At 33.1% G+C, this 141,787-nt stretch overlaps 11 protein-coding genes across 19 annotated transcripts; 6 read left to right on the plus strand and 5 right to left on the minus strand.

The window, feature by feature from the left end:
* The first annotated feature begins 5,036 nt into the window (after positions 1-5,036).
* Positions 5,037-9,099, plus strand: LOC117929777. Its single transcript, XM_034850184.1, has 5 exons — positions 5,037-5,111; positions 5,752-6,239; positions 7,413-7,529; positions 7,619-8,061; positions 8,377-9,099. The coding sequence occupies exons 2-5, from the start codon at positions 5,760-5,762 to the stop codon at positions 8,765-8,767; spliced, it is 1,431 nt and encodes a 476-aa protein (XP_034706075.1). The 5' UTR covers positions 5,037-5,111; positions 5,752-5,759; the 3' UTR covers positions 8,768-9,099.
* A 521-nt stretch (positions 9,100-9,620) lies between these two features.
* On the minus strand, positions 9,621-11,606 carry LOC117929747 (N-alpha-acetyltransferase MAK3-like). Its single transcript, XM_034850143.1, has 4 exons — positions 11,350-11,606; positions 11,055-11,175; positions 10,671-10,726; positions 9,621-10,072 (listed from the first exon to the last, which is right to left on the minus strand). The coding sequence occupies exons 1-4, from the start codon at positions 11,539-11,541 to the stop codon at positions 9,827-9,829; spliced, it is 615 nt and encodes a 204-aa protein (XP_034706034.1). The 5' UTR covers positions 11,542-11,606; the 3' UTR covers positions 9,621-9,826.
* A 2,422-nt stretch (positions 11,607-14,028) lies between these two features.
* LOC117929845 (ethylene-responsive transcription factor ERF113-like) lies at positions 14,029-16,369 on the plus strand. The gene is made up of 2 exons (XM_034850266.1): positions 14,029-14,676; positions 15,566-16,369. The coding sequence occupies exons 1-2, from the start codon at positions 14,541-14,543 to the stop codon at positions 16,174-16,176; spliced, it is 747 nt and encodes a 248-aa protein (XP_034706157.1). The 5' UTR covers positions 14,029-14,540; the 3' UTR covers positions 16,177-16,369.
* Positions 16,370-32,410: 16,041 nt separating this feature from the next.
* On the plus strand, positions 32,411-36,920 carry LOC117930373 (cytochrome b-c1 complex subunit Rieske-4, mitochondrial-like). Its single transcript, XM_034850998.1, has 2 exons — positions 32,411-32,683; positions 35,973-36,920. Exons 1-2 carry the CDS (start codon positions 32,503-32,505, stop codon positions 36,614-36,616), a joined length of 825 nt encoding a protein of 274 aa, XP_034706889.1. The 5' UTR covers positions 32,411-32,502; the 3' UTR covers positions 36,617-36,920.
* Positions 36,921-37,045: 125 nt separating this feature from the next.
* Positions 37,046-38,691, minus strand: LOC117930375 (protein COFACTOR ASSEMBLY OF COMPLEX C SUBUNIT B CCB1, chloroplastic). Its single transcript, XM_034850999.1, has 4 exons — positions 38,304-38,691; positions 37,854-37,978; positions 37,513-37,665; positions 37,046-37,436 (listed from the first exon to the last, which is right to left on the minus strand). Exons 1-4 carry the CDS (start codon positions 38,643-38,645, stop codon positions 37,253-37,255), a joined length of 804 nt encoding a protein of 267 aa, XP_034706890.1. The 5' UTR covers positions 38,646-38,691; the 3' UTR covers positions 37,046-37,252.
* Positions 38,692-41,749: 3,058 nt separating this feature from the next.
* Positions 41,750-52,532, plus strand: LOC117930733. Of its 5 annotated transcripts, none has more exons than XM_034851402.1 (11): positions 41,751-42,052; positions 44,640-44,714; positions 45,446-45,748; positions 45,851-45,987; positions 47,475-47,588; positions 47,739-47,822; positions 48,723-48,875; positions 49,173-49,317; positions 50,196-50,356; positions 50,442-50,568; positions 50,774-52,532. In XM_034851402.1, the coding sequence occupies exons 3-11, from the start codon at positions 45,548-45,550 to the stop codon at positions 52,070-52,072; spliced, it is 2,421 nt and encodes an 806-aa protein (XP_034707293.1). In that variant the 5' UTR covers positions 41,751-42,052; positions 44,640-44,714; positions 45,446-45,547; the 3' UTR covers positions 52,073-52,532. The 5 variants fall into 5 exon arrangements, with proteins under 5 accessions (XP_034707290.1, XP_034707291.1, XP_034707292.1 ...); XM_034851403.1 differs by having other exon boundaries at positions 45,449-45,748; XM_034851399.1 differs by lacking the exon at positions 44,640-44,714 and having other exon boundaries at positions 41,750-42,052.
* Positions 52,533-53,883: 1,351 nt separating this feature from the next.
* LOC117930226 lies at positions 53,884-76,716 on the plus strand. The gene is made up of 16 exons (XM_034850757.1): positions 53,884-54,378; positions 55,253-55,347; positions 55,464-55,577; positions 56,286-56,390; positions 56,531-56,602; positions 58,642-58,754; positions 59,050-59,184; positions 71,561-71,629; positions 71,999-72,086; positions 72,227-72,298; positions 72,386-72,486; positions 72,920-73,037; positions 75,148-75,207; positions 75,322-75,432; positions 76,091-76,224; positions 76,323-76,716. Exons 1-15 carry the CDS (start codon positions 54,264-54,266, stop codon positions 76,199-76,201), a joined length of 1,479 nt encoding a protein of 492 aa, XP_034706648.1. The 5' UTR covers positions 53,884-54,263; the 3' UTR covers positions 76,202-76,224; positions 76,323-76,716.
* Positions 76,717-77,932: 1,216 nt separating this feature from the next.
* Positions 77,933-91,169, plus strand: LOC117930097. The gene is made up of 15 exons (XM_034850550.1): positions 77,933-78,227; positions 78,420-78,514; positions 78,630-78,743; positions 80,729-80,833; positions 80,980-81,051; positions 85,557-85,669; positions 85,992-86,126; positions 86,246-86,314; positions 86,653-86,740; positions 86,868-86,939; positions 87,024-87,124; positions 87,606-87,723; positions 89,331-89,390; positions 89,500-89,610; positions 90,668-91,169. The coding sequence occupies exons 1-15, from the start codon at positions 78,131-78,133 to the stop codon at positions 90,773-90,775; spliced, it is 1,458 nt and encodes a 485-aa protein (XP_034706441.1). The 5' UTR covers positions 77,933-78,130; the 3' UTR covers positions 90,776-91,169.
* Positions 90,527-96,539, minus strand: LOC117930096 (LRR receptor-like serine/threonine-protein kinase RPK2). Of its 2 annotated transcripts, XM_034850549.1 has the most exons (4): positions 92,602-96,539; positions 92,076-92,142; positions 91,741-91,944; positions 90,527-90,962 (listed from the first exon to the last, which is right to left on the minus strand). In XM_034850549.1, the coding sequence occupies exon 1, from the start codon at positions 95,886-95,888 to the stop codon at positions 92,688-92,690; it is 3,201 nt and encodes a 1,066-aa protein (XP_034706440.1). In that variant the 5' UTR covers positions 95,889-96,539; the 3' UTR covers positions 90,527-90,962; positions 91,741-91,944; positions 92,076-92,142; positions 92,602-92,687. The 2 variants fall into 2 exon arrangements, with proteins under 2 accessions (XP_034706440.1, XP_034706439.1); XM_034850548.1 differs by lacking the exon at positions 90,527-90,962 and having other exon boundaries at positions 91,517-91,944.
* A 2,916-nt stretch (positions 96,540-99,455) lies between these two features.
* Positions 99,456-110,984, minus strand: LOC117929574 (rRNA-processing protein UTP23 homolog). 2 transcript variants are annotated; one of them, XM_034849891.1, is made up of 8 exons: positions 110,883-110,955; positions 109,604-109,886; positions 108,815-109,024; positions 108,590-108,670; positions 108,218-108,338; positions 106,124-106,429; positions 102,637-102,702; positions 99,456-100,051 (listed from the first exon to the last, which is right to left on the minus strand). In XM_034849891.1, exons 3-8 carry the CDS (start codon positions 109,003-109,005, stop codon positions 99,962-99,964), a joined length of 855 nt encoding a protein of 284 aa, XP_034705782.1. In that variant the 5' UTR covers positions 109,006-109,024; positions 109,604-109,886; positions 110,883-110,955; the 3' UTR covers positions 99,456-99,961. The 2 variants fall into 2 exon arrangements, with proteins under 2 accessions (XP_034705782.1, XP_034705781.1); XM_034849890.1 differs by lacking the exon at positions 109,604-109,886 and having other exon boundaries at positions 110,883-110,984.
* Positions 110,985-116,260: 5,276 nt separating this feature from the next.
* LOC117931240 (nodulation receptor kinase) lies at positions 116,261-120,754 on the minus strand. 3 transcript variants are annotated; one of them, XM_034852165.1, is made up of 8 exons: positions 119,978-120,754; positions 119,082-119,253; positions 118,780-118,988; positions 117,960-118,086; positions 117,636-117,710; positions 117,232-117,418; positions 116,985-117,117; positions 116,261-116,772 (listed from the first exon to the last, which is right to left on the minus strand). In XM_034852165.1, exons 2-8 carry the CDS (start codon positions 119,230-119,232, stop codon positions 116,512-116,514), a joined length of 1,143 nt encoding a protein of 380 aa, XP_034708056.1. In that variant the 5' UTR covers positions 119,233-119,253; positions 119,978-120,754; the 3' UTR covers positions 116,261-116,511. The 3 variants fall into 3 exon arrangements, with proteins under 3 accessions (XP_034708056.1, XP_034708054.1, XP_034708055.1); XM_034852163.1 differs by having other exon boundaries at positions 119,082-119,299; XM_034852164.1 differs by having other exon boundaries at positions 119,082-119,299; positions 119,966-120,754.
* Between the last annotated feature and the right edge of the window lie 21,033 nt (positions 120,755-141,787).

Genomic DNA, 141,787 nt, shown 5'->3' on the forward strand with positions numbered 1-141,787 from the left:
TCTCTAATTAAAAAATACTTAACATAATTTTTTTAAATTCAAGTTGACTTTAAATTAGTTGGGTTGAATAATTCAAAATTTATCTTTAATATTTAAAATATATATATATATATATATATATATATATATATATATATATATTAAATTTTAAAAAAAATATAAAATATAAAACTAAAATTACATATATGTCTTTTAATGATTTCTTAAAAGTCTAAAAAAATAAATATTATTATATAAAATAATATACATCATAAATATTATAAAAATATTAAATTGAATTTATATTATATTTTAATTGTTGGATGTTTTATTGAATCCAACCTAAATTGAGTTTGAATTTGAGTTGAAAAAACATATCAATATAATTTGATTGTATTGCACTAACCCACTTGACTTGCTTCCTGTTAGCATAACATACTTGAAAATTTAAAATTAATTTTTAAGTATTTATTGGAATTTTTTTTTCTATTTTTAAATTACAAAGCAATAATATTTTTTATATAACATAAAAAGTACAAATTTAATTAATATATTAATGTCTAAATAAATACGCTTTTATTTTATTTTAGATAAAAGCATTGGAATGACATCTTATTATTACTCAGCACGGAGAACTAATTCCACCTTCACTATCTCTTTTCTCCTTATAAACTAATTCATTGATGCACGTGAGGTTACCGGTATTGACGGCATCATCAATTTAAATGATTTATTTTTAAAAATTAAATTTGACCGAGCCAACATGGTAAATACTAAATATTTAGATCCTACGATCTCCGGTCACGGTAAGATAATTTCCAGCCCGAAATTCAAATGGCGCGAAACGGTCCCCCGTTTGCCCGCGCTAGCCTTTTCTACGCGTGGTTGCCTCACGCCGACATGAAATCTAGCATTACCACATTTTCAGCCACCTATGCATGCCATTTAAAAAAAAAAAATATATATATATATATATATATATATAGAAATTATATTTAAAATACAAAAATTTAGAAAATAATTTTTAAATTTGTAATTTTAACATTTAAAAATATGAAATAAATCCATATTATTTAATGTTGAGTTTCCAATTTTATATAAGAATTATTACTATTTTTGTTTTTAAAAATAAAAAACAGAAAGCATATTCCAAGTAAACCTAAATTATATTCCAAATATTATTTTTATATTTATATTCACATTTCTTGTTGGTATCTTTTTACTTTGATGATTTATATATATACAAAATATGAAGAGTTTCGTTGTTGATTATTCCCTTTTATATGTAACAATAATGATGATGAATTCACGGTCATCTTAATATTTTGAATAGTCACTACAAAAATGTAATTCTAGTGATAATTAAAATGATGAATGTATTGAATTATTACAAGGCATTGCCATACAAATCCACTAATCAAATGTTAAAAATTAAAGTAATAATCCTTAGACATCAGAAAATCATACTTAAAATGAATGAAAAATACTCATTAAAAACTCATCCAACTAAATGATTAATATTCAAATTTTCACTATTATAAGTCATTTCGTCAGTTAAGACTTTAGTTAAGAGGTAAGTTATAAAACATATATAAATTTTGTCAATTGTAAAGATTATGAGTTTTATGTCACAATTTGTTCAAATAATCATTCTCTGAGGTTATATTGGTGAGCGAGAATATTTTAAAACATTTTTGAGTTATATACATTAGTGAAATAGTGTAGAAAGTTATATAAAAACTTCAAAGGTATCTATACATTTATACGCAAAAATATAAAACAAATGATATGCAATGGATGTTGTAGAACGTTTTAAACATACTTGTCATGTCGCTACATCAAAACTCTGGACCTGTGACACTTAACCTAATAATCTAACTTTGACATTTTTCATCAGGTGGTAGAAGTTGAGTTTCAAGGTTGGTTTCCTTATAAGAAGGGTAGGTTTTTTTTAAAAAAAAACTATATATATATTTTAGGGGGCACCTACCCTCGGGGGCATAGTTGGCTCTACCAGTGATTCCGCTCAACTTATTTATTAAGAAAGCATAGAGGTTGCCTCTTTCCCACTTAGATTTTATTATATTTTATTATTTTTACTTTTAAGAAAGTCAATATTACATAAAATAAGTTAAAAGGGAAATAATATAAACATTTTTTATTTAATTGGTAATAAGATATGATAAACTATTTCATCACTAATCCTATTTAATTATAAGCCAAAATACATTATATACATATATAATGTATTATAAAAATATTAAATTTAAAATTAAAAAAGGATAACTAAAAAAATGTTTATAAAATATATTGTAAAATGACAGTAATACATGTATAATTGAATATGTAAAAATAGATATTGAATAACATAATATATATATATATATATATATATATATATATATATATATATATATTTTATAAATTTTAAATATTTTAATACGCATCCAACTATCCAAGTTCCCTAGTTCACATTGGAAATGAATGGCCACGTTATGTGGCTTAGATTGGACTATTTATGTTTTATGGACCAACGGAGAGACAAGTGGCCCACAAGACCCAAGCCCACTAATTGAAAAACCTTTATTATTATTATTTTTTTATACGAGTCATAAAATTTGCCAAAATCTGTGGTGTGTTATCCAAATTAATTGGAAAATTAAAATGGCAACTTTCAAATTTAAAGTTTGAAATAGTTTTGAAATCCTCATCGAGTCACACTCAAATTAATTTAAATTTAAATTTTAGACATTAATTTGAATGAATTTGCACGTGGAATAAGTATTTTTGTCTTAGCATTCTTCTCATTTTTTTATTTTAGAAAAAATGTTAAGTTATTTATGTATCATTTATCTTCCTAACACTTTTTGTTATTTTAGAGAAACAATCATTCCAATATGTAGATTTGTTAAAACTTTTTCAAATAGTGCACCTTGCATGGTGGCTACCGAATCTTATAGTAGAATTTCGATCACTACCCTATTGTATCTAGATATAATTTACGAGGATGGTGGATCTAATTTAAGTACAATACTTAGGCACGTTTTAGCTAAAACCTAGTGAGTTTTTTTTTTTTTTTGGGGTTTTTGAATTGACCCTTATACACTCGCTTTGTTGTCATTTTTTATTTTTTATTATTATTATTATTTTATCTTTTCAACATTTTTAAAGTATACTCGAAATGAAGGCATCCCTTGTTCACACCCATCCTAGCACCTCAAAATATGATGACGACATTTTTTCAAAAGGTGGTAGGAAAGGGATTTATCTACTATGGATGTTGTGAACTTTGAATGTATTTTGATTGATCATAACCAAGATGATGGATGAAACGATTCAACTACATGAGAAAACGACAATAAACAAGCGAGACATGTGATTTTGAGTGCTCTTTTAAATGAGTTATTTGATATTATATTGTTCATCCGAAATTGCTAAAGATACTAAGGACATGGTGGGGAAAAAATATATTTTGGAAGATGCATAGACTCAAAAGTATGTTATAGGGAATTTTAGAAAATCCAAAATAACCGATAATATAAATATCTCATCTCAAATATATATTTACTATATGTTAATAAGTGATCTAGCTAATGAAGACATAAAACTTTTTGAACCTTTTGTAGTTAGATATTTGATAAAAACCTTTTTAGATTCTTTGAATTATTAGAAAAACACTATATAACATAAAAATAAACAAAACATCATTGAAAGATATAATCATTCATATTTGGATTGAAGAACAAAACAAAACCGGGGATAAGGCTAAGAAAGCCAAGGAATTATCCTTCGAGACAAATTTAGTGAAATAAAAATCAAAATAAAGCAAAATTAACAGGTTTTAAAAACAAAATTCTAAGCCCAAACCCGATTTAATAAATGAGGTCCAAAATTTCACAAGAAAAAATAAAACAAATTATTATGCCTGTGACAAGTTTGGACATCATGCTATCGAGTGTCACCATAGCAAGAGACTTAAAAGGTCTAACCCAAAGGCTAATTTAGTAGAGATAGAGGTAACACCATTATAGTCTTCTTTAACAAAACAAAAATGGGGATAAGGCTAAGAAAGCCAAAGAATCATCATTTGAGACAAATTTGGTGAAAGAAAAATCAAAATCGAACGAAGTAATAGGTTTAAAAAACAAAATTCTAAGCCCAAACCCAATTCAACAAACGAGGTCTAAAATTCCACAAAAAAAATAAAGGAAATTATCATGTTTGTGACAAGTTCGGACAACATGTTGCTGAGTGTCGTCATATCAAGAGACCTAAAAGGTCCAACCTAAAGGCTAATAGGGTAAGATAGATGTAACACCGTTGTAGTCTTAGGTGAGCATGCTCACCAATGTGAAAGATTGAGTGGGTAGACTTCGGGGTTGTTAGGCATATCCATGGCATCAAATGCATTCACTTTTTACAATGTTTCAGAAATTTTGAGGAAAATAAAACTGGGCAAATTGAGGGTTTAGGTTTTTATGTTAGGGTTTAAATTTTTATGTTATGTTTTCGTTTTAAGTTTCGTTTTGATGTTTTAGAAAATTTGGGGAAATTTAGAGAAACACGAGCCTCATTACCACAATATAATAGACTGGAAGATCCATTAATTTTTCAGTTGTCGTTTGCCTTTATAAATATTCAGCCTCATGGGACAAATCTTCAGCTTTGATGACCACTTCCATTATATGGACAGGGAAAAATTATGTGGGGTTTCACCAACAACTTTGTGAGATTGAAATTTCAAGGCTTCTAAAGAAAGAAAGAACGAGAAGGAGGCAAGCTACAATTTAGGGATTCCAAAGGGGAGTAATGCAGAGAGGAGAGCTGAAGGTTAGGATTTAAAAATAAATGACCCATTTGCCCTCGATCAATCAGAGAGTACGATGCCTTTCCGTTCAAAAAAGTAACACCATGATTATAATTACAAAAATGCAATGTGCAAAACACCGTATAATATAATAAACCCAATTTTTTTTTTTTTAACAAAAAAAAATATATACGGATTCAATCCAATTCAGCCACCCGAATCCGAGTGATCCGACCCAAACCTAACTGCTACCGTGGCTGTATATTTCCTGATCTTCCGTATAGTGTCACCGATGTTTTGATTCTCCTGATACTGGATCTCTTCGGCAAGTTTCTCACTCATTCTCTTTGTTCCTATTAGGGTTTTAGGATATGTTTGTTAATTGATAGCACTATAATATCTCTTGTTTTTCTCGTGCGTCCTGTTTAATGAAAATCTGGCCTTCTGTTTGGTTGCCGACAAAATGAACGAATAGAAAAGGAAAAAGATTATCAGTAATACCGTCTCTTTTGCTGTATATCCCAAAAGAAATGATATTTTCGACATAAATCATCCAATGGTTGCAGCAGGCTCAGTTGAGAGATGGGGTTGGCTTATCGAGTTTCCAAATAAGGGCGAACCAAAGACACGGAGCGTAATTTCATTTCCTTTTCCTAGATTTTCTTGGGGACCAAACGGAGGAAGTTAGAAGAAAACTCACTTGTTTAAAGAAATTATTCCCTTCCCCTCAGAATGTCTATCATGGCATATGTTGGCCTCTCTGGCTTCTAAAAATTACATAATTTGCAACATATATATGATTATAATTCATAACACCATGCTCGGAGGTGAATCTCCTTATTTCTATTGTCCATTATATAATAGGATTCTTCATATTTTCTGAGTTCTTAGTTTAGGGGGGGCATTTGTGCAAAGTTTCCTTATTTTTATGCTTAAATGATTTCTTGATGATTTTGTTACTACAGCATGGTTAATGGGAAAGAGAAGAGACAAAGAAATGGAAAACAATGGTTCTTTCAACCCACAGGATATAGGGATTGAGAAAAGATTTGCAAAGAAGAAAAAGCAAGAAGCTTCTCAGATCAATGCAAATTCAATGTTTGCCTTTGTCACTACTTCTGTGTACCATTCACATGTGCCCACCTCTGCCTCCTGCCTTGCCCCTATTGCCAATGGTGGTTTGTCTGCTATGCAAGAAAAAGAAACAGTTGGTGGGAATCAGCTTGCTGGGTATATATTCATGTGTAATGGAAAAACAAAACCAGATTGCTTTAAGTACCGAGTTTTTGGTCTTCCTGCTGCCAGAATAGATGTTGTGGCAAAGATCAAGCCAAGCACAATACTGTTTTTGTTTGATTTTAATTTAAAGATTCTCTATGGTGTATTTGTCGCTGCCTCTAATGGAATATTAGGATTGGAGCCAAGGGCTTTCGGAGGGAAATTTTCGGCCCAGGTAAACAGTTCTGTAAGATGCTCATGAAGTTGTAACTTTAGAATGTGGTTAAGTTAAATGAAGAAAAATAAAAGTGTCCTGTGGCGAGTATTTTCTGTTCTGTTGAGAACATAGATCCCAATTTGCCTGTCCACCCTTCAAAAAGCATGCAATTGGGTGTGCACAAATACTTAATAACGTCTACTGTGGCAAGGGGTCTATCACACCTGCAAAATATATCCTGAAATGATGAAATCTCACACTAGACCAAACTGTTAGAACTACAATCATCAACTTGTGTCCCCATTTGTGATCTCATCTTGGATTTGCAACGAATTTGCATGAATAATCCTTTTTCAGCCTATTCCAGCCTGGTTTTCTTGTTAGAGTTTTCTCGTGTGAATAGCCCTTTATGTGGTATGGATTCCTTGACACTGTAATCAACAATGTAAACCATATTTTCGTCTGAAGTTCTACCATGATATTTCTTGTTCATTATTTTTTTCAGAACTAAAAGATATATAAAATGTATATCCATTCCATTCCATGTAGCTAGCCATCTACATATAACTAGGCCCTTATGCTCTTCTATCTTTGAAGTTGTAGCTCGTAAGATTCTGAAAATTGGTTCTAAATCTAATCACAACATTATTTGTTGAATTTATTGGCTGTAATACTCTGCTTGATTGTATTACCATATCATGGTTGAAGTTTTATTGTCAATCAATGATGTGGAAGTAAGAACCCTGTATGGTTTCTATAGGACAGGAATCTTCAACCAAATAGAAGATCAAAACATTCAAACATATGTCATAAGACTGAACCGTAAATGAATTTTTCTTTTTTTCTTAATGATATGAATTGCTTTTAGCATACCCCATAATCTATATGTAGAGCTTTGACATTTCAGCTTTTTAAACATTAGGCTTCAAATATGCATCTAATCCTGTACGGTTTGATGTTGGTGTGTAAAAGTTTCATTCATTAATAAGAAAATGCATGCAGTATGTGTTAGATGACTAACATCCATCTAATACATGTTGGTTTGCATGTCAGTTTGGATAATCAGCTTCTTCAAATGTTGAGTCTGTTAGGTTTCAAAACATTGGTGTTAACTGCATTACTGGAATTTATTCTATTAACATTTGGTGTTGGTTGTGCTGATCGCTTCTTGTAATTGTTATATGTCTACAGGTGAGATTTGAGATTTTCAAGGATTGCTTACCTTTGCCAGAGATCGCTTTCAAGCATGTTATCAAAGATAATTACCAGGGGCATTGCAAATTTAGACAAGAGCTCAGTAACAAACAAGTCAGATGTTTGAAGATTTTTGTTGTCATTTTATTCTGTTATGATTTTATAATGTTTGCCAATTCCATTGCACTCACAATCTACTGTAGGTAAATGATCTAATTCCATTGTTCCGGACAGTGGCTGCACGACAATCAGCACCTGTTGCCCCTCTTATTCCAAATACTGTGCCATCAACAAGAACTCTACCTCCTGGCTTTGATGAACAAACAACTCTACCCCCAGGCTTCGAGGAACATGTCCAACCACATCAAATCCTCCACTCTTCAAATGATCAATCTGTGGCTGGATTGCAGCTTACTCCTGCTGGTCTGGCCCCTGCTGTTCAACATGGTCAACAAGCAGTCACACCTCTTGCATATGAACCTCATGGCTCAGCAGCTCCTGAGGCGTGTTTCCAACCATCTGTACAATCTCAGCATTTTCTGTGTGCAGGCCAACAACCTTATTCTAACCCATATTATCTTGAGGAAGGTCATCAATCATATTTTCCTGAAAACCCATCATTACCTCCACATGCCCCATGTAACAGGTAGGGTTTTGCAGCTAGTTTTGTTGTTGCTTCTCTGTTTCAATGCCCAAATACAGCATGTTGTATTTATCTTGATACCATAGATACTAAACCTGTGCCCCGTGAGCATTATGATGCATCACTTGTGATTGGACTGGGTTACCGACACTCTTAACTTTTAGGATCAATTGCCTTAGGCCCTGTGAGATTTTAATTCATACCCTAGCTTATGAGCTTTCCGTTATTTAATTGGGAACATACTGTACTTTATTTTGGTCTGTCTAAAGATATAGTTGAAACTTATATTCAATCCTTATTTGCTACCTTCTGTCACAGATATGCTGCTGTCCAGGAGAGTAGTGAGAGTGAAATTGTTCCGCAACTGGGTACAGGATACAATCACTACTTCCAGAACTTTGGAGTAACTAATGCTCCAGTACAACATGAGGCACTTGCAGCTTCTAATGCTCCTATACAAGCTCATGCCCCAACACCGGAACCGTTCATGACTCATTCACATATAGGTTCTTCATCCTCATCCTCATCTCTTTCATCTTCTTATTGGGTTGGAGTGGCTTCTGAGTACCCAAATCAGGCCATGGCTACTTATTGGGCAGGAGTGGCTTCTGAGAACCCAAATCAAGTCACTACTGCTTATTGGGCAGGGGAGGCTTCTGAGGACCTAAGCCAGACCACGGCTGCTTACTGGACAGGAGCTCCCCCGTGAGACCACTAATCTGGGAGGTAAGAATGCGCCTGTCGCTCTTGCAAGGAGCAACTACAACCTATGCTTATGCATAACTGGGAGGATGCACTGCAGTAGTAGCCTTGTTCTCTATTCTAATGACTTGCAATCAACTTCAATATTGTGGAAATTACCCTTTAGATGAAATCTGATGTAAATTCAAGTTTTCTTTCACTCTAGGATACAATATTTTCTGTACAGACTTTTGGTCATGGAAGCTTGAAAATGTTGCCCATGAATTGAGGAATTTTCAGGTCAGGTGCTTTTGGAGTGTTTTGTGATCGATACATGCACCTTTGACATGATTTGACGCATTTTAGAGGTGTCGCCTGTTATGAATTTAGGAACTTCTCCTTCCCAAGCAATTTGGGTTGGCGAAGTTGAGCTTGGACAGTTGGCACGAGGTTGCAAAGAATCCTTTTCAGTCTAAATTTGCAATCAACTCACTGTGAAGACTATAAATCAGTTCGATTTCACACATGCATTTAAAAGCCAAGGAAATGGAAAATATTGATATTCAAGCTCCTAAAAAGATACCACGTTAATACCCAGAACAGTTAAGAACAGCATCGGCCCCTTGACCAAATTCGTACAACATCCAATAAAAATTAAGGCAACACTCTTCATTCATGACAAGGATATGAACTAATTTGAAACTGTGAAGTGCATTCCTTCACTCCATGAATTTGTGTCACATCCTTAAGAAGTTTCTCCACCAATCACCAACTCAGAGTAAGTTTGTCCTGTATTGCTTCCTAAAACTTCATGCAAGATCAACAATTAACTTACAAATGAAAGCAATATGTATTCTAAGTTTATGATTGGTCCAGAAATGAAAAACTATAGAAGATCAAACAAGAGGAATTGTATTAAAAATGAACGTTATTGTGACTGCTTTCATGAATCTAGGGATACAACAAACAACTTTATCAGTAATGAAACATTACATATAATGCCAAAACCATGCAAAAGATATGGTTGAATCCCACCTTACGGCTAAAAAGAGGGAAAGAAAAAATGTCATTATAACTGAAAACCAAGTTACAAGCCTCTATAGAGCTCAGAGCTTTCTTCAGGTGGTATGTGATCATCATGTGTGTGGGGTTCATCTCTATCCGCCATCATAGGCAGGGATGGGTGTAACTCTGGGCGGGGTAATAGCAGCTTTAGCCGAAAAGCATCAACTCCATTCAAATAGTAGCGAAAGAGCCGTTTTGCCCTGATAAAGCCAAGACGCCCATATAATGCAAGTGCTCCTTTATTTGTAACTTCTGCTTCCAATGTTACCTTCAGAAACATAATGAATGATCATGAGCTAGCATCTTGACAAACCCAAACAGTCCAACATGTTAAATCTCGATTAATATACTCCATAACACATTTTTGTGACTTTATGGGTGTTATTTGGTTGGTGGAATGGCTCTTTTCTGAGTCATACAGAGCTGAGACAGTATTAGAATGGTTATGTTGTAAGTCACACTAAGCCGACTCATCTAGCTAGGTTGAACTAGGTTTTATCCACTGGCTCCACCATATTCTCCCAATTACCATGTTTCAGGGCAACTGTCACTATGACCATCACCTCTAGCATGAGATTGCTTGTTGAATTTGTGCAGTTTGTTAGGAGAAAGGCTCTTATCACTTACAGAGTCTGCAGCAGTTCTAAGGACTGAAGTATTTTAGGTATGCTTGTTACCATAAGCATGTCAAAATACATATTGCAATAAGATTGAAGCATAAAGATAGCAAATCACAAAGAAAAAAAACCCGAAAAAGGGCTTAATTTGACAACAATAATCAATCCATTGCAAACATATATAGGAATTAACCAGAAGAAAACCATATTCATCATAGTTTTTTCAATTCATAATTTCCCTTGACTTACCTCTTCGCACCCTGATTCCATCATCACTTTAATAGATCTGGTAACAAGTTCAGTGGCTGCATATGAGAAATATTTCAGCTTAAATATTAGAATAATCAATAACTTCATCCAGTCATACAACAAACACAATGTGGGTCTATACCAGAAAAATACTCATTAAAGGTAGATTTGTTTTGACAAAACCAGTTTAATTTAACGCCCAGAACATGATTGGAGGAGAGATGACAGAAATTTCAATCAAAATAGGCTAAAGGGTCAAAGGCAAATTGCAGGGTGAGAAAAATAAGCTTACAGGTCAAAGACAATTTGATGGGTTTCTCAGTTTTTGTAAATTAAGGAATCGATATCGAAATTGGATGCTTTATATTATAAAATTTAAATTACCAATGCCTCTGCCTCTGTAAGGCTTGATCACCACCAACATCGCTATGTAACCTCTGAATGTATTCCGATGCTCTCCCATCTTACAGACTACGGTTCCTACACATTTACCCTTGTGGAAAGCCTGAAGAAACACACACCCATATGAAAAAAAAAAAAAAAATCAAAATAACAAAAATTCAATTTTTTTTTCTTTTTTGCTGTAGAAATATAATCGACAGAAAAAGTTCAAATTGAATTAAAGAAAAGCAAAGAAAAAAAAGAGAGGAGAAGATGAAAATTGACCAAAGAGTTTTACCAGGAAAGAGAGGTGAGGCCAGAGGTAGACGAAGTATCTGTAGGTGAAAATTGAGTAGGGTTCGCTGAGTTCTTGATCGACCAGGTGCATGACAAGGGGTAGGTGATGTTCGCCTCCATAGCTCACGTACTCTATCTCAGAGGCATCAATCAATTCTACTCTGCTTCCTTCCTCTTCACTCCTCGTCTCCATTCCCTCTTCTCAACCCTGATGATTTTGGGCGCTGAGACGAAGTGGGTTTTGGGGAGAAGAGGACACGTGCGAAAGGAGTCGCATGTTTGGGCCTCAAGCTTAACACTTCCGGTTGTATTCCTATTTCCTACTGGGCTTGGGCTTGGGTTGGAAATTAGTTTTATGTTGACCCATTTAAAAATATTTTAAAATCCATATATTTTTTCATAGCTCAAATAATTATTTTATAAAATGACCATTTTAAATATTAATAACATCAATTAATAATTTTTTTTTACCGTTAGAACTAATTTGAGATTATTAAAATAAAAATTTTAAAAATTAAAAATACAATTAAAACTAAAAAAAACTTTAAAGCTCTGATAGAAAATATAGATATATAGAAAGAGCTAGAAATACAATCAGAATAAATATTTTATTTTTTTGGTTTTTAGTTGTATTTAATTTTTATGTATTTTAGTTTTAATTTTTAAAATTTCTTATTTTATTGTTGATGACAACTAATAATTTTTTTATTTAATTCTATTAAAAAAAAAAAGACGATCAGGGGATTTATATAAAACAAGATATATAAAATCATTATTAACTAGGGATTAGAAAGATTTTATTTATCACTTGAGGATTCTTGAGAATATTTTCATAATAATTTATATTTCATATTATATAATAAAAATTTATAATATATTTATTTATAAAACACTTTTATCAAATTAAAATGATAAATTAATTTTGAATAATTTTATTTAATATTATTAAGAAAATGGTATTTCAGGAAATAATTATTTGAGTTATAAAAAACTACATATATTTTAAAATATTTTTAGATGAGGGAAAATAAGCTAATTTAGAAAAGTGTTATAAAAAATATTTTTATCATAATTACTAATGTTTTTATCAAATGAGTGAATCAAAACTCACTTTTCCCTTACATCTAAATACTAATTTTTATTTATTTATAAAAGTGTTATAAAAAAAATGTTTTTATCATAATTACTATCAAATGATTCTCTAAATTCGATTCTTTGTAGAACTGTTAAAAAAAAAAGTAATTATAATTACTATCAAATAGACTTATTATAATTACTATCAAACAGACTTTAATTTGAAACGAATAAGTACAAAATTTGTTCATTCGACGATGCTATGATATGATGGGAATCATCTCTCGCCTCTTTATGTGGCTAAAGTAGATTTAGATTGAGTTTTAAGAAGTCAAAGTATTTTTTTTAAAGCTTCAAAGGCATCTTTATTTATTTATTAACTTTATTAAAAGAGTTTAATATGAAAATTAAGAAGTTTTATCTTTTATTGAAACAATCGATGTTTTGCTATATTAAAAAAAGTATATTATATTTAATAATTTCTTTTAACACTACTATGTCACTTTGAAATTACGACTTTATCTTTAGTTCGAGCTTGTAGGTGAAGCAAAAATAAAAAGTCACTCCAAATAGGACTTAATTTAACTACAATAATATCATAGTTTAAAAAATTTAAAAATTCAAACTTTTGAACACACCCTTTACATTTCAAAAGCCAACCAAACATATGTTTCCAAATATTTTTAAAAGTAAAAGATAGGAAAAGTGGGTGAATGAAAGATAGCACCCAAAGCAAATTCGGATGCGTACAAGACCAACTCAAGAAGCAAGAAAGGTACGTATTTTGAACATATCAGTCAAAAGGCTCTTGGAGGTATCAGCATGACCAGTTACCCTTAATTTTTCTAAATAATAATAATAAAAAAATAAAAAATATTATTTATTCCGATCGACAAATGCTCAAAACACCCATCATTTTTTTATGACATTTACAGTGGCATTAACAAATATATCTTCAGTAAAACATGGTGTTCATCAAGGGGTAAGAGTCATTTATGCTTTCTTATTCTTCAAGAGTTGTACCTTATTATAATGAAACTTGCAAGTTGCAGGCCATGGTCTTTAACTCTTTATCTATTACAAGTTGCTTAATTTTTGTTTCTAATTTAGGAATTTTGCTAAGGTATCGATTCTATATTCCGATTCAACACCTACTAAACTCGTCATTGTGATTATTGAAAGCATATAATAGGTCATCAAATAAGATCGAGTATAAATAAATGAGATCAACGGATAAATAAATAGAACCGGGATGTCAGATAGACGAGATTAGGTATAAAGCAATAAGACTAATTTGTATACATTTCATAAGATAATAGGTTTGGTTTTTTTTTTTTTTTTTTCCTTCCATAGATGCAACTTTGATACCTTTAAATTAAAGCAAGTTTTGATTACAAGTAGGGTGAATTGACAGAGATTAACACGGAGCACATTACACTTTTTCAAAAATGAAATTAATCACGTGGTTTGGCCACGAAAGGACAAGCATGCCCCACTGTGTAAATGGGAAAGAGCTAGGAAGGTTTTAGTACTCTTTCCCTTATAGAGAGGTCTTCACATAGCATTACTTCATGCTTCCTAGCTAGGCTGCTTAGTCTGTGTAGAAAATCATTCCTTTGAGAAACAAATTGGAATAACTCTCAATTTTTATCCTTTTCGCACCACCAAAAGACACATATAACATGACTTTAACGTGCAGCAATGAAAGCCTTACAAGCAACCCTATTTTCTCTTCCTTTTCTTCTTCTTCTTCTTCTTCTTCTTCTTCCGGCCCCCTACTTCTACTTTTCCTTTTCATGTCTCTGATCACCATTCAAGAGCTCTTCTTTCTATCTTTTTAATTAATTTCTGGTTTTTTTGATCTTCATCCTGATCATAATCAAACCTCTAGATCTTGCTTTTTAATGTGCTCATCACTGAACACTGAAACGGATCTATTAGTTAATTTTTAATTTTTTATTTTTATGAACTAGCTAGGGAGCCAGCCAACCCAGGAGTTTAAAGGTGGATCATAAGCATGGCAAGAGATCTGTTCCTTCCGGGGCATCGGAAGAGAAAGAGGAAGATCCCATCTTCCCTGTTTACCCAGCAGCTCAATCCCAACGAGATACCTCGGCCATGGTTTCAGCCTTTGCTGATCATCAAGATATTGGCACCTGGGCCAACAGGCTGGCTCATGGGCAAGGAAGCCTGTTAACCGCATCGGTGTCTAGCATGAGGCAGCATGGCTTATCTCAACCTCCCCAAGATCGAGGTAAATTGCTATGAATATGTTTGATTCGGAAAAATGCAAATGAATGGAAAAATAAAAAATAAAAAATAATTTTCTAATATTTGGATTCTTCTTGAAAACTAAGAAGAAAATCAAATATAATTAAAATGGTTAAACATTTATGTATATTAAAATTATTTAATCTTTACATTACAAAGAAAATCTTTCATTTTTTTCACTCAATTTTTTCTTTTTCTTTTTATTTTTTCTCGTATTTTCCCTCAAATTTTCTGAGTACCGCTTCATCTTTTTCTCGGGATGGAGGTTTCTTTGATGTAGATGCCTTATTATCTTATATACCAAAGTTGTCCAAACCTAAACTTCCGATCGTCCATTCTGTTGTCTTACATTCCAAGAACAAAAAACACTAAATTATTAATATGTAAGTGCATGTCCTTACTATATTATTTAATTGCTTTGTAGGAATCATCTTGTTATGGAATATTGATGTTTATGTATACTTTTCCTTTCAGAAATTACAATATCTATATTTCGTTATAAATGTCCATCCAATAACATTCATCTTTGAAAACTTTGAATGGTTGAATCTGTGATTGTCTTCTCTCAAAGAACTTAAAGCTGCCATAGATAGTTTTTTTCTTTCTGCAGGAAGCATGTGTCTTTTTGCATGGAAAACATTGGACATGCTTGCTTGTTTTGCCAAGTTCTGGTGATGAAGATCACAGAGGAATAAACAAAAAGTGCTTAGTAACTAATAGTTAGGTGAAGTAGGAAAGAATTTTGAGTTTGAGTTTGGTAGTTCCAATGTTTTTAAACTCCATTTTTTCTTCTTCTTTAGGATCGAATCCTGGCTTTCTCAGCTTGACTTTATGCTTTAACCAACAAATATTAAATTATGTAAATTGGCCAGGAAGAGCTTGTTTGGAAGGGAGCGCAAGGAAAAGACATTATAGGGGAGTAAGACAGAGACCGTGGGGCAAGTGGGCAGCCGAAATCCGAGACCCGAAGAAGGCTGCTCGAGTGTGGTTAGGCACCTTTGACACGGCAGAGGCCGCAGCAGCTGCTTACGATGCTGCTGCTCTCAATTTCAAAGGAACCAAAGCTAAACTCAACTTTCCTGAAAGAGTTCAAGGGGGATCTCACTCTCACTCTCCCTCTCCCTCTCAGTACTCGAGACCCATAACTGTTCCTCCACCTTCACCTCCACCTCCACCTCCACCTCAACCATATTCTCCTTCTCCTCCTTTTCCACCTCCTTTTCCGGTACAGGAAGAATTCCCCAACCTTTTACAGTACGCCCAGCTGCTTTGTAGCAATACTGATGATGATTTAAGCAATGCTACTTCAGCTCTGTATGATCAACAAACTTTTGCCTCTCAGGGTTTGTCAAATCCCTCGGCAGTATCTCAACAACATCGACAAGTTGAAGAAGAGCTTCTGAGGGTATCTTCGGACATGGGAAGTTCTTATGGTACTGATTTTTTTGGGCAGGGGAGAGACTTTGATAACAGTAACCCATAGGATCTGTAATATTCTAGGGTTTGTGGGGAGACTCAGAGCTATGCATGCAAGACAAAGACCTGCTAGTTTCTAGTCTTCCCATATTGTCAAGGAAACTTTTCCAGCTTTCCACGTTGTACTTATTTGGATCCAAGAATTTATGTCACTTCTATCATTCCGGGACATGACTTTCAAGGCTTCTCCGTGTAGAAAATCGAAGTATCAATCCTTCAGTTTTCATTTCCGCTCTTTAACATGGAGATGGTTAGATTTTATTGTTATGCTACAAACCCAACAAGTCCTTACAAACAGATTTGCCGAACAAACTTGGTGACAAGTTTCTCCTTGATTCATTTTGCAAAAATTTACGTGGCTTTTGGATTCATTTTGGAAAATCAATCATTTTATGAGTGATTCATGCAAGGTGCATATCTTCTTTACCCGCTAGATAGCTTTTATTGGGAGGCTAAATCTTAATATTCCATTTTTTTTTCTTATACATATTGTAAGAACATGTTAGATCATCTTATCTGAAAACCAATGAGTGTTTATTGAGAGTTGTAGGCTAAATCTTAATATTCAATTTTTTTTTATATACATATTGTAGGATCAGATTTAAACCATCTCATATGAAAACCAATTGATGTTTAGTGAGCGTAAGCCAAAGAGCGACATTATTGCACTTCAATAATTCTTCCTCCAACATGATGCTCCTCGTGACTCGTACCCATGACTTTTTGCTCTAATATCATTCATAGGATTGAACTTTGACCATCTCTTTTGAAAACTAATTGGTGTTAGTGGTGGTAGATCAAACATTTTATAACATTCAACATCACACCCCATGACTTGTTTTAAGAACTATCATTTGAATGATCCATCATCAAGCTTAAAAACGACATTATTGCACCCCCAACACATATCAAAATAATGTGTAGTGAAGAAAAATTTGCTACAATGAACAAATCTGCATTCAAAAGGAAATAAGGTGTAATAGGGTCGCCATACTATACCCTTTGCACTTGGAAAAGCTTTGCCTATAAGCTACTAAATAACCATGTTAATATAAACTTTCTATTTTCCATTGTTAATATAAACTTTCCTGGAAAATGAGAAAATCCGGTGCCTATGCATGGATGATCAGACCTTGACTTTAATGTTATGGGTTAAGTCATATCTGAAGTACATATTTTAGGCTATGAGAGCCATGCACCCTTGACTCTTCTTAAGTTAAAACCATAAAATAAAAAGACAAAAACCTTGATAGTTCCAAGGGCCTTGCATGAGAGTCTAACCACAAAACGCTTGTATATATATATATATATATATTGTTTTAAAAAGAAGACAAAGCTATCACCCGGGCCACACAAGCCTCAGCTCTTATAATTGGACACCAAGTAGAAAAGCAGTAGGGTATATAGGCGAGAACAAAAGAAAAGGTAGATTGCTAGTGGAGATGAAAAGGCAGTAAGCATGCATAGACAATTTGTAACTTTATACGGGTACATGTGAGAGGACGTGACATGTGGTTCTTCCTACGCAGGCGTGGAGTGATTGATGATTCCCATCAGCTAACACTACTGAATATATATGTATTTTTTTTTACTATTAGTTTCCAGTTTCTGTGGCCGACCTTGTACTTCAAAGCAGATGCTTTCGGCTTCGTGTCAACCTTTGCGGCTGTCGATATTCACCTCTCTCATCAGGTTCGTGACGGTGGTGGTTGTGTTCAGTGTACCCAGTAAGTCACAGGTAGAAGGAGCTGGGCAGATCGATCTCTTGCCACTTGGCTACCTTCTTCAACTTTTTAGGCCGTGATCTTTGATATTCGTACTATTAATATAACGGTACGACTTCGATAGCTTTTACTATTTCTGTCTTGTGATCCGTCTGTTCAATCTTTTGGAGCAAGCGGATGTCGACCCAAAGATGCCATCCACAACTTGTTTTAATGGGATCGTTATTTTAAAAATTATTATTATTTTATTTTATTTTTTTTATAAATATTATTATAAATCTAAATAATACATTGGATTTTCAATCGTTTCATTTGAAAATTAATTATTGTGAAATAAAAATATATGCATTGCACTAAAAGTCATAATTTTGGTAACCTATTTCTTCTTTTTAAAAGTGGGCTTGTTGTACCAGACATCCCTATCTAACATGATATTGACATTTCGAAGAAGTCATTTAAATTCAAATTTTGAATCTTTAAAATTTTAAAAAATAATATCTTTGAATATTTCCAATCCTATCTTCTCAATTTGGTGAAGCTCTTAGCACCCAGAGAAGGTGATATTCTAATCTCTTGCAGAAATTGGAGGTAGAGATTTTTTCTTTTTCCTTTTTAAGTGTAAAGGTTAATATAAACTCATATTTTTCACTTACATTTCCTTTCGGAGGAACAAAACTCGAAATTTATCGATGAAAATTTGATTTTTTTTTTAAAAGGGTTGGAGTGATTTTTTTTTTTTTTTTTTTTAAATTGGAGTCAATAACTTATTTTAGTTTATTTTTTAAAAATAAAAAAAATAAAAAAATAAATTGTGTAACATCTTATTTGAAAAAAACATGGTTTTTAAAATTGAGTCAAGATTTGAGGTCAAGTTATTTATGAGAAAAGTACGGTGACAAGTCATAGTACACATCTAAAATGGTATACCTACAATCTCTCTACTAAACAATAAAATAACTTGTAATAATTAATTAATTAATTAATCATGGATACCAAGATTAAAAATATAAATTAATATATATGAAAATAAAAGCAAATTACAAGAATGTACAAGATGAATGATATGAGAATTATATAAATTAATTTATTAAATGGATTTAAAAAGAGATATTTCAAAAATTACTTTCTTGAGAAATTCTAAAGAATTTTATTAAAAACAATTTTGAATTAATGATTTCAATTTATCTATTTATAAAAAAATTTATTTTCAACAAAATATTTGATTCAATTTATTACTATTCAAATTTCAAAAAGCTATTTACACTTATTTTATAAAAAAAATTATTACAAAATTTCAATAATATATATATTACTTTCTTTTGCAAAAGAAAGAATGAAATTTTACAAATTTATTTACAAAGTATTTAAATTTTTTTAAAAGTAATTTTTACGAATTTTTTAAATTTTTTCTTTTTATAAATTTATCTACAAAATATATTTTAATTCAATTTTATTTATGATAAAATAAAAGTGATTATTATTATTATTTTTTTATTGAAAGCAAGACTTTTACAATTTTATTTACAAGAATATTAAAATTCAATTCAAATTTAATGATAAAAAATATTTGATAGGAAAAATGATTTTTACAAAAGATAATTTAATTCTTTTTTTTTATATTAAAAAAATGATTTATTTTATCATTAATTTGATTTAGGAAAAGAAAAAATTTATATACAAAAAAAATCTCTATGTTTGGTTTAAAAAAAGGTTTTTTTTTTTAATTTTATTAAGAGAACTTTGCAAACCATTTGGATTTTATTAAAAAGATTTCAACTTTATTATTTTAAAAAGTTGAAAAAAAATATTCCTTCTTAAAAAAAGTGATTTCCATAATTTTATCTAAAAAAGTATTCCAATTGGATTTTTACTTTAAAAAAGTTATATATATATATATATATATATATAATATCTTCACAAAATAATTTAAAAAAAAATCTATTTTCATTTTCATTTTTTATTTTTTATTTTTAAAAAAAATCTATTTTGTAAAAAGCATAACTTCTTGGTTCAACCATTAGCTAAATATCCTTAATTTAAATATAAAATAATTTTTTAACTCATTATAAATATGATCTACATTCTTACTAAATTTTCTGACAAAAACTCTAAGAAATAAATTTTGGAGAATGAAAAATTAAACTAAATTTTAAATTATAAATTAAATGTAAAATTTATTTAATATATTATTTTATAATCTTCACATAAAAGTATTTTGATATTTCATATGGATATAACATAAAATATTTTTCAATCTTCATTTTAGTGCTTTTAAAAGTGACTTTTAAAATCCTAAAAATTAACTCAAGGTTTTACAAAAAATAAAAATAAAAATAAAAATTTAAAATATGGTATATATAAATAAAAAATGATGATAATTTATTCACTTGATGCAAATTTTATACCATGTATTTTAAAAATAAATGGATTAACTTAAATTTTGGAAGGATTATACAAATTTATTGTAAATATAATTTTTATTTGACATAAAAATATCTTTAATGAAAACAATAAATTTATTGATTAAAAATAGGGTTTTAGTGATAAGATTTGAAATACAGCTAAAAATTTCTATCACTAATAGTCATTTTTTCTTCCCTTATGGGAGGACGTTTTGGATCAATTTGGAGAACATTAGATAGAGAGAAAGAAAATAAGGAATTTTGGAAATTTTGCATGGGAAAAACCTCACCCCAGGTTCCCAAGGTGTGCAGGTCTAAAACATAGATTTTTTCTAGAAAGGCCTTCTCAAATTTGTACCAAAAAATGGCACCTCCAAGTATGAGGATCCAAGAGAGCATATTTCCTTTTCTTGTGACTCTTAGATATGGATCTAACCATTTGGCTTGTTTGGTATGCTTTCTCATCCCCATTCCATCCGAAGGGGCTAAGAAAGTGTCTTAGTATAATTTAGATATGACAATGCCTTGCAATTTGTTTATGGATAAATTGGATCAATTAGTGGTTTATTACATGAAAGGAAGGTTTCTATTTTGGGAGAATTTTGGTTTTACTATTTTTGCAATGTTGGTACGTTTATTTTTCAATGGAATGAGGTCCATCACATCCAAATTTGGTTTTGAAAATCTAGGGATTTAGAGCTCGTTTGAAAGTAATTTTAGGAAATGTTTATAACATTTTTAACAGTTAAATTTTTTTATTATTCAAGTATTAGAAAGATTAGAAACATTTTTTAAAATCACCGTCAAACGCACTTATAGACCCCTCTTATGGACCAAGGGGTTTTCCTTTGGACCAGGAAGAGCTAGCAGCATGTTGTTGGAGTGGGAGGACGGTTTCCAGGTGAGCTGCATGCATGGGATGTGTGGCAAGGACACTACCACCTTGCCATGGTGGTGGTGAGGATGAAGACCCTTTTGCTGAAGGGTGAGTAGTGGAATGGGTAGAAACTTATAAGAGAAGGAAAACAAAGCAAAAAAATGAGAGGAAGAAAGAAAAGCTAGGAGAGAGGATTTTTTCGGGGGATAAAGGTTTTTTGAGGAGAGCATGAAGAAGAAGAAAGTTGGGAATGGTAGGTGAGCTTTCTAATATTCAAGGGTTTGAGTGAGAGCTGGGGGAAATGAAAATGAGGAGAACAGAATGAGTACCTGTGAAGAAAAATAGAGCAAAAGAAGGGAGAACTGGAAACAAGACAACTCTAGGGTTTATGAGTGAGCATTCCAGGTAAAGCCACTGCAGGCTTTTTGCCTCTGATTTTTGCACTATTTCATTTCCATTTCTAACTACATTTCCAGCTACTTTGTCGGACTTAACTCCCTACATGCATGCTCTGTTTTGGCTTGGTTTTTATATGTTTGTTTTCTCTTGTGAATGTATGATACCTTGCTCCTTCATTGAACTAGATACATAAAAATCATGCTTTTACTTTCTTTAAATCCCACCTATTCCTTGTTCTTTGAGGATCCATGACATAGAGCCAAGTTCATGCTTTATTTTTATGTTTTTTTTTTATTCATCTCTGTTTCTTGCTGATGGTGGGGTTAGGTCATCATGCCTAGTTCCGAGTAGAGAAGATTCACACAATGACATAGTCTTTAGTAGAAGCAAGATTTCTATCAGCATCATTTCCTCTACTGTCGATTACAATTCAAAACAAGGAGCAACATCTTCATTATCTTCCTAATCACCACCAGTTCATGTCTCCATGGAGGTGTCATAGCAGGTTAACCTACCATCACCATACCTGACCATCGCCAGATTTTGGAAGTCATCATATTGCAAAATGGGCACATTTCAGATGGATGCAACCATGAATTTCGACAGGAGGATTAGAAGATTGTAGCCATGAATCTCAGTGAGATATTTTAAGGATCACAACTATGAATTCCAACGGATGATTGGAAGATGTTTTGAAATTTTCCAATGGAGATTATAACTTTGAATTTCAGTGAAAGGGAGGAGAATCTGAGAATGCTAGACATGAATATTGTAATATCAAAGACATGAACACGTTCAACTGGTTTGAGGTACTGATCATGAATCGTTTTCTTCTTTTGTTGTTGCATTTCGATGGGAGAATTGAAAAGTGACAACAGCTAGTGGAGATCGTATTAGTGGTAGCAACATATGGCAGCAACATGTGGATAAAATTCAAATGGAAAAGATGTTAGTTCCTAGCTGAAAATTAATAGAATTGGATGATTGAATTATAGCCATGTAGTAGAGTTTCATGGTTGCATTTCAGTGGAGATCAATGGTTGTATAGACAGGAATTGTTTATGGCTGAAAGTTTCTTTAATTTAAGTAGAAATATGGCTGAATTTTAGTAGATTTGATGGTTGCATATATGGTGATCAAATGGTTGAAATCTAAGTGAAGTTTTGTGGGTATTTTCATGGTTGAATTGTGCTGAAACTCTAGTGAAGGAACGAGCTAAAGGTGGCTGCATATAGGGTGATCGAATGGCTGAAATCCAAGTGAAGTTTTGTGGGTATTTACATGGCTGAATTGTGTTGAAACTCTAGTGAAGAAACGAGTTGAAGGTGGCTGCATATAGGGTGATCGAATGACTGAAATCCAAGTGAAGTTTTGTGGGTATTTGCATGGCTGAAATTGTTGAAACTCTAGTGAAGAAACGAGCTTATGGGGTGATTGAATGGCTGAAATCCAAGTGAAGTTTTGTGGGTATTTTCATGGTTCAATTATGTTGAAACTCTAGTGAAGAAACGAGCTGAAGGTGGATGCATATAGGGTGATTGAATGACCGAAATCCAAGTGAAGTTTTATGAGTATTTTTATGGTTGAATTGTGCTGAAACTCTAATGAAGAAACAAGCTGAAGGTGGTTGTATCTATGGTGGTCATGTAGCAAAAAATTAATCAAGAAAATGTCACATGTGTATAGCTATGCATGGCCACTCTTGGCATGCAATCCTAATGGTCACATGTCATCCTCTTATTTTTTTTTCATCATTTGATGTTAAAAGTAATTTTCCACACTCCAATTTTTAAATAATTTTCAAAACTTCATTTTTTTCTTAAATAATTTTAATTCTACTCCGGTTTTCAAATAATTTTTAAGTCATTAATTTTTCTTCTTTCCATAGGGTTTTAGTCACCAAAATTTCCAATTTTAATAAATTTGTTGTCATTTTCCTTTTGGCATGCACTTTATCAAATTTTCTTTAATTTTCAAATAATTTTCGATTTTCACGTTTTATATAAAAATGAATAAATTTTCATAATTCCAAAATAATAGAATTTATGAGAATTAATTCATAATAAGATAAATTAGGCTTTGGTAGGAGCCCTACATATGAGTTTTCTCTTCTGATTGTCAACTGCTATACTTAATTAATATTGTCTAATTTTTGTCTTACTATTTGACATGGTGTGGACCCCGCATTTCGGCTCATGCGTTTTCCACTCGATGGCAAGCTCGATTTTAATTTGAAAAATTGATTTTATTTGATTATGAAAACTGACTTGGAGTCGCCACTTATTTTTGTTTTATTTTTAAAAAGGTAAACAAAATAAGAAAGAAAACCCTAAGTGCGACTCCTTATTTTGGAAAAGTCGGTCTGCGAAAAACCGGATCGGGTTCGGGGGTCAGGTTACTTATCGGGAATGTACGGTAAAGACCGTAGCACCCCTTTAAGTCCCTAAAGTCAGGTCTCTACTAATAAAATGAAACTGACGTGACAATTGACGAGTAAATCAATGAATACCCTGAATGATCATGCACACATAAAAGTCGAGACATGCATAGACAACGATTAGAGGAAAATGGGTACATACCTGGGTAACGAGCCACCATGCGCTATCAATAGAGAGGGTTAGTGCACAATTTAGGAATAATCGCATGTATGTTAGAGAGTAGGGTAAATCAATCATGTATGATAATCAAAGCAAATAATCAATCAATCAATCAATCATAAAGTCACATATGTCGGGCTCCCACCAAAACCCATTTATTTTGCATGAATTAATATCACAGATTCCATTATTTCGGAATTATGAAGATACATCATTCTTGCTTGTGTAAAAAAATCAAAAGAAATAGAACATTATTTAAAAATCGGAGTGGAATTAAAGCTATTCGAGATAAAACTGGATTTTTGAGATTTATTTGGAAATTAGAGTCTCGAAAATTATTTGAAGATTGGAGTCTTGAAAATTAAACTTAAGAATTGGAATTTTGGATATTAAATTTGAAAGAAATTAGAATTTTGGAAATCGGAAATTAAGTTCAGAAATTGGAATTTTGAAGGATTGTTTAAAATGGAATTTCAAAATAAATAACTAAAATAATAATAATAATTAAATAGATTAATGTGAATGTTGGAATTTTGGAATTAGCGAAAGTGGAAATTTTAATGAATTGTTTAAAAATGGAATTTTAGAATAAATAAATAAAATAATAATAATTAAATAGATTAATGTGAATGTTGGAATTTTGGAATTAGCGGAAGTGGAAATTTTAATGAATTGTTTAAAAATGGAATTTAGAATAAATAAATAGAATAATAATAATTAGATAAATTAATGTGAGTATGAGAATTTTCGGAAATTGGAATTTGGTTTAAAAATCGAAAATTTGAGATTATTTGAAGATTGTATATATTGTAAGTAGAGTTGGGAAGTTGGAATTTAGAAAATTTATTGAGGAATTAGTGCCCTTTTTTGGAAATCGGAATTTTGGAATTTTGAAAATTAAACTTAAGAATTAGAATTTTGGATATTAAATTTGAAAGAAATTAGAATTTTGGAAATCGGAAATTAAGTTCAGAAATTGGAATTTTGAAGGATTGTTTAAAATGGAATTTCAAAATAAATAACTAAAATAATAATAATTAAATAGATTAATGTGAATGTTGGAATTTTGGAATTAGCGGAAGTGGAAATTTTAATGAATTGTTTAAAAATGGAATTTTAGAATAAATAAATAAAATAATAATAATTAAATAGATTAATGTGAATGTTGGAATTTTGGAATTAGCGGAAGTGGAAATTTTAATGAATTGTTTAAAAATGGAATTTTAGAATAAATAAATAGAATAATAATAATTAAATAAATTAATGTGAGTATGAGAATTTTCGGAAATTGGAATTTGGTTTAAAAATTGAAATTTTGAGATTATTTGAAGATTGTATATATTGTAAGTAGAGTTGGGAAGTTGGAATTTAGAAAATTTATTGAGGAATTAGTGCCCTTTTTTAAAAAAAAAGTAAATTATGTAAATTGAAAACAAGCAAGTGGACTAACTTGAAGTGGGTATGGACTTGAAATGGGTATGGGTCAACCTAAGGTGGGTAAATAAACATGAGGTTTTTCATCATCTTGTTTGGACTTGGGCTTCACCTCAAGCCCATATCTTCAACTGAAAACAAACAAATGGGCATGAGCCAACTTAAGATGGGAAAAACAAAACAAGGGGCCTTTCATCAACACAAATAGGCTTAGGCTCCAACTTAAGCCCACATCTCCAACTGAAAACAAACAAATGAGCATGGACCAACTTAAGATGGGAAAACAAAATAAGGGGCCTTTCATCAACACAAACGGGCTTGGGCTCCAACTTAAGCCCATAAGTCAAAACCTTGGGAGCCCACCAACAAGACCCACTGCCCAGAATATTAGCCATGAAGATCAAAGAAGAGGTTTCATCCATTTTTTTTAAAAACTCTAGGTTGAGGCTAAACCTATCCGTATCCTTCCAAGAAGGCCATGCATGCGTCCAAACAGTCATGCATATGGGTCGTATGTTCGAGAGAGAGGGTAAGAAAGAGATTCATGGGGAGAGGAACCGTGGGATGAGTGGGAGAAGCGGAGTGAGGAATGGGCATGCATGGGGAATATGTGGTGTAGAGAAGGAAAACGGGGTGATAAAAGGAATGGGTAAGCATGGGTGTTGATATGGCTATGGTGGTGTAATTCATGAGGCATGAAGGTAAAGATTATGGGATGGGTGCGATGGGTTTAGAGAGAGAAAATGTGGTGATGGGTATGTGATGGTTTAGAGAGAGAGCATGGGTATAGGAGGGGTGGACTGGTTCGCATGGTTCTCCATGCGCATGAGTGGGTGATTTGGAGAGCCTTTGGGCAGCCATGCGCGGTGCAAGAGGTGGGATATGGGTTGATGGAATGAGCAAGATGGCTTAGGCCACTGACAGTGAACGTGGAAAGAAGGAAATAGGTTTGATGGTGGGATTAGAAAATGGGTATGAAGGATGCATGAAGATGCGGACGCGCAGTGGATGGATTGAGTGGGGAGCGTTTTATCAAATATGATGAACTCATTTCATTAATTTATCCATGAGTTTAACCAATCAGTGGGTAACATGGAAAAATACTTACCAGAATATAGTATAAAATTAACTCAAGCTCTTCAAATATGAAACCAATAATCACCAAATGAAACAACCCAGCAAACGGAATAGAAATCATAGAGAACAAAACATGGTTTTCCACGGACTGTCTTTTCCAAATAAAGAGTTACACTTAGAGTTTTCTCTTAAAAAAAAAAACAAAAAAACAAAAATAAGTAGTGACTCTAAGTATTTTTTTTTAAAAAATCAAAATTTCACCAAATAAATAAAAAATGAGTCGCGCCATCAAATGGGAATGCATCAAGCGAAATGTGGGGTCCACAACACTATAAGAGTGCATTCGATGATGTTTCTATTCAAAGTATTTTTAGAATGCATTTGAGAATGATTGTATAAAACGTTTCTAACATTTCTAACACTTTAATTATAAAAAATTTCAAGTATTATAAATATTAAAAGCGTTTCCTAAAATCATTACCAAGCGAACTCTTATTTAGAGCCCGTTTGACAGTGATTTTCAAAAGTGTTCCTACCTTTAAAAACACTTTTAAGTGTTTTTGGGATGAAAATAAGGTGTTTGGCAAATTTTAAAAGACACTTTTGAAAATCCGGAAAAACACTTAAAAGTGATTTTTAGAGAATCACTTGATAGGTGTTTTTTTTTAAAAAAAAAAAACACTTCAAAAATTTTGAAATATTCCAAAAATTCCCCCAAGTGATTCCCGATACCTTCCTTTCCCTTTCACTCATACCTCTTTCCTTTATTCTCTTCATCCACCGCTCTCCATTTAAGATTGCACAGTAGGAAAACCCTCTGTTTGGCCAGAAATCGAATCGTTTAGATTTGAGATTTTATGCCCAATCCGAATCACGAATTGTTATGTCCCCTCTATCTACTTGAGTTCTTGAGAATTAACATTGATGAAAACATAGGTCGGGCTATGTTGCCGTCAATTCCGAATGAGAATGCATGTCTGAACCGTGTAGTTAAGCCTATTTACGAACTCTGTGTTGAGGTTGAGGGAAGCATAATGGGAACGATAGTTTCAATTGAGAAGAACAATGGTCCCATTTATGCATGTTGTAACAAGTCAGTTTTTCCGATCATAATATCGGTATTTAAATCCTTGGTCTATGGGGGAAGATCATTTGATTTTCAGGAGTTGAAATCGGCAATACGCCAAGTATTCTCAGTTCCCATTGTGTTTGCATCCACCAGGTGTTCGATGATTGGCCTATGAGAAGCCAAAGCAAAATGAGGAGTTCATCGTATAGTGGGATATGGCAAACAACAAGTAAGAATACGTGAAGTCATTCAAAGTGGAAGACGATATGTACTCAATCTGCTATAAGTTGGGATGTATCATTTTATTTGAAAATTATCTTTTATTCAATGTTATTTTTTTATTGATTTAGATGTTTTTTTGTAAATATTTTTTTAAATTTTATTATAATGATAAAAAATGATTAATTTTAATTAGAAAAGTTTTTTTTTTGATAAATTAATAGGTAATCATATATTATTTTATTTTGAAAATTATCTTTTATTCAATGTTTTTTTTATTGATTTAGATGTTTTTTTTTTAAATTTTATTAGAGTGATAAAAAATTATTAATTTTAAACTAATATATAATCAAATAATTTGTTATATCATGATTGATGTTTATTTATTAATCCAATTCTTTTTGTAAACATTTTTTAAATTTTTATTTAAATAAAAAAATTATTTTTAGTTTTTTTAACAATATATATATATTCTTTTGAAAAGTTTTTTTGTTATCATACTATTTTCTTTTTGTAATTAAAATTATATGTCATTTTTGGTAATTTATTAATATTAAAAGTGTTTTTATACTTATACAACATATAATAAAAAACACTATTAAAATCATTTTTTTTATTTTCATAAAAGTGTTTTGCATAAAAACACTACAGAAGAAAACACTTTTATTAGAATCATTGTCAAACGGACTCTAATTTCTATAAGTGTTTTTTTTTTTTAAAGTGTTTCCTAAATTTTACAGATCACCATTTTTTTTAAACTAAAAGTATTTTCTAAAATCACTCCAAATAAGCTCTTAAAGAAACAATTTTTTGGTTCACTCAATAACTCAACTCTTATCTACCTTTTTTTTTTAAAAAAAAAAATCCTTAGGAGTTTTTCATTATTTTGTTCCTTTATTTCCTTGTGTTGCCTTTTTTTAAAGTGTTTCCTAAATTTTAAAAGATCACCATTTTTTTAAAACTAAAAGTATTTTCTAAAATCACTCCAAATAAGCTCTTAAAGAAACAATTTTTTGGTTCACTCGATAACTCAACTCTTATCTACCTTTTTTTTAAAAAAAAAAAAAAAAATCCTTAGGAGTTTTTCATTATTTTGTTCCTTTATTTCCTTGTGTTGCAATTTCTTGATAATTTTTATTTGTCTCCAAGTTATTCAAACTTCTCTACACTTTTTTTTTTTTCACTTTTTCTTGAAGTAATTTTAGGAAAATAATATAAAATTTATTTTTCATACAATATCATCAATCATTCACTTAACCCTCCAATGTTATATATGGTTGTGTTTCTATGTTTCAATTTTTGTTTCTATATTAAAATTTTGAAAATAGTTTAAAATTGGTAACCTATTTTTAAATTTTTTATATTATAAAATAAAAAAATAAAAGTATAAAAATATTTTGATTCCCAATTTTTTTTAAATAAAAATTGATATTAATCTCTTAACTATATAATTTTTTTTACTTCATTAATAAAGAAAAAACTATAAAATTAAATTAAAAAATAAAATTAGTTAAAATTTTATATACTTTCAAATATTTAATATTTATATAGAATTATTAAAATAACTGAAATAAATTTGAAATAACATACAAAAATAATTTTTTAATTTTTTAATTTTCTTTTATTTATTTATTTATTTATTCTTTACATTTTCCCTTACAATTTTCAAGAAGTAAACACAAGGTAAGGGTGTGTTTGAAATGTTATAATAGAGAATGAATATGTAAAGTTCATCTTATTTCCTCTTTATTACAATGTTTGAATTATTTTTGACAAGATTAGTAGGAATCAAAGGTTTCTTATCAGAATTTTGATTCCTCCAAATCGAGTATGTGGAATTCCTTATGGAAGCTTTTGGTACATTGGGCGCTTTGGACTTTGGGCCAAATTTGGTTTTGCAGAAGATCAGTCCAGACCTCATAATGGGCCCAGTATTTGAAGCATCGAATGGACGCCACCGTATATTTGAAAGCCTCAATTATTTTTTAAGAAACTCCACATCACCAGGCACTGTTTTAGGTTATTTAAAGTTCAACACTAAGGAGTGTTTAAGTATTTTTGAAAACAGTTTTAAAAAATTATTATTACTTATGTTTTGTTGAACAAAGAGTGTTCGGAAAGTTAAAATATTTTTAACTTATTTTTAATATTTTTAATATGTTTTTAAAATAATTTTTATGTTTAAGGTTTTATTTTTAATTATTCTACATATTTGTTTATGTATTTTTTAAAACAGTTTTCATAAAATAAATTAAAATAATAAAAAATAATTAAAAGATGTTATTTGAAAATACTTTTTTTTTTCTTTTTAAAAATAAAAAAAAAACATTTTTTAATTAGCAAACATGTCTTTTAGTTTTTTGTTGTGAAGAATGAAAAACTGTTCTCGAAAACAATTGTCATGCTCTAAAAGTAGAATTTTAATTTAATTTTTTTTCAATGACATATTTGATTATTTTTAAAGGAAAACATATTAAGCAATTGAAAAAACCATTTTCTAATTTATATTCTTAAAAAAAACATATATATTTTAAAATAACATCTTTGAGTTGTTTTCATTTTTTTAGAGTTATTTTAAAAAATAATTATACAAATATTGAGAATGATTAAAAAGAAACCACTAAATATAAAATTTAGTCTTAAAACATATTTAAATACATTAAAACATGTTAAAAATATTTTCCAAAATAGATTTTTTTTTATAAAATATTATAATGCAATTTTCAAAATTTGCTATCAAAATCTATCTTAAAAAATAATTACCAAATAAGGCCTAAGTTTTGTATACCCTTCTATTTTTTACTTTTAAAATAAGAATAGCAACAACTTCATTTTTGCAACAATTTTACTTATTTTAAAAGAATAATGGTTCTTAAAATTTGTTTAGAAAAATTTAGGTATGAACATTTTTTTTACTTCCTTAAATTATAATTTTTTTTAAAGTGATTTTTAGAAACAAGGTAAATCCATAATTTTTATATTAGAAAATGTATAAACAATAAACCCAACGTATAAAGAATAAATAAATTATAAAAAAATTATATAAAAATATAAATAAATGAGAATAAAAATAATAAGTACAACGCGATAAAACCTAAAATATACACGTGACATGATCTAGTTGGTCATAGTTTTCGATAGGTATATTTTTGGTACTGGAATTAAAAAAAATGATATATTTGATTTAAAGGGTTGAAATATAACCTCGTTCTTTAAAAATGACCTTCATTTTTTAAAATAAAAAATTACTTTTTGGACAAAAAAAAACACCTTTTATCATAATTTTAATACCTATTTGACATTAAGACATTTTAATAAAATGATATATAAAATATTTTTATCCATTTAAGATTATATTTATAATTTCAAACCTATAGAAGTTATTTTCCAGAAAGATTATATATTTATTCACCTAATATCTCTACACATCCATCCTATTTATATGTTAATCTTAGAATATTAATTTTACTAATACATCTCACCTAAATATTATCAATACATTTAAGGAAAAAATACCAAAATTGATGGACTAATAGGAGAGTTAGGGTCTATTTGGTAATTGTTTTAAAAAATAATTATGAAAAATAGTGTTTTAAAACAGTTTTTGAAAATTGTTATCTGTTTTGTAGAACAAAAGTCTATTTAAAAACCTTAAATATTTTTAATATATTTAAATATGTTTTAAAAATAATTTTTATATATAGTATTTTATTTTTAATTATTCTACATATTTGTATATTTATTTATTAAAACAGTCATAAAAAAATAAGTAAAAAAGAATAAAAACTAATTAAATGATTTTTATTTTTATTTTTAATAATATAAAACAAAAAACACGTTTACAGTTTTTTATTGTCAAACGGTTTTTTGTTATGAAAAACAAAAATTGTTCTTAAAACAATTATCTCCTAAATTCTTAAAAATGACCAAAATTATTATTAGTCATTTTTCTCTTTTCTCCCACATATTCTCTCTCTCTCTCTTTCTCCTTTTTTTTTTTTTTCAACAAATCATAACTTAAAATTTTCTTCTCTCAAACTTTTTTGTCACCATAAATTACAATTTTCTTCAAAATTTTGTCAAGAGCACGAAGAGATTGAATAAATTGAGAAAGATGAGTATGTATTCCATTTTAAAGTTATTTTGATTGTTTTATGAAGGGGTCTTTTTGTTATAAAAAAAAAAAATCATAATTTGGGTAGATATGAAGGTGATTAAAATATGAAAAGTGATTATATGGGTGCATATGTAATTTATCCTTCTTCAAAATGGGAAATACTGTGATATGAGATATCTTTATTAAATATTTCAAAAAAATAAAAAAATAAAATCTACCCATTTTCAAAATGGTATGACCCGTTACCAAGACAATCCGGCCCATTTTGTTGGACCGTGAAGGCGGTGAAAACTCTCCACATGGCACAGTCCACTTTTTGTGGTTTTGGGTCCTCCGATTTTGGAAGAGTTACGATCCTCCCCCTTACATACAGAGAAATCAGAAGGATTCTTTCTCTCCCTGAAAAAGAAAGACCAAAATGTTGAGAGTTGCCGGCAGGAGGCTATCTTCTGTGACATCGTCCTCTTCATTGTGGAGGCCAAACCAAGTGGCCTCCGCCGTCGTCACTTCCAATCCGATCAACCTTGATGAGCAGCCGAGACCCACCCGTTTCTCCGATTCATTTTCGTTCGCTTCCCAATTTCATCTTCCTTTTAGAGGTTAGGGTTTTCTTTGTGTTCTTTACCCTAGTCTAGGGTTTCTTTCACTTTGATACTCTCATTTTGTTTGGCCATTAGATTTTTCTACCGTTTGGTTGAATTCTAGATATTTGTTTTTATTTATTGCTTTTGTTTCGATGATGTGGAAGCTTGGTTGGGAATATTGGCTGCCAAAATTCTGAATTTTAATTAGTATTATTTTCATGTCTTTGAGGGTGACGAAGAAGGCATCATTTGACTGGGATTTTCAGTATGTGTTTGTTGCTATTGAAAAGGTAAAAATTGAATTAATTTTAGCTCAGGAAAGCAATAGCATCACTTCCAAAGAGCTAACCAAATAATACCAAGAAAGTTTAGGATTGAACTGGCTTTTGGCTTAATAGAAGCATAAAGGTGAAGAATATGAAGCTTGAAGACCCAAAGGCAGGGCTTCACAGTTGATTATGAACTCTTGATACACTAATCAATACTACTAAGCACGCCGTCACCTATTTGATCATTTCTTAGTTAAGTTTGTTTAGCCGCAATGTATTAAGAACTTTCTTTCTTCTTCTTCTTCTTCTTCTTCTTCTTCTTCTTTTTCTTCTTTTGCCCCCTTTTTTCTTTTCTTTTCTTTTGTCTTTGAGCTTTTTAAATCTTAACTCAAGTTTTGTTCTGTTGTAGTGCCTCTCTTTGGTAAAAAATGGGATGGTTTGGTTTGAATTGCTTCTGTTTTGCTCCACATTTTGTGCATATGAGTGAAATACAGAATTGGACAATCCATGTGGTGGTTAAATCTATTCTATTTTGATGTTTAGCTTTAATAGCTTGCATTTTACCTGTATAAAAGATGCGAAGTCAATACAATAAATGTACATAATTTTATTAGAACAATTTTTAGCTGAATTTCGAGGGTTTTTAACTCACCACATTCTCGATTGACAAACTATAAAAGAACAATCGAGTTGCCCAACAAGGAAGACTATTAGCCAATGTGGAAAGTATGTGCTGAGACGATAGAAGATGAGCATGCTCGGTTGGATGAATGTAAAGTTTTAGTAGCAATAAGTCTCGGCATAGGATGTGCAAAATTGATATGATAATTATGTTCAGAGAAGAATGATGATGATGATGATGATGATGATTTGATTATATTCTTCTCAAATTTCTCTGTTCACTATACCCATCCTTCCATATGTCTTAGCAAAGCAACCACTTGATCATAGAGTTTTATTGTTCATGGCTCTGACAAAAATATCCTGTGGTACATAGGCATTCTAATTGTCTAGCCACCCCATGAAAATTATTGTTAAGAGTTACTATAGGCCTTACATGAATAATAAATGAATTCGTAACTCCTCAAGCAACTAGTTTGATGTTGATTCAAAAGGATAGTATCCATGAATTGAAAACACAATCCATGTTGGAGGTTGTGAACACTTTTAGTGAACTTAAGGACATTTTCCAAGGATAATTATGCATTTCAAAACATTTCAAGTGTAGAATACCTGTCAGCTTCTCTTATGGTGGGGAATCTGCATATAATAAAATAATCCATGTATGGTTGAAGTTTGATAAGTTTGGTTGCAGAATTATGCATTCCAATTTTTTGTATTTTATAGCTATAAAACCAAATATGGCCCAAGGAATTAATAGATTAAACAAGAGATTTACAAGGTTTTCTAATTTGGGTTTCTTTGGTTTGAGTTAGGCTTATCGGATCATTCAGGTCTTGTTTCTTTGTGGTTTATCAACTGACTGATAAATATCATATTTAAACTTAGCAAATATTATATTTATACTAGACAGATATAAAATTTTTATGTTAACCACTAGCTTGTAGTAATAATGCTTTATTTGGTACAGGTAATTTGGTTCAAGGTATGATTTACATTCCTAGCTGAAACATAAGTGGTTAGAGTTTGATGTTGTGATAATTGAAAAGATTTTTCTTTCAATGTCAGTAGCATTGCAAAAATTTAACATCTTGACCTGTGTATAAAAATGTTAGAACTGTGACCTTGTGGGTTTTTTTTTTTTTTTTTTCCTTTTATCTACTTTTTGATAAGTAAACTTTGTATTTTTATTTTATTTTCATTTTTTGTCACCACTGGAACTCAAACCTGGAACCTTTCCACAACCCTACGTTGATATCCTCTGTTAAGGAAAATGGGAAACAGGACAAAATTCCCAAGGAAAGAAGAACACAGTACATTGAAGAGAATGCCTTGTTTGCAAATAGGTTGTTTTCAAGACACACGAGCTCTCGAATGCCTTGTTCTGTTAGTACAAATAGGTTGTTAGCCTTGAGGAATTCCTTCTTAGGCAGATCTAATTCCTCGGATCCCCTTTCCTTTGTCCTTTAACTGTCTCATCTTGAGCAGCAGGATTTTCTTCTATGTGAAAAGCATGGTTTCCTTACCACTAGAGGCAAGCCTTATGGGCTTGTAACCTTGTGTGTAAGTGTTGGGCATTCCCTGTTTGAAATCAATCTCTATTGCAACCAATAGTATTAATTATTGATGTTGTCTTTTGGTTTTCCTTTGCTTGCTTACAAAATGCACATTGAAGATTTGATGCTTTGATATAATTTTATTTGCAGATGGTGCATAACCTTTTCTACATCCTCTCATTGGTTAAAAATGTATGTTCAAGAGCCATTGATGCAAGTGGTTTAGGCATTTTTAGTGAGTCTTTTTAACTTGAAATGACTGCTAGAATGGTCCTTGATTTCTTCTTTGGGGCACATCTACTGGAATTGCTTCTCTTTGGACAACACTTGCAATTACAATTCATGTATACTGCATTAATTCTGGCTTTCATGTGAGATATGGAGGCAATTTATGCAAATACATCATGCTGATTGCAAAAACATATGCTGCAAAACATACTCCATTGCTTCTATGATTTTCATTTTTGCTTTTGTTGTTTGGTGAAAGGACCTGGAAAAGAAAAGAAAACCATTTATTCAGAAACGAAAAAAGAGAGAGAGAACTAGTTGCAGCCAAACAAGCAACAAAAGAAGTTATCAGGATGTATAAAGTGCTTGTGAACATAATTTCTTGGAAATAACTCCTGCAACCTCCAAGTGGATCCTCTCACTTTTCTTGAATTTTGTTCCAAACACACTCTTAAAGCACTTATCATACCTAGGGTTGGCCATGCATTTTGATTTAGTGTACAGGTTTGTATTTCCATGTCACTTCCTATCTTTCTTCCAATGCTAACAGTAAGGATGAATTCATGTCTCTTACTGTCATTGGTATGCAGTAAAGGCATAATTGTTGTTGTTGATTGATTGGCTTTCTAGGTTTTGCTTCTGAGTCTCTCACCCCAAGGAATGAAAGCGGCATAATTCCTGATGCTCCGCCAACTGTGGCAGCTGTTAAGAACCCGACTCCGAAGATAGTTTATGATGAGCACAACCATGAGCGTTACCCTCCAGGTGATCCCAGCAAGCGGGCATTTGCCTATTTTGTCCTGACCGGTGGTAGGTTTGTGTATGCTTCATTGATTCGTCTCCTGATTCTCAAGTTTGTGCTTAGTATGTCAGCCAGTAAGGATGTCCTTGCTATGGCCTCTGTTGAGGTTGATCTCTCCGGTATTGAGTCTGGCAACACAGTGACTATCAAGTGGCGTGGAAAGCCAGTTTTCATCAGGCGCCGAACTGAGGAGGATATCAAGTCGGCAAACAGTGTGGACCTGGCATCTCTTCGTGACCCACAGGAGGATTCAGAAAGGGTCAAAAACCCAGAGTGGCTCATTGTTGTCGGGGTTTGCACACATCTGGGTTGCATCCCCTTACCAAATGCTGGTGATTTTGGTGGGTGGTTTTGCCCCTGCCATGGTTCCCATTATGATGTCTCTGGCAGGATTCGAAAGGGGCCAGCACCTTACAATCTGGAGGTACCCACTTACTCTTTCCTGGATGAGAACAAATTACTTGTTGGTTAAGAAGCAATGGGACCTCTTTAGGTCGATAGTGGCTATTCCAGCCCAAAAAAATAAAAAAAAAATAAAAAAATCAAAGGATGTTCAAAACTTGTTCCAAATATCTCTGTTTATCTTTGTTTTCCACTCCATCCCTTTTTGGCACTTGTAGTATCGGTTATGTAACTTAAGACATAGTAACCCGCTGCCCCTGTTGGTGTTGACCTGGATTTCTGAATAAGTTGCTTTGGTGTTTGTTCTTGAATCTGACTGATTCCAGGAGGCTGCTAAAAATATATTCAATAGTGTATGTTATGGTGTTATGTTACTGTAGTTTCTTTGTTCTATGTTGATCTGCAAAAGTAAGACCTTGGAAACATGGTATCTGCTTAGGCAACCTGTCTAAGACTCCTCACAAAGTGGAGAGGCGACACCAGCTGAAGACTTGGGAGGTATTGATAACCATAAGGATATAATTGATTAAATTATTGAATCAGGGGCTCGGTGTTGTATGCATACTTCTACAGTATTACTAGTGTTGAAATATCAAAAATTTTCAAGTACAAAAAGAACAGTAAGCCTCCTTTTTGCATCTATTCACTGGAAGGAATGCAGAGATCCGTCTGGTTTAAAAGGAGATATTTTCGAAGTGCTTTATCATCATTCAAAGATGCCCTTAACATACACCATGCCCTTTTCACTTAGTTGCAGCTCCTTCCTCATTTGCTCTACTTGCTGGTCATCTCCTTGAACAATTATCTCTGACAGGGTTCCATCTTCTGCCACTATCATCTTCACCTTGATCTGCTCCTTTCTTGATGCTCGCTTCCAGTAATATGCTCCGCTGTTTTCCATTCTCAAATAATTAGCGCATGATACATGTATATATAGTGAAATAGTGTGTGTTTGTCAGCACTTACGCTAAAGGACTTAAGATGGTGAGCCAGAACCAGTTATTGCCAACATCCGGAAAAGTTATGGTAAGAACAAGGCCAACGCTTGCCAGGCTTATGCAAGTGCAGAAGGTGAGCAATGCTGCTTGGCCTCGGCTTGGAACCATCATGCCTTCAAACCTGGAATCAAATAAGCCAATATTGGAACCAAGAAACCACTCATCAACTCAACCATCTAGAATTAGGCCTTTCCCCATTTGTCCCCAATATTTCATTTTCTCACAAATTTTCCGTAACCAAACATAGCCTGAGTGAAAATGAGAAATACAGATGATACTGAGAGACGGGTGGTAGCAGCAGCAGCTTACGTTATGGTCTCTCCTCTATCCGACACCACAAAATTGTTGCGAGTAAAGAATGAAAGAATTTCCCCCGCCATATGATTCGGTTTATTCTTCCCTTCTCCTTCCCCTATAAATGACTTCTTCACAATCTGAAACAACACATCCACAAAATTTGGAAAAACTGGATGAGAGAAAAAAATGTGTATATTTTAGTTGATATTTCCCTAGAAAATAAGTGAAAAAAAGGTTAAAGAATGTATATTTTTTAACCATTTAATTTTCATTTCCTCAGATTTTCCATTGGAAATACCTTATTCTTTTCCTATGCTTTTTCTTTCCAAATTCTTTCCCACAATCCTCAATCATGAGAACCAAACATGGTATTAGAGTCGTAAAGAACATAATCCCAAAATTTATGATAAGATAAATGAAATTCTTTAGCGATCAGAAAGGAGATGAATTGAGTTTCGGAACCTTGGATTTTACAGAGCGCTTAATGAGAGACCACAGCCCGGGGACGGAGATGACAAAGAGACCTAGAGAAGTGTAGTAGCTGGCCAATGAATACCCTGTGCTCTCTGCAAGTTCAAAGAGCGAGTACGGAGTTTGATGGGTGTGGAGATGGTGGAGCAGTGCAGTGGATGAAGAGATAGGGTCGTGGAGGGAGACTTGAACCACCAGACTCTTGGGTCTTGTGGGGGTTGGAGTCCTCCTGAGCCATGGCTGATGTTGGAGGGTGAAGTCTCTGGTTCTGAATTTGGAGAGGGGGGAGAGAGAAGAGAGAGGTTGTGAATGGGATAGCAGCTTAGCTGCCATTGATCTCCAGAGGGAGGATGGGTTCGCTCAACTGAGATATTTACGCCACCGTGTGAGTTGTGGTTCATAAAACGCACCGTTTTGTTTTGTGGTCTCTGTTAGGATTCAAGACGAACCCAATTCTGACCGTTCCTCCACTGCATTTTTATTTTTTATTTTTTTTTCAAATTTTATTTTATTTTAAAATTTCAAAATTTTAATTATATTAAAAATATTTATGATTGAAAATTGAAAATAAGAATTTATTTTATAGAAAAAGTTCAGTAACTATATATTAAAAAGTATTTTGAATAATAAAATTACTATTTAAGTGAAAAATATGGTCGATTAAGTTAATAAATCAAATAATTTTTGAAAAAAAAAACACGAGGGCTTAATTTTTTTGAATTGTTTATCACATTTTAAAGGTTATGGAATTAAAAAAATATATATACAAAGAAATAGTAAAAGTAATGGTATTTAAAATACAATCTTAATATATTTCAGCAACTAAAACGTTTTCACAAAATAAAAAAAAAAATGCTGATTTTTTTTAGAATTATTTTAGATTTTTTTTTTCAAAAACCACTTTATAATAATTTATTTATTTATTTTAATAATTTAAAAAATTATCATATTTCAATAAATTATATTTGAAAAAAAAATTATTTGATGAACTTGGATCCTTTTAGGGAATTGGATAATAGAAGTCATTAATGCAATTTTAGAGGAATTTGTAATAACAAATTTTCAACCAAATCTCTAACAAATATTGAAAATTAATATAATATCAAAATATAATAAATAAGGATGCCCAAAAACAATATATATTTTTTTACCTTGTTTTTGTAAATATGGATATTATCTTATCCATTATAGTAAAATATTTTTAAATTTCATAATTTCTTTCTTATTTAATTTTAAATAGTACAATCATTTGAGTTTCAATAAAATAGATGATTTATACCAACTCGAGAATCATAGTGTATGCATTTTTACTTTTTACTCTTGTAAACCAAACATGATATATTCTTTTATATATTAGTCTCATATAACCTCATTTGTTTGTATTATATATACTCAATTATAAGATTGAGAGTTTGGTACATAGAAATTCAATGCCTTAAACATAAATACCTTTCATTATTTTTATCATTTATATATGTATTTTAAAAGAAAATATTATTTTTGCAAGAAAAAAGGTGAGGATATTCTTGTCCAAAATAGGTTTTGTTTTTGGGTAAAAAAAGTGAAAGGTTAAATTTGTAATTTGATGTTTCTTTTGTTCCTTTACTCAGATTATCCATAAGTTTGGACTGATTGATTAAAAGAGATGAAAAAATCCAAAATTTATAAAACTGATCTCTTCTATTTTTTTTACTTGAAAGTAATTTATTTTTAACATAAATACTCTTCAATATTTTTATCATTTACATATGTGTTAAAAAAGAAATTATTTTTGTAAGAAAAATAGGAAATTCTTATCCAAAATAGGTAACCTTTTTTTGTAAAAAAAATGAAAGGTTAAATTTGTAATTTGATGTTTCTTTTGATTTTTTGAATTGATTGATTTTATTCTTAAAATTTCTGACATTATTCCAAATGATACGGACATAAAAAATAAAAAATAAAAAATTATGCTTGAGAATAAAAAAATAATTAAAGAGCCTAGATTTCAAATGGATGTTGAGAGTCGAGACTTTGGTATTAAACGAATTCATTAATTTAATATTTTCCTAAATTTAATATTCTTTTTCAAAATTTTAACATTATTGTTAATTAAATAGGCAGGAAACAAAACAAATAAATAAATAAAATAGAAAAAGAAAAAAAGAATAGAAGTTTGACCAAAACATAAATAAAAGAAGGAAAGAGGAGGCCACAAGAAATGGATAGAATAATGGGAACGTTCACCCCAGAGCTGAGAGCAGAAGGTCCACGAGATCCGATGCCCCCCCTTCCTACCAATTACCATTTCATTCACGTTCCTAAATTCCTTCCCTACAGGCTCGCTCCCACTCCCAGTCCCAGCACCCAGCCGAGCCGCTCCTTTGTAGTCTACTCTCTCTTCCTCCTTGTCCGCACTCTATAATTGTTAGTCACTTAAAATAATTAATAATCTGGGATTGCCCTTACTATAATAATTTCTTATGTACTCCCCACATTTATTATATAAAAATTCACACAATCTAAACGTTTTCCGTTCGGGGCGGTTTTCCACCTAAGCTTGCTTTGGGTTCCACCCACCACACGTTCGAAACATTATTTTACTAAATTCTAATTTTATTCACACAATCAAATTTATTGTATTTTTAATTTAAATAACGTGTTTGAAGTATACATAATGAAATAGTTCTAATTTTGATGATCTAACACAATTACAGAAGTCCATAAAATATATTTTTTATTATACATAATTACTAGTTAAATATAATAAAAAAAATGATACGTGAATAAAAGAAATTAAGTAAAATTCTAATGTACTTATAGTGTTAAGCAAGAAAATATTTTTTTTATTATTATGTTTAGTATTAAAGTTTAGATTAATATTATTTTCTTATTTTTATTAAAAAATAAAAGTGAAAATTTCTATTAAAAGGGAAGCAAAAATTTGAATAATTGGTTCCCAAATTAAGAGAAATTGTGAAGAGATTTTGTGTATAATTATTGTGGTTATTATAATTTAAGGAAAAAAACCAAATATAAATCCAAATATACATCAGACAAGATTTGATTGATTTTATTCTTTTGGTAATTACTAAAGGCGGGAACCTTAATTCTTTAATTTTTGATATGGGCCGTATATTCCAAAATTAAAGGTCAATGGGAATAATCTCAATTAAAAACTTAGCTCACAGTGCTATCTACTTGGATTAAGGTCATCACCTTAATCATATCACATAGGATCCTTATCAACCCAAACAAGCAGACCTCTGTCCGTGTCCCACGCGGAGGTCTCCCATTGGCTGCTCCCAGAATGGTACAGAGATCCTATAAGAATGTACGGACAACACCGCCCAATCATCCGCCAATCATCTATGCGATTTTCATAGACCAAAAAAATGAAAGTCAACGCGGAGACCGGGGTTGGTCTACAATCAAAATGGTAGGAACCCAGGCCCGTACGGCAGGAGCCAGAGGGTGGAGCCAAGCCGCGCCCGAGGGCGCGAAGGCGACATTGAAAGAAGCCCAAAGTGAACATAACGGTTCCGAGAGACCACACTCGTCTGATTCTCTATAACCCCTCCCCCAAGCGAATCGGATAAAACCGAAACCATCTCGCCTCTCGCTGAGTCTCTCTCTTTCTCACATTAAATCCCAGTTTTTATTCGGAGAAAAATTCAAGGGTTTCCTAGTTGGTTGTTTGACTGATAATCTTGTGGGTTGGGTTTCTGTGGCTGCAGCGATTGGCGTTGAGTATGTTACAGGTATCTTCTGCTCAATTTCTAGGGTTTCGTTTGTTTCAATTTTAGATTTAATTTTGAGCGCTTTTCCTTGTGCTCTTTTGTTCTGTTTGGGATTTTATTTTATTTTTTGTTTGATGTTTTGTGTTGTTATGATTTGGAATTAATTAATGTTTATGCGATGAAATCTGGGATTGTTATTTCATTGCGTTTATATGGGGTTTGTTTTGATTTTCCGTGTTTACGTTTTCGGCTATGAAGTTGTTGTTTTTTTTTTTTTGTTTTTTTTGGATTTTATTTGATTTTTGTCATTATTTATTTTCCTTTAAGGGTGTTTGGGTTCTGGTTCAATTTAATTAGGTTTTGCTTGATGGGGTTAACTTGTGCTGTTGTTCCTTTATGATACACAGATTGCTTCGTCTTCTTGCATAAGTTTATATGCATAATTTGGCTAGCTGAACTGAGAATCGGTTTAGTGGAAAGACGAAAAGGTTTTTTATTGTTCATGAATATCCACCAAGTTTGTTGTGGGATATTTGTTGGAGAAGCTGGTAGATGTTGATGGAAACTTTACATACATTAACTATGGTGATGTTTGGATAAGTTTTCTGTTTTCTATTTTTAAAAATAGAAAGTCTTATATAAAATGTAGGGATTCTTATACAAAAAGTAAGTACATACCTTGTGTTCTTAAATTTTTTATTTTATTTTTTATATCAAAATTTAGAAATGCGAGGAAGTGAAGATTTTTTACTTAAATTTTAAAAAGTGTTTTCAAGTAGGCAAGGTTTACATTTTGTATAAGAATTTCTTAAAAAAGAGGAACCTTGTACAAACATCACCTAAATTATCTACTCGAAATCATTGGATTTTTGAGTTGCAACTCTATTTTGCTTACTGAGGGCACATTTTGCTTTTAATTGCACTTGGACAGTGACTACCTCTCACTAATATAAAGTGCCTTAAATTTGGCTTTCAACCAAACTACATTTGGAATTTGATTTCACTTTGTTGCATTGAATATTCACCCCCATCCAATGTTTTCATTCATTAATTTCTTTCTTTTTTCTTTTTTCTTTTTTTTTCTCCACATATTCTTAGACTTTCCAGAATACCTGGTCATTAATTTAGTGAGGTAAGGCCTCATTTGCTGTAGAAATCTATTTGTTGAAATCTTAATTCATATAATGTTGTCCAAATCATGGACTTCTATCAAAATTGGGAAGATTCCTTTACATTCAATAATAGAGAGGAGAATCTCATTTGGTAGCTTGACCCTATTGTCAAATGGCTAAAACAATAACTTTGATTATTTGTGCCTATGTTGCATCTGTTAACCCTTAGAAATACAGGCACCCACATAGTCTATAATGTGGACAAGTAACACAAGTACTACGCTAGGCATATAATATTTGGAGTGTCATCACTACCTTGGAAGGAAAAGTTTGTTGCAAAGTGTCCTAGTGTCGGCTTGTATCTGTTTCAGTATGGTTTAACCTTATTTTAAAATGCCAGCATTGGGAAAATTGATTCATTGACATCTTCAGCTTGTGCAGTGTGTGCATCAATTTCTTTTGGTTAGATTTATTTCTTTTTATCATAATCTACTTTTTTTGGCAAAGAAAAAGGCAATGCAATTCTTCTAAGTAAAATAGATTAGAACACCATGAGAAAATAGGATTTGTTAAGCAACTTTGTCAGTAGCTTTGGGGTGGATTTGGTAGTGTTTCTACTTGAAGTGTTTTTAGTAAAAATGTTTTCTTTGGAAGTGTTTTTAGGAGAATCACCTATTGTTTCTCCAGCAAACACTACAAGTGATTTTCCAATACTATAAGTGATTTTTCAGATTTTTAAAAGTGTTTCCTAGATTTTGTCAAACATTCAAGTTATTTCTTTTTCAAAAACACTTCTAGGGCAAAAACACTTTTTAAAATCACTGTCAAACAAACTCTTAAAATGCTTATACTTTCTCTCTCTCTCATGACCAAATAGTTCAGAATCTTGTAAACCTGTTTTCAATTACCAAGTTTATCATTGCTAAAAAAATTGGTGCACATTGTTGTTTGTTCTATAACAGTCATATTAGACCAAATTGAAAAGCTAATTTCATAGTCTTGAATACCTTTGAAAAGGATTTTGAATTCAATGGGCCCCAATTTGTGTCTTTTGACATATATGTACTATTTCACGCATGTCAAGATATTAATTTTTCATGTTCAAAGTGCACTAGTTCACTTCATTTCTTTTTTATTTTTATTTTTTGATAGGCAAATAAGATTATATTTATTTGTTCACTTCGTTTCTTATACTTAATGCAGTGATTTCTTATAAAAATCACTAGTATAACTTTGTGCTTAGCTTTAAATCTCCTCAAGTAAGGATAATTTGAATTAAATTATACTAGTGACTGATTGGAGTTGTGAAAACCCTGTTCATATTTTATGTTTATAATAATTATGGCTTTTGCGGGACACATTTCTATGATAATAAGAAGAGAAAATTACCTTGAGTCTTTATTACTTTGGAAGGTTTTGATTAATTGTCTTGGCCATGTGTGGCTTGTTGAGTATTTATGGGTTGAATGTATAAATAAATTTGGAATTGATTTCAGGCTTTAGGAGCTGTGAGAAAAGGGAGTGGTCAACACATTCAGAGGGTGGCCATCTCCAATTCTGTAATTAATTAGGTGCCTCTAATCGATTTCAGCTGTCTTGTTTATGTAAAATGAGTCATTTTGAAGTGATGATAACTATTTATCCAGTTTTATTTAGATATTTCATGTTGGTTGTTTAAAAGGTTTTGAATTAGGTTTTGTAAGTATTGAGGACAATCCTCATAGGGAGAAGATAATTTTCCACTTTTTACCTCTCGATCCATGCAATAAATGGCAATGGTTACTTCAATCTCCTTCTGGCCGAGTGATTTCACCTTATTAAAAAACAAATAAAAGCAGCCTAAAGTAGTAGGGGGTTTTCTGTGTGTATGAATTTATCTTACTTGTTTAGCATCTGATTCTTCCTGATATAATTGAGCTGCAGCTGTTAACAATACTTTAAACCCTCATTTTTTTTTTTCATACCTGACAATTTTCCCCCAGTTGATAAATAAACCTGGAACCTCCAACATCCCTCCCCAGCACCTTGCCACTCGGGCTAGGCATCAAGGGCTACTTTCAAGCCACATTTTGAAATTCTAATTGATTGTCTCTGCTTGAAAAAGTGTATAATTAAAGGGGTTTATATTTGGTGATTTATTATTCAAGTTGGTGTATTGTGATATGTTTTATCAATAACAGTTTGCAGCCTGCATACGGAAAGAAAATCGTTTTATTATGATCTGTATGACATCTTCTTATATGTTGTATAGTGTTATCCTGGGGATTTATTTTAACATTTCATGCCAACTGTGGCTGATCAGCAGAAAAAGCGATTGAGTGCTGCCAGCATTGTAGGTTGCAGTTCTCATCAGCCAAGTCGAGCAAAAAGGAAGAGCCTGGGATCAACACAATGTGGTTTAAACATGAGATCCCATATTTCTCTCAACTGGGATGACAATAAAAAGAGGGTTGTTGCTAAAAGGGAACAAATTGCCATATCTTGGAGAGATTTGAGTCCATTTATCAATTCTGTTCCGCATTGCCCCAATATCCTGGCTGATATTTGGGCTATTCCTCCTGAAATTTTTGAGTTGGAGGGTTTGACAGAGGTGCTCTCGTTTGAGGTAACTGTAAGCTGTGGCCCTGGCTTTTTACTTTGAGCTTCAGAATTTGCAATCTATTCTCAAAACATGTTATTGATTTTGCATGGAATATGTAAAAAATAGGTTTGGCAGACGCATCTGTCAGAAAAGGAAAGAGACCTTCTTACACAGTTTCTTCCTAGTGGACTGGATGGGCAGCAAGTTGTGCAAGCATTGCTTGCAGGGGATAACTTTCACTTTGGAAATCCTTTTCTCAAATGGCAAGTATTTTTAGACATTGTTTCTATTTCTAGACTAAATGGCTTATTTTTGCTATTTTTCCTGAAACACAGTAATTTCTGTATTTCTCTTTACTAAATAATTGTTGAAAAACACTGATGAATGGTTCCACTCATCAAGTGCCATATTGTAAAACTTCTAGAATTATGTTGTTGATAGCATAGTTGTTAAAAACTTACAATACATGATAGGATACAACGATATGGTACAACGATACTATACATTTTTTTTTAATGAAAATTGATACCTATCGCAATCTGTATCTTATTTTAAAGTGTATCTTACAATACATATACGATACATGATATGATATTTGATATTATGATACAACAATATATATATATCTTCAACTATTTTCTATAATTTTTTGAAAAAAATCAAATTAATTTTTTTTTTGGTTAACAAAATTTTATTATATTAATTGTTTAAAATATATTGAAAGATTCAAAATTGATCATAGAAATAGGTAAAATAATCTTATATAAAAAGCTGCATTTTTATTATCAGATGCTATTAGAAGTCAAGTTTATTTTTACAATGAATATTGGAGAATTTTCATTGGAATGGTTTGAATGTTGATTATGAAAATGATGGTGATTAGTGAATAAAATTTTTTACCGAATGAATTAGTTTTTTTTAATTTTTTATTTCTTTTTTTAGTGGAAAAGGAATGATGACGAACCTGAAAAACTAGAACTTTGAAGATAAAACATAAAGACACTTGCACGCGCACACACACACCATATATATCAATTAGCAACACAATACAATAAATGCATATGCCTAGTTAGAGTTTGGAATTAAAAATAATAGCTAAAAATTGAAGAAGTTTGTTTTTGTTGATTTTGTGATGAATCTATATATTGAAGTTATATTTTGTTAATTTGAACTTGTTAAAACATAAAAATTTATTGTTTTCATTTGATATGATATGATATAAATTAGCTCTTTAGATCCTACTATCTTCTATAAATTGAATATATAATACTCTATACTTCATACTTTCACTAGATGTCCAGACATATACATATTTTCTATTTATTTTTTTTTACATAAAAAAACTTATGATTCACGATACGATATGGAAAAATAGAAAAATGATACACGATACTTCTTATGAGTTAAACAACTGTGGTTGATAGCCAATGCTGAACAGATTCACCAAGTTTCTGGAATCCTATTTGCTGCTTCTTGATGATATTTTGACTCACAAGTCACATGGTATGGCAAGAAATGCTTTGGTTTCATACCGTATTGTGTTTGGTTTCTACTTTTCTGCTGTTAACTCTTACCCTTCTCAAAATTAGGGGTGCAGCCTTATCGTCTCCTATTTATACTGGTTTCCATATGAATGCAATGTTGAAACTCTTGTATAGTGTTTCCATATTTGAAAAGATGTTCCATTTTGATGATTTATTGTAAAATATTGAAGCTCAAGTCTGTACGTTTGTGGGACATATGCTTGCAGGGGTGCTTCACTTTGTTCTGGCGATCTTCATCCTGATGCAGTCCTTTCTAAGGAACAGTGTTTAAAGACTAATAAGAAAGCATACTATTTGGAATTGCAAAAGTATCACAATGAGTATGTAATGTTTAGTATTGGCTTTTCTTTACCTATCAAAAAAAAAAAAAAATGTTTAGTATTGGCTTTTCTCACTATATATATTCAATGCTTTTGTTCTAAAAATTACATGAAATTGTAGTGTCCAACATTTTGGTTCTTTTTATGCAGTAATATAGCAAATCTGCAGAAGTGGAAGGAGAGATGGGCCATCTGCAAGGATCCAGAAAAGGAAATTGTTCAGAATATATGGAGGTTTATACCCATGACACCTTGTGCTTTACATAGAAAGTGTTGAGTTTGGAGGCAGCAGAATTTTCTAAATGTTGTTTGGGCACCAAAAATTACATAATAATGTCTGTGCTGCCTCTGCTGGGAGTTTTTTTGTTCTATTATCTTGGTTCCTGCTTCTTGAAATTAAAAGAAAATGCTCAATAATAGACGTTCTCAATTTCATTTGAAAAGATTTGAAAGATGAACTAATTTGTGGAATGTTGTGGAAGTTCACATAAGATGATTTAAAATCGTGTCATTAAATGGATATAAAGTTTTACTTTGTGACTAGTTTTGAATAATTTGGAGACTATTTATTTTTTAATATTATTGTAATCTGTTTCTTTACAATCATAAGATTCTTCGCTTGACTTTGTGCGACTGAGTGTTTGCTTTCTATTGTTCTAATATCTTCTGGTGTATATCCATCCATGCTTGAGCACTCAATGAGAAATTTTGTTGTTTACAAATTTGCATATTTACTTGCATGCATGATCAGCCACTTTGGATGCTCAAGTCATGCTCATAATGAAAGGATCTGACAATCAGTCTTTGGTGATATTCCCAATGTGTTAAGGACCAATATACAAGTACTTTCTGACTCTGTGTCGACAGATAATTACCAAATAACTTAAAATTATTGTAAAGTTTACTTCTATATAAGCACTTTTATTAATACCTTCAAATGAAAATAAGATTCCAAATGAAATTTCAAGAGGATCTTAGCAGTTTAACTTGAGTTGCATTCTATAGTGATTATATATCTTCTTTGTACTTCGATGTTACATATGAGTTGTGTTTCATCGATTCTTGATATTTTTTTTTTTTCATTTGCAAGATAGTTTTGTATCTCACAGAGTTGTACTGAATTAATTTCTTAAGCAGGTCAAAAAAACATGCAGATGAATCTGGATTTCATGATTCTGAGGAGAATCTTGCAGCCACATCTGAATCTTGTTCTTGGGCTGCAGATGAGAAAGCATGTAGTAGTGATAACCAGAACTCCTCAAGGAAGGATGGAGAACTGCAAAAAGGGTAATGAGGCTCTCATTTATAGTCTTGTTCAACTAGGAGCACAGTAATAGGACTGAGTTACAAGGTTGTTAGCTTAGGCAAAGGAAAATGCTCTGAATAAATGAAACATTGGGGCTTGGAGTAGCTTGCTCCTGTTTTTGTTTTTGGTTGTTGCAAAACTTGTCGGGTTAGTCAAATAATCTCATGGCTGCATCATCTTCTTCTTGTGCCTATATTGAGGGATGGGAAACCTTTTCATTTATATTCATTCTTTGATTAAGTAATCTAATTAGTTATTTTGGGTGTCTGGTTGTTCAGGAAGGACTTGATGAAGGACAAATGCAAAAGTCCTGTGGCTGTGTCAAATGGGCTTAAGGTGGTAACAAGAACAAGGAAAAGAGTAAAATTCTCCAAGCTTAATATCCACTATGGTGATGGTGCCAAATACATGTCGTATATCAAGGTCTGGTGTTCATTTAATGTTATCAAAACTTTTCTACAAAAGGCCTTGGAGGCACTGCATGGTTCACTTTCCTTTTTATTACTAATTTTGAATCATGGGTGTATGGTCCTTCTCTAGTGGCATACATCCTTGCTGCATGGTCCATTGGGTTGTTGGCCCCCAGTCCCCCTCAACAACTTTGTCTGGTTGTGAGGCTTGAGTTTGAGGACTACCTCATACATGTTTGGGGTGCTGTATCACAGACCAGGATTTTCCCAAAAACTCCTTCCTGCACATGGGTAACCTAGAAGCCCAAGTTAGCTTGACTCAAGTCTGGGCACTAGACGCAAAATAGAGAGCCAAAACAAAGAGAATGCTTGAAGAAAGGGATTATAGTAACACTAGAAAGTTTTAACCTACAAAGCAAACTCTCAACTTTGAGATGGTTACAACTGAAGGCCTCCCCTAATTTCTAGGTTGCTGGGGAGGCAGAGGGTGCTAAGCTAGTAAATATCCAATGTGGGATTACAATTTTAAATGTCATAATATTTTCCTTGGATATTTCTAGAATGCCAAAATATTATACATATTCCAAAAGGGTTCCAAAGTCCAAAACACTTCAAATTCTTCTGTAAGATTGTGGAAAATTCTGGAGTTGTCTGGAGAGCTCTAGATAGTGGCATTGTCGCTGATATGCATAAAATTGGGTGGTGAACTGTGAGAGTTGACTAAAACACCAAATTCAGTGTGTTAATCCTATGGGCTGGAACTAAATCTAATCTTTTTTTTTTCTCTCTCTCTATGTATATAATATTTGGGGCTCTGGAAGAATCCCCAAAATTCTGTTGATGAGTTTTGTTTGAGACTGTTACTAATGAATTGGCTTTAATATATTTCAGATTAGCAAGAAACAGCATCAACTTGTTAAGAGTATGAAACAGTCTGGTAATAGCATTCAACCTAGGTCGCTTAACCGTGTTCTAGGTGACCTTGATAGTTTTCACATACGACCATATGAAGTATTTGAAGAAGAAGAGAAGAGGAAGTTGCATGAGCACTGGTTAGTTTCCTTTTATGTTAATGTATAACTTTGATTAGTGAAGATAAAGTTTTCTCCCTTTTAAAATCTAGTTTGTTTGGTGTAGGTCGCAATTGGCTACTAGAGATCTCCCAGCAGCATTTGCAAACAGGGAAAAGAAACAGTTACAGAGACGGCAAATGACTCAATCTTTGGCACTAGAAATGGAAGAAAGACTGAAGCCTCTGGTGGAGGTTTGTTACTCTGGCCTTCTTCACTTTTTACCTTTTGTATACATGCGTGTGGGCAGTTGTTTCAGGTTTGTGCATGCATGCATGTGAAATAACCTGTTCAATATCCAATTGACCCTTCTTGGATCTGTCTACATTGATCTTGCCTGATTTTGAAACTTCCTTTCTTGAATCATGTTAATTTGTTAGTTCATAACTTGGTGGTCAGGATGACGAGAAAGAGGGCCCTGATAGCATTCTTCAGGAGCAGGAGGATAATGGAGCAACAGATCATGAACCCACCATGGATGATGATGACAAGCCTGTTCCTGATTCCAATCAGAATCAACCTATACAGCCGATTCCTTTGCTCAATGACAACCTTGAATTTGGTCCTATGGATATGGATCCCGAAAACAACCATGTTGTTTCAAAACTAGATGATGATTCTCCTTCTGAGAAATCTGAGGGCTCGGGAAACTTGAGCCCCGAAGATGTTGCAGTCAGTCAGGGGCTTCCTCTCTCTTCTGGTTGTGATGTTCGTTCAGCATTTAGCATGCCTGATGCTTATTATGGCTCTACTTCTTTAAACCATGAATACACATCCACCAGGGAGTCGTCTCTTGGACATTCACACATCATTGAACAACCGTCCTGCTTGATTGATCTGGAATCTGAGATGCATAAAGAAGGCTCTGGTAAAGACCTGTTGCACAGGGAATCAAATCATGGTCCTTTCTTCAGTCCTTACCCAAACCCTGATCGCAGTGGGCTACTTCAATCTTTTATAAAGGGCCAAGGGATGTTACCATACCATCATGAGCAGGAACAAACTGTGTTAGATTTTCATCCAACAACGAATGTGTTGATTGAAACAGGTCAATTTCCTGGTCATCTGCAAGAGCAACTACAGTTAACACTGCCATTGGAGCAGAGGCAGAAGAGACAGGATGAGATTTACATGCATCAAAATATGCAGGAGAACATTTACTCTGATGTCGGTAGATATTCTATTCCTAGGCAAGAACATTTCTCTACCGTAAATATGCAAGATTGGTCTGTAAATCCTGCCCGTGTTTCAACCCCTCTTCAACCACATTTAAATGGAGGAGATTTGCTAAGTCAGAACTGGCTTCCTGGTGAGCATCGACCCCGTGGTGGCTGGTCTGGTTCAGATGGTGTTGGTGTTGGTGTCCTGAGCCACAGCATTGGGAATAGAGGCAATACAGATGGGAGCCTGTTCAGCGTTCTATCTCATTGTCGCGAATTTCAGTCTGGGGGCCCTTATGAATCAATGGGCTCCACTGAGCATTTCATTTCATCAAGGAACTATGGTGGCCTAGGTGGTGGCATTCCAAGAAGCACCACTGTTTTACCACAGGCAGCTAATCCTCTTAATTTTTTGAGTGGGTGTGAGGCTGCTGCTACCCCAAAGACCAATAATATGGGATGGACCAGTCTCCCACATCAGAATTCTGCTTTAAATGATTCAATGGGTGAACCATTCTTGAGGTCCTGGAATCAATGAGGAGAAACTTTCTCCCCCTTTGTGGTCCGGTGGGGTGTGGTGCATGTAACTGTTTGAGCTTGGTGGGAAGACAGGATGCTGAACACAACATGCATGTATGAGGATGTTTGTGGTTAGTTATTCTTAGAAAGAAGAGACATCGAGGATTACAGCAGAAGTCGGATATACATGCCTTTTGAGATAGGATTTTGTACATACCTACACAAGAGCCAACCCAACAGTGTGTATATATCTAGTTGCTAAACAGGGAAAGTGATGCGGAGGATTGAAAGAATACAAGGTACCTCTTGTTTGATAGGTAAGCAGGATGTCTTATTTTCATTTTTCACTGGGATATTTTGACCTTCTTGCTGATGGGAGATACATTTCAACTTCAAGAAACATTGAGGCTAGAAACTACAAGGGGCAACTTTTTTTTTCTTTTCTTTTCTTTTTATATAATAAACTAAAGTTGTCAATCTTTTTTTTTCTGTTATTTGATATGCCATTTTTGTTCATTTTTGGTAACCTTTCATCATCTTCATCTCTCTCCCCCCCTCTCTTTCTCTCTATTGTAATGGTGCTGAGATGTCGAGTCCATGGAATGCCATCAGTCTGCAGATTGATTGGCTCTATTGAATGGAATGCCATCAGTCTGCAGATTGATTGGCTCTATTGAAATCATGTTGCATTAGTACGTTTTTTACAGTATATATATTGAGTTCTAGCATATGCATGCTGTACAGATGAAGTGGATCTAATTCTTAGGTCAGGTGTGTTTATTTGGTATCTTTTTCTCTCATTATTGGTGGATTAGGTTTGGTATCTTTTTCTCACTATTGATGGATTAGGTTTTCCCATTATTTTATTTCATGGGGAGTTTGTGTATGACAACAATTTTAGAGGATGTTTGTTTTTTACTCGGTGTTTGTGTTTTTTTACTTCATTTTAAATAGAAATTAAAATTAATGTTTAATAATGTTAAGTATTAAGTTGTTTGTTTTTTAAATATATTATTTTTTTCATTTAATTTTTATAAAGTTTTAAATATTTTTATGGATAATTATTCAATATTTTATAAAAATCAATATTTTTATAAAGTTTTAAAGAGATGTAACTTTTTTAATGGATTCCACGTTAAGCTTTTTTAAATGATTTTCAACTTTTTTAAAGTTGAATAAAAAGGGGGTTTGGTAAGACCATGATATGAACTTTTGGAGGTGAACTCCAAGTCATTGCTCCCATTTTTGTTTGCATTATTTTAATTAATTAATTAATATTTATTATTCCATATATATGATTGTATTTGAGTTATTTATATTTTTATTAAAATGATTGAAATTTTAATAAGCACTCAAATAATTTAGATTTTATCATAAGAGGCCTCAAAATCATATGACATTAATTGCCTGAAGATGACATTGGGAGCAGAAAGCGGCGTTGGTGGATTATATATGCGATATGGTTCAAATGGGCCATGTGGCAAAGCTGTCGGCAAAACTAAAAGCTTTGTCCATTTGTCCAGCATACGTGACAAATTATTTATCAGACAATCTGGAAACGCCACAACAAAATTTGAGTGGATTTCATAATCAATCTCATTGGACATTGGACATATGGACGCAAATTACTAGCTCTGCAAAACTGAGGATAACTTTCTTGCCTTAGTTCTTAAACTCCTGGTTTGTTTCCAAAATTGAATCTCCCCCCCTGTGGCTGAGGAAAAACCCTGCAATGGTTACTTAAAAGGGTAAATGAATTATTATCCTGGGAAACAGACAAAGAACATATCTCTTATTTGCTTTTCATGGCAACATCATTGGTCCAAAGACCTTTTCTAACTTTAACCCGCTTGCTTTCCATGAGATTTTCCCTTTATTGCTATAATTATCCCAACAAATTGAATTAAAATATTAAAAATCTCCTTACGAAGAGACGGGGCGTTACAGATGGCAAAAGGGACGAAGCTCTAAGTCTGTGGCGGTCAGATCCACATAGAATTACAATGGGTGCACTTATAGAGTGAGAAACAGAGGAACTCTGGACCTGTGGTTGGATGTTTCACTCTACCTTGCCTTGTGTGCAAAGTATGAATCAAATCCATGGATTCCCAGAGAAAACCCCACATCTGACCTCAAGAATCCATTAGCTTATTAAAAAGCACTTGCCCTACAGAGAGACAGAGAAGGGTCTGTGTCGGTCTGTTCAGAAAATGGAGAAGCAGAAGAAGAGCAGAGAAGTGAAGAGAGAAGTGATTCGATTAGAGCGGGAATCAGTGATTCCAATTCTGAAGCCCAAGCTTATCATGACACTGGCCAACCTCATTGGTATGCCGTCTAATCCCTATTGCTTCTTTTACCCTTCTTTTGGTTCTAATAAAAAAGGAAAAGAAAATTTTTTTTTTGAATCTAATATCTGTTGGTTCGGTTTCAGAGGAAATGGAATTTTTTTTTCTTTGGCTACGTTGAATTGTTTGGCATTAGGCGGGGTTGAGTGGAGCATTTTGGTTTTTCCGGCACCAAATAATGAAAAAACTATCTCAATTTGCTTTGCTTTTGTTGCATCGTATCGTTGGTTTATCTTGTATCTAGATTTATGCATTTGGGGTTTTCACAAATTTGGAAAACTGTTTGAAATCTATTGAAATGAAAAGGGTTTGTGTTCCTGTTCCTGTGAATATATGGCTTGTTTTTGTTTTCTAATATTCAGAATTGGTTACCGCTGTGTTATTCATTCCTGCCAATTGTGTTTAATATTCTTATTTTTGAACCGGATGGTTCTTTCTGCTTGTGGGAATGGGTGAGAGTGCTGTGGCTGTTGTGGAACTGGGCACTCAGGGATTTGAGATTTAACTTTTTGCCACAACTCTTGTTGGTGGGCTTACATAGATTTAAAAGCAACTGTTTTTGACATTTTGCTTTGATGTCCAGTATGTTTTAGGGCAATCTCCATCCATTTTTAGTCTTTTCTATTTTGTTGAAGTTTGTTGATTAATTTTGTCAGTGGATGCAACCCTGTTGTTAGGTAATCCATTTGAAATTTGTGGTCTGATAGTGCGAAATTTTCTCCAACCTCTTCATCAGCCAATTTAAATTCTAACCACAGCATCCATGGCTCAAATAGTGTTATTGAAGGTTTTGGCGATCCATGAGATTTAGCTCATGATATTTGACTAAACCTTGAGTTTTTAATTTTGTGCAGAACATAGTTCTGACCGTGCTGAGTTTTTAAAGCTGTGCAAGAGAGTTGAATACACAATACGAGCTTGGTATCTTCTACAGTTTGAGGATCTGATGGTATTTTATTGGAGGCTCACGCTTCTTTTCAGTATTCATAATCTGATACTATGCTGTCCTGTTATCTGTCTCCTGCTCATTGCTTTAATCTAAATTCAACATATATTGTTTTGCAGCAATTGTACTCCCTCTTTGACCCTGTTCATGGGGCTAAAAAATTGGAACAACAGAATCTCCCTCCTGAAGAAATTGATGTTCTTGAACAGAATTTCCTGATGTATTTATTTCAGGTATTGTGGCTGTTGCATCTTATTGTGACTTCTCTCAGATTGCATTAAATTTTCTATGGAAACTGAATTTGCCCATCAGGGCATCCCCTCTGGGGATGCTGTTCCTTTGATTCTCATTGGCTGATGCCATGCTTATTTGTGACTGAGGTTATTGTATGCTCAGTTGCCATCTTTCTTGAAAAAGAGATGTATGCTAAATGTAGGCTACTTTTTGTGAGCACCTGGCCTTTACACTGAGGTGTCTGTCCTTGGACAACTGAATTTACAGTCCCATCTTCTTACTTGATATATTTTTGGAAGTTATACATGAACCTGAATTTCGCTAGCATGGTGAAGGGAAATATCATCGGCTTAAAAATGTTACTGGAGTTTACATTTAACTATTATTTTTAATGATTGTTCTATTAAATATTTGATACCTGTTTTTCCCAAGAACATGAGGGCATGAACTGGTGGTTTGGATCTTTTGGAGCCTTGCTATGTTTTTTTTCCCTGTCATTACTCATTCATCTGAGGATAGCCTGCAAGGTTTGTCGTAATGAGTCAGAATTATATGCTTCCAAACACAGGAGTCACATGATATCTTTTGTTTGTGTGTGTGTGTATGCGCACGTGTGAGAGAGAGAGATGTTTTGTTATGTTTTAAACTTATCTTCTCCATTTCTTTATCGTTTCCATTTTTTTTCCTTTCTCTCTTCTTTTATACAGGTGATGGAGAAGAGCAACTTCAAGATAGCAACTGAGGAAGAGATTGATGTTGCTCTCTCAGGGCAGTATCTCCTAAATCTTCCCATCACAGTTGATGAATCCAAGGTTTCTAATTACTAATTTAAACAAGTACAGAAATATCTATTGATATATATATATATATATATATATATATATATATATTGTCTATTTTCTCATGTTCATCACATTTGCTGATCCCATTGTTGTTTTCTTAATGGCTGTAGCTTGACAAGAAGCTTTTGGGGAAGTATTTTTCTGAGCATCCTCAAGAAAACATTCCAGATTTTTCTGATAAGGTATTTTCTAAAGTCAGCTAAAAGGATTGCAAGGTGGTCAAAATACCTTTAGGCTGTGTTTGGTTCCTGAAAAACATGACGGAAAGCACAAGGGAAAGAAAATAGAGGGGAAAAGTAGAAGGAAAAGTAAAGAAAAATAAAAAATAGATTTAAAATTAATAAATTATTTCTATATACTACTTTAAGCTTATTTCACTTATTTTAACTTTTTATATAAAGATTAAATAATTTGAAAATGCATAAGTTTCCTACTAATTTTAATTATTTTTATTTTTTTATAATACAACCAAACATAGTAGTAATACTAGTAGTAGTAATTATTATTATTATTTGTTTTGAGTGTGATAGAAAGTGGGATGTGTGGCTCCTTTTTAAGTTGTTGGGTGAATTTTATTATTATTATTATTATTACTATTACTATTATTCATTTATTATAATTATAATTTATTTTTATTATTTATTTATTTATTTATTTTGAGTGTGGCAGAAAGTGGGATGTGGCTCCTTTTTAAGTTGTCGGGTAAATTTTTTGATGCAATTTTGAGTTATTGGTTACATAGGATTTCTTTTTCACTTATTTTTTTAATGCATCTATAGCTTGTGGGCTGTTAATTTATCTGTCATTCTTTATGTAGAATGCAACTTTCATCTATTTTCTCCACCATTATCTTATTTTTCTCATGTATTATGCTTATCTGATATGTTTGCTTTATTAAGCTTTAGGTTTCTTAGTTTGTTGATGTAATTCTATTTTGCTATCCTAAATATTTTGGGCCCAGTAGAGATTGGTATAATTCAATTCAATGTTATATTTTGTATTGTAAATCTTGTCTGATTTTAAGTTCAGACAAGATGCCTTAAAAATGAGAACATGCTAATTGTTTCATATTTAATATTTGGTGGAGCTCTTTGTCATACCCTGAACTGGGTCCAAGTCTTCTGAGGAGCTTGGGTACTTGATTTGATCTTTAAGCACATGAATTTTACCCATCAAAAAGAAAATGAAAAAAGAAAAGAAAAGAAAAGAAAAGAGAGACCGAAATAGTAAATATTGATATCTGTGATAAATAGATAATAAAGAAATAAGCTGTTCTTCAGCAGATAAAATGGTGTGTAGATGATTATGAGCTATACCTTTGGGCTTCACTTCCATTTTGTTCAAATTTTAGTCCTTGTTGTTCAGTTTGGTTAGCATTCAAGAGTGTCAGGAATGAGGGAATGCATTCCAGTAAAAACATGACATAACATTATAAATACTGCTAAAGAAGGGCCGGACTAGATCTTCATAGTGAGGTTCTGTATTGACTTTTATGTGTCTTGAACCATGTGACAATGTCAGTGAGACAACTTTAATGCTTAACTAGGTGTCAAATTTCAAATTTCTAACTTCCTTTGTGTGTGTGTGTGTGTGTGTGTGTCTCTCTCTCTCTCTCTCTCTCTCTCTCTATATATATATATATATATATATATATATATATGTTTTTTTATATTTTATGGTCATTCATTACAAAGTCCATTTTTACTACTTTGGACATTAGAGGAAGTAATCCTTGCGATGGATGTGTATAATAAAGTAGATCAAGATTGCTTGCATGTCAATTCACATGTCTACGGCAATACTGAAAATTCTGTACCATCCGATCTTAATACTGTAGTGGTGCACCTTAAATTGATGTTGGCTGATTAGGACTTGAATTACAGGTCCCTAGTAATTGTTGATGTTGTTAGTGTTGGTTCTATGGTTTTTATTGGTAATTCTAATAACTAGTAAATGACATGTGCACCTTTTATATTCTCTTTTTTTTCCCTCTCCCACTCTCTCTCTCAGCCCGGAATGCTCATACATACTAAGACATTGTTCACACAGTGAAGAAAGGCCCTCACACACACACACAAAGAAGAAAAACTAATCTGGATCTGTTTTTTATTTTCAGTATGCATGCAATCTTCATACAATGCAGTTAACCTTCCTCCTCCTCCTCTCTCTCTCTCTCCCAAAAAGAAGAAAAACTAATCTGGATCCATTTATTTATTTTCAGTATGTAATCTTCAGACGCGGCATTGGAATAGATCGAACGTCTGATTACTTTTTCATGGAGAAAGTGGACATGATCATTTCACGTCTATGGTTAATGCTTTTGAAATTGACTAGGCAAGTAATTATCATGCTTCATAACTTGGAAATGTTTTTTTAGGATATTATGGAGATGAATTAAGAACTTAGTATTTAGCATAGTTTAAATATTAATCTGGGTACTGTCCATCTTTTTTACATTTTGTGGTTGGGTATCTGGGGTTTATTATAATGGTCACACTGGCATTATTGTACCAATAGCTTGATCTTAAGGAAATTCATCATTATTTATATTCCAAACGGTAAGTTTTTTGGAAAAGACTGTTTTATGTTGTTTTGTTTTTTAGTTTGTGTGGGGTTACTGTCCTTGCAGGCTGGAAAGATTTTTTTTCAGAAAGTCACATGCACGGGAAAAGAAAGATCCAAAGAAAAATGATGAAATTCGCACTGAAGCAGAAGCAGATGACCTGAGTGTTGAACGGATTCGTATTGAAAATATGGAACTCAGGTATGCATTATTCTTTTCCCTGCTTTTTATTTCTTGAACTGCTTGAATGAGTCTATAAATTCCTGAATTTGGACCATCTTTTTCTTAGACAAATGAAACCTGATTTTATCCTATGTCTCTTGTTATTCTTGAATCACTCTTCAATTCTGCTAGTCATGCCTTAATCATTCTGATTTTTTTTTTTAAATTGTTTTTTATGAAGTTTCTAAATATCCCAATAATTATGGATTACAGCACATGTTTCCAATAATTCCTGGAGGATAGTTGACAGTTGGGTGATAGCATTTTGGGTGCAGTTTGCCCATACTTTTTAGGCCTTCAGCTGGGGGCCTTCTTTCAGGTCCTATGCAGTGTGAGGCCTGGTGGAGCATTTCAAAAGAAGACTTGCCTCTTAGAACACAATACCTATGTGGAAGGTTGACTCTTACCAAAAGCATCCTCTCCAGGTTGTCAGTTTGTTACATGTCCTTGTTTGTCATTTCTAATGCGGTGAGAGTCTGAGTAAAGAATATTCAAAGGGAATCTTTGTGGAGGAACGATCTTTCAAGGGAAAAAGTTCATTTAGTGAAGTGGGCCAATATTTTTAAGGACAAAATTAATGGGGGGCTGGGTATTAGAGGCCTTTCTATCTTGAACAAAAGCTGTGCTGGGAAAATGGTTGCAGAGTTTTGTGGAAGTGCATGACTGCCTTTGGAAGAGGGTAATAGCAAGTAAATTTCAGCCAAATTGATGGTGAGTGAAGTATGAAAGGGGAGGGTTGTGTTTGTAGTGGGTACTTGGAAAGCTACCAAAAGAGGTTGGTTGAAATTTTTGCCTAGGACTATCATGGTTGGGAATTGTTGCAAAACTAAGTTTTGGTTTGATAGATTATGTGGTGACTCTGCCCTGAAAGACTGGTTTCCTTCCTTTCCAGAGTTGGTTTCAATAGAAATGTGACAGTAATAGATTTTTATGTGACTGTGGAAGGGCAAGGTTTCTAGAGGATCTGTTTCATGAGGAGGTTTCAAAATTGGGAGACAGAGATGGTAGGTGGTTTTTTAGAGTATTTGCTCCATGGCTTTTTAGGGGGTTGTTGAGGGATATGTTAGTGTGGAAGGTGCGAAGAAGGACGTTTTTACTGTTAAGTTTTTATATTTTTCCATTTCTTTTGAGATTTCATTGCAGCTCCCTGCAAAGGAGGTGTGGGACTCAGAGGGGCCTTTAAGGGTGTGCCTTGTGGCTTGAGAAGTAGTTTGGTGAAAGATTCTTACACTTTATCAGTTTTTATGAGGATGGATTGGCTGTTGGTAACGGTACAAAGATAAGCAGGAGTTGGCGAATCAGACCCTCATCCACCATAGAAAGGCTCAACTGCTTTGGGACCTCCAACTTTCTCACAGTGGCTGTTCCCAAAGGTGGTTAGTGAGTTTTTGGATTCAGACAACAAAGGTGTGGTTATGTAGTGCAAAAGGGTGTGGAGATTGGTCTCCTTTATTTTTTTATTGCCTCTAGAGTGAGGGTAATACCAGAACCTTCAGAGAGGATGAGTATGTTACTGAAAGATTTGTTAAAATCCTTTTATGATCATTCTCAGATGCATTGGGGGTTTGAAATGCCGGTCTTTGATTTTCTTAATAATTTGGGTTTGGTCTTGGGTGGGCCCTTTGTTTTTTCCCCCTCGTCTTTTCTTTCTCACCTAGCACTTTTCCACTCCTCCATTTTATTAAGTGTTTTTAATCTATATCTATTTCATTTGTCTATCAAAGGAAACAGATCATTACAGGATTTTCTCCAAGTTGGCCCTGATAATTTTGTGATCTACCCCTAAGTTTGAATCATGAAATCCTAATTTGTTACCATGAGTTAAGTGATTGAATTATCTGATGAAGCAAAAAGCTACTCTCTTGGTCTCTCTCCCCTTTTACATGCACATACACGCACAGAGTTCAAAGAATAGTTAAAAGTCAAACTCAACATGGATGAAGGTTTTAAACTCTTCAAAATCGGGTCACTAAAACTTAAAAAAATGTCATGTAAATTTCACTGAAGCTATAGGCTGAAAAATGGATTCAGTTATAGAAGGTTCTAAAAGTCAATTTTGGTTTCCAGAAGCTGGAATTAATTTACAGTAGCTTGATATTTTGAACTGGATAGTAAGGTGATTATTTAGATGTGTGGAGAAAAATTGTATTTCTTTTCATGTCTTGTAAGTATACAACCAATGAAATATATATACAATAGCGGAAAGGAAAGAAAAAGGAAGAAAATAAAGAATCCCTACAAATTAGGGATTATGTACATAAATATACACCTATATATATATATATATATATATATATTTAGTTGTATACAGCTGTACAACTTATGCAGCTGTATATGTTCTACCAGCTGTAATAATCTTCAACAAGATGATCCTGTTTTTCAGTCCTTTTCAGAATAATAGTGCACAACTCGCAACCTCTCCTAGGATTATTTTAATTGGAAACACTGCTGGAGACATCATTTGAAGGTTTATAAGAGTACGGGAAAGACTAGTTCCAATGCCCAAGTCTGAATTTGGAGTACCAATGATGATTCAAGTTACTTTTGGGACGTAGTAGAGTTAGTTCAAATTAAGTATAGTCTTTTGTGATGTTTCTATTTTAGGTAGTGGTTTTCTTTATGTCAGGTTTCTAATTTTTTAAGTCTTCTTGTTGTATTTGAAAAGATTTTATTTTTTCTTTTTAGTTTCTAGGTAGTCTTCTTGTCAGGTACTTTGATTTTTTGGTTTCTAGGACATCGGCTATAAGACAAAAATGATGAGAGTTATGGTTCATGTGGTTTGTAGGACCCAAGTCCATAAGCTAATTTCCATGCCAACAATCTTTTGAGACACTAAAAGAACTAGTTGTGGGAGCATGATGCATTGTCTGAAGAGGTGAGGAAACCCCAAATCTTTTAATCTCTTCCCTTTTTAAGTCCTGCAAACTCCAAGCTGTCTGAGTTCTCATGGTTGGGTTTCTCCTCAAAAAGTGTTATATTTGGTTGACCTCCTTGATGTTCAAACTGTTGTTGGTTCCAGTTTCCACCATTCCTATCGAGGGAGGTTTCCCATGTTACTTCCAAGTTCCAACACATCTCCTTTTTATACCTCGGTTTCTTGCAATGAGTATACCAGAGACTATCCTTGTTACTTGGCTGTCTGAGTACCTCTCTTCTATCAGAATTTGTGCACGGATTAGACTGCTTTGAGTGCATAAAACATTATAGTACTTAGTTATAGATAAAGTACCTTACTTTATAGAGTGAATCTTGACCTTTATCTTGTAAATTTGGGCGGCATCTTAGACTTCGGAATAAGTCTATTTCACTGCTTTCCTAATTTCTTTTGTCATTGTCAGGAAGATGCATGCTCCACTGGTTTTTGGTTGCATTATGTTCCATTGCTAGGACATGATCATTGAGTCACCCTCATCAGATAGCAAACTTGGGATTATCTTCACCTGGCACAAGCCAAAATTGCTTAGCCAAAATTTGTATAAATGGGTAATGTGCATAAAAGAAGGAATTGCTTGGTTAAAATTTGCATCGATAGGGCTTGGCTTTATGAGGAACATGAGATAAAGGAAGGGGGGTAGTTCAAACTTTCAAATCTCTTTTATCTGAGTTGAGGAAATGGAGACCTAGCATTAGTGGGATGTCTTTCAAGGCTTTAAATACTCAGAAAGCAAGAGGTCTAGAGGTGCCTTTCATGAAGGAGGAGGTGTTCTAAGCCTTCTCAAACTTGAATGGATATAAGGCTCCAAGCCTAAATGGTTTTCCTATTTCTTTTTGGCATTTTGGTCGGAGCTTTGTGAAAGAAAAAGTGATGGACTTGTTTAGGGAGTTCTACTACCTGGAAAAGTTTGAAGAAAGATTGAATGCTACATTCTTGGTGTTAATTCTAAAAAAATAAGATGCCAATGACCTAAAAGATTTTAAACCAATTAGCCTTGTAGGTGGTTTGTACAAGATCATTGCTCAGGTGTTAGCTAATAGGTTGAAGATGATGATGAGAAAGGTGGTCTCTGAGTTATAGAATGCAATAAGGAAAGGCAAATTCTTTATGTAGTGCTTATAGCTAATGAGTCAATTGATTCGATGATGAAGAGTGAGTTCAATGATGTTATTTGTAAGCTTGACATTGAAAAGGTGTATGATTGTGTCAACTAGACTTCTTGTTATCTGTTCTTGGAAAAATAGGATTTGGTTAAAAATGGATTGATTGAATTAGATGGTGTATCTTAATAGCAAAGTTTTCGGTGCTTGTCAATAGTTCTCCTTCAGGCTTTTTTCCAAGCTCTAAAGGTTTGGGACAAAGGGATCCCCTCTCTTCCTATCTCTTTGTTTGGCAATGGAGACACTACTACTATCTCTTGGAGAAGGCTAGAGAGATTGGTTTTTTATTGGGTTTTAGGGTGAGAGGTAGGAGGGTGAGGGGGTGGAGGTGTCTCTTATTTTGTTTGCTAATGACACCTTAAATTCAAATGTTATATTTAAGTTGGTTGCTTATGTGGTTTGAAACTCTTTTGAGCTTGAAAATCAACTTGGAAAAAGTGAATGATCCTAATAGGGGGAGGTGTGGTTAATGTGGATGAATTGGCTTTTGTGTTGGGATGCAAGCTTAGGGAGCTCCCAACCACTTATTTGGGACTTCATTTAGAGCAGAGTTAGTTTAGGACAATGTGGAAGAAAGATTCCGCAAAAGACTTTCATTGTGGAAAAGACAATACATTTCGAAAAGGAGGTTAACCTTAATTTGTAGTATGTTATCCAATTTGCCTATTTGTTACATGTCCTTGTTTATCATGTCTTAAAAAGTTGGATTGAGACTAGAAAAAATTTAGAGGGGTTTCCTTTGGGGTGGAGGGGCCTTGGAGAAAAGTTACATTTAGTAAAATGGCTGATTGTTTGTTGGAAGAAGAGAAAAGGGGGCTTAGGAATTAGAAGCCTTTCGGTGCTTAATAGGGCTCTATTGGGGAAATGGTGTTGGAGATATCCTTTAGAAGAAGAAACTTTTTTGAAAAAGGCTATTATGAGTAAGTATGGAGAGGAGCAGCTGGGAGGGTGTTCGTAGAATGTGAGGGAAAGGTATGGGTTGGGGGTTTGGAAAAATATTAGGAAACATTGAGACCTTGTTGGTAGTGGTGTAGCCTTTGTGGTGGGAGACAAAAGGAGGGTGAAGTTTTAGAAAGATAGGTGGTGCGGGGATGATCCCTTATGTATGGCTTTCCCCTTCTTGTTTGCTTTAGCTCCCTTAAAGGAGGCTTGGATGGTGGATGTGTGAGAGGATTAGGGTGAGGGGAGCCACTAAATCTATGTTTTGATAGACACTTGAATGATTGGGAGGTAGATGATGTGGAGGCTTTTTTCTCAAAACTTCAAGGGAGCATGATAAGGAGGGAAGAGAAGGATAAACATGTATGGATGGATTCTAAGAATGGGGTCTCTTCCATTAAATCTTTATATTCCATCTTAGTATGTGACGTGGAATTCCTTATCCAGAGGCCATTATTTGGAATTCTTGAGTCCCTTCAAGAGCAGGGTTTTTTGCTTACGCAGCTAGTTAAGGCAAAGTATTAATTGGGGATCAACTTCAAAAGAGAATATGGTCATTGGCGAATAGATGTGCCTTTCGTAAAAGCGAAGAGGAATTAATAGATCACATTCTATAGCAGATCTTATTCTCGTTGTTTGGCATTGCATGGGTCCTTTGCTCTATGATCAAGGAGACTTTCCTAAGTTGGCATGATTCTTTTGTGGGAAGAAAAAGGTAGAAGGTTTGGAGGATTGCTCCTTTTGCATTTTTTGGAAAGAGAGGAATCAGAGGGTGTTTGAAAGTAAAGAATCAACCGTTCCAAGTGCTTAAACACACTTTTTTATGCAATCCTAGGTTATGGGTTAGTTTGTACATAGGAGAATGCCTAATGCCTTTCATTGATTTTGTTGATTTCGTGGGCTTTAGATGAGAGAGGGAGTAGTTTGGTTCCTTTATTTTTTAGCTTTGCCTAATGCCTTTCATTGATTTTGTTGATTTCGTGGACACCCTTTGTATACGTGTATTGTACTTTAGTGTGTAGCTTCTTTCTCTTTTATTTATAGTATTGCCTCACTTCTCAAAAAAAAAAAGTCTTCACTTGGCACTGGTCCAATCAAGTGATTGAGCTTGTCTTTTCCTTTTAGGAATGTGCGCACATGTTGAGACTACACCAGATAGTTTCGATCATTAAGTCTAAAAGAGGGTTGAAGATTTTGATTGTCATTAGTAGGTAGATGGTTCTGGAATCTTGTGTTCAGGTTAGATTTTTTGAGATTTTTGATATAATGGACAGTGAAATTGAGACAAATCAATAGTAAAGAAAGTTGTTGAGAAGGAAAAGAAATGGTGATGACAATGAAGGTCATTGAGCCAGAGAATTATGGCAATGAAGGCCGCAATAAGTAGATTGTACTATAGACCTCGAGGAAAAAATTAGAAGAGAACTTAGAAACTTGAAACAGGTTTTGATACAATGTGGAAAAGAATGACTTTTTTCATTACATTTATGAAAAAATGGTACAATATTTATAGCGTACAATCCTACAAAATTGGAAAACTAAATTATACAAAGAAAGTTGCCTAATACTTAGAAATCCTTTATCTTATAAATTAGGAAAAATAATAGAGGAAATGTATAACTATACAATCTCGGAAGCCTAGGAATTATATAACTATACAATCCTAGAAACCAAAGAATTAATTTCCTAGTATTTTCAATCAAATCTTGGAAATTAGGAAATTAATTTTTTAATATCTTCAATCAAGTCAATCAATATGTGTGTGTATGCATATTTATTTGTGTATGTATCTCCATGTGCTGTTCATGTTGGCTTTGGAGTTGCTTTGTATTGGAAGGTCTTTTTTAATTTTTGCTTCTACTAGTTGAAATCTAATAATTATTCTTCATTTCATAGAGTTTATTTGATTTATTTATGATGTTGTGCATATTTTCTGCATATTTAAATTAGTTTTTTTTTTATAAATGAGCAATCATATATATTAGAAAAGGTTAAAAAGCCGCATGTATATAGGGAGTATACTGACCAGCCCCAAGCAAGGCTGGAAAAACAAGAAAAAAGGTGGAAAAGCCTCACCCACCCTCAAGTGGTCCCAAGCCACTCCAAAAAGCCTAACAGAGAGTAGGTTTCCTCACCAATGTACACCCTAGCCTAACTCCACAAGTTACATACAAAAGAATTCTTAAATTTCTGAATATCTAAGGACCCTCCCCTGAATACTATCCTATTCCTTTCTTTCCAAACCGTCCAAAATATGCACAACGGAATGGAATTCCATATCTTTTTTCTTTTTTTCCCCACAAAAGAACCCCTCCAACTACGTAACACCTCTATAACTGACTTTGGGAATACCCATTGAACTCCAAAAATGGCAAGGGAGATCTCCCAAATAGTTGTAACCACTATACAATGTAAGAGAATATGATTTGCATTTTCCTCTTCACATCCGCATAAATAGCACCGATTAGGGAGCTGCCATCCCCTTCTTTGAAGCTTGTCCAAGGTGAGGATCTTCCCCCATGATGCCTCCTAAGCAAAAAAAGACACCTTTGTTGGAACTTTATCCAACCAAATGCGTCTATTTGGAAAAGCACCAGCTGAGGAGCCACTCAAGCTTTTGTAGGCCCCCTTGACCCCAAACACACCGTTGCCTTCCCGCTTCCAACTCACAGAGTCCTCTTCAGGAGCTATCTTGAAGTCCTTCAAAAGATACAACAAGCCACCTATCTGCTCCATCTCCCAATCATTGAGATCTCTAGCCAACCTGAGATTCCAACCTCCTTGACCCATACTAGAATCCCACACTTCACAAACTTTGGCATTCTTATGACCCGCCAAGGTAAATAACTGAGGAAAGGTTTGAGAAAACGCCTCATTGCCACACCACTTATCCGTCTAAAACAAAACTCTATTCCCCTTCCCAACCTTAAAAGCCATGCTCTCCCAACACCAATCCGCCTCCTTCATGATCTCCTTCCATAACCCCACCCCATAAGGCCCACAAACTTCCTTAGTCCTCCACCCACATCCCTCTTGACCATATTTCACCCCTATCACCGTTCTCCAAAGATTATCCTTTTCATAGGCATATCTCCAAACCCATTTGCCCAACAGTGCTTTGTTCAATACATCTATCTTTCGGATGCCTAAACCCCCCTCCTCCTTAGGGCTACAAACCACCTTCCAATTAATCAAGTGAACTTTCCCCTCCAAGCTTCCTCCCCCCCACAAAAAATCTCTTTGGATTTTTTCAATCCTTCTTGCCACAGCCTTAGGAATGCGAATAAGGGAAAGGAGGTAGATGGGTATGCTGGCCAAAGTGCTCTTAATGAGAGTAATTCTTCCCCCCTTCGAAATATATTGCCTTTTCCACTGGGCTAGTCTTCTTCTCATTCTCTCCTCCACCCCATCCCAGGAAAATGAATTTTTATGACGGGCTCCAAGGGGCAGCCCTAGGTACACAGTGGGTAAAGCCCCCAATCTGCAACCTAGCTCAGCCGCCAGCTCCTCCACCTCATCCACTTCCCCCATCGGAAATAGAGCACGCTTAGCCAGGTTAATTCTAAGGCTGGAGGCAGCCTCAAACCAAGCCAAAATCCAACTCAGATTGGTCAGTTGCTCTCTTTCAGCTTTGCAGAAAATGAGAGTATCGTCTGCAAAGAGGAGGTGATAAACAGTCAGCTCTTCCCCCCCTCTCCCCCGCATCCTACAGCCTGAAATAAAACCCCCCTCACTAGCCCGTCTAATAATGTTACTAAGCACTTCCATACCCAAGACAAAAAGGTATGGAGAGAGGGGGTCTCCTTGCCTCAGCCCCTTTGAATTTGAAAAGAACCCAGCTGGAACCCCGTTGATTAAAATAGAGAATTTGGCAGTAGAGATACACCACCACATCCATTTCATCCAACGAGCCCCAAAACCCATCTTCCGAAGAACCTTCATAAGAAATTTCCAATTGATGCTATCATAGGCTTTTTCGATGTCCAACTTGCATAACAATCCTTTCTCTTTTCTTTTATACCAATAATCAATCACCTCATTAGCTACTAGAGAAGCATCCAAAATCTGTCTCCCTCTCACAAAAGCATTTTGGTCGACTGAAACCACCTTATCCAACACTTTTTTTAGCCTATTAGCTAGGACTTTGGCTAACAGTTTATACAAACTCCCAAACAAGCTGATTGGCCTAAAGTCCCCCAGGTCTTCAGCTCCTCCTTTCTTAGGAATAAGGACCAAAAAGGTGGTATTGAGAGACTTGGCAAACGACCCATGCTCAAAGAATTCCTTAAACATATCCACCACCTCCTCCTTCACAAAATCCCAGCAATCTTGCCAGAATGCCACTGTAAAGCCATCCGGGCCTGGGGCTTTGTCTCCCCTCATCTCCATCAAAGCAAATTTGATTTCCTCCTCAGAGAAAGGCACCTCCAAGTCATTTCTGCATATTTAAATTAGTTGACCATGTAAATTAGGGAAGTTGTAATTTAGAGGATTTGTAGGAAGAATTTTAGGAGTAGGTCAGTTGTCTTATTTTATTTCCATTTATTGGGAAGTTTAAAAGTTGTATATATATTAGTACTAATTTTTCAAAGAGAGAATAAGAAGATTTTTATTTTCCAACATGGTATCAAGGCTAAAAAAAGGTTTCTAGTAGGTTTTTTTTTCTTCTTGGTCTTCAGTGCCAAGCATTGCCTATCATATTCACAACCTTCTGTTGTCATCAACCTTTATTCATCCCTTACTTCTTCTTTTGTTTTCTTCTACCAATGGTGGAAGAAACTTCTGCTAGAATTTTGTCGAACCAACTCAAGACAGCAACCCATTTTGATAATCTCACACTTCAGATTACAACTGAGAAGCTTAATGGGCATAACTGTCTTGAGTGGTCTCAATTGGCAAAACTTTTCCTTAAAAGTAGAGGGAAAATGGGATATTTTTGTGGTACCATTGAGGTACCAAAACTATCTGATCCATCTTTTGAATCATGGGATGCTGAAAATTCCATGATAATGTCATGGCTGCTGAATTCAATGCAACTAGAAATTGGCAAACCATTTTTGTCTCTTTCTTTGGCTAAGGAGGTTTGGAATGCTGTGTCACAAACATACTCGAAGAAAGGAGATTCTGGTTGGATTTATGAACTGAAGACCATGATTCATGACAAGAAGCAGAAAGATCTCTCAGTGACAGCCTACTACAACATAACATTGAAGGTCTTGTGGCAAGAGTTGGATCTCTACCGACATATTGAAATGGAATCTGCAGCAGATGCAACAAGGCTGGTTGAGATGATTGAATGGGATCGAATCTTTGGTTTTTTTGGCTGGATTAAATCCACAATTGGATCAGGTAAGTGGTCAAATACTTGGAAAATATCCTCTTCCATCTTTACATGAAGTTCATTCCTATGTGCATAGTGAAGAGTCTAGAAGCATTGTAATGATGGGACCAACTCCATATGAGAATTCAGCACTCAATACAGATTAAGACAACAGTCCAGGACTTCAAAAAGGGGGAGAAAATGAGAGTAGATGGTGTGATCATTGTAATAAGCCAAGATACACTAGAGAGACTTGCTGGAAATTGCATGGAAAGCCACAATCAAGGGTTAAGGACAACCACAAGTACTTCCCCTTATAATGTCATATGGATTCAATCTTTAGAATCTTGAGGTACCTAAAGTTAACTCCAAGAAAGGGTTTATTGTTCTCAAAGAACAGTCACCTTAGAGTTAAGGCTTTACACAAATACAGATTGGGTAGGTTCTATCACTGATAGGAGATCTACTTCAAGGTATTGTACTTTTGTGGGCGGCAATTTGGTTACTTAGAGAAGTAAAAAGCAACATGTAGTTTCTTGGTCTAGTGCTGAATGTCACGGACTTAGTCTTTTCCTAAGCTCGTGCGGCACTTAGACAAGCCAAGACTCTTGATCTTGCTAAGTCAGCCTTACTCTCAATGTCTAGCTTGCTAGGCTAAGACGCTCACAACTCGGAAGCTTTAGAAGGCGTAGTAGGCAACTCTTAAAGAATGGAAGCTTTATTGCTTTCAAAGGAAGCTATACAATGCTTAGAAGCTCACTTGCTTGGTTAGGAAGTGATTTGGGTGGTGCCTTGGCCAAATGAGGCCCTCACCTATTTATGGAACTCTCTGGAACCTTGGAAGGTTCCTTACAAATCAAGAAGATTCTAGAATACCCTACACAATTCTATGTACAACCCTATGTACAAGAGATCTCTAGAATTCTCTAGAAAGCCTTGGATTCCTCTCATGCCTTCCACCATAGTGTAGAGATGTGTGGACATCTCTAGGCATCTCTAGAACCTTCCACACTCTTCCCTCCAATGGCTTAGTGTAGATGGCTCCAGGAGTTTCCAGAAGCTTTCTGGGCTCTATATAAACCCATGAGGAGGCTCATTTGAAGCATCTTGTGACATGAAGCTGAGTTTCGAGCCATGATCCTTGGCATTTGTGAACTCATGTGGCTAAAGGGTTTATTGAGGGAACCACAAATTAATCTTGAGGAGCCCATGAGACTGTATTGTGATAACAAGGCTGCAATCAGCGTTGCTCACAACCTCGTACAACATGACAAGCCTAAATATGTTGAGATTGATGGACATTTCATTAAAGAAAAAGTTAATAGTGGACTGATTTATACTCCGTTTGTTGCATCCAGACTACAACTAGTTGATGTCTTCACAAAGGGAGTTCAAAATCTTACATTCAACTCTATGGTTAGCAAGTTGGGAATGGAAGATATCTTTGAACCAACTTGAGGGGGAGTGTCAAAATCCAATAATTATTCTTGATTTCATGGAGTTTATTTGATTTATTCCTGATTTTGTGCATATTTAAATGAATTAACTATGTAAATTAGGGAAGTTGTAATTTAGAGGATTTGTAGGAAGAATTTTAGGAGTAAGTCAGTTGTCTTATTCTATTTCCATTTATTGTACGAGTTTGAAAGTTGTATATATATTTGTACTAATTTTTCAAAGAGAGAATAAGAAGATTTTTATTTTCCAAAGCCACCCTTCCATGTTTGCCTTTTATTTTTTATTTTCTTTTATACTTCTTTCTTCTTCTTGGTAAAATTTTTTTTTTTTTTGGGAAGGATAGCTAATTTTTCTTTGTATATTCTCTTGTGATTCAATGACAGGAGTGTTTGTTTCCAATAACAAACAAAATATTCAAATGTGAGAAATATTAAATGCACAAGTGGACAACCTTGCAATTGTCATTTGCTGTAATTGAGTTTCCTGTCTTAAATTTCAGATGTTGATTACTAGTTTATGACTATTACCTTTTGCTCCTCCTAGTGTTCGCAATCTGGCGGGCAAGATCACCATCCAAGAACCTACATTTGATAGGATAATTGTTGTTTACAGGTAATGCCTTGTGAACACTTTTTATTTTTTTCAAAATACTGTTGTAAACCAAGTTTAGGATGGTTGTATTGAAATGAATCCTTACAGGCATGAGCATATTTTACAGTGTTAACAATTAAAAAAATGCCCATAATTTCTCAGTTTCTTATGTGTTAGAGTGGGTTATTTCATCTATGGATATTGAGGGCACCCTGAAGGGATTAATAGCATGTCAGGGAACCTTCTAACAATTGTGCAGTGTATTCAGGAAATGATTTATATATCATATGAAATTACCAAGGTCCTTGTCTGAAGTGCTCTCCGATCTTAGCATTTAAAACACCATGGAGAATCATTCATTGGCATCTAACAAGATAGGTGACTTTGCAGGCGGGCATGTACGGCAGCAAAACCAGAGCGAGGAATATATGTGAAGCATTTCAAAAACATTCCAATGGCTGATATGGAAATAGTCCTGGTGAGTTCTTGTCTGCTTTCTCTCCTCCCCCCTCTCACTCACTCTCCATCTCAGGTATTTAAAGTTTTAATTGCACCTTTTTCTCTCAAAAGTTTTCTATACAGCTGTTAACATGTCTTGTAACATTTTCCTTTGAGCAGCCAGAAAAGAAAAATCCAGGTTTAACTCCGATGGACTGGGTCAAGTTCATTGCATCTGCTGTAGTTGGGCTGGTCAGATATTTGATATCCATAATATTTAATATGTAGATGGTTTTTGTCTTTCATCCATCTTGTTCACCTACATGTCTTTCTTTACAGGTGGCTGTAGTCGGTTCACTTGACATGCCTAAAGCTGATCTTTGGGTTATTATTGCCATCCTTTCTACTCTGATCGGTTACTGTGCCAAAACATACTTCACGTAAAGTGCTTTTTCTTCTTTTATGACATGGATTCATACCATAAAACATGGAGGCATATGCATAAATATTATTCAATTGATCAATGCTTATGTTGCTTATGGTTGTGGACCTGTGGTCATGATCCCACCATTGGATGGGTCCATCAAGGACATTTCTGGAAATAAATATTGACCTGGTCAAATGGTTTGACATGTTCTTTTCCATATTCTTTTCTCACTCATGATGTTATGCAATAGAGACTACATGGCAAAGCAACTTCTCATGCTAGATTTATCCTTGGTTGGGCTTAGGCCCTGATTGCATGTTTACCAATGTTACTCCTATATGCTATTGACAGCTTTGTCTACATAATAACTAATAGCTGGGTGCCTCCATTTCTCATTTAAAATTTGGTGTTACCAATGTGGCTAATTTTTCTTCAACTGACTGTAGATTTCAGGCAAACATGGCTGCATATCAGAACTTAATCACACAATCCATGTATGATAAGCAGCTGGATAGTGGAAAGGGTACTCTTCTTCACTTGTGTGATGACGTGATTCAACAAGAAGTAAGTTCCAAAATAGAGGAATTTTAATTCTATCCAATATTTTGGTCTTTCTTGATAGTCAATATGAATTTTTTTTTTGGTGAAACCATACAGAAAATTTACTGGCTGCATAAGGTAGTTTGCTGTACAGGTTGAAATTCTTCTTATATCTAGACTTCTTCATACTAGACCACTGACATGGAGAAGCCCATGAAGATAGCTATAAGAGAAAAAAGGGATAATAACAGTCATCATTTCATCTTTTGTTCCTATTGAGAGTTAAATTTGGTGATCTGAGAGGTTCAGCCTAAAAATTCAGCCTTTTTTTTTTTTTTTTGATTGGAAACGCCACAAAGATATATTAATATAAAAAGAAGTACAAGAAGAATTCAGCCTTTTCAACAAGTTAAATATTCTTTGATCTACATAAGATAACAAATATCAGTGCAAAGAACAATCGCATAATTGACACATGATGTATGTGGAAAACCATCTATAGAGTCCCCCAGAAAGTCTGTAGATATGAAAACCTTCGGGTCAATCGACCATAGATGAAATTCACTAAAAAATGAGAAAATGAGTATGTGGTTTTACGTGGATCAGATGCTACCTTTTCCTAAAGTTTTTACATTGGTTAGCACCTACACCCATCTTCAGTTCTGCGACATATCACCTACGTACTCCTTAGTGAACTTCTCAATGACTTGAGAGGATGTGGTCAACCTCCATAAACAACTATTGTCAAAGTTGGGGCTCTTAAAGAGTTTTGAGAATGCGTAAAGAACAATGACAATATAGTTCTAGGGTGCCTATTACAAAGTCAACAACATAAGGTGTATTTATGGTCATAAAAACTTTAACGGGCCAGACTGCTAACATGGAAAAAGCTGGAATAAAAAATAAACAAAAATACGTAAAAATAGTTTCAAGCATTTGAGCTTTACTTCCTAAATTTTCTTCTCTCAGTTTTCTTGGCCCTTGAACCACATGTTATGTACTAATGCCGACAATACACCTTTGTGTGCCGTTATTTACTCAACAAATTCAACATACTTACTTGAATGACCCTATGTATGATTTGGCAACAGTCTCAAGTCTTCAAGACTGGTGTAAATCCTAGTAAATTCATAGAGTTATATTCAAGAATGTTTAGAGCAAAATTGCCCTTAAGGCCTGACTCAGAATGACCCTATGTATGATTTGGCAACGGTCTCAAGTCTTCAAGATTAGTGTAAATCCTAGTAAATTCGTAGAGTTGTATTCAAGAATGTTTAGAACAAAATTGCCCTTAAGGCCTGACTCAGGTGGTAAAGGGATGGGGAGGGTTTGTGGGAGGTTCCAAGTTCAAGTCCAGATGGGAACAAAAATTTACCTATAAAAAAAAAGAATGTTTAAAACAAAATTGCCAACCTAGATTAGCTAGACTAGCTCACTAACATTTTAAATTCAGGATATGGACTATGAAAATAGCAACAGGCTACTCTACTCCTTGGAGTTTGCAGCTTGTAAGAGTCCTTAATTGGTTGTTTAAATGTAAGCAACTTTTTCCCATGAAATTTTCTTTCTAGTGTGACTTGGGAATCAAATTTGCCCTACGTAACATATTCACTTATTTCTTAAGATCCTGTTATGGTCAAGCATGTTTTAAAAGTAGAATGGAAAATTTCCATTTAACTGTAGAAATCAAGGAGTTTGAGTCCTTTGTGCCATCTGTTTGGAGTCATGGGTCCTCAACCATTCCATTCTGGTTGAAACTGTAGAGTTAAGACCTCAATTTTGGATTTATCTATTCAATTTTGAGCTATACCCATGCCTAACAACGATAGTAGTTTCAACGAAATGTATTTGATCTAAGACCTTACCCTGTTCAAGACTGTAAAAAAGACCTTAACCTGTTTACATAGTCAAGCTGTGACTAGTAATTTATATAAATTAATGACTCATAGGATAGCCTGGTTGAATATTTTGTACATAGTAGTTCTTCTTCCCCATAAGATAAAAATCCAACTCAATCTTCTATGTATACTAAGTTTGTAATGGAGTTTTTTAACTGCATGGGTGAATGGATAACTTGTTGGAATCAATTACTGACTGCTGAAACCTTATAGAACCTCAAAATCTAAATGTGCAGGTTAAAGAGGTGATCATTTCATTCTTCATATTGATGGAACAGGGTAAAGCTACAAGACAGGTCTGCATCATTTTTAGCTCTTTACTTCTTAAACATATCCAGATTCCCTCATGATACTAAATATGGGTTCTTTTCATCACCATTGATTTATTGCTTTGTGACAATTTGGAATAGGATCTTGATTCGCGGTGTGAGGAACTAATCAAAGAAGAGTTTGGGGAGGACTGTAATTTTGATGTGGATGATGCTGTTCAAAAGTTAGAGAAGTTAGGCATTGTTGCTCGGGTGAGGTTCCTTTTTCGTGCCTTATGATCAGGGAGATAATTCAGTTAGTGTGCTATCCTTTCATCACCCAAAATAGATTTCCATTGATTCAGTTCCTGGTTCAAATGTCGATATTATTTTGAATTACATGCTCTTATAAGCGGCCATAATGAGGAGAAATTGGACATTCTGGACCTATCATTTCTGTAAGTTGGTGGGAAAGGGCTATCATACCAAATCTTATTCAAAGAAAATGAAACCATCATATACAAAGTAATTCAATTATATGACTGATTGCATTAATTGTTTTACTGGGATCTTGATAAGGGACTTCAATATTGCTACATACATGATTTGTCTGTTCCTGAATGAAAGTATTTTAAGAAATTGCATGGAGTATGCTTATGGAAAGTCTATGCATTTCTACAGGCACTTATGATCACACATATACATACTAAAGAAAATAATTTATATATATTTAGGGAAACAGAAATTATTAGGATAAATTTAGTTCTCAGTAATCAGATTGAGGGCTTTCTTAGAAAAAATCTCATTGATGTTCTTGACCCCTGGTGATCTATTTCTCTGTTTCACATCTTGCCTCCATCTCTCCCTTTGTAGATATATGAGAGAGGGATAGGGTCAGTTTCTGTCTAATCTGACAAGATGTTGATTTCAGGACACAATTGGAAGGTATTACTGTGTTGGATTGAAGCATGCTAATGATATCATCGGAACAACCACAGAGGAGCTTGTCCTCAAGGCAAAACAGGGTTCCTTGACTTCCTGATGTTGTGTGGCTAAGGACCTAAGGTAAGCTTGCTCTCTCTCATATGCATATCAAGAATAATTTGAACTTATGTTTTTTGTAAGTACTCTTGAAAATTTAACACCCTAAGAGACATCTGCAGGTGTTAATTCTGCCATCAAGCACCTAAGAGTAGACAATTCAGATGAGAGGTTTTCCAGTTCTTTTTTTTTTTCTTGTTTGTTTCTATTTTTTTTATTTTAATTAATGGGTTCTTTCTAAAGGCACTTGTCTATTAATGTATGTAATTTGATTTGACAAGTTTATTCCCATTCTTTCTTTTCTCTATCTCTCTCAAAGGAAAAAAACAAAAAAAAAAACTGTGTGCATGTAATTTGGCAAGATTTCCAGATTGTGAATCTGTCCAGGATTCAAAAGCCTACTGTTATGCTAAAAACATCCATGTTGTGTTGGATGGAATTTTGGGAATGGTTTCTTTGTGGAATCCTTTGTAAGATGATCGTCAGCAGCGAAATGAAGAGCCACTTTTTTGCTTCTGTGGTTGTTGCCTTGTTGGGAATATAGGACATGAAAGCTTGGGTTTTGGCAATGCCACTCCGGCTGAGGAGATAAGACTCCTGATCCGGATTCCACCTCCTTCCCAAAATGCATGCCACTGTTGACTTTTGTTTTGTCCTAGTTTTCGTGTGTATTTTGGGAGTTGGGGCATATCTTTTGCAAATCAAACTTGTGCTCCTCCCCACAAGACCCTTTCTTTTGTGGGGGTCAATCTATATGATGGTTTTGAAACCACTCCTACTTTATATGATCATCCTTAAATAGGACTTGTTAGAAACTTTTAAGCCACTCCTACTTTATATGATCATCCTCAAATGGGACTTACTCAACTCATAATATTTTTAAAGAAAAATTAAATTTTGGACAAAATTTAGAAAATAATTTTTAAAAAATTTAAAATTCATTTATTATATTTTTTTGAGAAATATTTGATAGATGATTATTTTATAAAAACGTTTCTAAAAAACATTTTTATTATAAGTATTTCGATATAAAATGTAATCAAATATATAGCGTGTCTATTAGTGATCATTTTAATGTTTTTAATATTTAAAAATTTTTATCTTTAAAGTATTAAAATATATTTGATAGTGATTTTATGAAGTGTTTTTAATTGTTTTAACCTTTGAAAATATTTATTAAAAATATTAAAAATACTTTTTAAAATTATTCTTAAACATACTTTTAAAAAAAATTAAAAACATTTTATAAAATCCTCACATACTCATGGTCTAACAAAAACAAGTTATAAATTATGCAAATCATCTTATCACACTAGTATAATACTTCCCTGGCTATAAGAACTTGACAAGCAAACACAAGTAAATCATTATTTTTAATTTTGAGTGAACATGATAATTAGAGAATTTTTTTAAAATGTGATAATTAGAATAATGTTTTTACGAGGATTTAAATAAAAATTTATATTTCAAAAATTAAAAGTAAATCTTTAGTTTCAATATCATACAATTACATTAAAGTTGTAAATAATTTTTTTGTTAATATTTCATAAATTTAAAAATATTTTTAAATTTTTATAAATTTAATTTAATTTTTATAATTAATATATACACGGTGGGTCCATGAATGCATTCTCCAGAGCCATGTACCACTTTCCCCGCTCGCCACATCATCATGGGCAGCCACGTCACCCCAAACTTGAAAGAAATGCTTTGGCGCTTTGCCTCGGGGCTAAAAGCGCCTGCAGTGGAATGGATCCCAGGGAACCCTGGGGTTGGCGTGAAAGGCACGTGTCTTGGCGCCCGGTTGGTATTAAAGGTGCAGTGGAAAGAATTTGGCGGCGAAGAAAGCGGGCGGCAGGAGATTAGAGATTGAGAGAGAAAATGAGTAGGTGTTCGAGGGGAGAAAAGGAAGCCATGAAATCAACCAACAATGGGGAAAAAGAAGAAAGATATCATTCAGTTGGATCGCGAATCCGTGATTCCGATTCACAAACCCAAGCTTATCATCACCTTGTCCAGCCTCATTGGTATCTCTCCCCATTGTTTGTTTTCTTTCTTTCTCTCTCTTTTAAATTGACAATTCTAAAATGCTGAATGGTCTTTGTTCATTCAAATATCTATACCCTAAAATTAAGCTCTCTTTTCATCTCGGAAAGAAGATGAGAAAAATGCTGAAATTGAGTTTCAAATGGAGCTTCATGAGTTTTTATGTTTTGCAGAAGATAGATCAGAGAGGGACGAGTTTCTCAAGTTCTGCAAAAGAGTTGAATACACAATCCGAGCTTGGTATATTCTACAGTTTGAGGATATGATGGTATTCTCAGAAATTCTACAGCACTCATTATCCCATTGGTTCTGTGGTTTGTTTTGCTTGTTTGTTTCTCTCTATATATCCTTTTAAAATAAAAAGGAATGTGTATTGGCTGCAGCAATTGTACTCCCTCTTTGACCCCGTTCACGGGGCCGAGAAATTGGAGCAGCAGACCCTGTCTCCTGAAGAAGTTGATACTCTTGAGTTGAATTTCTTGGCATACTTGTTTCAGGTATTATTGCTAGTAGTTACTGTATCTCATTGTTACCATTTGCTAAGATGGGAATTTTTTCTTTTTCCATTTCTAGGGCTTCAAACTCTAATGCTATGTTGGGTTGTACCTATCCAATTATAGATAATATCATTTTTACTGGGATATGCCTTTCATATTATATCCAATGGAATGATAACCCAAGGTATTATTTCCAATGAGATAAGTTATATCATACTTATATATGGTTTGTAAAAAGAATGAAAAATGAAATGGAAAACATATTACATTTCCTTGGTTGATATTTAAGTAAAATAAATATTATATTGCATTCGGATATTTATTATTACTTGAAATCATTTTTAGTAAGTAATTTTTATTTTTTATTAATAAGATTTATGATTAAATATTTAAATTTGTAAATAAAAGTACTATATTATGCTATTAAATATAGAAAATAATTTGTACATACTAAATAGTATATTAAATAATACATATGCAAATATTATTTTATAGTATATTTATACATATTTTTTTATTTCTTTTTAATCAAAATTATTTGTTTCACAAAAATTGAAAAAAAAAATGAAGAAAATTGATAAGAAGTGTAAATTTATGATTAATGGGATATGTATATTTCATATCTCAAATTGCGATTACTATATCCCAAGGATAGGATAGGCGAGGGATATAAAAAGGAGGTGGAATAATAGATGTTGCCACTTATCCTATCTCATATTTAGTTGAAGACGAGATATATGATAAATGATGAGATAATTATCCTATCCTATTGCCAACCAAACATGGGATATGATATATTATCCCATCTCTTATCCTATCCCATAATATATCCGGTCAATTAAATATGGTCTAATAGTAAATGAGAACACTATAGAACATAATAAACAAGATTACAAATGATCATATTTTCTCTTGGTATGACATTTTTTTCATTTTAATCCTAAAATTGATCCACATAATTTGCTGTGGTAATGCATCCCAATTCATTTCATGGTGCCATTTTGGATGATGGATTTGTATCTTAAGTCTCTCTTTTGCTCATGGAAAGTACAAGGAAGAGGAAAAACAACATAGAAAAGAATCTCAAATTCTATTATTTGGTTTATCATGGAAAATACGAAGGAAAAAGAAATATGTTGATAATTATTAAAAATTATACATTCTAGATTCTTTATTTTCTGCGTGAAAGAGGAATAATATTGGAGAAGCATGTAAAAGAAAATTAATGAGTCAAATCTTATATTTTTTTTCCCTTCAATTTTGTCTTTCCTTCCCTTTTTCCTCCTTATTTTCTTTCTCTTTGACTTTCCTTATACTTTCCATGATCAATAAAGAGCCTCAACTTCAAAACAGAACATCACAAGGCCATTCACTTTCATGAATTATCCAAACATGATCAATTAGTTCCAGATACCTATGTTTTTGTCTTTTGCTTGCTTCAAGCTTACTAAACTTGGTTTCGTGTTGAAGCTATGATTGAAACCTCCATTTAAGTGCTTTTTGTTTTCTGGCTACCTGCTCCTGTTTCTACTTCCAGTATAAGGCACTTCCTCTTTCGAAGTTGTAACTAAAACCTTTACATCATGATCCATATCTCCAAAAGTTATTTATTCATCCATTTTTTTCGGCTTCATTAGTCAGTTATTAGGTTTTGAAGAAGAAGAAATATGCCTTAAAAGCTTGGATACTTGTTGTGTTGTACCAACCAGCTATATTAATTCGTATGTGCCACTAGAGCTGGGTTGTCTGGCGCAAAATTCAAATCTTAATAATTTCTTTGTCTGTATTTCACTGCTTCAATGAATTTAGCAGTGTTTTACCTTATTTTTCATGAGACTATGGGTTGCATTGGTGCAGGTTTTTGTCATCCTGGAGACTCAATGTGAAATAAGAAATATGTCTTTCTCCTTCAATTATCTACATTTTTATAGTACTCTGAAGATTGACGCATCTAATCAGAGTTATCCTGTTTTCTAATCATGCAGATGATGGATAAAAGCAACTTCAGGCTAACAACAGATGATGAGGTTGATATTGCACTTTCTGGGCAATATCGTCTGAATCTTCCTATCATTGTTGATGAATCTAAGGTATGATTTATCTGAATAAAGTATAGATACACACTGCAATTAGATACATGCATGCATACCTAAAAACACATTCACTTTTGTCTTTAGAGATTTCATTTGTGTTTTACATCTGCTGATCTTAGTGTTCACTTTTTTCCTGAATGTAGCTTGACAAGAGGCTTTTGAGGAGATATTTTGCAAAGCATCCTTATGAAAACCTTCCTCACTTTGCTGACAAGGTATTACTTTAAATGTATTTGCAAGTTCCTAGCTAATTAAAATTCCTTATGTATGACTGATGTAGATACCATTTCTTAATAATAAAAGATTTATTTTATTTTTTATTTTTTATTTATTTTTGTAAATTAGAAACAAAAGATGTATATATTAAGGTTAAAAAGAACAGGAGAAGGATGAAGAGTCCTTCCTGCAATTACAGAAACCTGATCAAAATATGATTGAGCTCCTCTACTATACAATGAGTCCATACAAAAGGTTTAGACTACAATGCAATAACAAAGATGTCATCTCCTTAAGTCCTAGCTAATCTCCTCTCAATGATGCCCAAACCCTTTTGGTCTACACACCAAACGCCAATTGAGTTGAATACACTGAGAGGAATGCCTTTGAAAGCTCAATGCGTGAGCCCAAAAAAAGGAATTGACGTGAAGTAAATTCCACAATCTCTTTAATGTCCCCCACTTATCTTAAAAATTCTAGCATTTCTCTCTCGCTATACAATTCAAAGCAATATGAGACAAGTGATTCACTAAAGGGACTTGCCTCTAATGGGGCTCCTCAAACCCCTATATGAAATGATTATCATATTGCACATACTTTTAGATGAGACCTAATAAATCTTGATTCATCTAGATAGATAGAGTTAAAACCCCAAAGTTATCGAATAATGCAGAAAGATATGGTCACTTGGCACTCCACTCCCCTTACATAAAACGCATCGGTCAGGACTAAGGGACTTGAGAGGTCTTCTCAATTGTAGCATGTCATTGGTATTTACCTTCTTGTGTGCCATTTACCAAGCAAAAGCATTGACCTTAAATGAGACTTTAGATTTCCTTGTAAATTTAGTTGGGGAGAAAGAGACTACATTTGATGTATAAGAGAAAGTCACGAACGATTTAATTGAGAATAATCCTAAAGATGTTAATGACCATGCTCTTGTATCTTGGGCAAATGAAGACAAGTACGCATGAGTAAGGGATGACATGGGTTTTTGAAGGTTCTCAATCTCTAAATTCGTAAGGTTGCGACGAAAATTTAGATTCTAAGAAAAAGAAGAAGAGTGACCTAGAATAGTTGAAATGGTGAGATTTTTAATCGTACTAACTCTATAAAGACTTGAAAATTGTGAACTCAAATGTTGGTTCCTCCACCACAAATTTTCCCTAAAATGGATTCTCACCTTGTTATCCACCACAAAGCGAGTGTGACTAGAAAAAACTTAGAACACTTGTGCAATGGCCTTTTAGGGACATTGATATGACCATTTGACAAGAATGTTGGCATCCCATCCATCAAGATGTTTTTGATAGGCACTCATAATAACTCGATGTGGTAGGGCAAAACCTTCGCTTGGGAGTCTCTAAACCCATTTCCCTAAGAAAGCACAATTCTTCAAAGAGATCAACCCAAATCCCAAACCTCTAGACTTCATGGGCTTACACTTTACTAATCCTACAAAGATTGACTCTTTTTCTTGGGTTGGGCTAGGTGGGAATAGTGTTTTGAAAGGCATTATTGAGGTGCACCTCTTTGAGGTTAGGCATCCTAAACACCGTAAGGCATTGAAAAAAAAAAAAACCATAAGACACAAAGGCATTCATCTTTTGGCCTAAAGCTCTTTGTGAGAATTGCAAAGACAAAGAAAAGAGAAGAAAAACGAAAGCTAGAGTTTCATTAGTCAAAGCTTAAAAAAAAAGATTACATAAAAAGCTTTCTATAGGCCAACAAGAAAAACTAAAAGACTATTCTACCCATATTAATAATATAAAATATAAAGCTAAAATACTATCTAACATCCCCCTCAAACTCACGATGTTGTAGCTAGATAGAAGCATCGAGAGTTTGCCAACAAAAAAAGGGAACTGTTGAACAATTTGAGGCTTTGTGAAGAAGTCAACAATCTACATGGAAGAAGAGACAAAGGATAAAGTAATCGTCCCATGCTAGAGTTCTTATCGAGTAGTATGACAATTGATATCAATGTGTTTGGTCTGTTCATGAAAAACTGAATTGCAAGCAATTTGAATGACACTCTTGTTGTTGCAGTGAAGAGAAGTGGGAGCAGTAATAGGTGCACCCATATCTGCTAATAACCAACGCAACCAGATAATCTCATTTGTGGTAGTTGCCATAGCACGACACTCAGCTTTAGTGGAAGATCGAGAAACAACTTTCTGTTTTTTACTCTACCATGAAATAAGAGATCCACTTGAGAAGATGCAACAACCAGTAGTAGACTTATGATTAGTTGAGTCACTAGCCCAATCAACATCAGAGTATGCATAAATCTCCAAAGAGGAAGTTGAAGGAAAGACAAGACTTTGACAGAGAGTACCCTGAAGATAACGCAAAATGTGAAGAACAACAACCTAATGAACTATAGTGGGAGATGCAATGAACCGATTAACAATGTGCACAACATAAGAGATATTTGGATGAGTAATAGTGAGGTAAATTAAGCTACCAACCAGGGTTCGATACAAAGTGGGATCAAGCAAAGGAGTACCATCTGTATGGGCATATCGAGCATTAAGCTTCAGAGAAGTATCAATAGTTCAATTATCCATTAGCTGAGCTCATTGAAGGATATTTGATATGTATTTAGACTGAGAGAAAAAGTAACCCTTAGGAAAGCGAGCAACCTCAATACCCAAGAAGTAACGTAAAGGACCTAAGTCCTTCATGTCAAACTGTTGTGCCTATTCAGTCTTTAGCACTAGTATACCATCAACATTATCACCAGTAATAATCATGTCATCAACATAAAGTGAAAGAAGAATACAATTAGTAGAGGTAGACTTAACAAAAAGAGTTGAATCATGAGCATTAGAATAAAAATCAAGGGAAGGAACCACAATGGAAAACCTCTCAAACTAAGCTCGAGGGGCTTGCTTGAGACCATACAAAGTCTTTTTGAGTTTGCAAACTTCTCCAGGGTTGTGAGAAACACCAGGAGGAGGTACCAAATAAACTTCCTCTTTAAGATCTCTATTTAAGAAAGTGTTTCTAACATTCATTTGTGAGATGTGCCACTAGTGGATGGAGGAGACCACAATAAATTTTTTTATGTAATCTAGAACTCATAATCCTCTTATAAATATAAGGAGTTTCTAGCCAACTATAAGCATGATTGACTGGATTTTTTATTCACACCCATGTGTCACGGATTTAGGCTTTTCCTAAGCTCATGTGCGACACTTAGACAACTCAAGACATTTGACATTGCTAAGTTAGCCTTTTCCTTGTACTTAGCTAGTTAGGTTAAGTTAGGCGCACGACTTGGAAGCTAGAATGAGAATCAAAGACAACACTTTAAGAAAGGAAGCTTGTATTGCACAAGGAATGCTTCCAATGTTTGGAAGCTCTCACTTGTTTGGTCAGTTAGGTGTCTTGGCAAAATGAGACCATTACTTATTTATAGGCACCATTGGAACTATCTCGAACCCACAAAGGTTCCCCACAAACCTAAAGTTCTCTAGAAGACTTTATACAAATGCTATATACAAGTATTTACATGATGGCTCTAAAACTCTCTAGAACACTCCACCCTTTTCCCATGTCTTCCATCCCTTATGTAGAGGTGTGTGGGTGTCTCTAGCTTTCTCTAGAATCTTCCACACTTTTCCACCAATGGCTAAGTGTAGATTGCTCTAGGAGGTTCTAGAAGCTTCCTGCTCACCTATATAAGCTCAAGGGAGGATCATTTGAGCAGGTTGTGACATATGACTAATGACAATCGGTAAGAGAAAGAATTTGTAAGAATTTGATATTGTGGTTTTAACCATGGGATATTAAGATAAGGTTCTAAATTTTGGTGATTCTTGAAATCTTGAGGTTTTAAATTTGAGTTTTGCTACTCCTAAAATGTCAAAGCATGAAATAGTTAAATATTTATAAAACTTGAACATGTTTGAGAAAAAATTCAAGTAGATTTATAAATCTATGCAAACTGTGAAAATTCTGTTACATTTTTTTTCCCTATATTCATGGATGTGTTTTTTTATTTTATTTTTGCATTTTTTTCTAAGTTTTTATTTCATGTTAATTTTCGAAATTCACATGCACTTTTTTTTTGTTAAATTTGAGGCTCATTTTGTTATGACCTCCATTTCAGCTTGTGTGGTTGTCATAGGAGTTAATTATTGAGGTAGTCCTAGCTCCCCAGGCCAACCAGTTACAAATTTACATTTTTTTTGAAGATTGGAAGCTAAACTATTGAAACATGCTCCTTCACTTGACATGTATCCTACAATTTAAATAAGAAATAAAAACAGAGCAAGATCTCTATTGCTAGTCCCAAATAATTGGGACAAGGCACACAGCTTTTCTTGATTCCCTTCCTACAATTTTTGTACTAGTTTTAAGGCAGATGTACTAGTTGGTCTCCTCTCTCTCTCTCTCTATACACACACACACACACACATACCCATCCATCTATCTATCTATCTATCTATCTATATCTTTGTCTCAAAGTAATGGGGATCCATATATTTATTTCTAGTACATAATCTTCCGACGTGGCATTGGAATTGATAAAATGACCGGTTACTTCATCAATGCAAAAGTCAACACAATCATTGCACGTTTTTTCGGATCTCTTTTCAGATGGACTGGGTAAGTATTATCTGGATAATAACTTTAAAATGTTAATTGTTCCAAGGATATTCTCCGAGAGTCACTTTTTTGGCAACTTACCATCAAACATAATTTGAATTTTAACATATGCAAAAAACATGAAACATCATTTTACTTGTTCATTTCTTACAGTCAGCTCTATTTGAAATATCATCAATTACATATTTTTTCTGATAGGAGGGTGTGATTTACTATGACTTATATCAAATGTAAATCTTAGGTTTCATCCTTTTGAATGTAAGCTGCCTTTTTTTGTAAATATTTTTTTAGACCTTCTTTTGGAGTGCATTTCTGCTTGCAGGATAAGTAGATGTTTTTATGGAAAGTCTAGTTCACAGTGTAAGAAAGAACAAGAAAACCCTATTCAGATTAGCACTGAAGCTGAGCAAGATGGCCTATCTGTTGAACGAATCCATATCGAAAATATGAAGCTCAGGTTTTAAATGTCATCTTGATATTGTTGTTTTGATTACTAACATTCTCAGTGTAGCCTGTCTAGAATTTCTGATGTTTATTGACAGTTTATGGTATTCTTCATTTGTCTTCTCCCTGCAGTATCTCAAATCTAATGAACAAGATCACAATCCAGGAACCTACTTTTGATAGGATAATTGTTGTTTACAGGTAAAACTTTTTCCCCCTTTTCTTTTTTTGTTTTACTTAAACAACGCTTCTGATGGATGTATTGTAGGATATTCTTTGATATTGAACAATGTCTGAGAAAAAACATACAGTATCTTTGTTTCTTGGCCAGAAAAAGAATGATCCATTTCAACTGAGGAGTTGGCAGCCACCTTGAGAGTGATTGATTACATACCAGAGATACTTTTATGGATGTCATTTCCGAACTGATTTTTATTTTCTTGAAACTCTATAAATTCTTCTATTAATCAATGCTTTTTGGTCCTATTGTGATAGTGGAAATAACTCATTAATGTCTCCGATGAGAAATGACTCTGCAGGCGGATTAGTAAGAAAGAAAAATTGAAACGAGGAATATATGTGAGGCATTTCAAAAACATTCCAATGGCTGATATGGAAATTGTTCTTGTGAGTTTTTAGCCACTCTATGTATGTCTATCTTCATTTGACATTTTTAGATTTATATCTAGCCTATTTTTTCTCATGTTTTGTATTCAAATTTTGTCTAATGTCAAAGTTTTCCCCCCTTTAACAGCCAGAAAAGAAAAATCCAGGTTTAACTCCAATAGACTGGGTCAAATTCCTTGTTACTGCTGTGATTGGGCTGGTCAGTTATTTGATATTATGAAGTTTGATGAACAAGCTCTTTTTTTGGTCAATTTGCTCTGATGCACTATGTATTTCTGTACAGGTGACTGTAATTAGTTCACTCAGCATGTCAAAAGTGGATATTCGGGTCATCTTTGCCATCCTCTCCACACTGATTGGTTACTGTGCCAAGACATACTTATCGTTAAGTGTTTTTCTTGATTTTTTTTCCTTTTGGATGGATACAGATACATCATCAGTTTACATGTTGCAAATGGTTTAGAAATGATCCACTGTCTGATGGTGCTTAGAAAATCTCCTGGACTGCAAGTTGGCATTGTCAAATAATTATTATTCCATTTGGGATCCTTTCCCATAATCTTTGGCCTCTAGTGCCATAGGGTAGGTTGGTGCAGTCAGATGAGGCAATTTCTGGTTCAGTACTTCTTGGTTGGAGTCAGTGCTTCTGGTTCATTACTTCTCCTTGGTTGGAGTCACTGCATCTTGCACAGGCCTGTGGTCTTGATTGCATTATTTGGCATTGGCTGACTGTATGACCATATCATTTAATGACTAGGGGCCCTTTTTTCTAGCATGCTGTAGTTCCTTCCTGTTTTCTTGTTTTAAAGATGTTTTGTGATTTATTATCATTAATATGGCTAATGTCTTTTCTAATGCCCCTTAGGTTTCAGAAAAATTTGAATGAGTACCAGAACTTAATCACACGGTCCATGTACGACAAACAACTGGATAGTGGAAGGGGAACTCTGCTTCACTTGTGTGATGATGTGATTCAACAAGAAGTAAGTATTGATCTAGAAGAACATTTTTTAATATGTTAGTCTTTTTAAAATTGACTATGCTGCATTTGTATCACATGTAGTATTAGTGAAAGATAAAAAAGCAGGAAGGAATCTCAAAATTCTCTTGTTTAATTTATTGTGCAACATACAAAGGAAAATCAAATATAGTGAAACTATCAAACAATTTATACATTTTCAAATTCTTCATTCTTTTAATTGATAAAGAAAAAAAAGATAAATAATTTTGGAGAAGCATGTAAGAAAAAATCTATTAGGTTTAAACTATGAAAAACATATAAGATTTGTGTAACGTTATTTTTTAAATTTAAGCTTTAAAATTTAAGAGCATTCCTGTACAGCTAAAAGAAGAAGAGATGATGGTGCAACTGAAAATTGACAGCAAAGAGATCCCAAAAGTGAATTTTCATTATCTTATATCTATTATTTGTAAGCAGAGGAACTTAAAGAAGTCCCCATAAAATTTGAGTTGGATGGATGAATTGGGGAAGTGCCTATGAGAGGTTGCTTTATGGAAGAAAACCATATCAAATTAAGTGATATTTTTCTTTGACAACCATGAGACCAAGTGTGCTATGGTACAGGATATTGGAAAGTCGAAACAACATGTTCAAGAGTGAGTGAAGCCAAATTGAGAATGTTAAGATGTATGAATCACAATAATTAAAAGATAGAATCATTAATGAATTTATTCCTGAAAAAAGATGAGGGGAGGTTGCTTAAGATGGTTCAATTATCTGCAACAAAGATAAATGAATGCACATTTAGCTTAAGTTTAAGATATTGGAAGAACAAGGGCTTAAAAATAATGCTGGTGAATGAACTGATCAAGGATGGTGGCTCTCAATAGAGTTGAATTTTGAAAGAGGATTCACTTAGGCAGCCCCAAGTGATTGGGTGAAGCTTCTGTGGTTGGAGTTGCAAGGTGTGCAATCATTTTGGGGAACATGTTAATTCCATGACAAATTTGTTCTATTACTCTTGAGATTCAGTATCTTTGGTTTTAAATCATAACCCAGGTGTCTTTGGATGTGGTTTCAATTATGTTTACTTAGTTGACAACCCATCTGTTTAATCTAATAATTAAAAATGATTTGTAATTTTTTCCAAATTCAATACTTTATGGTACTGTTTGGATTATGGAAATTCAAAATCTCTAGTTTGGTTGATCAGGAAAATACATTAAAAATTAAACGTACTGAAAATTATTAGGAAATTTATAGGTGAGAAAGAAGCATATGAAAAAAGTTAAGTTTAAGCTTAACTAATTATTTTTCTTCATTTTTTTTCTCTTTCCTTTAATTTTTCTTTCTATTTTCTTCTCCTTGTACTTTCCTTCAACCTTTCCAAGATCCACATGGAGTCTACACAATTAGTCAGCAACTAGTGTTGAATGTTTAATAGGTTTTAATATAAGTGCAAATCAGAAGCAAACTCAATTTTCTATTTTATCAAGTTTTAGTGAAATTCTTAATGGTACGTATCAGTGGATGACCTGCTTTGTATCTGAATTTTGAGGCTAGTAACTCAAAACACAAGCAAATCTATATTATCCAATGGTCACAGAACTTCTTAATTTCAATGTACAGATAAAAGAGGTAATTATTTCATTCTTTATATTGATGGAGCAGGGCAAAGCCACTAAACAGGTATGTATCATTTCATTCACTTGTCTGTTTCCTTTCTGGTTCCTGAAGGATATTAAATGTGGATTCTATGTACCTTTCTGATTTATTACTTACTGACAATGTTATATAGGATCTTGACCTGCACTGTGAGGAACTAATTAAAGAAAAGTTTGGTGAAACTTGCAATTTTGACATTGATGATGCAGTTCAAAAGTTACAGAAGTTAGGCATCATTTCCCAGGTAACTGTGCTGCAGTTGTTCGATTAATATGCTTGTTATTGCCTCAACCCAGAATGGAATACTTTGTTGATTCAACAACAGGTTGAAAAATGTCATTGTTGTTGAATACGTTTTTTCAGCTTTTAGCTAAAAGGATGTTGCTATGGAAACTACAAACATACCTAAGGAAAATACCAAGGTACCAAATTAGCACCTATTGAACTCCTTGTCTAGGCCATTGGATGAGGATACAAACAAATGGAACTAAGGTATAAGGATACACATGAATAAAACTTGTGTACACTGACACCTTTTCGATACTTCCTAAAAATATCAATAAAAGAATTCCATGTTAAGTCAAAGTGTTAGAGGGTGTTTGGTCTATTGACTTGATGATTTAATATAACTTAATAACTTAATTTAAGTCATTAAATAATAAATAGATTAAACATTTTTCGTAAAGTAACTTAATATTACAATTTAAAGTTAAAAATAAATTTATTGCCTAAATAGATTAAGCATCTTTTACAATAAATTTTTTGTAGTATGCATCTATAATATTTTAAATATGAATATTTAACGAATAAATTTATTGCTTAAGATTATTGAAAGTATAATTATTAGTAAAAGTTAATGAGAGAAAATTTATCAATTTGATGATTTAGAATAAATTTTAAATTAACTTCACTAAGCAACCTTAATACTTAAAGTAAAAATTAAGTAATAAGTTTTAAGTTAATAATTTAAAAATAATTTAATTTAACGATAACTTAAGTTATTAAGTAATAAATATTAAGTTTTACCAAATAGCCTTTAAATGGAAGATATTCACTTGATTGATTGATTGATTAAGTTACTACTTTGTCAAGACTGTAGTAGGGACTCCAACCTGCTATAGAAATGTGCGGTTCCGTTGGTGAAAATATTCCACTCATTCTTTTTGCAGAAAAATGTATGCAGAATTTATTGACTAGAAACTGCAATGATACATTACTATGGAATCAAAACGAGTACTTGTTTATTAAATTAAGAGCTAATATAATGTTTCCCCTTATTAGCAAGTAACTTTTGAACTCAGGATGATGTTGGAAGGTATTCTTGCATAAGTTTGGAGCATGCCAATGAGACTATTGGAACCACCACAGAGGAAATTGTCAAGGCAAAACAGGGTGCTTGGAATATTTGATGCTGTTATGGAGATGCAAACTCATTCCATCTCTGTAAGTGATTCAAACATCTAATGCCTTGGCAGATATCTATGGCTTGATACTTCTTCTCTCAAGCCTCTCCAGACCAACACTTGGTGGTAAGAATTCTTCAATTGTGTGCATATTTTTGCTTGGAGCAGTCAAATTGGATAGGTTGTTTTTAACCTGCAAAACAAGGCAGTGTTAATAGTTACAGTCTATACAGATTTGGCAGTAAAATGTACATAATGTTGTTTTTTGTTTATGGTCATAGATTTTATTGTGTACATGTGCTTGTGTATGTGAGGATAATCGTGAATGTTAATTGTATAGTCGATGACATTTGGGGTTGATTGATATTCTCATATTTAATGAAATTTCTCTTCAGTTCAATCACTCCGAGCTATATTAGGTGGTTCCATAGTTAAAAATGGGGCTAAAATATGATGCAGGAAAGCAGGGAAGTGCTCTTGGGTCTCAAAAACGAGCTTCTCCTTAATAACACAGGAAAGTGTCTCACTGTCCAAAATTTGATTTAATGCTTATTTCAGAGTACGTAGCTTCTCAAATGTATAAACCAATGTGCTCCATAAGAGGTTTTATCCAGAAACAACATACTATAGTTGTTACAAAAGATCAGAAAATATGTGCACTAATTGCATTTCATACGAAATAGAGTATCTGCTCTAAGTCAACCTGAGTCATATTCACACATGATCATCATTTTAGCCTCCTGCAAGTGAAAAATGTCAGCTACTTTATTTAAAAAATTCCATCTTGTTAATGTTACATCATGGAATGTATTTAAGAACAGAATTCAAACTGAGAATTAGTTGTTTTGGGATACAGTGATTACAGAATACAATAAGCTCAAAGCTGTTGAGGCATGTGAAACTTTTAACACAAATCAAGCAACAGCGAAGATTTGTTCGATTTATATACACACATCTATGGTGTTTCATACCTCAAATCTCAACTGAAGAAAACTGAAAACATTTGTTCTCATGAACTATCTGCCACATGTCAAGCAAGACATCTGATGCAGAGATGGTATTGCTTCATACATAGACCTATTGTTTAACTTTAACACCCAGTGCTTGGTTTGTGCACTATAAATCAAATTCATGATTTCATGTACTTCATTGCCTCAGCAGCCTGCTGATTAATCCTGCAAGAAAGAAAAGGTGAAATGTTTCAATTGAGGAAGCTAACATGATGACATTTCTGAACAGTAAAAACATTTTCAGTGCAAGGCCAGCAAGGGAGAAACAACAGGGAAAAGAGAAGAATGAGCACAACCTTTGTTCTGTGTAGAAACGATGATCAAACCATGAAAACTAAGCCATTAGTTCCATCCCAGTATTGCCTATGAACAACAAAATAGTCAGAGTTAGAGAGTAAGTTTTTATTACATTGCCTTATAGTGCTAAACACTTGCACCATATTAATTATTGATTTATAGAGGTCACCTCATTTTGGGGATAACAACAACTAAGAATTACACAAACAGAGAAAAACAGTACATTTTGAAAAGTTGTGGATACTTGTTTATTGGAGTTAGAGAGTATGTAGAATATCAAGAGAAGTGATGTCAGTAATTAAGATATTGCCTTCATTCAGTCGGAAATCTAGAGTGCTCTAAACCAAGATATAACCACAACAATAACGTGGTGTCAATTAAAACCATAAAATCAATAAGGTTATATATATGTTGCTTTGCTGAAAGTTAACTTCGTTTACATGAAACTAAAGTCTATATGTGAAAATGAATAAAAGAACCCAATATTAGAAGTTTTAATACTACCCAAAAAGAATGACTAGTTACCTCAGTACGATAAATTCCCAGTAGAGGAGCACCTTGGGATTTCATTACAGTTCAGTGCCCAAGAACTGATGAAAGATAAGTAGTTTTCAGGAACGCAACTGTTTCAGTTTCTCAACAACCTGTTTCATTGATGGCCGAATGGAAATAGACTCTACTGTGCAAGTTGATGCAAGTTTTAACATCCCCAACAAATTCTCCTTGGGCCCAACTTCCCACAATTCTGGAGAGAAAAGCTCTGAAGAACGTCTCTCCTTGATCAGCAACTTGGCCCATGCAACAATGTTGAACCCATTACCATACTCAGAGAATGATGGATCCAGGGACTTCTTCCCTGACATCAGTTCTAGGAGCACAACACCGAAGCTATAAACATCGGCTTTGTCAGAAACCCTGCATGTGGTTGCATATTCTGGTGCCACATACCCGAATGTGCCTGCGACATCTGTAGTGGCATGGGTCTCGGAAACTTCAAGAAGCCTGGCCAACCCAAAGTCTGAAAGGTAGGCGTTAAGTTCCTCATCCAGCAGTATGTTGCTAGGTTTGATATCTCGATGAACTATCCGAGGAACGCAGGAGTAGTGAAGGTAAGCAAGGGCCTGTGCTATGTGAAGGGCTATTTTGTGGATCACTGGCCACTGTACATTTTTCCCCGATCGATCATGTATGAAAGTTTCAAGATTTCCTCCAGAAAGAAAATTATAAATCAAGAACATCTCAGTTTCACCCACATGATATCCAATAAGAGTAACCAGGTTCTCGTGGCGAATTCTTCCCAACGTTTTGATCTCTGCATCAAATTGTTGAAGGCCTTGAAATCTGCCTATTGAGAGCCTTTTCACAGCCACTAGGAAACCTGGGACCAATTCTGCCTTGTAAGTTGACCCAAAGCCACCTGTACCAATTAGGTTCCTGATGCTGAAATTCCCAGTTGCTCTAACCACATTATCATAATTCACTTCGGTTGGAGCATCTGCAAAAGTCACCACTACTTTCCTTCTCAGGCTAGTGAGTCTACTAATCTTTCTCCTCCCAAGAATAAGGACAAGAACCATTACTAAGAGAATAAAAAGTATGAAAGAAGCAGAAGTTACCATTGCAATCACAAAAGACTTCAATTTACTCTGCCTGTACCCATTGTGGACCTCAAGGGGATCTGGAAGCCTATCTGGTGCCGCTGAGTATGGATCCGGGCATGGATGCAGATATTGATTCCCTTTAAAGAAGTCACAATTACTCAGGTGTTGAAGCTGGGGTATATGACCCGAAAGGTTATTGAAAGAGACATCCAGTTCGGTAAGACTGGAAAGGGTCGAGAAAGATGAAGGTATTTCCCCAACGAGCCTATTGTGATTGAGCAACACAATTTCAAGATTTGTGGCATTTGTCAAATTTTCAGGTATAGAACCTGTTAGACCATTCCGAGACAGATCCAGAACAATAAGAGATGTCAACTGACCTAGCTGAGATGGAATTTCTCCAGTTAAATTGTTCTCTCCAAGAAGAATCCATTTCAGATCCTTCAACATCCCCAACTGACCAGGGAGAGATCCAGACAGCCTGTTTCCTCGTAAGTCAAGCCGTTGAAGCATCTTCAGATTGCCAATAGCAGGACCGATTGATCCACTTATCTGATTGTGTGCTGCTTCAAACTCCTTCAGTTGTAAACAATCAAGAAGCAACTCCGGATAAATTCCACCTGATATCTGGTTGGTGCTCAAGTTAACTGAAAAGGTCTGCAGATCATTACAGTTTGAAACCAGCTCACCAGGAAGAGACCCATTGAGCGCATTATTGTTCAGTAACAATTTGTACGAGGGTTTATGGTTTGTTGCTAGGAAGTCTCCTCCTATTGAGAAAGAAGGTATTGGACCAATGAATCTATTCCAACTAAAGTCATGAATGAATACTAAATTCTCATCCACCAGCGACCCAAAAATGGTGCTCATCTGATAACCCCAAACAGGAATGTTAGAGTAAGCATTCTGAATATCTTCCACATCTAAGAAAATAGGAGCTTGTCCATAAGAGACCATGGTGCTGTGACAACTCTCCTTTCCAAACCTTGGAAGTACACCAGTTAACATGTTTCGACTGATATTAAAGTACACCATACATGGAAAGAGCCACTGAAAAGGGAGGTATCCCTCCAAAACATTTGAACTCAAATCCAAAAAGGTAAGGTTCTTGCATTTTCCCATACTTTCCGGTACCGCAGCACTAATGTAATTCTGCCCCAAATTGAGTGCTCGCAGTGAGCATGAATCACTCCAATTACTAGGCAACCGTCCACCAAGATTTGCTCTAGGTGCCCAAAAAATCTGAAGCTTGGGAAGCAGCAATAGCTCATAAGGAACACCTCCCATAAAAGCATTGAATTCTCCACTAGAACCGTCGGCTAAGTTGTCCTCAGCAGAACTGAAATCATCTAAATTTGTCAATACTATAACTGACAGCTCCCGGCAATTCGCTAGCTCCTTTGGAATCCCGTCGGTGAGACTGTTCCTAGAAACATCCAAGACCCGAAGTTGGGAGATACGGCCAATCTCAGCCGGAATCCGACCTTCAAAAATATTACTGTCAAGCAAAAGAGTCCTCAAATTCCAGCATTTTCCGATCTCCGCCGGAATATTATCTGTCAGAAAGTTGTGAGAAAGCTTCAAATGAACAAGAAACTCGCATTCACTAAACCTGTCAACTCCAATTTCACCAGAGAGCTGATTATTCGATAAATCAATGACTCTTAACTTTCCAGAACCGATCAATTTGTCCGGAATCTGACCAGATACCACATTGTAAGACAAATTAAGCATGCGTAGAGACAAAAGAGAGCTTATCTGGTCAGGAATTCGCCCCGAGAAGTTGTTTCCTTGAAGTTGAAGAATTTCAAGCTTATGAAGTTTCGCAACATCCGCGGGAATCTCACCGGAGAACACGTTATGAGGAATAGATAAAATGCGAAGCTCTGATAAGCCTCCAATGGAAGCCGATAGGGTTCCGACGAGCACAGCGTCCTTGCCGGTGAAATTGTAACCCAATTCCGGCAATCCAGAAGAACTCATACAGCCAGTGATGCTCAAAGCTACTACTCTGCCAGAGAATCGATCGCAAGTGACCCCATACCAGTGGCAATGATTCGTAGACGAATTCCAGTCAGAGAGAAGACTAGCTGGATCAAGAGAAATGGAGCTCTTAAAGCTAAGAAGCAACATTGCATCTCTCGAAACGGAAGCCACAGCGTGAGAGAAAGCGAACGACAAGGAAAAAACAAGAATCCATAGAACCGCCATTGTTGCCGGAAAATGTTGCAGAGGCGTGAGCCTCCAGTTCCGCTCCAACTCCAGCAAAAGCTTAGCCGGAAACTAAGAGCCAACGGAGCCGCAGCTGTTTCTCACTGACAAACTCCAGAGCTAACTGGCGGACGCCCAACCAAAACGGTGCCGTTTGTTTCTTCAATATCACTCTCTTTCCCCTTCTTTTCCCCCTCCGTTTCAGTGAGACTGTCCGTTTATTGTGTCTTACGTCAGAGGAGTAGTAATCCGTAAACCAGGGTTAAGCTCGTGGTTAAATGGCCAAAGCCATGGGTTCCGCTTCGACCCAATACAAAAGCCGGCAGCAGAGACGAGTATTGTACGTTTTTTGGGCACGGTGACGTTTCGAATTGCCAAATATACAAAGATTCCCATTAAAATATGCAACGAATAGTAAGTTTATGGCTTAGAACCCCGTTTGGGTGAAGCGGAAACATTGATTGAGAAACGGGCAGAGCTCACAACATTCGCCAGCAAAACTTTTAATAAAGTCAGATTTGCCTTTCGATTGGACAAGCGATACTTCCGGTACGGTGGGACCAACCAAACTCTCCATCATCCAAACTGACGAAAAAGAAAAGGGAAAATAAAAAGTAAGAAAGACGCAATCTGGACAAAAGGAAAAGGTTCATTTCACTCCTCTCCTCTGCACTCGCATGTTAAGAGTCTCAAATCCCACCCTTTAAAAAAACTTAGATTTTAATGCAAATCATTTCCCAGAAAGAAAATGATTGTGGCTCCCAACCAAGAAAGGGGTGGGGGGCCGTCTCCTTCCTACCATTGTCCTCTTTGCAGACGTGTCTTGCCATATGCTTAAGCAGGCGCCCGATGAAACAAACGCTTTGTCATGCTGCCGTAATCAGGTAATTCAAAGCGTGAAAGCTGTCACATGGCCTTGGTATTATTAATGGTTATAACGTGTTGGAGACGAGTTCCAAAGAGACAAAAATTGAAGGGAAGAGGCCATGGGCATGTAGCTTGGAAGCTTCACGTGACCCACAGGCATTAGCAAAAAAAGAAGTGTAAGGGAGCTGTCAGAGTCCGCATCAAACTACATAAAAAAAGAAAAGAAAAAAACTGAGGGCAGAAAGGCCACCTACTTTTGAATCCATGCAAATGAATTACTAAAATCGATAATCAGGGGGCCATCTCACCTCGGGAAGCCGATCCCGATCTGTTAGCAATATTAATGACTGGGGACACAAGAGGACATGAGCCACGAATCGAGCTGAATGTTTGTCAGTTCTCACTTCTGTTCCATTTTTAACTTGTGTCAAAACATAAAAGATTCCTTCACCCTCCAGAAAAGAAACAGAGAGAGAGAGAGAGAGAGAGAGGGCTCCCCCTACCCTTCTGCTGGGTATGCCTCCCCGGTTTGTCCGGTTATGAATAGAATCTGCACCAGTTGGTGCACGTCCACGTAACAGTCAGATCACTTGATGTCATAGACTCATAGGAGCAAATAATAGACCTGTTTTTGCTCTTCTGGAATGATTAGGTAAAGTTTGGTTTTTTACCATTCAAGTTGAAACTCAAAAAGTTTTGTACTTCTGTATCCAAAAATAAATCTTAATTTTAAAATTAGTTATTTGATTTGATTTTTTTTTTTTTTTTTTTTTGTATTTTTGTGAAGATTGAGTGAAGATATTGCAACCAGGGCATGAGGGGCATGAGGGGGTAGTAGATATGAAATGAGCTTTTTTTTCCCTTGGAAGGGACTCTAATGGCATGTGACTGGCTGTTCTTGTGAAGATGTCAAATCCTTTGAATATCTTTTTTTTTTTTAATAGAAAAAGTGGGTAATAAAACATATGATTAGATGTAAGTCAAGGTTTGATCAAGCATAATCAAGAAGGGTTGATACAAAATCACAGGCTATAATTTAAGAGAAGAGGAACACATGGGGTCAGATGGGAGTGTGATCCTCCCATTATGAGGTCAGTGATGCTCAGATGCCTTGACTCCTATGTCCAAATTGTTACACGATTATTGTTTTATTTGAAAGAGTTTGAATTCCCATGTCATATTTTGACTGATTCCCCAGTTAGGTCACCTACAAACAGACTCAACCAAATTCACCACTAAGTTTACGTAATTGCAAAGCAACCCCCTACAGGAGTTTGGGCAACCAAAAAGGGACCATTCCAAATTTTACTTCTAGAAACCATCAAATTAACTATACTGTCTGAGTTGGATTCACTGATCTTCCTGATTTAAAAATGAATTATTCTTAAACTTGATTCACTACACATGGACCAAAAGAGAACATGAGGAAATAGCAAGATGCTACTGTCTTGGTCCATGTGATTCCTCATAATTGATTCTTCAATTAAACGAGGACGCTTGATTTGTTGTGGTCACAAATGCTGGGGAAAGAAGATAAGGGTGGTTTTTGGCTTTGGGACAAAAAGTGAAAGTAACAGTTGTTTGAAGACCAAAAAGCAAATGCTACTAGAGAATGTGTAGTTTTCAAAAACTAGAGAGGGGAAGAATGAGGAGAGTGACATAATTGGAGAATTGAAATGGGTGGAGACTAGTGAGAGGGGCATCATGAGAAGCACTACAAAGAGAGGTGTAGATAATGAGAGATGCATATATGGAATGCAAGTAGTCTACATCAATTGCCATCTTCCATGGCTCTCAATCGAAAACCCAAGCGACTTCCTGTGAAAAAAGTGAAAGCTAATCTACAGGACTCCGTGTCTCACAAGGCCTGTCCATCTCCAAACGTCAAAGCTGTAAAGGAGGTGCTCGATCCTTTGTCGCTCTGCAATTCGTAAAGGAGATGATTGGGTCATGACCCATGACTTCAATTTTGCACTTTTTCTAGTTTTTTACAGTTGGATCCAAAAACAAACCCACAATCCCTCCACCACCAGCAAACCACACCCCCACATCCACCCCCACCCCCACCCCCACCCCAACCCAACCCCAGGCCCCAACAACCATTTGGACCCCTTTCAGATTGTCTGAAATTCCTTGTGCTTTTCCTTTTCATGCTTCTTTAGGATAAGACAGTGTCTCCTTACCTGATAACAGTTTTTTTTTTCTTCTGTTTTCTTCTCCCAGCAATTACTTTGTTTGATCCAGATGATCAAAATGCTATCTTGCTTCTCTCCCCCATATAAAAACCCTTTACATCATTAACAAAGGCTTTTATCATTTAGTTTATTTGGTCAAGTATCAATAATTAAACCACTTGCATTTAAAAAATCTAAAAATTTGAAATCGAATTAAGCTGTGAAAGCAACTGGAGGAAAATTCTTAGGCTAACAAGCTTTCTAATACCCAGGGGTATACATCCAGGAGCCCCTTGAATGTTCCAATGCGCAGTAAGGGAATTGGGGGGAAAAGGCATAAACAAAATGCAAACACTAGCATCTTGGGAAAAAAGGAAAGAAAATAAGGAATATAAAATTCTCTTCTTTGCTTTGCCATAAGATAAAAAAATATGTAAGACAATTCATAACTAATAAAATTCATTTAAAATTTTATATGTTTTCAAGTTCTTCATTCTCTCTAAAAATGGAAACTGGAAACCACAAAAAAAAAAAAAGAAGTGAAATCTATTGAAGTCAACTATATGTAAGTTCTGATCACACATTTCATGATTGAAAGCCTAACAAACCTAGCTGAGATTCTCAGTATTGGGATGGAATTGTGGACCAAGAGATTAACAAACCAATCAGGTTTGAGTCTCTAAGTTGTCCAAGTTTTAGAGCAATGGTTCATAAAGAACCTACCAGATGTTCCCACTACACACAGAAGACCACCCTGTGCATGGATGCAGGGGAAAATAAAAGAATTGCCATATCTATGGGGACTCAAATGTAATATGTTTCCATTAGGTTCTGTAATGTCAGGGCTTGCAACTCTTTGGTGGGCAAATCAAAAAACCTGAACACCAGAGATCCAAACAACATTTGAAGAGAACCTGCTGCACCACCTTGGTGACTATTTAGCTCTAGCCACTGGAAGCAAAGTCAGACTGACCTGTTTACTCCATATAAAAGCCAAAATTTTCGAACTTTTCCAATTTGCTAAAAACATGTTTAACCATCCGTCTCTGGAAGCTTTTTGCCTTTGCGTGACCTCTTTCTTTTCCTACTGTTTCTCACAGTTTTGCCAGCATCCTTGTCTTCCTGCATTCAAACCTCTACATTTCAATAACTGTTAACCATTAAAAGGAATTTCATAACATAAAAGCTTATTATGGCTAAGCCAACGGATGATGAGAATCCATTAATTTATTGGCTATCATAAGTCACAAGTGAGTTTAGGTCTCCTAATATTCTACCTGGATTAGGATTTTCACAACATGCACCATAAATACTGTTTTGATGAAAGCTCAAAAACCAAACCTTAAGTTTTGAATTACCGCATATTTACATTGCTAACATTTTGAATCCCATACATCTTTACCATGGAGTTTGTAGTTTCCACCAGGAATTTTTTTGTCTATTATATTTTGACAATTAGTATCCAAAGATTGCCATCACCATAGCCCCATATAGTGATTTCTACCGACCAATGCTCTTCAAACTTGTGAACACTTGGGTACTAGGATTGCCATGCATGAAGATACTAATGACAACAGTTCTATATTTCCAAATTTTTCCTGTACTCGTTATTTTACAAATCCACTTCCCCAAATAACATTCCAACACCAAAACCAGAGCAGGGCCACCCCATCCCAACAACTCGAGTCTGGGCCAGCTTTTCAGATTGAAGACTACTGATAACTGGAACTCAACCTGATAACAAGCCTCTACAAATTGATAGCATATTCTAATAAGTTTAATGCAAAAGAAGCTTTTGCCCCACTATTGGTCACACAACATAAACTCATGCAAACAAGGACACACTAAACCTAAACCAATTGATAAGAAATAAAATCATTAAAGGCTATTAGAGAGCCAAGAAATGACTCACTAGAACATTCTGATTCATCTTTGTTGGTCTCTTTATTGCAAATCTTGGGGATATGGCTCAAGTCAAGTCCCATAATAGACTTCCACCCCTACCCAATTAGGCCTGTCCCCAACATTCTTGCCTCATTTAAATTTCCTTATTATCATAGTAGACATTTAGCCCTACACAACTAGGCCCCTCCCAGCATTATTAAATTATTTGACTTTTGTTATTGCCACCCTTGGCCACAGGACAGGTTTGGCCAGTCCATGGAATATCTGTTTAGATGGCTAAGACTTGATTGAGAATACACTTATGTGCTTACTAAACTTTTCAGGAAATGGAATGTAGGAAATCAAAATAGGAAAGAAAGGGAATAAAAGGAACTAGAATCAGAAATTCCATTGAAGTGTTTACAAAATTGTTAGGAAAGGAAATGAGTGAAATTGATTCCTTTTGAAGAATTTACTAGAGTAAAGGAAGCGAAATGAAACACATAATTTTACTATAATGCACTTGTATAAAAAAATTTCATGTTTATCATTGTAGAGATGAAGAAATAAAACTCATTTCTTAAACTTATTGTATTTTCCTTTTACATTGTGGCTTGGTTAAAAAGATTTTGGGTAAGAAAACTTTTCTATTTACTTGATAATAAGTATAATTTTACCTTAATGATTGTATCTATTTTATTTTAGATCTATGATTGTAAAGCAAAACATGTTAAAATGATTTGAGCATAGAAACAAAACTTATTTCTTGAATTTATTATAATTTTTGGATAAAAAAATATCTTCCTATTTATATAATTGACATTTAATTAATTTACTCTCTTTTTATCAATAAAAAATTATTGGTCACATAAAAATAACTATAATATGAATAGTGCACTATCATATTGAAGGTATAACAATTATTGCCTATTAGAAGCACAAGGGCAAATTAGGCAATCCCTTCACAACATCTGACTTCTCAAATTTAAGGAATCCAATTCGTGAGGGGGGGTGGGAGAATCAATCTCCTCAAATTTGAGAAATAAAATTCCTCCAATTGTGCTAGGGCCCACACATCTTTTATTCCAAATTCAAGTAAAAAAATGAATATGCTGGAAAGGGAATCACACCTTTTCTCCTGATTCCACTGGAATCAAGTAAACAGGGTATTAGAGAGTTCTGATTCTTGTGTTTTAGCGCATATGCTTTTTCGTTAGAGTCATCAGAATCGGGGATGAAGAACATCCTAAATCTCTGTCTGGCTAAAGGAATCTGCAAATGCGACCTTATCTTCATAGATTTCTTAGAAAAATTGGGATAAAGGTTTTGTGATGCCCTCATTATAGATCTTTGTTTTTTATGCAATTTTCAAACTGTTATAAAATAGTCACAACATGGCATCCTTGATGCTGCCAGACTTAAATTTGTCTTTGATGAATTGATGATTGTCTGTACTCTGGAAACATAGGTTATGAAAATAAATCTAATTCTCTAGATGTGAATGGTTTAACCAATAAGAACATGCAACAGGCTTGAATGGCAGGGTAATATTTCTACAATTAACCCTATGATGATTTGTTTTATCTTTCAATAATGATGTAACAACTCCACTACTGAATCATGTGACTGTATGGTTCAAAGTCCCAAACAATTGGGGTAGAATTGTGATGTATTTAGCATCCAATTTTCTAGGATATGCTATCCTCTGAGGCAGAACTATCAGTCGTCAAACTATTGTCCTCAACTATGAACTGTCAAGGCTACGCATAACATACTGGAAAGAAAAATTGTGCAGAACTTAAATAATAAAATACAAAAGTTACCTTCTCCGAGGCAAGATTTGGTTGCCTCTGACTCTTTTTCTTCTTACAAGAAAGAGGGTTTGGACCCTGCAAAGTTCAAGAGGAGTAAAAACCCTGAGCCCATGGGACAGCCATATCAAAAGAAACAGTACTAGAAATAATATCATATCACCACATTGAATTCAATTGGAACTAACCTAACCAATATCCAGTGACCAAATTCACTCATAATAAGTAAAAATGATATTATATTATAACATTGACCCACACTTCTTCTAAACACTTAAGCTATCCTCGTTCCAACACTTTCCTTTAAGCTATCCTCATTCCAACACCTTTCCTTTTCTGTTGACAATTTGAAATTGTGATTTAAGTTATATAAAACAGGAAATGAATTAGCTCTTTGTAAACATTTGATCAGTGAAGATGGCCTATAACTTTACAAATTGGACAGGGACCTTGCATTTCCTAACCTAATATATACAGGTGGTAGGCTGACCTGAAGGCTGCAGCAGAGCTAACTGAGGTGGACCAGTAGCGATTATTCAGCTCATCTTGAGGGTAAAGAGGCTGAGGGAGAGACCTCTTTGATCAGAAATGGAAGGTTTGCTTCTGTACAATTGTTGCATAAAGATTTAGTAGCTTTTTGGGACTGTTCTTGGGGAGTATTTAAAGAGGAAGTGATGCACCTTTTATCTGCCACTAAGGCTACATTGGTAAGCAGGGACAGTACAGCTCCAAGACTAGGATGGGATTGAGTTTGCAAGCAGTCAGTGCAGCCCCAAGGATCTTTTTACTCCGGAAAAAGTAAAATTAGAATACATGTTTAGGATAGAATTTTGAAGTGATATGTGGGCATTTTTGGGGTTTGGGGCTGCCTTCAAAGATAGGGACATAGCTGATGGCTCGTTGGTGATGTGGGATAAAAGAGTCCATGAAATTCTTGGCATGGAAATGGTGCTTTCACAATCTAGTGTTGGGTGTCTTGAGAATGCTTTTTGTGGGTTTTCTTTGGGATTTATGGGCATTAGCAGAGGGCAGAGTTTTACATAGTTCATAAGCACGTAAGGTATCAAATATGCAATACCCCTTGAAATCTAATTATAATACAATTTTGTTTAACCAAATAATAATAACTGTTTCTGGTAAATTAGCCATTTGGATCAATGAGAATCTCCCTCATCTGCTCAAGTCTAGAAAAAGTGATTGTTGAATTCAAGGTGGCGTAAGGAAAAGAGGAAGAGGGGGGAAGGGAAAAGAAAGGGCAAAAAAAAATTGTGGGCTGAGATGCTAAGAAAAGATGATCTGACTTAAGGGAGGAAATGGCTGTAGATAGGGCCGAAACATAAACAATTGAAATGCCAACACCAAGTAGCTGGGGTTTAAGCTTTGTCTAGTTCAGCCAAGTTACTGTGGTGGACATAAGTGGAAGATGATCAGCAAATTGTTGGGATAGTTTCATCCACAACAAATCATCCCAGATCCAAAGAACACTAGAAGGAAGTCTCACTTTAAGTGACAACTGACAAGAGTCCCACCATACTCTTTACTAGTTCAAATCAGTATTATATACATAAATTGATAAATATAAAAATACTATCAATATCACAAGTAGATGACAAAACTAATCATCAAATGTCACTGTTCATCATTGGAATATCATAACAAAGAAACATCAACAGCATTAGAAGTCAACTATTCAATAGGTATGAGCCAGAAAGTAGCATAGAATAAATTGCAATCAGGAATCTGAACTTTTGAGTGATAGAGTAACAGAGGGCACTAATTTGTGTTTAATCTGAAGGGAGCAGCACAAAGGGTCCAATAATTTCAAGTAATAAACCTTGGTAACAATGCTGGCAGGAATGCCAAGCCCATGTGATTGGAAATAAGGAGTAAAGAAATGATATAAATGACTTCTTACTCCTTCTTTAAACCTAGAGACTCTCAAGCATATTACAAAAACTTGAGGCTGAGGTGAAAAAGTTTTGAGAAGGAATCATATTCTACATATTAGTTAACTTTATAGAAAAAACCTTAAAGCATTTTTAAAAATACCTCTCTGACTTAAATGCAGAAAATACAATCAAAGATTTAACATCTCCACACCAAATAAGCTTATTTTAACGCAAGAATAACCATTACTTTTTTCATATATATGTGTGTTATGTGTGTGTGTGCAGTTATGTCTGTAAGTATATGTTAAAAAAATGCATCTAAAGAAAAGGGGGCACAACTCAACATGAAGAAATACACAAGACATGCCAAGAACAATGAACGAAAATAAAGAAAACATCCCGGACCAAGTTGAGACCAAGCTATCGGCAAAATTTTAAGCAGAATAAACATTTAGTTTCCCAGAGCAACTGACTCATGAATACAAACTTTTAAGGAAGATATCTTTCACCCCTAAGTCTGACCTCTCCAATCCCTAAAGTTCTTATATTTCTCCTGTTCCATATTGTCTAACATAAATGGATGGGACCTTTCTCCAAACACAAGAATAACCATTATAAAGTGTATTGCCAAAAATCATATCCACTGAACCTATAATCAACTGAACAAGGCATATGGTTATTTTTTTTTTTTTGATAGACGAAGACAACTTGAATTGAAAAAACGCCAAAACAGGGGGTACACCCTACGTATACAAGCAGTATACAAAGAGAGCCAAAACAAGGCTGCAAAAAGAAAGAAAAAACCTAGAGAGGTAAAAAGCTAGCCAACATGCCAATCACCCAAAAATTTCAGAAAAAAGGGAGAGTCTAAATCCAAAAACTGCTAAGACCACTCTAGAAGAGTCCAAAAAAAAAGGTTCCTCAAGAAGGGATCTAACATCTCATCCTCTTGGAATGTTCTTCAGTTTCACACTCTCCAAATACACCAAAAAGGACAAATAGGTGCCAATCTCCAAACTGCTCTCATCTTCTTCCCTAGTCCCTTAACTTTCCATTTCAGAAGCAAATTTTTCACTAAGGTCGGGAACACCCACACCAGACCAAAAGAAGATAGCAGCAAAGTCCATAGCTCCCTTGTCTTACCACAATGAATGAGAATGTGGTCCGCTGATTTCTCATTTTTTTTACAAAGGCTGCACCTGTTGACCATGGACCAACCCCTCTTCATTAACATGTCTATTGTTAAAAAATTTCCCCAAACTGCTTCCCATGCAAAAAAACGAGTTCTAAGAGGGGCATGCGAACCCCAAATCTCTTTGGCTGGAAAGAAAAGGCTATTCTCAGCCCTTAAAGACTTATAATATGATTTAACATTAAACTTTCCCCTCCTAACATTGAAGAAATAACATATAAGCCTTACAAAAATCTCCCAACTAGTAATATACAAGGTTAAGAAGTATAAACATAATACCATGAAGGAAAATAACATTCACAAAAGGCAATACACGGGCATGCAAAAACAGTACGGGAAAAAGAGAATAATAATCAAAGCTTGAAGCAAACAATCAAGATCATAATTCAGAATAAGAAAGACGATCATGGATTATAACCTTAGCTTTATTTCTCTTAAATTGAACTCTATCCTTGACAACCATTCTCCTTTTTGCATTATTTTCATTTGTTGCAGCCTGCAACCCTAAATTTTGATCTTCTAGAGCTTCATTTTCATCAGAAGAATCCTTCATTTCCTTGGATGTCAATCTGTTCTTTTGCCTCTTACTTAACAATTTATGTTCCAACTCAGTCATATGCAAGCGTTCTTCTTCAGAGGATTTGACAAACTGGCGTTGAGACACAGATGGTGGCTCAAGTAGGAGGGCATTTCGGAGACCAAATATAACAGGAACACCTGGTATCTGGAACCAATCAATAAATAAAAAATAAATATATTTTTCATGAATTCATCAGTGCATCTGTGTGCATTTCTGTCAGGCAAAAAGAATGATGCAAAATCAAAACATCAAGCATAGTGACAAAGTTTTAAGAACTTCTTAAGCCCCCAAATGGGAACCAAATGCTTAAATAAATAAACCTCACTACAAAACCTTGGCCCATAAATAATTAATAAGAGTTCCTGAGTTATTTGAAGCAGTTCCACAGTGGAAACATAGGTCTCCACCACCCTCCCAACAATTCTTTTATTCTTTTCCTAATCTGTCACGAATTTCAGCAGAAACACAATTAAAACTGTACCAAGGAACCCAAGAGCATCAGCTATAGGTTACCTATTGGAAAGACACACATTAAAGCATCTTGGGTAAGATTGGTTTCAATTTCACATTGATATGATGCAAGTAAACCACTAAACCCACAAATCAAAACAATAGTTTATTTATTTGCACGGACCAAAAAGAGATAGTTATAATGGAAAAACATATACTTAAGTTATTCATACCAAATACATGATAATTATATGATGGCTTTGGTAGTGAACGAGTTGACTTTCAAAAGGAAAGTGTACTAATATCTAACAAACCAAGTAGCCTCCAGGTAAGAAGCTTATATCACCCTGGAAAACATGATTGCCAGACAAAACATGGTGATATGTTCTTGAGATAAATGAATTTTGCAAACCCTTTAAAATGATTTTAGCTTATTTTACATTTGTATCACACTTTCAAGTTGTCCAATCATATATAGAAAAAGGGTCATCACAATAAGCCTATATAAGAAACAACTCAGCCATGTTTCAAAAACCCTCAATACCAACAGGCTATTCTCCAAGAAAAGCAGCCAACAGAATAAGAGGCACATTCCTATTTCACTAAATGTTACTGTGCCTTCACAATATGCTCCCTTATTGACACAGTCCAGAGAGGGTCACAAAGAAAAGAGTGATGCAACAAGAAAAAGAATTAAAAACATGAGAAAAAATGGAATGTGTCTCAAGTGATAGGAGCCACCTTCTACCCACAAATATAATGCAGAAAAAATAATTTCAGTTATAAACAAGGGCTCTATTTTGTGGCAATTCATAACAGGTCCTGTTACATAAACCTTCTTTCTTATACAAAGCAGAAAACATTTATGATATTGAAAGATAAAAAGGTTACAAATGCTCCTTTTTGAATCAAAATATTAAGTGTGTCAATTTAACATGTCTAACACAACGCTCTTTTTACTTTTATTTTTCTGGTCATATATATATATATGGTGTGTCAGTTTAACATGTCTTAGCTACAATCATGCATCACTCGTACAATGATTTTAAATTACTTCAGTACCCATGTCTAGCAGCTAGATTCCTAAAAAGCTCTTGATTAACTTGAGATAGATGTGAAGAAAAATTGAACAACATCATGCTTGAGCCATTTCTGCATGTCTAGGTCCTAGGATTCAACAGATAATCTAGTGTTTCTTCTATGTAATTTGAGTAACTAAAGAACACTCAATAAAAGTTCAACTAAAAGAAGTGACAGAAATTATATATTTGACAACACATGGATGTCACAAAATTCAAGAGAGAAACTGTAGCTTAATGGAACTTTTATTTGCTACTTTTGGAGACAGACCTTCCTTGGATTTAAAAGGAGAACTTCATAACACATAGAAGTTTCAAGTACCATAATGTAAAACAATCAGAAGATTAGAGAGGAGACACAAAGGCAATAATTGGCATCCAATAAGAGAAAAAACACACCAACCTCCTGAAACTTTTTGCGCAGATCAGTGTCTTGAGTAGCAACAAAGAAGTGCTCTGGATTGTTTTCTCCAATAATCTCAATGAAGCAAGCCTCAGCACTCTTCCTCCTCTCATGATCACATCTGAACATGAAGTTCAATCATAGTTCCAGTTAAGGAAAAAAGGAACCAGTTCTCTCTCTACATGCCATAAATTTTGTAACTAAAGCAAACTGATAAACCATATCCTACTTTGCAACCAGTTTTCTCAGTTGCCTTAAATCCTTTTTTTTTTTTTTTTTTTTTTTTTTTTTTTTTTTGCATTTAAAAAAAAAAACTATTCAATCCCCCTCCAACCCTCCCTCTACACACACACATACAGTTGGATGGCTCACCTTGCAGCAATAAGCTTGCCAGCAGCCTTGAGAGATTCAGAATATGAGTCACCAAGGCTTTTCAACTCTGCAAGAACACATCTACAGCCAAGAAAACAGAAACAAGTTAAAGAGTAAATGGAAATAAAAAGGTTTATTCCTATTTCCTGAAGAATAAACTATTTTGTCTTCTGTTAACAAAGTAAAGGTGAAGGACAGAACCATGACACCAAGAGAAAGGCATACCTTGTGGTCAGGAGCTTCACTGGGGCACCAAGGATAGTTGAAACGGCATTATCAGGTGGTGAGATATGATTGACAATAAGGTGATGTACAAAAGTTCCATCGCATAGGACCTTAAAGGGCTGTCTGAAACCAAAGCAGGCTGTGTAGAATCTCACAATTTTGCGATGACGCTTCTGTTTTTTCAATCTCATGTCTGGAAAATATGATTACCTGAACAGATATAAGAGCCAAAATTTAAGTAAAGAAAGAGCACATACTGAACCTAATTTAATAAACATAGGTCAAAATAATGAAACTAAACCAGGTGAAATTTCATCACTAACTGCTAAATAGGCAAAGGTCACCTTGGAGCCTAAGTGCACCTCAAAGAAGTAAGGAGACAGCCAATATATCTAGTAAGTTGAACGATATTATAAAAATTTTTTGTTGGGTAGTCTTGAATTCATCCTTTTTATTTTGAAGATAATATTTTAACTTGGTAACCACTGAAAAAATGGGCTTTCTGATACACTTCAGCCCTCATTTGTAAGCTGGGAATGCAAACATGATTAGGGCTCATTATTTGGCATTTTTGGCAGAGGATAGAGAGAGGTTCCAAGGGCATATTTGCAGGTTATGGTGTGTACTTTTCGTGATTGCAACTTCTTGCCATTTTTGCAAGTGGATCTAGGCTAGGAGCCAAACAATGTAAGTCACCATGGAAGCTGTAACTCTATTTTTCTTTTTCATTTTTTCAAGTAATTAGGAATTTATTACAAAAGGCACCTAAAAAAGGGCATTGCAACCTACTTGCACCAGAGGCATACAATGAGTGCCCAATGGGGCTGAATGCGACACCATAAAAAAACTTAGCAAGGATTCAGACAATCCATGAAGCCCAACAGAGACATAGGACCCATATCCAAAGACTTCTTAGTCCACAAGAACAAAGAACAGATAAAAGACTCCATTAAAGCTTGAATCGACTACTCCAAATCCTTAAATTCTCCGGTTCTGCTCCCTCCATGACATCCAATACAAGTGAAGGGGAGCTGTTCTCAACTTTTCTGTGATTTTTCCCAGTAATGCTGTCCTACCATCCTAATAAAACCTCTTTAACCACCCAAGAAAAACCAAACAAAAAGAGCAGAAAATGCCAAAGATTGCAACACCCGTAACAAATTCACCTCAAATTCATAATAAATTCACCATTCATAAAAAGTCGTTTTACTTATATTAAACTTTAAAGTTCTTTTTCCATATTTTTAGATAAAGAGTTTTTAAATTTTTTGTTCCTCTTGCTTTTTTTCCCAAGCTTCCATTTACATTGGGATTCATTGGCAACGTGTTGAGTACCATTTATGTCTCCATGGTAAAGTGAGTGAATGTTAATTCAAGCTAAATCTTTTTTTATATCAATTGAACATTACAAAGATCCAGATAGTTAATTTTGAAAAGTTTTAGCTTTAGCATAAGTCCAAAATGAAATCCTAAAATTCAAAATTTTCAGCAATAGCATTGACAAGTTAAACGCATTCAAAGAGAAACCCTGGCCCTTTGTTTAGTTTCCAAGAAAATAGAGCAATAAATGAGGAAAAAAACTCTGGTCGACTAAGCCAAACTCTAGTCAATTTTAATGTATTCTCGAATCCTCGATGGTGAATATTTTACAATTCAAAGTTTTGATTAGTTTTCTTATATTTTCCCTACATTTAAACTAAATCTATTTTTATACAATAAAACATTCCAAAATGGCAAAGACCATCAATCTAACAAAAATTTCAGAAGAAACCCTACAATCCAGAACTTCCAGCAACAGCATTCCCAAGTCATAAACCACTCGAGTAAAACCCGAGCCCTCTGTTTGACAACCAAGAAAATGAAGAAAAATAAAAGAAAACCACATTTTGATTCCTATGTTATCGTCTGACTTACTTCGCTGCCAAAACTTCCAAAAAAAAAACTCAATCAGCTAAGCCAAAGAGTCATACATCAGTTTTAGGTAAAAGACCATTTTCTCATCATCCAAACAACTGTATCTAACCTAGAATTCGATTTATTAAATTGGGAAATGAGATTGGAGCAGTACCTTGAACTCTCAGAGTTCCAAACGCAGCGTTGGGGACTGGAATGCTTTGTGTAAATATAGATGGCGGCCTCTGGCGCTACAAGCAGACCTTAAAAGGCGCTGTAGAACTCGACTTTGGCATCAGTCATTTGAGAATGGGTTGGGCCTGGGCCCTTCGCTTTAAGACCTCGTTTGACTTTCCCTGCACACTCCCTATTTTTTATTTTTAAAAATCCAAAGTAATATACACAAATATATATATATATATATACAGAGGATAACAAAAATTCTCTAGAATTTCTCTTAGATTTAGTTGATCATAGAACTAGAATAGATATTTTTTGTTTCCAACTCATACGAGCTCATATCCTTACTTTTTTATCAATATCTAATTTTAATCTTCCTCCCCAATATGACACTATGGTATCGGTACAGACTTAAATTTCGTTATAGTCCAATTTTGACCAACAATATAGGGATTTTGTAATATTTAATTAATCACAATTCTATAAAATTCATTTTACAGGGAATTCATTAGAGGAATGTTTTTTATAATTATAATGAATTTTGGTATTCGAGACAAAAAAAAAAAAAAAAAAAAAAGAACTTTATTTGAACGCCTTGAATTCACAAAAAAAAAAAAAAAATAACTGTGATTTTATTTTTTATTTGATTCGATTTTCCTGAGTTATATATATATATATATATATATAAATTCTTACATTTTATATCATTTTTTGTATTTTTAAAAATAGGAGATAGGAATGTATCCAATCCTACTTGTCTCCTTAAAAATTATTTTTAAAATTCAAGGTAGTAAAAAAATTTTGATACTTCTATTTTTTAAATAGTTTTTAAAAGTCATTGTATTCCAAAAGGCTTAATTTACTCTCTACTATTCTTATTTTCTTAATTTTGAAACAATTATGTAATGATAAGTACTTTTATCATTATTTAAATAAATTAATATTACATTTTCATTCATTTTTATCCATATTAAACATTTTTCTTATAAAAATAAAAATATTATTTAAATATATATTTTTAAAATAATTATATTGTATAAAAACTGCTTAGATAGGTTGACCCGATGAAACATGAATCAAACTTAGCCTTTGGAGAAGCTTAAATCAAACTTGACCTTTGAATAAGAAGCTTTAAAGTTTTGGCAAATCAAGTAGAACTCAAGTTTGATTTGATATTTTTATAATCTTTATAATTTATATGAGCTCATATAATAATAATATTCATTTTATATAATTTTTTTATTTTTTTAATGTCATGTTTTTAAATATAATAGTGAAATATTCTCTCCCCGACGATTTAAATTTTGATTATGTATATATAATCAAAATTTATATAATATTTTTATATTATAAACCAAATCTAAGTCGAGTTTAATTTGATATTTTTATAATATTTATAATTTATATAAAATTATATAATAATATTTATTTTATGTAAATATTTTCATCCCGACAATACAAACACACACACACACATATATATATATATACTTAAATAAATAAAGTTAGAAAAAAAAAATTGAACTATTTTAAAAGGGAAAATTTATTTTCTAATATATTTTGAATATCTTATCTGTATTTAAGTTAAGACTATTTATAATGTCTTATTTTCCAAAGTCCATACTAACTTATCATTGTATGTTGTATATTCATCTTGTGACACATGAATATGTAACATTATTGGTTACAATGCCACATGCTTTGGGGCCTAGTTTCACATGATCAAGACAATTCTCTACTAATATAATACCTTATTCACCTAACCCTCCATCTCCTAACTAAATAAGGATAGGTCCATGTTATTTTTGTGTACATATTATGCCATGATGCTTGTATCATTTTGGACATTAATACTTACCTCCAAGGAGATTGCTTGGGGAACATGGATGTCTACTAATGGTATATGATAAAAAGGGTCTAGCCTACCACATGGCCTAGTAAAGGTGATGCCATGTGTGCCTAAAAGGATGAATATTTTCTCCAAACTAATTGTATTTAGTTGATATCTTATAGCTCTTGAAGGTGTTATCCCCCATGTAACATTAGAATACTATGCCTACTTAAATCAAGAGTGGAGTTTAAGGTAAGGTTAGAGATTGTAATTGGAGGGTTTCTTTTTCATGTACTTTTTTATCTTGCTTCTAATAGAACAAGTTTGGAAAAAAAGATTAACAGGTTAGGAATAGGTTTGAAAATTTTTTTATTATATATAATCTAAGATGGGGATGAGGTGAATGTAAGTATTGTCTTGTCCTTCCTTGCCCCTTCAGATATATAATTAATAAAAAATTATTTTTAATTATTTTTTTGAAACACATAAAATAAAAAACTATTTCTCATCAAGATAAGTTATTAAGTTTTTCAATAATTTCTTATTAATAAATTATATTTATTTTTAATATAATTAAAATTAAATAAAAAAAAAACTAAATGACGTAATAGGTATGAGACATTCTTATACCCATCTTGTTTTATTTATTTATTTATTGTTTGGACAAGGATTATAATATGTTCAAATAATTGGCTTGGATTGAGGTTGAATTAGGATGGAAGTGTCTCATCTCGAATCTGCATTATTGTCATCTCTACCAATAGACTTGACACACTTCAATGATGAAGTGAATCTTTCTATCACCAATTTGGGATTGGTTTGATAGTTGAAGGTAAAAGTTAATCAAAGCAATAATTGACATGTGTCATTCTTGTTTTGATTAGAATGACAAGAAAAAAGGGAATTATTTTGTTTTTATAGCACAAGTCATCTTAAAAAGCTTTTACATCGTTTTTTTTTAAACATTTAATATATGAATATTATTTTAGAATACAAAAAAAAAAAAAAAAAAACCCTTTATCTCTCATTTATCTTCTAGAATTCTCTCTTTCATCATACTATTATTTTCTCTTACCCCCTCTCACCCAATTGTATTCTCCTCTTCAAACTCTTGACCCTTCACTGTTTCACACCATTGACCCTACAACTAAGGAACCTTGCATCCAACAACTACCAAAATGTTGAATGGGTTAAGATAGTTTAGATATGAAAGTGAGATGAAATTGGGCATGTCTATACATAATTCACTGATTGCAATTATTTTTGTGTACATATTATGCCATGATGCTTATATCATTTTGGACATTAATGTTTACCTCCAAGGACATTGCTTGGGGAACATGGATGTCTACTAATGAAATATGCTGAAAGGGTCTAGCCTACTACATGGCCTAGTAAAGGTGATGCCATGTGTGCCTAAAAGGATGATTATTTTCTCCAAACTAATTGTATTTAGTTGATATCTTATAGCTCTTGGAGGTGTTATCCTCCATGAAACATTAGAATACTATGCCTACTTAAACCAAGAGTAGAGTTTAATGTAAGGTTAGAGATAGTAATTGGGGGATTTCTTTTTCAAGTTATTGTTCTATCTTGCTTCTAATAGAACAAGTTTGGAAAAAAAGATTAATAGGTTAGGAATAGGTTTGAATTATTTATTTATTTATTATATAATGTAGGTATTGTCTTCTCCTTCCTTACCCGTTTAGATATATAATTAATAAAAAATATTTTAAATTATTTTTTTAAACACATATAAAATAAAAAACTATTTCTCATCAAGATAAGTTATAAAGCTTTTCAATAATTTCTTATTAATAAATTATATTTATTTTTAATATAATTAATATTAAAATAAAAAAACTAAATGACGTAATAGGTATGAGACATTCTTATACCCATCTTGTCTTATTTAATTTTTTTTTTTTTTTTTTTTTTGTTTGGATGAGGATTACAATATGTTCAAATAATTGTAGTGGATTGAGGTTGAATTAGGATAGAAGTGTCTCATCTCGAAGTGCATTATTGTCATCTCTAGCAATAGACTTGACACACTTTAATGATGAAGTGGATCTTTCTATCACCGATTTGGGATTGGTTTGATAGTTGAAGCTAAAGGTTAATCAAAACAATAATTGACATGTGTCATTCTTGTTTTGATTAGAATGACAAAGAAAAAAGGGAATCATTTTGTTTTTATAGCACAAGTCATCTTAAAAAGCTTTCACATCATTTTTTTTAAAACATTTAATATATGGATATTATTTTAGAATACTCAAAAAAAAAAAAAAAAAAAAACCTCTATCTCTCATTCATCTCCTAGAATTCTCTCTTTCATCATACTATCATTTTCTCCTACCCCTCTCCTGTCTCAACCAATTGTATTCTCCTCTTCAAACTCTTGACACTTCATTGTTTCACATCATTGACCCTACAACTAAGGAACCTTGCATCCAACAACCACTAAAATGTTGAATGGGTTAAGATAGTTTAGATATGAAAGTGAAATGAAATTGGGCATGTCTATATGTAATTCACTGATTGCAATTATTAGTAGGAATTGTTTTAGAATCAAAACATTGTTTAATGTTAATGTTGTCCTTCTCATTGTTTTCAACTTGTGGATATCAAATATATTTCCACTCTCCTCCAACTTGAAGACATGTTGTCATTAGGTTACAAGAGAGTAAAGAGGCCCTCTCCTATGGCCAACTACCACTACCCTGATACCAGATTTTGCTGGCAAATCTGCTGAGGAAGGGCATTTTGTTGCCATATTTGGTAAGTCATATGCCAGCATTTAATGGATATATAGACACTCAGCCAGGTGGAGCACACTGAAAATTGAAGACAAGCAAGAAAAATTCAGGAAATAAAAGAGGTGACAGGCCTTAGGCAAGGGAAAACACATCCATTATCAAAATTCTAGGCTAACCAACACAACTCCCAAGTCTGAGCCTTTCATTTGTCTACAGCATCCAACTTGAACTTACCAAAGCCTCATCCAACTGCCCAAAAGGGCTGGTTTAGGCATTGGACCATCGGTCCCCCTTGCCTTAGGAGACTCTAGTTTTCCTGTCTCATCTTCTAACCACCACCCTCCATCCCAACTAATAAAAATGGGAATTTGTTGCTTTCAGCTGTCAATTTGTTGTATATATGACAAGAGTAGCAGGCTTCATGAGACAAAAAACACTTGATTAACCAACTAAAACAAATCTGAGAATACTTCCACGGCTGTGATCAATAACTTCTTACTACAAAGACGTCAAGAAAATAAAATAAGATTTAGAAAAAGAAGAAAAAAGGCTTGAATCCTGCAACAGTTCTTCCAAGTTCTATTTTATTTTTCTCTCCATTATCAGCCACCAAGAAGACATGAGGAAAGAGGTAGGGAAATTTTGCAAAGATGCTCAAATTTGTGTCCTAATGACACTTTGTTGTCACAGACAACCTCACAAAGAAGATCCAAATGAAATAAATACATTTAATTCTGGATAATAATCGGTATTTATAGAAGTTAAAGCACCCATTTACAGATATAACCAAAATCACACTGAACCCAACCTTCATTATGATATGAACAAATAATGGCTTACAACAATATTCTCATACATTTATGGCAGAAAAAAATCAAAAAATAATACAGCTGTTTTTTATACACTTATCAAATAGCTGGATCTCCTTTAATGTTTTTTTTTTTTTTGAAAAGGGAAAAAATTAAAAAATAAAAGGTATTTCACAAAGATCACACTCAACAATTGGAGGCAAACAAGCCAAATCCTCATTCTTTTCACTTTGATGCTTTAAATAGCTGGCTTCCAAGGATCACAGGTATTCCTTCCCCCACGAGTGTTGTCAGGGTTGTCTCTTTCTCAAGTATCCGATCTAGTTCCATTAACACATAGCTCATGGAGGGTCGTCTCTCACTAGAAGTGTCCACACAACGGATTATAAGCTGTATGAATTCTTCCATGCCTTCAGCTGTGAACCTATTTCCTAGTCTTTGATCGATGATGGTAGAAATATTGCTGTGGTCCTGATAATTTTGCACCTTCATCAAAGAAAAGAAAGTGTAAAAAAATCGTTATGAGACAAACTGCCAGTATCTCAAAGAAGTGTTGCATTTCCTACCTGGTATTAAATCCTTTAGTAATGTGAATGAGAATGGCTAAAGTTTTTCAAACATGCACATACAAGCCTATAAATTGTATGTTTAGTGTGATATCATTTGGTACAACAACACTAAATGAGGCAGCTAAATACCATTTCAACCAAGTTTAAATTGGAGTCTGGAGACAGCAATGTGTTTGCTTCCTGCCCACTTAGCAGCTCCAGAAGGAATACCCCAAAGCTGTATACATCACTCTTGTCTGAAAATCTTCTGAACTCTCTTACCCTGCACTAACAAACAGGATAAAATCAATATACCATATGAAAAGTAACAAGAAAAGGTTTAAAAGCATCAGGTGTGGGTGTTGGCATGGGGGTGGGGATGAGGGGGGAGTAATACTCTGGAGCAAGGAATATCTCATCAGCCACCACTTGAGAAGATGGGCCTGCAATATCAATTCTTCCAAGAAAATTGCGGAGTCCTGCATCTGCAACCTTAGGAATGAAATTTTCATCAACCAGTACATTCGCTGTTTTGAAATCCTTATGCACCAAACGGGGACTTAGGGTGTGGAGATGAGCCAAACCTGCATATAAACAAAATGAATGAGGCTGCAAAAATCAGTAAGCATTGCTAGAGCCCTTGTGAAATTTGAAGAAGGGATCTTCAAATAATTCAAAGTCTTATGGAAGCTTACAAAAGAAGTTTGTGGGACCGATATTGCTATTCGGGTATTTTATCTAAAGAGAAGAAAACTAATACCAGGAAAGCCACAAATGCTCACGGATTTTGCAGAGGATCACCTTTAGCTGCCCCTAGAGCTATTTGAAGCCTATTCTTGAATTCTAGCTTCTCCTGTGAAACCTGAGCAGCAGTGCCTGCAACAAGAAAGCCACATAACTTAGATAGTTAAGCTTATTTTATCAGGTAAAATATCATGGATCCAAGGTTGCTTTAAGAGACCAGAAAGTAAGAAATTTTAGACAGAAAACAATTGTGTTATGACCATACATACATATCACATTGAGAGTGAGGTGACATAAATATATTGGATGAACAAAATGGCAAAAAAGAGCAAGTGATCTGTCTGCATAAAAGCAAAAAATAATGATTGGATGGAGAATTACCATATAAGTGACTGGAAATACTTCCACTAGGAATATGCTCATAGATAAGGAACTGTTGACCATTTTCTTGGCAGTAACCCAGAAGAGTCACAAGATTCCGATGCTCAATAGCTGAGAGAAAGCGTACCTGATAGGAAGTTCAGTTATAATGGATCCAATTGACAATAAAATGAAAAAACAAGAACTATGGGAAACATGGAAACATCACAAATAAAATGAAGTTGAACTAGTCTTTGTTGAGTCAGGTGGACTTAAATTAGTCTTTTGGAGTAGGTTACAATTTAGTAGCGAGTGAAAGACGACACTGTTGCCTGTGATTTAACAGAAGACATAGATTGAGAAGATTTGGGGGAAAAATCGAATTCTCATCATACTGACCCAATAACTAGGTTAATCTTTGTGCAACTGAGTTGAGTAGTGTACCATTGATTGAAAAATTTGTAAAGATAACAAGGTAAAGAAGGCTGCCTGTAAAATGTTCATATTGGATGGCATATTAAAAATTTGTACAATAAAACAAAGGAAGGATACTTGCACCAATAAAAATTTAGACTTCCAAGTCATTCATTTGAAACTTTTTCAAGCCAATAATAAAAAAAAAAAAATAGCAGCAATTTGAAAATTGAAAAAGTAAAGAATGAATGGCATCGAAGAAATTTCAGACTCCAAATACAGATGTTCTGCATCCAAACAAGTAAGGAAATCAAAAGGGCGATGCAGTGGGAAATTAAAACAATTAGCCCCAAAAAATGCATTTGAATAAGTGCTTATATGTAAGCATCATATAACTTTTAGTCCAAGTAAGAAAAGTGATTATTACCTCATCAACAAAGTCCTGACTAGGCGCTCCAAACCGCTTTTTGATTGCTACAAACATCCCATCATGAAGCAAACCCTTGTATACCTCACCAAATTTTCCCTCCCCTATCAAACTTATGTCGCTAAAATTTTTTGTGGCCAGAGACAATTCGGCCATCTCAAAGTGCCTTGCTTCTCGTAATGCCAACTCAACTCCAACATTTGTTTCAACTGCAAGTTATGAGAGTAATAAATCACAAAATGATTGTTATTTTGCACTTGACTCTTGCAAAACCCTCTTGAAAGTACACATAATAACATTACCTTGAACAGAGGGATCAGAAGATCCTGTCTCTGAAGTTCTCGAAACGCTCCTATTATGAGATAGGCAGAACCATATTATTAGAATTACTATTCCCACCAATGCCACGGATCCTGCAGCACCTCCTAGAATTGCTGCAAGAGTCCTTGACATTTGGCACGGGAACCAATTCACCTATATGATACAGTAGTATAGGGGTGTGAATTTATATACATTGAACCTGAAATATAAAGGATAGCATAAGCAGAAGAATTATAATCTTTAAAAGATAAAAAATCAACATCAAAGGCAAGCAACAATGAAATGTATCTTTTCGAGCAAGTAATAATACCAGTGAACAGATTTTTCAGAATTTCAGGCCTCACTTTCCTAAAAGCTTCTTAGTGAGAATAAAGCTGAACCAAATCATTAAATTGGATTAAGCAAATTTTCCATAAAAGTTTAATCCCCATAGAACTACACAGTGCTTGAACCAATCTAAGATTCAAGAAGCATGCACATTCAAGCACAAATACCCCATTTGGAAAGATGGGTATTTGTAATAGGTGTTGTATTGGCCCAGTCAATGCCTGCGCATAAAGCTAAGCAACATAATAAATGCACTGACTTGATTATACAAACATAGCCATATCCAGCTCAATTTCATTCTATAGCAACTGGGTCTGTTCATGGCGGACAGATAGATAGCAAATGTAATTCACTAGGATAGATATTATCGTTTGGCAGATTGCCTTAATGGTGTTTTTATCTAACTCAAAATGCATCATAGTTTTGAAGCTTGTCCAATTCAGCAGAGACTCAAAGCAATTGCAGTTGAAAACACTCGAATAGAGAGAAAAGGGTGAGAAAATAAGATAAAATAACAATAAAAAAAAGGGAAACTCACAAAGCTCCAAACCTGTATACCCGCAGAAAGAACAAAACCAGGCCACAGAAAAGCACAGCTTCATTTGCAGCGGAAAATTTGATTTGATTTTCCAAAATCTGGATGGCCCAAATCAAAATTCACCCGCATTCCCACATTGAATCCTCAATCCTGTGCAGATCCCACTTCCGATCACGGCCAAATCGAGAATTTGGTAGTGGTGGGGGTGATGGTGGTGGTGCAGCACAGCAACCTCCTTCAGGGCTGAGGCAAAAGCATCTATTCTGCGTTGTACTTAGGATAGTTTAATGGACATGCCTTCTCTGTATCATCGTTGGATACAGACAATGCCGACAGAAAGTGACCATGCGCCGACACACTATCAGGGTTTATTTACTCTCCTACCAAACCACCAATTCCAATCGATATAAAGGAGAAACCAATAAACAAAACCCCTCTTATTCTTTTAATGTTTCAGGTAGGATTGGAAAACCCACCCTGGGAAAAAGGGTTCAAAGCGAAGCAGAGTGAGTATCAAGACCAACTTGATTGATATTGATCCAAATACGAGATAACAACCTCTCTCTGCCTTTGCCCACTGCCTCAGCCTCGAAGAGAGAGAGAGAGAGAGAGGAGAGAAGAAAGAAGAAAGAAGAAAGAAGAGAAAGGTATTTTATTATTAATATGTTGTGTGGGCTGTAAAGCAGTATAATTGTTGTCTGCTACTGCAACTTGGAGGAAGCTGAGGGGGTTATTTTCTCTGTAGTGTCCTCCAGAGCATCTTGGCTGTAACAGTACAACACAGAAAAGGCTAGCAGTATAGAGGAAAATTACAGAGAAAACTCTTGTAATAACCATAAAGCAATAATGAATTGTAGAGAGAGAGATTCAAAGCTTTTGTGGGGTTGTTATCCCCACCAGCCAGCTATGTTGACATTGCTCCTACTTGCTAATTTTATTATTCTTATTATTCCCATAAAAAAGCGATCTAAATACAACGGCTACCTCTCCTCTCCCTTTTCCACTTTTATATTCCCATTCCCACACCCAGCCTTTGGATTCTCCTCGCCCTTCTCCTCTGCATTTCAGATCTTAAGACTTTGTCCACACCCGTTGCAGTTCCAATGCCCACAACACACTGTTTGTTTATTGTAAACCCTGATGCATGATTAGCTTGTACAGCCATTTTCTGATTAGAACGTGACACCTATAATTACTATAATAATAACAATAATGCCGTATCCATCTTATCATGCTTGCGTACAAATGTATCTTCACACGGAAAATTATTGTTGATCGAATATTTTCTAACCTTCATCCTGTGTTGTGTTAGAATAATTTTCATTTCTTGACTTTACTTGATTAGCTGGCCCTTCTCTGTAAGGAAGAGTGTTATTCTCCCACATGGCTGGATTCATTATTCAATCTTCTCACTTGAAATGATCGTTGAGGAATTTGGGGTTTTGATCATTGGGCTTAATCCCGATCGCTTCTAAGAGTTCAGTGAAATTTCGTCTATAATGTTATGAGAAGTCCACTGAATTTTATCATTTAAAAAAAAAACCTAAACTCAATCCAACCCAATCTATACACCGTGGTATTCAACCTAACTTCAAACCAATCTTATTTCTCTTAAACTTGGGTTGAGTTTAAGTTGTTTATGTTATATTCACATTGGTTAGGTTATGCTCAGGTTAACCCAGGTTAACTTTGAGTTGATTAAACCGTATAATTTAAAATCTTTTTATAATATTTAAAAAAAAAACTTTTTTATGTATTTATGTGAAATTTTAAATAGTAAATAAGATAATATTTCAAGCTATCAATAAAAATTAAATATATATATATATATATATATATATATATATATATATATATATATATATTGATATATTTTTTTTACCAATATAAAAGGAAAATTAATATTATTATTTAGGAAAATATACATTATAAATATTATAAAAATAAATAAATAAATCATGTTTGTGTTATTGGAACTTTGATCCAAACCCAACCCAAATTAAATTCAAATTGAATTTTTTTTATTATAAATTCAATCTCACTCAAAAGTTGAATTGGATTCGGATCGGATGAAACCAATCCATCCAAGTTGCAAACTAAAAAGACAACCCATTAAAAGGGGCCACATGTGCATGTATGCAAGTTTAGTTTCCGAAATGAAGTTGAGATGCTTCCACATTCATCGAGCCAAGAAACCACAATGGGATTGGCTGTCCCATGGCTGCGTCAACGGTTCTTTTGCTGCTTATTCAAAGAACTAAGGCCTATCGAGTGTTGAGTGTATGAGAAAGCAGTGGAGAAATACCCACCAACCCCAACGTTCCATTATTATCAGATTCAATAGCTGATATTTTCCGAGGCTTCCATTGGCCCAAAGTCCCTTTCATGCAAAAACAAACTGTAAGCTTACCATTTTTGTTTCACTAAGTCACCCCCTCCATCATTCCCCCTCGCCTCCTTAATCAACAAAAGCTTATGGTTGGGATACTGTCCCGGTGGCAGCTTCGATAGACTTGCAATGGGTCCTATCAAAGTCGTGTCAGGTCATGTCAGCTCCAAACTTTCGAACCCAATTAATTGCTTAATTAAAAGTAGGATTATGACAATCCATATTATATACTTCTAATTTAATAATGTAACACGCTTTTGTACAAATAATATTACCCAACTTTATATAAACTATATCTATAAGTTGGTTTACATCATACGTGAATTGACATGAATGAGGGATTCCTTGAATCGATTTCATTTTAAACATATTTGTGTCATTTTCAAAATATTATAAGGGCTTGTTTGTCCATATTTTCTTAAATTTATTTTTAAAAATTATTTCTAAAAAATAACGACTAAGAAAATTTTAAAAATAGTTTTTTGTTTTTAAAAATATAAAACTATTTTTAAATCATATGATCAAATAGTTTCTAAACTTCCTACCCCTGCTCTTTCTTATCTTAAATTTTAATTAGATGTTATTTAAATTTTTAATTCTAGATCTATTTTAATGCTTTATTTGATTTCTTATTATAGATCTAATTTTAAACCATGATATATTTAAAAATAAAATTAAAATATTTGAATTTTAAAATATATAAAATTACATAGATTACATTGATTTTAAACTAATTAGGTCATTATCATGTTATATTCATGTCATTTACTTAGTTGGTGGGTGCTAACATTTGAACCAAAAAATAATATGTTTATTAAATAGACTAATATGATTATATTTAGAAAAATGTTAAGTAACTTAGAATTTGTACAAAGTGCATGATGAAATCTATATAAATGAATAAATATATAAATATATGAAATTAAAGTACAAGCAATGTTCTCATAATTGAGTCAGACATTGAATTAGAAAAGTTATCGGTTCATGGTTCACTGGTCGAACCAATGGTTATACTTTTAATTAAACAGAATATGTATAATATTTAAATATAAAGATATATTTAAAATGGAAAGAAAATTATAATATTTAATTTAATTGCATATGTATGTATTTTGTTATTTTAAAATTTATCATATTAATTCATTTATATCAATTTTATATTTATCATTAATAATTATTATAAAAATAAATGTAGATATGAATACTTATATTTGTTTATAAGATTAAAATTGAAAAGGAGGATGTATAAGTTTTTTACCATATTATATACTGAAACAACTTTGTTGCTTAGTGGTCTGGACCCAGGTTCAATTCCCCTCCATGCAAACCTCTTAAGCATAACCTGTCCCACATTGAAAGTCCTACAAACCAAGATATGGTATTTATATCTTATTTACATTATTATAAAAATGATACAATGGGCCAGGAGTGAGAGTGTTTGGGTCTTATTAAATCATAAAACGACCCTCACCTATCGAGACTATTGTCTTTATTGAATGAGTTAAGGGATCCATGATACATGACTGGTGAGACTATTGTCTTTATTGAATGAGTTAAGGAACCATGACAGGTGAGACTGTTGTTTTTACCTAATGAGTTAAAGAACCATGACAATTGACATCTAAATCTTAGAATACCAAATTAAGGGAACCATTAATTAGTAAATCATAGATATCATTAGTAAACCTTAGATTAAAGAAACCATGACAATTGATTAGTAAACCTTAATCATAGACTATCGTTTTTACTAAATGAGTTAAGGGAACCATGACAATTAGTTAGTAAACCTTAGATTAAGGGAATGATACCGGGAACCATGACAATTGATTAGTAAATCATAGATAATGATATCAATTAAGGGAACCATGACAATTAATTAATAAATCATAGATATCAGATTAAGGGAACCATGAGATTAGTAAACATAAATACCAAATCCAACCCTAAAATCTGTCTATTGGGTCGGAATTACGAAGCCAAGCAATCTAATATTTTTAGAACCCATTTCTATACATTGATCCTATCTTTATAACCTAAGATTATCATTAAGGGATGTGGTGGAGTCTTGTCTTGAATAGATGCTGCTAAAATTGAACAGTATTTCAGCTCTCAAAGGAAGTCATGGGCTCGCCATAGTCCCAACCATGGGCCACAAATGTTGGGCCAGCATTGCAGGCCCAGACGTTTGTTTGGTGAACCCTCCATGCAATTTTCATCGCATGCCAACTGGTTGTCGAACGAAAAATGTTACTTTTATTGCCATTTCTACTATTCTATTATCCTATTTATTTATCATTTATTATAATAAAATAATAAATAAATTAGTTCACATTATTTTAATTTCTTAAAAGGGATGACATAAAACCCAAATTTAGAGGTGTTAATAAGGTTGATTCGGTCGGTTTTTGAATAAAAAATGAATTGAACCAATATAATCGGTTATATATGTAACAAAAACCGAACCAACTAGATTTGGAGTGGAAAAAGCGAACCAAACCAAACCTTTTGAGTACAGTTTGGTTCGGTTACGTGAATTGGTTTTGACCCAATTTAATAACTTTTTTTAATTCTAAACGTAGTTGTAAATTTGTATTTGTTAATATAATCTAATATAAAAAAATGATCAAATATTAAAAAATTATATATAAGTTTTAGAATATTGGTTAGGTTTGATTTTTATCGGTTAGGAGACAAGAAAATCGAAAATCGAATTGACAAGATTGATTTTAAAAATTCTCAAATCGAATCAACCTTTTTTATTTTTGAAAACCAAACCAAATATGATCGATTTGAATCGATTTTGTTGGTTTTTTCGGTTTTGCTTATACTCTTACCCAAATTTGTGAATCTAATCCTTCCATATTTTTATTTGTAACTCATTTCTTATGTAAGTGCTTTTTATCACTTTCAACTGGGATTTAAAAGAGATGATTACATAAAAAAAATAAAAAAAAGTGATGATATTTTTGTTGAGGTTGAAAAAGATGGAGGGTTAAGTTTCTAAATTTGGATTTTCATTAAGGGAATTGATGTAAAATAATTAGGGCTACAACTAAGGGTCTCCAACGGGCCGGGCTGGGCGCCCGGCCCGGAGAAGTAAGGCCCATGGGCCCTCAAGCTAGGCAGGCCGGGGTAAAAATTAAAATAATTTTCAATTTTGAAGAGAAGGGGATTTGAACCCCTTCCCTTATGGAGCTATAAGGGAACTAGCCACCAACTGAACTGACCCCCTTTTGTGTAACTATTTTGCATTAGTTATATATATATATATTAGAAATGTTGTATGATTTTTGAAAAAAAATAAAACTGAGTTGGTTGTTCAATGGTCATATAACCGTTGAACATGCCACTCATAATTCAATTTCAAATATATGACCGTTGAACGGTCTTGAAATTAAAAAAAAAAAAAAAATCATAATATTTAAATCCCTATAAATATTAAATACCCTCAATTTTTTTCTATTCTCTCAACTCTTAAGCTCTCTCCCATTCCACAATATTTCTGATTATTGCATTTTGTCTCAAATTATTCAATATTATTGGTGGTGAAAAACAAGCATTGGTGGTTCAAAGAGTTCAAATTTGAAGGAATTTCTGCTTCGTTTCTCCAATTTAGTAACATACTTCACCTTTTCTTTTATTTATTTGTTACATTTTAATTTTACATTTATTATTTTTAGCATAATATTTTATCAATAATTATAATTATGACAAGTGGTTCTTGTTCTTCATCTAATGCATATGATAGCAAAAAATTTACTTCAAATATATGGAATTTTTTTGATAGAATATAAATAAATTTAGAAAATAATAAAAAAGAAATAAAAGCAAAATATAAAATTTGTAACAAACTTCTTAGTGGTGGCTCAAATGCTCATTTAAAAAGATATCATGAAAATTGTAAAACTAAAAATAATGTAGATATTAGAAATTATATGCAATTAAGTAAATATGAAAGTGGAAATTTAAAAACATTTTCTTACGATGAATCTTATTGTCGTGAAGAAATGATTGGTTAAACAACCTTTCAATTTCACTAGTTCGCCATCACCGCCAAGAGATAATGATTAAAATATTTTACTAAATGTATGTCATATTTTTATTTTTATTTTTATGGTTGAAAAGTACAAATGATTGACAAATAAATAGGTGTCAACCTAGTTGGGATGTATTTATTTTGTAGTAATGTAAACTTTTCCCACATTTTCAAATGTAATGTATACATTCAATGAATAAAATAGTTAACAATGAATATTTTTATTAATGTAACATTTTCTATTTCTTGAATATTTTTTTTTATATATATATATTTTTTAAAGTGGCGGACCTACGGGCCGGCCCAGGCCTAATTTGGGGCCCATGGCCCGGCCCATCCAGAAATGGGCTCGGGCCGGGCCGCGGGCTTTTTGGAGACCCTTAGCTACAACTTGGATGGGTTGGTCAGTTTAATGGCAAACTCAAATTAAAAAATGATTAACTTAAACTCAATTCAACCCAATCTATATACCGTGGTTATTCGACCTAACTTCAAACCAATCTTATTTCTCTTAGACTTGGGTTGAGTTTAGGTTGTTTATGTTAGATTCACGTTGGTTAGGTTATATTCAGGTTAACCCAGGTTAACTTTGAGTTGACAATATTTTAAATAAATAAATAAATATATATATATATATATATATATATATATATATATATGTTAACAATATAAAAGGAAAATGAATATTATTATTTAGGAAAATATACGTTATAAATATTATAAAAATAAATAAATAAATCAAGTTTGCATTATTGAAGCTTTGATCAACCCAACCCAAATTAAATTCAGATTGAAAAATTTTAATTGAAGTTCAATCTCACTCAAAAGTTGAATTAGATTCGGATTGGATGAAACCAATCCATCCAAGTTGCAAACTAAAAAGACAACCCATTAAAAGGGGGCCACATATGCACGTATGCAAGTTTAGTTTCCGAAATGAAGCTGAGATGCTTCCACATTCATCGAGCCAAGAAACCACAATGGGATTGGCTGTCCCATGGCTGCGTCAACGGTTCTTTTGCTGCTTATTCAAAGAACTAAGGCCTATCGAGTGTTGAGTGTACGAGAAAGCAGTGGAGAAATACCCACCAACCCCAACGTTCCATTATTATCAGATTCAATAGCTGATATTTTCCGAGGCTTCCATTGGCCCAAAGTCCCTTTCATGCAAAAACTGTTGGAAATAAGTATAGAATGAGAAAATTGACTCCAAATTCACCCACTTGAAATGGTATATTTGAGGAAACTTGTTATAAACCGAACAGGTTCATGACTATTCCAAACTGGTACGTGTCTATTCCGAATAGGTTTATACCTATTCTAAACAAACACCAGGAAGACTATAAATAGACTTTCTACCCCGGCATTAAAATATATAGAATTAATTCCTGAATATTTCTCTCTCTCTTCTTTGCATCCTTTGTCCGTTCGAGTATAAAACACAAATTGTGTTCGTGGTGTTCTACAGATTGAAGTACTACTTCTGTAGAACTGAAAATCTGTTCTATCTTGGGAGACATTTATTCACTACCTTGAGCACCAGAGAGGGAATAAAATTGTCTTAAGGAAACAGTGTTGTCACTGGGCTCGGATTCATAGAATTAAAGTAAGTTCTGTGATTTTATTTATTTTATTTACATACTTATTTAATGTTTACTTAAAGTATAAACTGTAAAAAGATTTTGCGGCTAACAAAAACAAACTGTAAGCTTACTATTTTTGTTTCACTAAGTCACCCCCTCCATCATTCCCCCTCGCCTCCTTAATCAACAAAAGCTTATGGTTGGGATACTGTCCCGGTGGCAGCTTCGATAGACTTGCAATGGGTCCTATCAAAGTCGTGTCAGGTCATGTCAGCTCCAAACTTTCGAACCCAATTAATTGCTTAATTAAAAGTAGGATTATGACAATCCATATTATATACTTCTAATTTAATAATGTAACACGCTTTTGTACAAATAATATTACCCAACTTTGTATAAACTATATCTATAAGTTGGTTTACATCATACGTGAATTGACATGAATGAGGGATTCCTTGAATCGATTTCATTTTAAACGTATTTGTGTCATTTTCAAAATATTGTAAGGGCTTGTTTGTCCATATTTTCTTAAATTTATTTTTAAAAATTGTTTTTAATTCTTTAACTTAAAAATATTTTTAAAACAAGTTTTATAAAACATAGTCAAACAGGTTCATTTTTTCTTTTTTGTTTTAAAAATTAGTGAAAACAAATTCTGCTTATTCTTTAAAAATTGTTTTTTATTTTACTTTATTTTTAAAAATTATTTTTGAAAAATAACTACCAATGTTAGAAAATTTTAAAAATAGCTTTTTATTTTTAAAAACATAAAACTATTTTTAAACCACATGATCAAATAGGTTATAAACTTCCTACCCCTGCTCTTTCTTATCTTAAATTTTAATTAGATGTTATTTAAATTTTTTATTCTAGATCTATTTTAGAGCTTTATATAATTTCTAATTATAGATCTAATTTTAAACCACGAGATATTTAAAAATAAAAATAAAATATTTGAATTTTAAAATTTTAAAATATATAAAATTACATAGATTGCATTGATTGTAAACTAATTAGGTCAGTATCATGTTATATTCATGTCATTTACTTAGTCGGTGGGTGCTAACATTTGAATCAAAAAATAATATGTTTATTAAATAGACTAATATGATTATATTTAGAAAAATGTTAAGTAACTTAGAATTTGTACAAAGTGCATGATGAAATCTATATAAATGATAAATATATAAATATATGAAATTAAAGTACAAGCAATGTTCTCATAATCGAGTCAGACATTGAATTAGAAAAGTAATCGATTCATGGTTTACTGGTCGAACCAATGGTTGAACTATAATTGAACTAGTAACATCATAAATATATAATTTATATTTTATTAAAATTAAAAATAAATACAAGAAATTAAATATATATAATTAATTTTTTTTATTTTTTATATTTAATATATCAAATTAAATGATAAAGATAAATATGATTTTAATTAAAAAGAATATGTATAATATTTAAATATAAAGATATATTTAAGATGAAAAGAAAATTATAATATTTAATTTAATTACATATGTATGTATTTTTTTATTTTAAAATTTATCATTTTAATTAATTTATATCACTTTTATATTTATCATTAATAATTATTATAAAAATAAATGTAGATATGAATACTTATATTTGTTTCTAAGATTAAAATTTAAAAGGAGGATGTATAAGTCTTTTACCATATTATATACTGAAACAACTTTGTAGCTTAGTGGTCTGGATCCCGGTTCAATTCCCCTCCATGCAAACCTCTTAAGCATAACCTATCCCACATTGAAAGTCCTACAAACCAATATATGGTATTTATATCTTATTTACATGATTATAAAAAATGATACAATGGGCTAGGAGTGAGAGTGTTTGGGTCTTATTGAATTATAAAACGACCCTCACCTATCGAGACTATTGTCTTTATTGAATGAGTTAAGGGATCCATGACACATGACTGGTGAGACTATTGTCTTTATTGAATGAGTTAAGGACATATGACTGGTGAGACTATTGTCTTTATTGAATGAGTTAAGGGAACCATGACAAGTGAGACTATTGTTTTTACCTAATGAGTTAAGGAACCATGACAATTGATTAGTAAATCATAGATACCATTAGTAAACCTTAGATTAAGGAAATCATGACAATTGATTAGTAAACCTTAATCATAAACTATTGTTTTTATTAAATAAGTTAAGGGAACCATGATAATTAGTTAGTAAACCTTAGATTAAGCGAACCATGACAATTGATAAGTAATTCTTAGATACCATTAGTAAACCTTAAATTAAGGAAATCGTGATAATTGAATAGTAAACTTTAATCATAAACTATTGTTTTTACTAAATGAGTTAAGGGAAACATGACAATTGGTTAGTAAACCTTAGGGGTGTTTGGTACATCGGAATAGGGAATGAAAATAATATTTTGTTTCCTTTCCTATTTCTTAGTGGAATGGAATGAATTTGATGATTCCATTTCGAGCATTTGGATGAACTTAGGAATGCAAGATTGGAATGATTATTTGTTTCCATTCCAATGTTTGATAATAATAGGAATGGAAATTAAAAAGAAATAAATTTACAATAATATCCTAACATATAATTTAAAATATTTTTTTATTTTTACTTTTATTTTTAAAAAATAAAATTTGAGAGGTTTTTTGTTATTAAATAATAAGACTAAAAAATATATATATACTCAATAAATAAAAAATTAACCATAAAAAATCGTATAACCCTAATACACAAATATTCAATTATTATTTTTATTAAAAATTTGAATAATTTGTCATGCTTAAGTAGTTATAAAATTATATTTTTCAAAAAAAATTTATTTATTATAATATTTAAATTCTCAAAGCTAGCAAATGTTTTTCCTATTTTCAAAAGAGGAAATAAAAGAATTCAAATTTATTCTAATTTTCAACAAGTATCATATCCGATAAAATCCATAACCTTAAAAATTTTAAATATTCGTTTTTTTTTTATCAAAATTTTAAATAATTTGTCATGCAAAAAAAGCTATAGAATTATATTTTACTAAGAAAAAAAAAAAAGATAAGAAGTGGATGATGAATGGATAGACCTTTACAAAGAAGATAAACATCGGGTTTGAAAAACAAGATAAGAGGGTAAAATAATAATTTAGGTTATTTTATATTATCAAATAGGTTTAATGAATCAGAATACCACCTACTTTTAATGAATGCAAATCCGACTCATAAGTTGGATTTGATTTCTGCCGGAATAATTTTTTATTTCATTTCCGCTTTCTTAACATCTATCCAAACATAGGAATAAGGGAGAAAATGAATGAGATGTCTATTCCCACTCCCTATTCCCGTGTACCAAACACCCCCTTAGATTAAAGGAACCATGACAGTTGACAAGTAAATCTTAGATACCAGATTAAGGGAACCATGACAATTGATTAGTAAACCATAGATACCATTAGTAAACCTTAGATTAAGGAAACCGTGACAATTGAATAGTAAACTTTAATCATAGACTATTGTTTTTACTAAATGAGTTAAGGGAACCATGACAATTGATTAGTAAACCTTAGATTAAAGGAACCATGATGATTGACAAGTAAATCTTAGATACCAGATTAAGGGAACCATGACAATTGATTAGTAAATCATAGATACCATTAGTAAACCTTAAATTAAGGAAACCATGACAATTGATTAGTAAACCTTAATCATAGACTATTGTCTTTACTAAATGAGTTAAGGGAACCATAACAATTAGTTAGTAAACCTTAGATTAAGGGAATGATATCGGGAACCATGACAATTGATTAGTAAATCATAGATACCATTAGTAAACCTTAGATTAAGGAAACCATGACAATTGATTAATAAACCTTAATTATAGACTATTGTCTTTACTAAATGAGTTAAGGGAACCATGACAATTAGTTAGTAAACCTTAGATTGAGAGAATGATATTAATTAAGGGAACCATGAGATTAGTAAATCATAAATACCATTAGTAAACATTAGATTAAGGGAACAATTGTCAGATTAAGGGAACATGATAATTGAAACTATGACAATGGATTAGTAAATCATAGATACCATTATAAAAAAAAACAAAAAATACATATGTATGTCAAAACAATTACACAATATATACAAAATTGACACATGAGGAATATACAAAATGATTTACTAAAAAGATTTTATTATTTCAAGTATTAAGACAATTTTAAGAAATCTTGAAAGAGTTTATTTATCAAAAGATTTAATTTTATTCACATTCACATTTATTTTCAAATAATTCTTCTTGTTTTTTTTTATTAAAAGAATTTATTAAGTACAATTTCATTTAAAGAGAAAAGTTTGAATTTGATTTTATTTACAAGGAGATGATTTTTATTTATTTTTACTAGAATGTTTTTTTTACAATTTTCATTTTTAAGAAAATATTTAATTTCAAAATTTATTTAAAAGAAATGATTGGCTACAAATTTAAAAAAAAAAAATTAAAATTTCATTTTCAAGAAATATTTCAAATCAAATTTTATTAAAAAATAATTTTTATATAAATTTACTTACAAAAAAGAATATTCCAATTTTATTTTATTTTATAAAGGAATTAATTTTAATCATTTTTATTGAAAACAAAGTTCTATAATTTTATTCACAAATTATGAACTCAATTTCCATTTAGGAAAAGTGATTTTACAGAGGAAGAGATTTTACAAAAGAAGATTTCAATTCAATTTTAATTGGAAAATGAAATTTTTTTACGAATTTTATTTAAAAAAATATGTTCAACTCAATTTTATTATTAAAAAGGATTTTTAATAGGGAAAAAATTTTCAAAATTATTTACAAAAGAAACTTTTTTTTATTCCATTTAAAAAAATTATTAATAACAATTTTTTGGATTTTTATGAAAAACATTTTTCTGAAATTTTATTAAAATCAATTTTTTTTAACTTTTAAAAAAACATTTTTTTTTTTAACTTTCTAAGATTTTTTTTTTTTTTTGGAACTTTACATTTATTTGAAAAATGATTTTTGAACCTTCTAAAATAAAATAAAATAAAATAAAAATTATGGACTATTTAATAAAAAAATTCTAGACTATTCTTATTCAAAAATAATGTTCTGTATTGTTTTTATTGAAAAGTAATTTTATGGTCTTTTATTAAAAACATTTTTTTGGATTTATTACAATTAAATTGTTTGGACTATTTTATTAAAACCCATTTTTTGGATTTATTAAAAAACAGTTGGTGGGTCCTTTTTCTTTATAATCATTTTCTGGCATTTAAAAAAAAATCATTTTCTGGAAAACAATTTTTATTAAAATAAAATTTTGGAACTTTTTTTTATTTAAAAATAAATTTTTTTACTGTATTTAAAACATTTGAAAATCCCACCCTGCATGTAGTGAATATCCACATCTCAACCTCATATTAGCCCATGCAAAACAGAAATAGCCCATGATAAATAAAAGAAGTATAAGAAACCAAGCCCAATAAAATAGCAAATAAGCCCAAACAATAAGACTTGAATAAGTGGGTGTTTGGCAAATAACTTAATAACTTAATGGTATAATTTAAAGTTAAAAACAATTTTCAGTAATAAGTAAAAAATAATTAATTTATTTTTTAAGTCTACATATTTATTTTACATTTTTACCTTTATTTATTCTAATTATTTGTACGATCTCTTTTGTTATTCCACGACCTCCATTATTACTCAACTTCTTTTACCCTAATTATAATTTACAAGGATAAATATGTAAATGTGATGATTTAGGATAATTTTTAAGTTAATTTTATCAAACAACTTTAATACTTAAAAATAAGAATTAAGTAATAAATTTTAAGTCAATAATTTAAGTATAATTTAACTTGAAGTTAACTTAAATCATTAAATAATAAGTTTTACCTAACACCACCTAAGATATAAAATAGTTAGACTTTATATATGATATAAACGAATGAAACTCGAGGCTTCGAATACAAAGTAATGAGATTTGAGTTGTTTCGATAGGTACTGAAAAAGTATACTTTAATACTATAATAACACCTATTTAAGAAAATGTTAACTCCGATATCACTAATTTGGTATACTATTGATGGATGATGTCAAACATAATGTCCTTAATCATGACATAACGTTAGAATTTCGATTTATTAAAGGTTTCGAATTTAATATTTCCTATTTGTATCTAATTCCTTGTCACCTTCAAATCCAACCCTAAAATCTGTCTATTGGGTCGGAATTACGAACCGAAGCCAAGCAATCTAATATTTTTAGAACCCATTTCTATACATTGATCCTATCTTTATAACCTAAGATTATTATTAAGGGATGTGGTGGAGTCTTGTCTTGAATAGATGCTGCTAAAATTGAACAGTATTTCAGCTCTCAAAGGAAGTCATGGGCTCGCCATAGTCCCAACCATGGGCCCCAAATGTTGGGCTAGCATTGCAGGCCCAGACGTTTGTTTGGTGAACCCTCCATGCAATTTTCATCGCATGCCAACTGGTTGTCGAACCAAAAATGTTACTTTTATTGCCATTTCTACGATTCTATACTCCTATTTATTTATCATTTATTATAATAAAATAATAAATAAATTAGTTCACATTATTTTAATTTCTTAAAAGGGATGATATAAAACCCAAATTTAGGAGTGTAAATAAGGTTGATTCGGTCAGTTTTTGAAAAAAAAATGAATTGAACCAATATAATTGGTTATATATGTAACAAAAACCGAACCAACTAGATTTGGAGTAGAAAAAGCGAACGAAACCAAACCTTTTGAGTACAGTTTGGTTCGGTTACATGAATTGGTTTTGACCCAACTTAATAACCTTTTTTAATTCTGAACGTAATTGTAAATTTGTATTTGTTTTGAGCTTAAATCTCATTAATTTGAGTTTATATTAGGTCATAGTCTAATTTCTTTTTAAAATGAATTGAAACCAACTTGAATTTGATGTTTAAAATATATTAAATGTATTTTAAATTAATTTTACCATAATATAAAAACAATGAATTACTTTAATATAATCTAATATAAAAAAATGATCAAATATTAAAAAATTATTTATAAGTTTTAGAATATTGGTTAGGTTTGATTTTTATTGGTTAGGATATAAGAAAATTGAAAACCGAATTGACAAGATTGATTTTAAAAATTCTCAAATTGAATCAACCTTTTTTATTTTTGAAAACCAAACCAAATATGATCGATTTGAATCAATTTTGTTGTTTTTTTTTTGTTTTGCTTATACTCTTACCCAAATTTGTGAATCTAATCCTTCCATATTTTTATTTGTAACTCATTTTTTATGTAAGTGCTTTTTATCACTTTCAACTGGGATTTAAAAGAAATGATTACATAAAAAAAAAAAAAAAGTGATGATATTTTTGTTGAGGTGGAAAAAGATGGAGGGTAAGTTTCTAAATTTGGATTTTCATTAAGGGAATTGGGGAAATTGAAAATTACAAAGTCAACTCTTTATGTGTTGATGAAATGTAACCTAAATAATTAAATATGCCATTCTATCCATAAAAGATTGTATAAAAATAAGGAAATTTAAATGGGGTAGTGATTGATGATAATAAAAAACTAAATGATAATGAGGGTGATTATGATAAGAAAATCATTGGAAAAACTTGTTTTGAATTAAAATTAATTGCAATGTATGAAATCATACAAATGAATTTATATTTGTTATTAATCATTTTGTAACTTAACACAATGAAGATGGATTTCATTTTCATAAAGAAAACCAAGATTTTGTTTATTTTATACAAATATAAATATGTCAAGAAAATCATTATGTTGAATGATAATAAATTTATTAATTTATTTTATATCTATTATTTTGTACCCTTTGTAATTTAGTTATATTTTTTTCTATCTTTGTCACCATAAATTTCATGCTTTAGTATTATTGCCACATTCTTCCTGCCTCAATTATACCTTTCGTACTTTGGTCACATTTTCTATATACGTAAGTCACATTTTTTTGAATCTATGTTGATCATATTTTCTGTATTTTAGTGTTTTAGTCATATATTTTGTACCATATTATCATAGGCACATTCCTCGTCATTTGGTTATATTTTTTGTATTCTAGTGATATTATGTGTACTTAAGTTATATTGTTAATATCTTAACACTTTAGTCACATATTTCATATCTTATTAATATTTTTTGCATTCATAACTTAATTTAATACCTTAATAACATTTTTTTGTACATTGGTCATATTATTTGTATCTATGTCATATTTTTCCAACCATAATACCTTGATCACATTCTTTACATCATAATTATATTCTTTGTATTTAGGTTATATTTTTTGTACATAATACCTTAATCATATTTTTCATACCTGAGTCACATATTTTGTACCATATTCACATTTATTGTATTGGCATGTGCAAAATTTTGTGTATTTTGGTAATGGAAGTTGTGATTTTTATTACTTCTTTTGGAACTTTATATTAAAATGTAGATGAGTTATACAAAGAAAGAAATAAAAAAATATTCCTAATATTTATATATATATTAAGAGAATTTGTAAATATTTGATTTCTCTAGATTTATGGAAATATTGATGGGAGTAGCTTCCTATCTTTTATGAACTTGATTCCATGCATCTCCATATTTTGACTTTGTGTATCTCCTCGAATATTTTGATTTTGTGTATATCTTTCACTGTTTCCTTTAACATACACCTCAAGCTAGGGTGAGAATGAGTATGGATGCCTAGCTTGTCTTAAAACATTGTGAAGATATCCTTTGACAAAGATTTGATAAAAATATCATCAAGTTGAGAATGCGTGAAAACATAAAGAGTGACAAAAAGCGTCCATAACTGTCTTCTCATATAAAATGATAATCAAACTCAACATGTTAGAACGAGCATGAAACATAGGATCGATGGTCATGTAAAGATCACTAACATTGTTACAAAATAATTGTGGTAAAATAGAGAAGGACACACCAATATCTCATAAGAGATAAGTAATCCAAGTCAACTCAACTGCAAAGAAGACTAAAGAATGATACTTTGTCTTGGTGCTTGAGTGAGCAATTGTTGATTGTTTCTTTGAATACAAAGAGATACAATTTGCTCTAATGAATATACAATAATATATGGTGATCTTTCTTATAATAGGACAACCTCCCTAATCAATATCGCTAAATCCATAAAGGGATATTGGATTGGTGGAAAAATAATCTAAACCAAATTGTTAGGTTCCTTTAAGGTATTTAAGATGCACTTTACAACCATCCAGTGAGTCATAGTAGGGTTATTGAAATATTGGCATACCCGATTAATTGAAGGACTCCAACAATATTTTAGAAAGCAGTAACATCAGTTAAGACATTGTCTAAAGCAAAAGACTTATCTACAAGAGCCTAATGTGTAGCAATGGAATTACTGCTAAGCATCTTAATTCTTAAAAGTAAGTCGTGTATATTTTTGTTGAAAAAAAGTCTATTCTATCAAAATATTTAATCTTTACACCAAGAAAATCATGTAAAGTGTCAAGATCTTTAATTGCAAATTCATGACCGAGTTGTCGAAGGAGACTTGCATAAATTGATTATTGTTGCCTGCAATAAGAACATCATCCATATAAATGAGGAGAATTGCAATAATATCCTGAGTGTGATAAATAAACAAAGACAAGTTTGCTTTGCTACAATAGAAACCAAGTTGGGGATAACATTGTGGGAGAAAATCAAACTAAGCACAAGGTGTTTGTTTCAAACCATATAATGTTTTCTTTAATAAACACACATAATCAAGAAAAAGATAATCAATAAATCCCAAGGTCGCTCTATGTAGACTATCTCCTTTAGATGCCCATGCAAGAATGCATTTTTTTACGTCCAATTGGCGCATGCTCTAATTGAAAGAGAAAGAAAGTGTTATGATAAGATGAATGGTGGTTAGTTTAACCACAAGATTGAGAGTTTTATCATAGTCCACTCTTTATACTTGTGTGAAACCTTTTGCAACCAAATGAGCCTTAAAACAATCAATAAAACCATATTCTTTATACTTAATATGATATACCCATAGAGTTGATAACATTGATTCCAAATGGAAAGAGTAGCAAGAACTTGTGAAAAATCCTCTCAAGTTGGTAGGAATAATTAAAACTATGCTAACAATTAATAACAAGATGATTTGGTTTTTCATAAATTTAACGAGTTATTTTACTGCCATTATTTGAGTCAATAGGATGTTGTTGTTAATGTCTTTCTTTTGATTGGGTTATATTATTATTTGACCATTTGGGAATGTTGTCATTGCTTTGAGGATTATGGTTACCATTATAGCGCCCAATAGGTGTGAATTTTCTTCCACTTGAGTTGAAATTTCTTTTATCCCCTCAGCCATTTCGACTAGAATTAACCTCATTGTCCAAAGAAAACTTGTGCATGCTTTAAGAATGTTTTCACCTCCTTTTGGGTGATGAGTGATTGTTCATGTCTTTGAGAGCTAGCATAAGCTGGCTAAATGAAGGATATTGTGGCTATGTCCTAAGCCATAAGCAAATTGAAAAACTTTGTCTTAGTCTGAAGTTGACTTCTTGCTTGTGGCGAGATTATTACATATATTTTTGCAGTCTCTTAAATATTCTTTGAGAAACCGTGGTCTCTTTTTGAAAGTTGTCAACATATTTTTTAGATTTTTTTTTTTTTTACTATAATGGGAAGCAATTGCTTTTTCATACTTCATATGTTGTTTCAACACTAAATATCCTAAAATTGAGAGAATTACATATTGCAAATATTTGATTTATTTAGATTTATGGAAATGTTGATGAGAGTGTACTTTATGTGCTTGATTTTGTGTATCTCTTTAGATATTTTCTTTAACAATATCTAGATCATACTTTTTGTACTTTAGTATATTAGTCACATTGCTCCTACTAAGTCACATTTTTATACCTTAATTACATTATTAATTTGTATATAATATGATTATAATTTCATATATTTTGATTTTTTTTTTCATATCCATGTTACAATTTTTATATGTTAATAGGTTAACTACATTTTTACTATTGTTTTAACTTTATACATTCATCACATTATTTATTATTATTATTATTATTATTATTATTATTTTACATTTAGTTTCCATGAATAACAAGGGAAAAAGAAAAGGGAAAATCACTACTCGAACATATGATTATTTTTTCCTCCATGGAATTCTTTGAACTAGTTACTGATTTTTCCTTTTAGTTGTATTTATCTCTTTTTGAATAGAATATTGAAATCTTTTGTATATTACCTCTTTTGTAGACTTTTGGGACAAGGAAAATGTAGAACTTTTAAAAATAAATGTTGGTAGTATGCTTGTATTTTTTTTTTTTTTTTCATTTATTGTTTTGATATCTAAGATATTTTGACAACCTTTTAGGGCATCAAATCACAAACAAATAATAAAAAATATTATGAAAAAAAAAGGTAGTTTTGTGCACTTTATGGAAAAGAGTGGACGAATGGTGGGAACTTAGGTGTGTCCCGCCACATATTATTGAAAAGAGTGGACCAATGATAGGAACTTGGGGTTAAGGGTGTACGTGCTCCTCCCATTGCCAAATATTAGGATCTCTATCTTTATATCAATCTATTTTTATATATATATATATATATATATGTAGCTTTTTTCCAAAATATCTCATACTTTGAGATATATTTATATAAACTATCAAAAATGGTGAAGTCGTTAATTTCATTGTTCACACATCAGCCCAACTTGTATTTCTAGTACCTTTATTACTATATAACAAAAATACCTAATTTGTAGAACATTTTAAAGAATTAAGTTAAAATAAATGCTAGAGTTCACATTGCCTCATTAAGACGAAAGTTAGATAGCTAAAAACCATCAAAAGTCAACACTAATATCTTTTTTCTTCTTCTTTGGTGGATGGCTTTAATGTTTTTTCTCTATGATGAGAAAACAAATATACAAACACATTATTTATATATAGGATTATGATATAAATAATCGTGATCAAGGAATAAGTAATGAAATTAAAATATAAATGTATAAAATAAGGAATAAGTAATGAAGTCAAATTTATAGGTATTGAAAAATTTGACTTGGAAAGGTCACAGTAGTACATAAAGTATGTGTAACATTTATGATACCTTGATTTAAATGGGGCGTAGAAAAGCATATCTAATCTATATGGAAGGTAGTCATGTGTACATGCTTCCTCTCATCCGGTGTCTATCTCTTCTTAAACAAAATATTGAAATTTTTTGCATATTATCTCTTTTGTAGACTTTTCCGACAAGGAAAATATAGAATTTTTTTAAAAATATCGGTGGTTGACTTGTGAAAACTTCTTAGGGCATCAAAATAAAAAATAATAATAATAAATATTGTGAAAAAATTTGGTTTTGAAAACGCCTAATTTGTAGAAAATTTTAAACAATTAAGTTAAAATAAATTCAAGAGTTCACATTGCACCATTTCGATGGAGGTTAGATTGCCAAAAACCATCAAAAGCCAACACCAACCCTTTTTTTTTCTTCTTTGGTGGAGGACTTTGAATGTTTTTCCTCTATGGTGAAAAATGCTTTAAAATTAAGTGAAAGGAAAATAATAAGGTGTGGACAAATTTATACCTATTAAGTTTCGAATATGGTTTATTAGTAAAATATGACAAAATTTAGATTATTGAACAAATATATAAACATATTATTTATATATAGGATTATAATATAAATAATTGAGATCAAAGAATAAGGAATGAAATTAAAATATAAATATATAAAATAAGTATAAAATAATGAATGAGTGATGACATCAATTTTATAGGTATTGAAATATTTGACTTGGAAAGGTCATAGTATGTAGTACATAAAAGTATACATAACATTTATGATACTTTTGATTTTAATGGGGTGCAGGTAAGTATATCTACGTCAAACTTCAAAGGTCTTGTTAAATTGGGATTGACAAAATAACCCAATACATGTGCCACAAAATAACAAGCTCCACCATCATCATAGTCATGTGTAGAGACTTTCTCTCATCTTGTGTCTCTCTTTTTAAGTAGAATGCTGAAATCTTTTGCATATTATCTCTTTTGTAGACTTTTTCAACAAGGAAAATATAAAACTTTTTATAAAAAAAAATATTGGTAGTTGGCTTGTGAAAACTTCTTAGGACATCAAAGTTATTTTGATGCCCTAAGAAGTTGGGCATCAAAATATTCAAAAGATAATTTGACAACTTCTTAGGGCATAAAATCGCAAACAAATAATAAAAATTATTGTGAAAAAAATGTGATTTTGTGCACTCTATTGAAGAGAGAGAACGAAGGTAGGAACTTAGGGTTAAAGGTATGTCACTTCAATTGGCAAATATTATTGAAGAGAGTGGACCGTGATGGGAACTTGAGGTTAAACATGTGTCCCTCCAATTGCCAAATATTAGGATCGATATATATATATATATATATATATATGTATAGAGAGAGAGAGAGAGATTATATAAAATACAATATATGGTGAAGTTGTTAATTTCATTGCTCATATATTAGCACGACTTGCATCTCTTGCACCTTTATTGCTATATGATGAAAACGCCTAACTTGTAGAAAATTTTAAACAATTAAGTTAAAATAAATGCTAAAGTTCACATTACCCCATTTAAATGGAGGTTAGATAACCAAAAACCATCAAAAGCCAACATCAACACCTTTTTTTTTTTTTTTTTCTTCTTTGGCAGATGAACTTAATGTTTTTCCTCTATGGTGAGAAATGCTTTAAAATTAAGTGAAAGGAAAATAATAA

This window comes from Vitis riparia, chromosome 14 (genome assembly GCF_004353265.1).
Source record: "Vitis riparia cultivar Riparia Gloire de Montpellier isolate 1030 chromosome 14, EGFV_Vit.rip_1.0, whole genome shotgun sequence".
Taxonomy (NCBI): Eukaryota; Viridiplantae; Streptophyta; class Magnoliopsida; order Vitales; family Vitaceae; genus Vitis; species Vitis riparia.

Excerpts from the sequence above, each read along its gene's own strand:
- LOC117929777 (XM_034850184.1), top strand. The coding sequence starts at position 5,760 with ATGGGAAAGAGAAGAGACAAAGAAATGGAAAACAATGGTTCTTTCAAC. Across the intron at positions 6,240-7,412 it reads GAGGGAAATTTTCGGCCCAG|GTGAGATTTGAGATTTTCAA; the intron begins GTAAACAGTTCT and ends ATATGTCTACAG. Across the intron at positions 7,530-7,618 it reads AAGAGCTCAGTAACAAACAA|GTAAATGATCTAATTCCATT; the intron begins GTCAGATGTTTG and ends AATCTACTGTAG.
- LOC117929747 (XM_034850143.1), bottom strand. The coding sequence starts at position 11,541 with ATGGAGACGAGGAGTGAAGAGGAAGGAAGCAGAGTAGAATTGATTGAT. Across the intron at positions 10,727-11,054 it reads TTACAGAGGCAGAGGCATTG|CCACTGAACTTGTTACCAGA; the intron begins GTAATTTAAATT and ends TCTCATATGCAG. Across the intron at positions 10,073-10,670 it reads TGGAATCAGGGTGCGAAGAG|GTAACATTGGAAGCAGAAGT; the intron begins GTAAGTCAAGGG and ends ATGTTTCTGAAG.
- LOC117929845 (XM_034850266.1), top strand. The coding sequence starts at position 14,541 with ATGGTTTCAGCCTTTGCTGATCATCAAGATATTGGCACCTGGGCCAAC. Across the intron at positions 14,677-15,565 it reads TCAACCTCCCCAAGATCGAG|GAAGAGCTTGTTTGGAAGGG; the intron begins GTAAATTGCTAT and ends TAAATTGGCCAG.
- LOC117930373 (XM_034850998.1), top strand. The coding sequence starts at position 32,503 with ATGTTGAGAGTTGCCGGCAGGAGGCTATCTTCTGTGACATCGTCCTCT. Across the intron at positions 32,684-35,972 it reads ATTTCATCTTCCTTTTAGAG|GTTTTGCTTCTGAGTCTCTC; the intron begins GTTAGGGTTTTC and ends TTGGCTTTCTAG.
- LOC117930375 (XM_034850999.1), bottom strand. The coding sequence starts at position 38,645 with ATGGCAGCTAAGCTGCTATCCCATTCACAACCTCTCTCTTCTCTCTCC. Across the intron at positions 37,979-38,303 it reads AGCGCTCTGTAAAATCCAAG|ATTGTGAAGAAGTCATTTAT; the intron begins GTTCCGAAACTC and ends GTGTTGTTTCAG. Across the intron at positions 37,666-37,853 it reads GATAGAGGAGAGACCATAAC|GTTTGAAGGCATGATGGTTC; the intron begins GTAAGCTGCTGC and ends ATTTGATTCCAG.
- LOC117930733 (XM_034851399.1), top strand. Across the intron at positions 45,749-45,850 it reads CAGAGGTGCTCTCGTTTGAG|GTTTGGCAGACGCATCTGTC; the intron begins GTAACTGTAAGC and ends TGTAAAAAATAG. Across the intron at positions 47,589-47,738 it reads TTGCAAAAGTATCACAATGA|TAATATAGCAAATCTGCAGA; the intron begins GTATGTAATGTT and ends CTTTTTATGCAG.
- LOC117930226 (XM_034850757.1), top strand. The coding sequence starts at position 54,264 with ATGGAGAAGCAGAAGAAGAGCAGAGAAGTGAAGAGAGAAGTGATTCGA. Across the intron at positions 58,755-59,049 it reads ATGCTTTTGAAATTGACTAG|GCTGGAAAGATTTTTTTTCA; the intron begins GCAAGTAATTAT and ends CTGTCCTTGCAG. Across the intron at positions 72,487-72,919 it reads TGTGCCAAAACATACTTCAC|ATTTCAGGCAAACATGGCTG; the intron begins GTAAAGTGCTTT and ends AACTGACTGTAG.
- LOC117930097 (XM_034850550.1), top strand. The coding sequence starts at position 78,131 with ATGGGGAAAAAGAAGAAAGATATCATTCAGTTGGATCGCGAATCCGTG. Across the intron at positions 78,228-78,419 it reads CACCTTGTCCAGCCTCATTG|AAGATAGATCAGAGAGGGAC; the intron begins GTATCTCTCCCC and ends TATGTTTTGCAG. Across the intron at positions 89,391-89,499 it reads AGGGCAAAGCCACTAAACAG|GATCTTGACCTGCACTGTGA; the intron begins GTATGTATCATT and ends AATGTTATATAG.
- LOC117930096 (XM_034850549.1), bottom strand. The coding sequence starts at position 95,888 with ATGGCGGTTCTATGGATTCTTGTTTTTTCCTTGTCGTTCGCTTTCTCT.
- LOC117929574 (XM_034849890.1), bottom strand. The coding sequence starts at position 109,005 with ATGAGATTGAAAAAACAGAAGCGTCATCGCAAAATTGTGAGATTCTAC. Across the intron at positions 108,339-108,589 it reads GGCAAGCTTATTGCTGCAAG|ATGTGATCATGAGAGGAGGA; the intron begins GTGAGCCATCCA and ends CTTCATGTTCAG. Across the intron at positions 100,052-102,636 it reads CAAATCTTGCCTCGGAGAAG|GAAGACAAGGATGCTGGCAA; the intron begins GTAACTTTTGTA and ends GTTTGAATGCAG.
- LOC117931240 (XM_034852165.1), bottom strand. The coding sequence starts at position 119,232 with ATGTCAAGGACTCTTGCAGCAATTCTAGGAGGTGCTGCAGGATCCGTG. Across the intron at positions 117,419-117,635 it reads AGCTCTAGGGGCAGCTAAAG|GTTTGGCTCATCTCCACACC; the intron begins GTGATCCTCTGC and ends GTTTATATGCAG. Across the intron at positions 116,773-116,984 it reads ATTTAAACTTGGTTGAAATG|GTGCAAAATTATCAGGACCA; the intron begins GTATTTAGCTGC and ends TCTTTGATGAAG.